Source organism: Hevea brasiliensis, chromosome 5 (genome assembly GCF_030052815.1).
Source record: "Hevea brasiliensis isolate MT/VB/25A 57/8 chromosome 5, ASM3005281v1, whole genome shotgun sequence".
In the NCBI taxonomy this organism is placed as follows: Eukaryota; Viridiplantae; Streptophyta; class Magnoliopsida; order Malpighiales; family Euphorbiaceae; genus Hevea; species Hevea brasiliensis.
Window position 1 is genome coordinate 75409743 of NC_079497.1, and position 144179 is coordinate 75553921.

Here is a 144179-nt window from a genome sequence, read left to right on the forward strand (position 1 = left end):
CCTCCTACTAACTTAGTGAATCCTACACTTCCAAAGTAGAAAACGGAAATCCTAGTTGGATGGATTTCTAGTGGGTGATTGAATTCTTATAATTCTATTGATCATCCTCAGGTACATCCATTATTGGAATTACAATAAACTATAAGTGAGCAACTCCTTGCCCATCACATCTCATGTGAGGTTCAATCCTTTACCTAGCCCCTAATGCTCAAAACCTCAGGTACATCCATTATTGACTTATCTTGCATTAGTTAAGTTGATCCCATTGAGCCAGTAATTATGCAAATAATTTTAATGTCCTCAGGTACATCCAATATTGGCCACCAAACCATTTACATATTTACAACATCTTATGCTTAACAATTATTCTTAAGAAAATCTCTTAAATTAATTGCATCTTATGCAACTATTTAATATTTTTTAAAATAATTGCCCCAATGGAGGGCCCATGTTATAATTACTTTAATTATAGCATTTCCAACTTAATCATTTGTTTAGAAGATTTTATGGTCATCCTAAGTACTATTGAGGTCTCACTTTGCACATTATCCATTTAGCATGCATATATCATACAATACATACATTCACATACATCTCATGCATTCATGGACAATAAATAAATATGGTAACATCATGGACTTTCTAAGGGATTCAATTCTGAGCCACCAAGAATTGAATCAGGGCATTCCTAGATACATTTCATTCGTTCATATTACAAGAGTTGCTGAAGGAGTACATAATTAACACTTGATATTGAATTCCTCCCACTGGTCCCACCAATGCTCTTGACCTCTTTGAACTTCTTGCAATCCAATATTACATAGTAATCCTTGGCAGACCAAGGCAAATTTACATGAACTTAAATAAATGAAATTACAACCCAAAATTATTATAACCTTAATAATACATGTCAAAAAAAAAAATTAATTAATTTACAATCGCAAAGAAACATGAAAGAAATAAATCCAATCACATTGGTCTTTTATAGTCCCTGATCATCCATCATGCATATCACTATTTAACAATTAAATAAAACATACATACTTAAATTAAATTGAATATCTCATATTCAACTTAAAAATCCAGATTTGAATATGATTCAAACAAATTTAAAAATTCATATTTGAATCACATTCAAACAATTTTTAAAAAATCATATTTGAATCACATTCAAACAATTTTAAAAATTCAGATTTGAATATTATTCAAACAACATTAAAAATTCAGATTTGAATATAATTTAAACAAATTTAAAAATTCAGATTTGAATTACATTCAAACAACTTTTAAAATTCAAATTTGAATCACATTCAAACAATTTTTAAAATTATGATTTGAATAAAAATTTAATTGTGTGATTAAAACTACTAATTAAACACTTTAATTAGCCATGGGATAGACCTTATATCATACAACAATTGCAGAATTTAAAACCAAACCTTGCGCCACCATTGGAGGAACATTGTTGCCGCCACCCATGGTGGCTTCACCATGTGTGCCGCCACACATCCTTTGCAAACAGCAATGGATCAATCATCTCATGATAAAATCACACAATTAAATCATATAATCAACAATCTAAATGGAAAATATAGTGGCTCTAATATCGATTGAAGGAGCTGAAGCATAAAAAACACAAGTTTATGCCATTGAATTCAAAATTTTTTTACCTAGGGCCACATGCATCATGCAAGATTTATTTTTATCTATTTGATTTCAATGATAAACAACATATTAAAACTCTTTTAGTATGTTTTTTTATCTGTATTTGCCATTTAAGATTTTAAATTAATTAGATTAATTTTAGAACACTAGATTAGATCAAGAACAAGTGCACTAACCTCTTGATGCACTGCAGTGTCTTTGGCACCTTTGGGATGCGTCTTTAGGACACCAAATGTTGTCCCTCTAGCTTGTCCACACCAAGATCACCTATGGCAGCCCTTGAACAGCTTCTAAAGCTTTTTCTATTATTTAGAAAATCAAGTTTTGCCTTTTAAGAGATTAAAGATGTAAATAGAACACTAGAAACGATTTCTAGTATTTTTAATTCAAGAGATTGTTTGCTTGTCTCTTGGAATACATGAGAGAAGAAGATGAAGAGAAGGGAGAGCTTCTTGGGTGGCAGCACCAAAGATATCAGCTGCTGGTTGTATTGTTTTCTTTTCATAATAACACTTATATAGCTAGGTCACCACTTAAACCCTTGCTACATGTCACCCTCTGATTGGTTCTAGGTTTACTTGACCCAATCACATTGTGCCAAGTGTCAAACCTATATTTAATCTGAATTTTAATCATCTTACATGATTAAAAAAAAACATTTGGCAAGCTTATATGTAATGCCATGTGTCACCATTTCATGGTGTCACATGTCAGCCTATGAAATGACTAAAATGCCCCTGTGTCTTAATTTTGAGTTCTCAACCCAAAATAATTATTTCTCTTCTTCTAATCAATTTATATCAAATATAAATCAATTAATTAATCTTTATTAATTAATTTCTCATTAATTAAATTCATATTTAAACACTTTAAATATAAATTTAACTTACCCATATACATCTAACAATCTAGATTTGGTTTCAAGTCATGTTAGGGACTTTACAATCTAATTGCAAACCAAACCTATTTAATTAATCAATTAAAATCTTTAATTAATTAATTAAATCATATTTAATTAGGTGATAACTTGTGTATGTGTGTGACTTACTAGGCTCATCATTAATTGGCATTGAGATATGATATCAACTCTTAATATCATCAGAACTCTTTCTTACCATAAATGATTTCTCTAAATCATTTTATGCACCTCATAGACCATGGTTAACACCTAGCATAGCATGCCATGGCCACCCAATCAGTAATAAGGTTTACCTTAAATGAACTTATAATCATATGTTACCATGCACTAGAATCTCTATATTACAAAATCCCAACTCAAACTGGAGTCATGGTTTATGTCAAACCCCATTTGCTATGAATATTATGTTCTCTTTTAATTCTAATTCTTGATTAAAAAGATTTTCTCATCAGAAACTCTTTTCTGATTAAATCTATCTGTCCTGGACACGAACTTGAAACATCAAGAACAATTAAATGAACATAGGATTTTATCCTTATTTACTTAGAGGAACAAATTCCATCTTGATCAACACCTACCTCCATATATAACTAGTAGGAGCCAATACATGCCCATATACCCATACACAGTACAAGTATGAAAGCAGTATCAAACTCAAACCACCTATATACAAGATAATTGTGCTATCTCAGGTCTAAAGATTATATGCGCTAATATGATTTATGACAATACATTGACAAGAGTAAACTCCATGTGCTTGTCATAAGTGTCACTGGTTTGACCTACTTATCATGTATAAGTGCCTTTCATGTTTGTCATATGGCATGAGACTCACCATTCCATCTTATTTATATCTCATATAAATTACTTGGGAACAAACATGAATACAATCTTTCTGGATAAGTCATGTCCTTATTATGAAGTATCCTCGATTATGAACCTATTTATGATACTTTGTGCTAGAAATACTATCACTCATATTCTTAACAACTTAAGAATAGAATTTCTAACAAAATATCAATGGACCTTTTCTATTATACATAAATATATTATGTAAACGGAAAAGTGGAAATGCCTCTTATTAATAAAACATGTACAAGATACATATTAAATGATATGCTATAGGGCATACTACTAACAATATCTAGATAGCTATTCCGTATCAGGATGTCTGAGGGACAGAATGTTGGGGATCATGTCCACAAGATGATTCGGTTGATTGAGCAGCTAGAACATCTTGACTTTAACATTGATTTCCAACTGCAAACGGATTTGATCCTTTAGTCCCTTCCTGAGTCATTTGGGAATTTTGTGACAAATTTCCATATAACTAAGCAGGAGTACACCTTGGCCGGTCTAATTAACATGCTGATTATTACCCAAAAAAAAAAAAATGCCAGGCAATAAAGGAAAATAGGTAGCTTTGATTGCATCTTCTTCTGCTTGAAAGTCCAACAAGAAGAAGGGCAATAAGAAAAAGAAATCTCAAATTCCTGGTCCTTCCAAGAAAATAGCTAAATAGAAAGGGAAGACCAAAGTTGATAGAGGCAAAGGAAAATATTTCCATTGCCAGAAGGATGGGCATAGTAATAAGAACTGCCCAGAGTATAGCAAGTAGTACCAGCATGCAGTAACGAGATATTAGACTCTGAGTTGGCAATGGCTCAATTGTTGAAGCCTTAGCCATAGGATCTAAATCTTTATATATGTGTGGACATGTTTTTGAATTTAAATAAGGTTTTGCATGTACCTGATGCCTTTTAAGAACACCATTTCTATATCTAGCTTGACTAGAGAAGGTTATGAATTTCAGTTTATAAATGATGTTTGCAATATTTATTTTGGAAATAAATATGTTGGTTCGGGTTATATGCATGATGGACTTTATTGTCAAGATAATAATGTTAAATACAAATCTAATGCGAGCAATCTAAAAGAATACAATGCCATGATGAAAATCAACTCAAGTTCAAAATATATTTGGCACTTAAGACTAGGTCATGTTGCAAAAGATAGGATTGAAAAACTGGAGAAAATGGGGATTTTATCCTCATTGGGCTTTGAGCCTACTTTAACTTGTGAATCCTGCCTTCAGGGCAAAATGACTAGACAAAGTCTAAGAGCTGAAAATATTTTGGAACTAATACATAATGATATATGTAGTCCATTTAAGGAAATAGTTAGAGGTGGTTTTCATTACTTTATTACCTTTACAGATGATAAATCGAGGTTTGGGTATTTGTATTTGATGAAATACAAACATGAATCCTTTGAAAAGTTCAAAGAATTTAAATCTGAAGTAGAAAATCAAACAAGAAAAAGTATTAAAGCTCTTCAATCAGATCGAGGAGGTGAATACTTGAGTACTGAATTTGATAAATACTTGAAAGAACATGGCATTGTTTTCTAGTTGACTCCTCAAGGAACACCATAGCTTAATGGTGTATTTAAAAGGAGAAATCGTACCCTATTAGATATGGTACGTAGTATGATGAGCTATACTAATATGCCAATCTCCTTTTGGGGATTTGCATTAGAATCAGCTTTGTATATTATGAATAGGATTCCTTCAAAATCAGTATCTTCCACACCTTATGAGATATGGAATGGAAGAAAACCAAGTCTTAAGCATGTTTTGTCCAGCTTATATCAAAAAGCTGAACACTGATAAATTGAAAACCAGATCAGAAAAGGGTCGATTTGTTGGATATCCAAAAGATAGTTTTGGATATTATTTTTATTTGCCTACATCACAAAAGGTTGTGATAAGTAGAGTTGCCACATTTCTTGAACAACAGTTTGTTCAAGAAGGAGGCAAAGGAAGGCAAATAGACTTGGAATTAGAGAATTCTGATCAACCAATAGATCAGAAGGATATAGATCCATCTAGTCAACCTACACCTATTGATGAAACATTTACAACCGTTCCTCGTAGAACAACTAGGGTATCTCACCCACTAGTGAGATATGGTTTCCTTCATGAAGAAGAACAAGAGTTGTCTACTCATGAAGAAGTAGATCATGGAGATGATCCACTTACCTATGAAGAAGCTATATTAGATATAGACTTGTGACACCCCTTACCCGTCTACAGTGTAGCCAAGCAAGATATGCCACACAGTGTACCGAAACACCCTATTTTAATTCAATCATTTTTATTCTTCCTAATTTATTTTTTTTTATAGTTATGGAGTACGATTTGTGAAATATAATTCATTTCAGACATTTATTGAAATCATAAATTTATTTGAGGTTCCGCAAATTTTATGGAAAATCCGGCAGAGTACTGGTTAAAAATGGAGAAAACAGTTCTTCGGAACCTGTGAAAAACACTTCCAATATTTTCAATCAATCCCAAACTCCATTTCATCAACAAAATCTCAATATTTTTTTCAACAACATTTCCATTTCTCAATCATTCATCTCATATGATAATCATGTAAAAGTCATAAATAAATATTAATTTTTTCATTCATAAACATAATTTTCACTATTTACATTAATACCAAAATACATAAGTTTCAATTACATATGAGAAAATAAAAGTTAATTACAAAATACCCAAAATGAAATCTAGTGTCCTACCAATGCACTGATGTCGGTGAGGTGACACAGACACTATGCAGAGCTGCAGAAGATCTCACCCAGTCTGTGGTCTACTGGGCTCTCGGTCGATCTCTCTAGAACCTATGCGTGGCAAAAGCAACGCGCTAAGCAATAATGCTTAGTGGTGCCAATAATAAAATAAAAAGAAATAATAGAAAATAAATATGCAGTGAATGTATTGATGTCTCATTGTAAACAAATTTTCGATGAGTATTTGTAGTCTTACTTATTTTGTACTTGTTATATTCATTATTTCATTAAATTTATCCACTTTCATTTTTGGTTGCCTAAGTAACCTATTCTAGATGACTGGATTGGATAAAAGGGTAAACTGGCACTGGGTGTCAACTACCTCAGGCCGTCGCACCAACGGTCACATATGTGTCTCCCGGTGTGCAACAGAACAGCTAATAAGCTGTAATAACATTAGGCACAAGACCAAGTCTCAACACAATGTCAGAATGGCTAAAAGCCATGAAATCATAGAATGGTATAATGCCATGTGCAGTACTGCTAATTGAACCCTATTGACATGCCAACCTATCCAAACCAATCTTGCTAGGTGTACTAGGGCATGTTATACTTTTAAATTTTACAATTCTTGAAATTTAAGTTTAGGTGTTACTATTCATTTCATTAGTCAACTAAAATGTTAACTTTTGCATAGACAATAGATACATTGGTTCTAATACTCCCAATATACCACATTTTGCATTCTAAATTTGTTGGTATTGGTTGCCAATACCATTTCTAAGCTGAGTATTAGTTATTCAAAATTTTCAGATTTTAAGCCTCATATTTACTGTTCCATTGGTCATTTAAACAGTAGGAATTTGGAAAACTTGTATTCATGAAAGTTGTTCATTATTTTGTCTAGTTACATTTCCTTTTTTGAATCACTCCATTTGGAGTTTTGTAGCTCAAGTTATGGCCTAAAGACCATAACTGGCCAGATTGGACAGAATCCAAAATTCTGGGCAAAACTGGTTCTGCTAGATTTGGTAACCTAAGTTTGGTTGGCAATATGACTAAGTTATGATCAGAATTTGGATTTGTGTTCTCATGAGAGTTGTAGGCCTATGTCTCAGATTTCTTCTGGTAAAATTTCAGATCAATTGGACCTTTCTACACTGAGTTATAACTAAATGAATAAATACTGTTCATTTGGTCATTTTGCTCAGGCAGAATGCAGGTCACCGTATTAGGGCAATTTTTAGGCCAACTTGATTTCGTTTTTTGGGCAGGGTTTCTTCATCAAAGTTGTGCCATTACGTGTCTAGTTTCATGCCCAATTGGCCTTGTACCAATTGAACCTATACAACTCCATTTATGGCTGCCCAAACCTACTGGACTCATGGTCAGTCCTGCAGGTCAGCCAAGGCAGCTCGCCCATACACAAATGCCAAGTCCCAACTCACTTCATTTCCTCATCATACACACTCAAATGGTCACTAATTGACCATTAAAACTTATTTTCATCCTTACATGAACAAAGTCTCAAGTTTGTGTCCAAACCCTAACCCCAACAACTAATATTTTCACACGCATACAATCCATGGTTTACAACACAAAAATCATGTTCAATGGCAGCCATACACAAAAATTTTAAAAGAAATTGGCACTAACATTGACTTAGGCACTTTCCAAAGCTTGAGAACTTCTCTTTTCCTCCTTCTTTTTACTGCCCAAGACTTACTCTAGGTGTAAGGAAAATTTTTAATTAAAGGAGCAAGGGATTTTATGGTGTAAAATGGTGGGAAAGGAAGCTTGGTTGGGATGGCAATGGTGGATTGCTTGGAGCTGGTTCGTTGCAGCTGAAGAAGATGAAAGAAAATGATTTGTTTTCTTTCATTTTCTGCCCATTTAGTCATTTTAAATGAGTTATTTCCATGTGTCACAATGTGATTGGGTGGAAGGATTTTAATAGCATAAGGATGATGTCAAAAGTCCCATTTTTCTTCAATTTTTTTTCTTTTCTTTCTATTCATTTTCAATTAAATTATTAGCAATATTTATTCACATTTTATGTCATAATAATTATTTACTTAACTGGACAAGTAGGCCAAAAATCACCTCTGAAGGCGAAATGACCAAAATACCCTTCGTTTGGCTTAACAGACTAAAATTATCTGTACTAATTGAAATTTTTTTCTAAGCATTTTCTTGGCATTTTAACGCCATAGAAACCTCAATAACCCTTCTCTGGAGACTCAAAAATTATTTTATGAATTTTCTCTCGGGTCTAGGGCTCCTAGTTGCGAGAACCGCAACTTCCCACTAGGTTACCCATCGCTAGGGCACCGGCTCATTTAACTTGGTTGTATTTTATTTCTAAAATTTTTCCTAATTTTTTCTTATTAATATTTGAGTTAATTATGGCTCCTCTCTTTAGTTTAAATACTTTTCCGGACGTTCTAGCTGTCCGGACTGACACTGGTCACTGGAACAGTAGAATGTACGGAGTTGCTACAGGGAGGGTGTTACAACTCTTCTTCTCTAATTTAAATTTTGTCTTCGAAATTTACCTAATGCAAACAGTTGAGGAAACTGTTGCCTCATCATCTCTTCACTTTCCCAAGTTGCCTCCTCGGTGTTGTGGTGCCTCCAAAGCACTTTCACCAGTGGAATCTGCTTATTTCTCAACTCTTTCACTTCCCGAGCCAGGATCCGTATGGGTTCTTCTTCATATGTCAAATCCGGTTGCACTTCAATTTCTTCCATGGAGATGACAAATACGTAGAACATATTGTGGATCTTGTCCAGCTCTGGTGGTAAAGCTAGCCTATAGGCCACTGGACCCACACGTTTAATGAATTCATATGGGCCAATGAACCTAGGGCTTAACTTACCTCTTCTTCCAAACCTCAGTACCTTCTTCCACGGTCACACCTTGAGGAACACTTTGTCACCAACTATGTATTCTATTTCTTTTCTCTTAAGATCAGCATAGGATTTTTGTCTGTCTGAGGCAACCTTCAGATTGGCTTTGATTATCTTTACCTTCTCCTCAGTCTGTTTCACCAGGTTTGGCCCTACCAGTTTATCTTCACCCAATTCAGTCCAGCACACTGGAGATCTACATTTCCTCCCATACAGTGCTTCATACGAGGCCATTTGGATACTAGCTTGGTAGCTATTATTGTATGCAAATTCTGCCAGTGGGAGGTATCTATCCCAACTTCCCTCAAGCTCAATGACACAACTTCTTAGCATATCCTCAAGGACCTGCCATATATTTCATATTATTATTATCATTTCAGTTCAATATTTGTATTAGTTCTGTCACACCCTACCCCTCTGTAAGACATAACATGATCCCGTAGTATACCTAATGAATTACCAACTCCGTCTACTGATAACCCATTAAATACACTACAAGGGATTTTAAAAACTTTTCTTACTTATTTTACAGTGGTGAGCACTATTTACAGGTGTTAAAAACCTTTTTGAACTGAAGTGATAGAACTAACACATTTAAATTATTTGGAATTCCTGTAAAAATTTTGGCAGAGTGCCATCTGTATTTTGGATAAAACAGTTCTTCAGAAAACCTGTAAAAAAAACACTTCAATATTTTTCCAAATATCAACTCCAACAAAATTCAACACAATATTTTTCTCAACTCAATCCACAACAATTTTTCAGTATTTTCAAAGGATGAGATAAAAGAAATATAATACAAATTTTACAAGTCAAAATAACTCATAATTTACTTTACAACTTCAATGTACAATTTTAATTTACAACTGCTCAAATAATTTACATACATATTATTACATGCATACATCAAAACCTATGTACATGGGTATACCTATGATATACCTGGAGCTGATCTGAATATGTCTTCAAAGAAACTTAATCACTGCTCTATGCTCTTCTTACCTGCGACAGCATACAAAGTCATTGAGTGGTGAACTCGATGGTGCACAACTATAATTTAAAACATAGTACAATATACATTGACAAAATTCTGATAAATAAATTAGGAATCTGAATACTCATCAAATTTCAAAACTCAAAATATTCGTTGCCAATAATGTAAATCATTTGTATAAATGACTTTGATCACAAAATTCAATTTATCAAACCATGACTAACCATTTAAGTAATTCAACAAAATCAATTATACATAAATCATAATTGAAATCACAATTTCTTACCATTCAAAAGCCATTCTGTATCTCAAAAATCATTATGTATTTCAAAAATCATACTGTATCTCAAAAATCATATTGTATCTCAAAACTCATTCTTTATCTCAAAAATCATTCTTTATCTCACTAACCATGCAAGACTAATCCGAAAGGGCCATATTTGATGTGATTCTAACTCCCTATGGTCGGGGAGGTCGAATCAGATTCTAACTCCCTATGGTCGGGGAGGTCGAATCAGCGTGCCTGATACCATCACAATAATGAATCTTCCGCAAGGGCCATAACGATAAAATAAACTTAGATCTAACCTCAAATCAGAGGAAAATCTAAGCCTGTGCACGTACCATGGTAATCAAAACACAACTAACTCCATTGTCTTCTCAACAAATGAGAGAGACGGGTAATAACCTAGTCAAGCATCTATAGTGAGATATAAAAAAATATTACAATCCATTTAGTGAGCATAAATCACAATATAATTCGATTCAAAGTCAATTCTAATATCCAATAATTTTTATGCTCATCACAATTCAAATCATAAATTTGCATTTTTCCATGAAAATTACCTTCATAATTCAAAATATGTTCTATCAAAATTTTCCGAAACATATTTTGTTCAATCCATAATAATGCTTAATAATTGTGGAAATACCATTTCACAAAGCTAAATTCATACATACTATAGCAATTTCAATAATAATTGAATTAAATCCAATGCCTGTTAAACATAGTTCATAAGAAAATATGTCATTTAATCATATAAAATATTCAGAACAAAATCAGTTAAAAACTAGTTGTGCACAAACATCTGATAATTGTCTCCTGGTCTTGACTCAGTATTTCTGTCCCTTTTGCTGAGTCCTTGTTAACTGAGAAACACAATTTGAAGTGTTTCAGTGCTAAATTAATTTGCCTCTAACGATAATGTTCGATAAACAATTCACTGAATACCTTTATTTGCTTAATTACCTAATATACCGACTCTCGATGCGTTTTCTAGGTAAATTAGGTTTTAGTGTCCTTTATATGTCACATTCGATAGGATTTTAGGATTGGTACGTGTTACCAAACTCAATTCTATGTATATTGCGTTTTCTTGCATTTCATTGTAAATTGCTGGATTTCGGGATACTAGTTTGACCTAGCCGGACGGCCTAGTTCCCTCGGTTTTCGGGTTTCGGTCAAAACTACAAACTTGTAGATCTATGTCTTATTGCACACGGGGCAAAATTTCAGGTCAATCTGAGTTAAGTAGACCAAGTTATGGTCATTATACTATTGCTGGTCAAATGGCATCAAATTAGGTCAATTTTAGGTCAATTTGGTCAACTTTGGTTCGGCCAGTTTTTGGACCCGAACTTGTGCAAGCTTTTTGACTTGCTTCTGGTCATTTCTGGGTTTTGGTGTCTTCATAAGACTTGTAGATATGGGTCTTAACTATTCATGGTTAAAATTTCAGGTCAATTGGACCTGTTTTGAGTGAGTTATGGTCTAAATACTCACTGCTGCCCAATTGGTCATTTTTCAGGTCCTAATTGTACCTAATCCGAATTGGTCATTTTCTTAGGTCACATTGCAAGCAGAATTTTGGTATGTTTTCTCAATGAAAGTTGGCACATTTTGTGCCTAGTTCCACCTCCAATTGGTCTCATACCAATTGAGGTTACACATTTAAACTTATTGGCTAAAATGTACACTGCCCTTGGTTACTTTGCTTAACACACATCAATTACACATATTTACCTTGCAATATGTTTACTTCCCTATCAAATCTGTTTTGGTACATTACCAAAACTATATATTACTTTACATTAACATCACTTTGGGCAGATTACAATTATCTTCAATACACCAAATATAACTCTAATTCCCAAAGTCCAAACACAATTACACATACACATAACATTACTAGTTTTTACATACTCTTTACACAACAAGTTCATATACATATCCATCAATCCTTCTATGTCAATATTCTGCCAAAACTTCCATGAATACATACATTTATTCAAGTGTCCCCAAGCTGCTGAAAATCTTCTTCAACACCAAATTGTCCTACAATTCATCAATTCCCATCCAAGTGCCAAAAATCACCATATAAATATGAAGTAATTCACTAGGTTATTAAATCATCACAACCAACATAATTCTCATCAATTATATGTACAAATACTTCATCAATACATGATTACATGGCTGCCCAAAAATGGATATCTCAATACTCTTCAAACTTAAAAATTTCCTTCACAAAACCAACACCCATAACATGTACACAAAGTTTAACAAAGCAATCTTCAAAAATGTAAACTTACCTCATATGTGTGACCCTTGCTGCCCTTGACAACTCCACTATTTCCTCTCCTAATGGTTGCCCAAGGATTGTTCTTGATGTGAGGATAAACTTTCATGAAGTGACTTGTTGGATTTATGGCATGAAAGTGAAGATTGGAGTTCATGCATGGAGCTTGGAAGCTTTGGCCATGGAGTTCTTCTTGGAGGCTCACGGCTGAATTTTTGAGGTTGAAGAAGGAAATGAATCTGCTGTCCAAATGGAGATTAAGTGGTCCACTTTAGGTGTGAGTGGAGCACTAAGTGGAAAGATAATGTTAATTTATTCAAAAGTTTCAATTTCCCACATTTAACTCCCCATTTTTGCTATTTACATTAGGTACCACCAAATTAATTTTTCATTTTATTTTCTAAGTGTAATACTATTTTTTTTTTTATGGACATTTAGGTCAAAAGACAATTCGGGATGTCAAATGACCATAATGCCCCTGTTCGGGTTGCATGCCCGATTTTTCGGTAACACCGGGTTTTGTCTGTTTTTCGATTTCTCACTTTTCTTTGTACTAATTATTTAATTTTTCTTTGATCTTTGTAATGATATTTATTCTTCTATAAGGGTCTAATTAAGTACTAAAAATGTTTTCCAAGGTTCCCCGCAGTCCAGGGCTAGTCAACGGTCCATGCCGTGACTTCCCGGTGCAGTCACCCATCGCTAGGTTTCCCGGCTCGCTTAACTTTATCACATTTCTTTGCTATTATTTTTCCTTTGTTTTTCTTGTATTTTCTTTTCTTGTATTTCATTATTTTATGTCTCCTCACTCATATTGAAGTGTAGTTCTAGGCATCCTAGCTGTCCGGACAGCATTGGTCACCGGAGCAGTAGAACGCACTACCGAACTTTGGGGTGTTACAATTCTCTCCCCCTTAAAATAAATTTCATCTCGAAATTTTACCTAGCATTAGTCTCTAAACAGCTGTGGGTGCTGTTTCCTCACAACCTCTTCATGTTCCCAAGTAGCTTCCTGGCTTGAATGATGGTTCCACAGCACTTTAACCAGGTGTATCTTTTTATTCCTCAGCTTCCTCACCTCATAAGCCAGAATTTTTATGGGTTCTTCCTCATATGAAAGGTCTGGATTTACTTCAATCTCTTCAACTGATAGTACATGAGATGGGTCAGATCTGTACCTCCTTAACATGGACACATGGAAGACACTGTGTATCCTTGCTAGCTCTGGAGGTAATGCCAACCGATATGCCAAAGGACCCACTCTTTCCAGAACCTCATATGGTCCGATGAAACGAGGACTCAGTTTCCCCTTTTTGCCAAATCTCATAATCCTCTTCCAAGGAGAACTTTGAGGAATACCTTATCACCCACTGCATATTCAATATCTCTTCTCTTCAGATCAACATAGGACTTTTGACTGTCTGACGCAGTCTTGAGTCTATCTCTAATCAATCTGATCTTTTCCTCTATCTGCTGAACAATTTCTGGCCCAATCATCTTCCTTTCACCTACCTCATCCCAACATAAGGGAGTTCTGCACTTTCTACCATACAAAGCTTCATATGGAGGCATCCCAATGCTTGATTGGTAGCTGTTGTTATAAGCAAACTCAATCAAAGGCAAGTGTGTATCCCAACTACCTTCAAACTCAATCACACAAGCCCGTAGCATATCCTCTAATATCTGAATAACCCCTTCAGGTTGGCCATCTGTCCGTGGGTGGAATGTTGTGCTGAAGTTCAATCTAGTTCTTAGGGCTCTCCGAAGACTACTCCAGAATCTAGAAGTGAACCTAGGATCTCTGTCAGACACAATTGATACTGGCACTCCATGCAGTTTTACAATCTCATATATGTACAATCTGGCCAATCTTTCCAGGCTATAGTCCATTCGAACTGGCAAAAAGTGAGCAGACTTGGTTAGTCTGTCAACTATAACCCATACTGCATCATGACTATTATGTGTCTTCAGAAGTCTCATCACAAAATCCATAGTTATCCATTCCCTTACTATGTTTCATAGGGTGCCACTTGTATGCTAGCTTGACACTTATTAATGTATACAAATTCTGTTAGTGGGAGTTATCTGTCTCATCTCCCTCGGATTCAAGGACAGAAGTTCTCAGTATATTCTCGAGGGTTTATTACATTTTACAGGTTATTATTATCATTTCATTTCATTATTTACAGGAAATCAATGAGTTTCAGAATTTACCTGAATCACTTGTTTCGACTGTCCATCCATCTGAGAATGATAAGTCGTACTGATATCTCTAAGCTTATAGCAATTACTGTGGTACAGGTAATTCACATTAATGTAACCGAGTCACTGACTCTAGCTACCTTACAAGTGTAGCCGTTTGATAGGCTAGTTCTGAAGTCTTAAATTTCTGACTAAAATTTTCATATTTATTTCTAGTACTAGTACTCTGTTTGGGTGTAACTGTATCAATTTATAGATTACTTACAAATATTCTTAATTTATTGTACCACGAGGAAGCACGTAGCTCTACACAATAATCTCATGTCGGTACTGTAATCTGCAGCTTACAATACAAACATTAAGAACATTATATAGTCACTACGTTATAACCTCATGGGCTAGGTTTTCTAACATCTTATCTTTCTCGAATCCACTAATATCCTAAATCGATTCTGATTACAATATCCATTAATAATTTCTAACAGTAACATCTTTGCCCTCATTTAGAGCAATTCTATTACTGTAACTTACTTTTAAGTCCTCTTGCCTTACATTAAGTAGGCTTGCCAATTAGCTTTATAATTTATGGCATGTTAGAAAATACTTTTAGTTAACAATTCTTCCAAATTAATGTCAATCATACTTAATATTATAGTTATTACCCTAAAGGACTAGTCACTAATACATCAAAATTCATTTCCATGTAAAGGAATAACAACAGAACATACAGTTCTGACACTAACACACAACTAAATAGTGCTGGGATCAAATAATAACTAATTGTTTCTTTCCAAGATTAAGAACTTACCAGCAGCTACATCTGAAGTTTTTGCTCTTTCTCCTTGGCGCATAGTGGACGCTCTGACTGGTGCGCTACTATATTTGGGTTGATTCACTGTGTTATAGTGGTGAGGAGTACCAACTCTATTTCTATCTTGACTCTGACTGACGGTCTGTGAACTCCGGAGAGCAGATCGAGGTGGTTTAGCACAATCTTTAGCAAAGTGTCCAAGTTTTCCCCAATTGTAGCAGGCTCTAGAGGCCTTATAGCATATCCCACCATGGTATCTTCCACAAGTTTCACATTGGCGGGGAGGGTAGGAACTTCTAGTTGTTCGACGACTGGACCTTGGTGGTCTCTGTCTTAATGATCCATCTCTATCGTATCCCTGAGCTCGGGGTTCCTCAAATTCTTTTCTCTTTCTCAAATTACTGTTCGAGCTCTGACCCATAGATTTCTCCCTCTTCTCTATTTCATATTGCCCTTGTGGGGGTTGGGTCTGTACTTGGGCTTGGGCTGATAGATTATCAGCCATTTGTTGGAAGAAAGTGGCCATTTGCTGGGCCATTTGTGCAGTAATTTGTACTGGTAAAGCTGGTACAATCGGGCCTTCGACACTTTGTGGAGTTGGGGCCTCAACTTGTACTTCTGCCATCACAGACTGTTCTATTGTCTCATTCTTCTCTTCCATTCTTTTCACAGAATTTTCTATTCCTGTACAACCAACATAAGGAGATTCCTCTCCATTAGTTCATATTTATGATGTAAATGTACTATATGTATCAAACATTTGAGCAAATTGTAGTTCGACAAAAGATTTCAAATTCACAATTATAAATTCACTTTAAAACCATTGATCTGATACCAATAAAATATTTCACACCCTACCACTCTTTAATGAATAACATGATCCCGTAGTATACCTAATGAATTACCAACTCCGTCATCGATAACCCATTAAATACACTACAAGGGATTTTAAAAACTTTTCTTACTTATTTTACAGTGGTGAGCACTATTTACAGGTGTTAAAAACCTTTTTGAACTGAAGTGATAGAACTAACACATTTAAATTATTTGGAATTTCTGTAAAAATTTTGGCAGAGTGCCATCTGTATTTTGGAAAAAACAGTTCTTCAGAAAACCTGTAAAAAAAAACACTTCAATATTTTTCCAAATATCAACTCCAACAAAATTCAACACAATATTTTTCTCAACTCAATCCACAACAATTTTTCAGTATTTTCAAAGGATGAGATAAAAGAAATATAATACAAATTTTACAAGTCAAAATAACTCATAATTTACTTTACAACTTCAATGTACAATTTTAATTTACAACTGCTCAAATAATTTACATACATATTATTACATGAATACATCAAAACCTATGTACATGGGTATACCTATGATATACCTGGAGCTGATCTGAATATGTCTTCAAAGAAACTTAATCACTGCTCTATGCTCTTCTTACCTGCGATAGCATACAAAGCTATCGCTGAGTGGTGAACTCAGTGGTGCACAACTATAATTTAAAACATAGTACAATATACATTGACAAAATTTACAGTAAATAAATTAGGAATCTGAATACTCATTAAATTTCAAAACTCAAAATATTCGTTGCCAATAATGTAAATCATTTGTATAAATGACTTTGATCACAAAATTCAATTTATCAAACCATGACTAACCATTTAAGTAATTCAACAAAATCAATTATACATAAACCAAAATTGAAATCACAATTTCTTACCATTCAAAAGCCATTATGTATCTCAAAAATCATTATGTATTTCAAAAATCATACTGTATCTCAAAAATCATATTGTATCTCAAAACTCATTCTTTATCTCAAAAATCATTCTTTATCTCACTAACCATGCAAGACTAATCCGAAAGGGCCATATTCGATGTGATTCTAACTCCCTATGGTCGGGGAGGTCGAATCAGATTCTAACTCCCTATGGTCGGGGAGGTCGAATCATCGTGCATAGTACCATCACAATAATGAATCTTCCGCAAGGGCCATAACGATAAAATAAACTTAGATCTAATCTCAAATCAGAGGAAAATCTAAGCCTGTGCACGTACCATGGTAATCGAAACACAACTAACTCCATTGTCTTCTCAACAAATGAGAGAGACGGGTAATAACCTAGTCAAGCATCTATAGTGAGATATAAAAAAATATTACAATCCATTTAGTGAGCATAAATCACAATATAATTCGATTCAAAGTCAATTCTAATATCCAATAATTTTTATGCTCATCACAATTCAAATCATAAATTTGCATTTTTCCATGAAAATTACCTTCATAATTCAAAACATGTTCTATCAAAATTTTCCGAAACATATTTTGTTCAATCCATAATAATGCTTAATAATTGTGGAAATACCATTTCACAAAGCTTAATTCATACATACTATAGCAATTTCAATAATAATTGAATTAAATCCAATGCCTGTTAAACATAGTTCATAAGAAAATATGTCATTTAATCATATAAAATATTCAGAACAAAATCAGTTAAAAACTAGTTGTGCACAAACCTCTGATAATTGTCTCCTGGTCTTGACTCAGTATTTCTGTCCCTTTTGCTGAGTCCTTGTTAACTGAGAAACACAATTTGAAGTGTTTCAGTGCTAAATTAATTTGCCTCTAACGATAATGTTCGATAAACAATTCACTGAATACCTTTATTTGCTTAATTACCTAATATACCGACTCTCGATGCGTTTTCTAGGTAAATTAGGTTTTAGTGTCCTTTATATGTCACATTCGATAGGATTTTAGGGTTGGTACGTGTTACCAAACTCAATTCTATGTATATTGCGTTTTCTTGCATTTCATTGTAAATTGCTGGATTTCGGGATACTAGTTTGACCTAGCCGGACGGCCTAGTTCCCTCGATTTTCGGGTTTTGGTCAAAACTACAAACTTGTAGATCTATGTCTTACTGCACGCGGAGCAAAATTTCAGGTCAATCCGAGTTAAGTAGACCAAGTTATGGTCATTATACTATTGCTGGTCAAATGGCATCAAATTAGGTCAATTTTAGGTCAATTTGGTCAACTTTGGTTCGGCCAGTTTTTGGACCCGAAATTGTGCAAGCCTTTTTACTTGCTTCTGGTCATTTCTGGGTTCTGGTGTCTTCATAAGACTTGTAGGTATGGGTCTTAACTATTCATGGTTAAAATTTCAGGTCAATTGGACCTGTTTTGAGTGAGTTATGGTCTAAGCACTCACTGCTGCCCAATTGGTCATTTTTCAGGTCCTAATTGTACCTAATCCGAATTGGTCATTTTCTTAGGTCACCTTGCAAGCAGAATTTTGGTATGTTTTCTCAATGAAAGTTGGCACATTTTGTGCCTAGTTCCACCTCCAATTGGTCTCATACCAATTGAGGTTACACATTTAAACTTATTGGCTAAAATGTACACTGCCCTTGGTTACTTTGCTTAACACACATCAATTACACAAATTTACCTTGCAATATGTTTACTTCCCTACCAAATCTGTTTTGGTACATTACCAAAACTATATATTACTTTACATTAACATCACTTTGGGCAGATTACAATTATCTTCAATACACCAAATATAACTCTAATTCCCAAAGTCCAAACACAATTACACATACACATAACATTACTAGTTTTTACATACTCTTTACACAACAAGTTCATATACATATCCATCAATCCTTCTATGTCAATATTCTGCCAACACTTCCATGAATACATAAATTTATTCAAGTGTCCCCAAGCTGCTGAAAATCTTCTTCAACACCAAATTGTCCTACAATTCATCAATTCCCATCCAAGTGCCAAAAATCACCATATAAATATGAAGTAATTCACTAGGTTATTAAATCATCACAACCAACATAATTCTCATCAATTATATGTACAAATACTTCATCAATACATGATTACATGGCTGCCCAAAAATGGATATCTCAATACTCTTCAAACTTAAAAATTTCCTTCACAAAACCAACACCCATAACATGTACACAAAGTTTAACAAAGCAATCTTCAAAAATGTAAACTTACCTCATATGTGTGACCCTTGCTGCCCTTGACAACTCCACTATTTCCTCTCCTAATGGCTGCCCAAGGATTGTTCTTGATGTGAGGATAAACTTTCATGAAGGGACTTGTTGGATTTATGGCATGAAAGTGAAGATTGGAGTTCATGTATGGAGCTTGGAAGCTTTGGCCATGGAGTTCTTCTTGGAGGCTCACGGCTGAATTTTTGAGGTTGAAGAAGGAAATGAATCTGCTGTCCAAATGCAGATTAAGTGGTCCACTTTAGGTGTGAGTGGAGCACTAAGTGGAAAGATAATGTTAATTTATTCAAAAGTTTCAATTTCCCACATTTAACTCCCCATTTTTGCTATTTACATTAGGTACCACCAAATTAATTTTTCATTTTATTTTCTAAGTGTAATACTTTTTATTTTTAATGGACATTTAGGTCAAAAGACAATTCGGGATGTCAAATGACCATAATGCCCCTGTTCGGGTTGCATGCCCGATTTTTCGGTAACACCGGGTTTTGTCTGTTTTTCGATTTCTCACTTTTCTTTGTACTAATTATTTAATTTTTCTTTGATCTTTCTAATGATATTTATTCTTCTACAAGGGTCTATTTAAGTCCTAAAAATGTTTTCCAGGGTTCCCCGCAGTCCAGGGCTAGTCAACGGTCCACGCCGTAACTTCCCGGTGCGGTCACCCATCGCTAGGTTTCCCGGCTCGCTTAACTTGATCACATTTCTTTGCTATTATTTTTCCTTTGTTTTTCTTGTATTTTCTTTTCTTGTATTTCATTATTTTATGTCTCCTCACTCATATTGAAGTGTAGTTCTAGGCATCCTAGCTGTCCGGACAGCATTGGTCACCGGAGCAGTAGAACGCACTACCGAACTTTGGGGTGTTACAAGTTCAAATGGTTTCAATTGTTTACTTGGATTACTCTTTCTGATTGCCCATCCATCAGAGGATGGAAAGCTGTGCTGAAGTGGAGTTGTGTACCCAAGGATTCATGCAACTTCTTCCAAAATCTTGATGAAAACCTTGGGTCTCGATCAGATATGATAGAAAGTGGAATTCCATGCAGTCTAACTATCTCACTGATATACAATTCCGCTAACTTCTCCAGTGAGTAGTCAGTCCTAACTGGTACAAAGTGTGCTGACTTCGTCAACCTATCTACTATCACCCATACTGCATCATGCTGATGGAATCAAAGTGTGAAAAACACAAGTTTATACCATTGAATTCAAAAATTTTCACCTAGGGTCACATGCATCATGCAAGATTTATTTTTATCTATTTGATTTTAATGATAAACAACATATTGAAACTCTTTTAATATGTTTTTGGATCTGTATTTGCCATTTAAGATTTTAAAATTAATCAGATTAATTTTAGAACCCTAGATTAAATCAAGAACGATTACACTAACCTTTTAATGCACTGTAGCGTGTCCACACCAAGAACACCTATGGCAGCCCTTGAATAGCTTCTAAAGCTTTTTCTATTAATTAGAAATTCAAGTTCTGCCTTTCAAGAGATTAGAGATGTAAACAGGACAATAGAAACAATTTCTAGTGTTCTTAATTCAAGAGATTGATGGCTAATCTCTTTGAATTGATGAGAGATGAAGAAGAATAGTTGAAAAGCCTCAAAGTGGCGTGACAAAGGAGAGGAGTAGTTGCTGGTTTCTTTTCTTTTTCATAACAACACTTAAATAGCTAGGTTAACACATTAAACCCTTGCCACATGTCACCCTTTGATTAGCTCTAGGTTTAAGTGACCCAATCACATTGTGCCAAGTGTCAAACCTATATTTAATCTTGATTTTAATCATCTTACATGATTAAAAAATATTTGGCAAGCTTATGTGTTATCCCATGTGTCACCATCTCATGGTGCCATGTGTCACACTGTGAAATGACCAAAATGCCCCTGTGTCTTAATTTTGAGTTCTTAACCCAAAATAATTATTTTTCTTCTTCTAATTAATTTATATCAAATATAAATTAATTAATTAATCTCTATTAATTAATTTCTCTTTAATTAAATTCATATTTAAACACTTTAAATATAAATTTAACTTATATTATACATCCAATAATCTAGATTTGGTTTCAAGTCATGCTAGGGACTTTGCAATTTAATTGCAAACCAAACCTATTTAATTAATCAATTAAACTCTTTAAATAATTAATTAAATCATATTTAAATAGGTGATAACTTGTGTATGCATGTGACTTACTAGGCTCATCACTTATTGGCAATGAGACATGATATCAACTCTTAATATTATCAGAACTCTTTCTTACCATAAATGATTTCTCTAAATCATTTTATGAACCTCATAGACCATGGTTAATACCTAGCATAGCATGCCATGGCCACCCAATTAGTAATAAGGTTTACCTTAAATGAACCTATAATCATATGTTACCATGCACTAGAATCTCTCTGTTACAAAATCCCAACTCAAGCTGGAGTCATGGTTTATGTCAAACTCCATTTGCTATGAATATTATGTTCTCTTTTAATTCCAGTTCTTGATTAAAAATATTTTCTCATCAGAAACTCTTTTTCTGAATAAATCTATCTATCCTAGCCAGGAACTTGAAACATCAAGAACAATTAAATGAACATAGGATTTTATCTCTATTTACTTAAAGGAACAGATTCCATCTTGATCAACACCTACCTCCATATATAACTAGTATGAGCCAACAGATGCCCATATACCCATACATAGTACAAGTATGAAAGCAGTATCAAACTCAAACTACCTATATACAAGATAACTGTGCTATCTCAGGTCTAAAGATTATATACACTGATATGATTTATGACAAAACATTGACAAGAGTAAACTCCATGTGCTTGTCATAAGTGTCACAGGTTCGGCCTACTTAATATTTATAAATACCTATCATGTTTGTTATATGGCATGAGACTCACCATTCCATCTTATTTATATCTCATATAAATAAGTTGGAAACAAACATGAATACAATCTTTCTGGATAAGTCATGTCCTTATTATGAAGTATCCTTGATTGTGAACCTATTTATGATACTTTGTGCTAGAAATATTGTCACTCATATTCTTAACAACTTAAGAATAATATTTCTAACAAAATATCAATTGACCTTTTCTATTACACATAAATATATTATGTAAACGGAAAAGTGGAAATACCTTTTATTAATAAAAAATATGTACAAGATACATACTAAATGATATGCTCTAGGGCATACTACTAACAATCTCCCACTAGCACTAGAGCCATTCATTACAATATCTTAGACCTATCTTCTCAAGATGTCGATCTAACTAAGTCTGTGACATAGGCTTAGTGAATGGATCAGCTGGATTTTCAGCTGATGCTATTTTCAGCATGGCTATATCGCCTTGCCCAACTATATCTCTGATAATGTCGTAGTGCCTTTCTATGTGTTTGGATTTTGGGTGAGACCTTAGTTCCTTAGCCTGTATGACTGCTCCATTGTTGTCACAGTGTAATGGAACTGCTGACTCAATGGAAGGAACTACTGTAAGTTCTGTCACAAACTTTTTTATCCAAATAGCTTCCTTTGCAGCATCTAATGCAGCAATATACTCAGCCTCTGTAGTAGAATCTGCAGTCGTGCTCTGTTTGGAACTCTTCCAACTGACTACACCTCCATTACAAATGAACACATATCTAGAGGTAGACTTTCTATCATCGATATCTGATTGCAAATCAGAATCAGTATAACCATCCAATTGCAAGTCTCCACCTCCATAAATCAAGAATAAATCCTTAGTTCTTCTCAGGTACTTAAGGATATTCTTGACAGCTATCCAGTGTTCCAAACCTGGATTGGATTGATACCTGCTAGTCAAACTAACAACATATGCGATATCCGGCCTAGTACACAACGTTGCATAAATTAAACTTCCAATAGCCGAAGCATATGGAATCCTGGCCATCTTATCTCTTTCTTCAGGTATCTTTGGAGACATCTCTTTAGAAAGGTGGATACCATGTCTCACTGGTAACAATCCTCTCTTGGAATCAAGCATGTTAAACCTCTTCAACACCTTTTCCAAGTATAGACTTTGAGATAAACCAATTATTCTTTTCGCTCTATTTTTATAGATGCAAATCCCAAGAATATAGGTTGCCTCCCCTAAGTCTTTCATGGAGAATGTATTTGACAACCATACCTTTATAGTTGTCAACATACCTGTGTCATTACCCATCAACAATATGTCATCCTCATAAAAGACAAAGAAAGTGATAGCACTGTCACTAACCTTCTTATATACACATGGCTCATCCTCATTTTTGATAAAACCAAAGGATTTAATGGCTTCATCAAAAAGGATGTTCCAACTCCTTGAAGCTTGTTTCAACCCATAAATGGATCGCTTTAGCTTGCATACCTTGGAACCATCTTGGGATTCAAATGCCCTAGGTTGTTCCATGAAAATGTTTTCTTCAATGTATCCATTAAGAAAAGCTGTTTTGACATCCATCTGCCAAATCTCATAATCATAGTATGCAGCTATTGCTAATAAAATCCTAATTGATTTAAGCATGGCAACAGGAGAGAAAGTCTCCTCATAGTCGATTCCTTGCCTTTGGCGAAACCCTTTCGTTACTAGCCTTGCCTTATAGGTCTTTACCTTTCCATCAGAACCAATTTTCTTCTTGAAAACCCATTTGTTCCCTATAGGTACAATACCTTCAGGTGAGTCAACAATATCCCAAACTTGATTCTTATACATGGAATCAATTTCGGATTTCATAGCATCAATCCATTTTAAAGAGTCTATATCTGATATAGCTTCTTCATAGGTAAGTGGATCATCTCCATGATCTACTTCTTCATGAGTAGACAACTCTTGTTCTTCTTCATGAAGAAAACCATATCTCACTGGTGGATGAGATACCCTGGTTGTTCTATGAGGAACAGCTGTAGATGTTTCATCAATGGGTATAGGTTGACTAGATGGATTTATATCCATCTGATCTGTTGGTTGGTCAGAATTCTCCATTTCTAACTCTATTTGCCTTCCTTTGCCTCCTTCTTGAACAAACTGTTGTTTAAGAAATGTGGCATCTCTACTTATCACAACCTTTTGTGAAGTAGGCAAATAAAAATAATATCCAAAACTATCTTTTGGATATCCAACAAATCGACCTTTTACGATCCGTTTCCAATTTATCAGTGTTCAGCTTTTTGATATAAGCTGGACAACCCCAAATCTTAACATGCTTAAGACTTGGTTTTCTTCCATGCCATATCTCATAAGGTGTGGAAGAAACTGATTTTGATGGAATCCTATTCAAAATATACAAAGCTGATTCTAATGCAAATCCCCAAAAGAAGATTGGCATATCAGTATAGCTCATCATACTACGTACCATATCCAATAGGCTACGATTTCTCCTTTCAGATACACCATTCAGTTGTGGCATTCCTGGAGGAGTCAGCTGAGAAACAATGCCATGCTCTCTCAAGTATTCATCAAATTCAGTACTCAAATATTCACCTCCATGATCTGATGGAAGAGCTTTAATACTCTTTCCTATTTGATTTTCTACTTCAGATTTAAATTCTTTAAACTTTTCAAAGGATTCATGTTTGTATTTCATCAAATACAAATACCCAAATCTTGATTTATCATCAGTAAAGGTAATAAAATAATGAAAGCCCCCTCTAGCCATTTCTTTAAATGGACCACATACATCACTATGTATTAGCTCCAAAATATTTTCAGCTCTTAGCCCTTGTCCAACGAAAGGTGATCTAGTCATTTTGCCCTAAAGGCAAGATTCACAAGTTGGAGTAGGCTCAGAGCCCAAAGAGCATAAAATCCCTATTTTCTCCAGTTTTGCAATCCTATCTTCTGCAACATGACATAACCTTAAGTGCCAAATATATTTTGAACTTGAGTTGGTTTTCACCATGGCATTGCATTCTTTTAGACTGCTATACTCTGGCCAATGGAAACATTTTCTTATTGGCAATGGAAACACTTTCCTGTTGGCAATGGAAACACTTTCCTGTTGGCAGTGGAAACACTTTCTTTTGCCTTTGTCAGCTTTGGTCTTCCCTTTCTATTTAGCTATTTTCTTGGAAGGACCAGGAATCTGAAGTTTCTTTTTCTTATTGCCCTTCTTCTTGTTGGACTTTTCAGCAAAAGAAGATGCAATTAAAGCTACCTCTTTTCCTTTATTACCTGGCATATTCTTTTGGGCAATAACCAGCATGTTGAGTAAACCAGCTAAGGTGCATTCCTGTTGAGTCATATGGAAATTTGTCACAAAATTCCCAAAAGACTCAGAAAGGGACTGAAGGATCAAATCCGTCTGTAGTTGGAAATCCATGTTGAAGTCAAGATGTTCCAACTGCTTAATCAGCTGAATCATCTTGTGGACATGATCCCCAACATTTTGTCCCTCAGACATCCTCATACGGAATAGCTGTCTAGATATCTCATACCTAGCATTCCTGCTGTGCTCACCATACAACTCTTATAGGTGAAGGAGGATCTCACTCGCACTCTGCATGTTTTCATACTGCTTCTGTAACTCATTACTCATGGAAGCAAGCATGTAACACTTAGCTCTCATATCATGCTCCTTCCACTTGTCCAAAGTTTCATGTTCCTCTTGTGTGGCCTCTGGAGGTAAGGGACCAGGAACATTTGAATCTAGAACATATCCTATATGTTCAAGGTTCAGGACAAGTTTCAAATTTCTTAGCCAATTAGACAGATTAGGTCCTGTCAACCTATTGTGATCAAGTATGCTTGCAAGGATATTGGATGATGGTGGTTGTTTTGTGCTCATTTTTATCAGAAAATAAACTACAGAAAATAACCAGATTAATTAGTAAATGTATCATGTAATTAACCAAAATGATTATGGTCTTTTAATCAAATTGGTCCTCCCACTAACTTAGCGAATCCTACACTTCCAAAGTAGAAAACGGAAATCTTAGTTGAATAGATTTCTAGTGGGTGATTGAATTCTTATAATTCTATTGATCATCCTCAGGTACATCCATTATTGGAATTACAATAAACTATAAGTGAGCAACTCCTTGCTCATCACATCTCATTTGAGGTTCAATCCTTTACCTAACCCCTAATGCTCAAAATCTCAGGTACATCCATTATTGACTTATCTTGCATTAGTTAAGTTGATCCTATTGAGCCAGTAATTATGCAAATAATTTTAATGTCCTCAGGTACATCCAATATTGGCCACTAAACCATTTACATATTTACAACATCTCATGCTTAACAATTATTCTTAAGAAAATCTTTTAAATTAATTGCATCTTATGCAACTATTTAAAATTTCTTAAAATAATTGCCCCAATGGAGGGCCTATGTTATAATTACTTTAATTATAGCATTTCTAACTTAATCATTTGTTTGGAAGATTTTATGGTCATTCTAATTACTATTAAGGTCTCACTTTGCACATTATCCATTTAGCATGCATATATCATATAATTGCATACATTCCCATACATCTTATGCATTCATGGATAAGCAGTAAATATGGTATGATCATGGACTTTCTAAGGGATTCAATTCTGAGCCACCAAGAATTGAATCAGGGCATTCCTAGGTGCATTTATTCATTCATTCATTTTACAAGAGTTACTGAAGGAGTACATAATCAACACTTGATCTTGAATTCCTCCCACTGGTCCCACCAATGCTCTTGATCTCCTTGAACTTCTTGCAATCCAATATTACATTGTAATCCTTGGCATACCGAGGCGAATTTACGAGAAGTTAAATAAATGAAATTACAACCCAAAAATTATTACAAACTTAATAATACATGCCCAAAATAAATTAAAATAAATTAATTAATTTACAATCCGAAAGAAACATAAAAGAAATAAATCCAATCACAATGGTCTTTTATAGTCCATGATCATCCATCATGCATATCACTATTTAACAATTAAATAAAACATACATACTTAAATTAAATTGAATATCTCATATTCAACTTAAAAATCCATATTTGAATATGATTCAAATAAATTTAAAAATTCAGATTTGAATCTCATTCAAACAAATTTAAAAATTCAGATTTGAATCACATTCAAACAACTTTAAAAATTCAGATTTGAATCACATTCAAACATTTTTTAAAAAATCAGATTTGAATCACATTCAAACATTTTTTAAAAAATTAGATCTGGATTTTATTCAATCAATTTTAAAAAATCAGATTTAAATATGATTCAAACAACTTTAAAAATTCAGATTTGAATCACATTCAAACAACTTTTAAAATTCAGATTTGAATCACATTCAAACAATTTTTAAAATTCTGATTTGAATCATAATTTAATTGTGTGATTAAAACTACTAATTAAACACTTTAATTAGTCAATGAATAGGCCTTAGATCATACAACAATTGCAGAATTAAAAGCCAAACCTTGAACCACCCATGGAAGCCAAACCATGCGCACCATTGATGGTGTTTTTTCAAGTATGCCGCTACCTTGCTTTGCAACCAGCAATGAACTTTTGATCTCATGATCAAACACACAATTAAATCATATAATCAACAATATAAATGGCAAATATAGTGGCTCTGATACCAATTGAAGGAACGGAAGCGTGAAAAACACAAGTTTATACCACTGAATTCAAAAATTTTCACCTAGGGTCACATGCATCATGCAACATTTATTTTTATCTATTTGATTTCAATGATAAACAACATATTAAAACTCTTTTAATATGTTTTTGGATCTGTATTTGCTATTTAAGATTTTAAAATTAATCAGATTAATTTTAGAACCCTAGATTAAATCAAGAACGATTACACTAACCTCTTGATACACTGCAGCGTGTCTGCGCCTTTGAGATTCGTCTTCAGGACACCAGATGTTGTCCCTCTAGCTTGTCCACACCAAGAACACCTATGGCAGCCCTTGAACAGCTTTTGAAGCTTTTTCTATTAATTAGAAATTCAAGTTCTGCCTTTCAAGAGATTAGAGATGTAAATAGGACACTAGAAACAATTTCTAGTGTTCTTGATTCAAGAGATTGATGGCTAATCTCTTTGAATTGATGAGAGATGAAGAAGAATAGTAGAAAAGCCTCAAAGTGGCGTGACAAAGGAGAGGAGTGGCTGCTGGTTTCTTTTCTTTTTCATAACAACACTTAAATAGCTAGGTTAACGCATTAAACCCTTGCCACATGTCACCCTTTGATTAGCTCTAGGTTTAAGTGACCCAATCACATTGTGCCAAGTGTCAAACCTATATTTAATCTTGATTTTAATCATCTTACATGATTAAAAAATATTTGGCAAGCTAATGTGTTATCCCATGTGTCACCATCTCATGGTGCCACGTGTGACACTGTGAAATGACCAAAATGCCCCTGTGTCTTAATTTTGAGTTCTTAACCCAAAATAATTATTTTTCTTCTTCTAATTAATTTATATAAAATATAAATTAATTAATTAATCTCTATTAATTAATTTCTCTTTAATTAAATTCATATTTAAACACTTTAAATATAAATTTAACTTATATTGTACATCCAATAATCTAGATTTGGTTTCATGTCATGCTAGGGACTTTGCAATTTAATTGCAAACCAAACCTATTTAATTAATCAATTAAACTCTTTAATTAATTAATTAAATCATATTTAAATAGGTGATAACTTGTGTATGTGTGTGACTTATTAGGCTCATCACTAATTGGCAATGAGACATGATATCAACTCTTAATATCTTCAGAACTCTTTCTTACCATAAATGATTTCTCTAAATCATTTTATGAACCTCATAGACCATGGTTAATACCTAGCATAGCATGCCATGGCCACCCAATTAGTAATAAGGTTTACCTTAAATAAACTTATAATCATATGTTACCATGCACTAGAATCTCTCTGTTACAAAATCCCAACTCAGGCTGGAGTCATGGTTTATGTCAAACTCCATTTGCTATGAATATTATGTTCTCTTTTAATTCCAGTTCTTGATTAAAAAGATTTTCTCATCAGAAACTCTTTTTTGACTAAATCTATCTATCATGGCCAGGAACTTGAAACATCAAGAACAATTAAATGAACATAGGATTTTTTCTCTATTTACTTAGAGGAACAGATTCCATGTTGATCAACACCTACCTCCATATATAACTAGTAGGAGCCAACAGATGCCCATATACCCATACATAGTACAAGTATGAAAGCAGTATCAAACTCAAACTACCTATATACAAGATAACTGTGCTATCTTAGGTCTAAAGATTATATGCACTGATATAATTTATGACAAAACATTGACAAGAGTAAACTCCATGTGCTTGTCATAAGTGTCACTGGTTCGGCCTACTTATCTTTTATAAGTGCCTATCATATTTGTTATATGGCATGAGACTCACCATTCCATCTTATTTATATCTCATATAAATAACTTGGGAACAAATATGAATACAATCTTTCTGGATAAGTCATGTCCTTATTATGAAGTATCCTCGATTGTGAACCTATTTATGATACTTTGTGCTAGAAATATTGTCACTCATATTCTTAACAACTTAAGAATAATATTTCTAACAAAATATCAATGGACCTTTTCTATTACGCATAAATATATTATGTAAACGAAAAAGTGGAAATGCCTTTTATTAATAAAAAATATGTACAAGATACATACTAAATGATATGCTCTGAGGCATACTGCTAACACATGCTTCTTCTGGGTGAGAGGTAGACCACTTATAAAATCCATGGTGACCCGATCCCATTTCCATTCAGGTATGCGTATAGGCTATAGCAATCCCGATGGAACTTAATGTTCTTCCTTAACTTGCTGACATGTCAAGCATTTAGTCACAGAGTCAGCTATGTCCTTCTTCATACCAGGCAACTAATAATGAAGCTTCAGATCATGATACATTTTTGTACTTCTTGGGTGCATAGCATAAACACTGGTGTGTGCCTCTTTTAGAATACTGGCCTTCAATTCCTCATCATCTGGTGCACATACTCTTCTTTTGTAGTACAGACAACCATCTGCTTTCACCTCATAGTTAGTTGCTTTCCCTTCTGAAATTTTGCCCATAATAGTCATTAACTTTTCATCTGCCTTTTTGCCCATCTAAAATCTGTTGTAGCAGGTTTGGCCTCACTTATAACTCAGCCAAAATAGCTCCATCTCGAGCCAAGGATAGACGGGCATTCAATGATCTCAAAGCTGTGATGGATTTTCTGCTTAAAGCATCAGCAACTACATTTGCCTTCCCAGGATGATAGTCAATCACACAATCATAGTCCTTCAGGAACTCAATCCATCGCCTCTGTCTGAGGTTAAGCTCCTTCTTGGTTGGCAAGTATTTTAGACTTTTGTGGTCTGTGTAAATGTAACACTTTTCACCATATAAGTAATGCCTCCATATCTTCAGTGCGAAGATAATTGCTGCAAGCTCTAGATCATGGGTAGGTAATTCTGTTCATGTGGCCTTAGCTGCCTGGAAACATAAGCGACCACCTTCCCCTCTTGCATCAATACACACCCTAACCCATTATGCGAGGCATCACTGTAGACCACAAAGTCCTTTCCCGACAATGGCTATGTTAACACTGGTGCCTCCGTCAACATAGCCTTTAACTTCTCAAAACTGGCCTGACACTTGTCATTCCAGTTAAATCTGACATTCTTATGTAACAACTTGGTCATTCGAGCAGCTATTAACGAAAATCCGTTCACAAATCCTCTGTAATACCTAGCTAGCCCTAAGAAACTTCTGACTTCAGTTTTATTCCTGGGAGGCTTCCATTCCATCACTGCTTCTATTTTCTTGGGATCCACTCTAATCCCATCAGTTGACACTATGTGTGCAAGGAATGCAATCTCATTCAACCAAAAGTCACACTTGGACAACTTAGCATACAGCTTCTTTTATCTCAGGGTTTGAAAAACAATCCTCAAATGCTCATCATGTTCTTCCTTGGTCTTAGAATACACCAAAATATAATCAATAAAGACCACTACGAACTGATCTAGGTATGGATGGAAGATACGGTTCATAAGGTCTATGAATGCCGCTGGTGCATTTGTTAGGCCAAAGGGCATCACCAAAAACTCATAATGCCCATACCGGGTCTTGAATGTAGTCTTTGGCACATCTGCGTCCTTCACCTTCAGTTGATGATACCCTGATCTGAGATCAATTTCAGAAATACTCTTGCTCCCTTCAACTGATCAAACAGATCATCAATTCTAGGCAACGGATATTTGTTCTTCACAGTCACTTTATTCAACTGCCGGTAATCAATGCATAATCTCAAAGTCCCATCCTTCTTCTTTACAAACAGCACTAGAGCTCCCCATGGTGACACACTGGGGCGTATGAACCCCTTTTCCAGTAACTCCTGTAATTGGATTTTCAGTTCCTTCAATTCTGTGGGTGCCATCCTATAAGGAGCAATAGAGATTGGTGCTGTACCCGACAGTATCTCAGTAGCAAATTCGACTTCCCTTTTTGGTGGCAAGCCAGGCAATTCTTCAGGAACACATCTGGGAAGTCTTGTACTGTGGGTATGTCACACAGATCTGGCTTAGCCTGCCTAGTATCCACCACATGTGCTAGGTAGGCCTCACAGCCTTTTCTCATTAGTTTTCTTGCAACTGTGGTTGAGATAACATTGGATAAGAAATCTGTCCTTTCCCCTACAACTGTGATCTCATTACCCTCAGGAGTTTTCAAAGAAATCCTCTTCAGTTTATAATCAACCATTGCCTGATGACGTGACAACTAGTCCATTCCTAAAATCACGTCAAACTCATAGAAAGGTAACTCAATTAGGACTGCCAAGAATTCATACCCCTAAATCCTTAACATGCAACCTTTGTATACTTTGTTCACCAGTACACTGTGGCCCAATGGATTAGTGACCAAGATGTCTTGGTCACTCTCCCCTACTAGTATCCCCTTTTTAAGGGTAGGTTGATGTAGATGTATGAATGAGTGGATCCTAGATCCACCAATGCATGCACAAATGTATTGTAGAGGGATAACGTACCCTTGATAACGTCCGAGTCATCTTGCTCCTCCTGAGCTCTCATGGCATAGGCTCTGGCAGGTGGTCTGCCCTTAGGCCTCTCTGTTGGCTCAGATGCAGGCCTCTGTGATGGTCCCACTGCCTCAGATTTACCAGATTTCCTACCCTTTTGTGGTGTAGGAGCAGGTCTATCTACTTATGTTGGAGCAGCTGTAGTAGTTCTACGTGGACAGTTCCTCAGCTGATGCTCTGTCGACCCATACCTTAAGCAAGCACCAGTCACTCTCCAACACTCCCCCTTATGCCACTTTAGGCAATGCGGACATGTAGAAGATGCTGGGGCTGGTCCCCTGAACGCCATCCCTAGAGAGCTGCCCATTGATGGTGTGGACTGACCTCTCCTAGGGGTGAACTGTGGCCTGGGTCCCTGGGACTAACCCTGACCTTGTGGTTGACCTAAACTCTGTGCAGGTGGACCTTTGAACTTCTTTCCTAGTGCAGGAGATGAGCTAGACTGACCCGGGCCCTTCTTCTGCTATCTCTCTCTTCTGGTTTGCTCACTTATTCTCACTTTCTCCACTTTTAATGTAGCTTCCACTAACTTAGTGAAGTCTGTAATTCCCAAGGCAATGTTCATGATCTTTATGTTGTCATTTAATCCCTCTTCAAATCTCTTACGCCTTTCGGCTTCATTAGGGGCTATCTCCCTTCGATAGCGGCTTTGTCTGACAAATTTCTTTTCATACTCGACCATTGTCAGCTGTCTCTACCTCAGGTTAATGAACTCTCTTCTTTTCTCTTCCAGGTATACATTACCAACATATTTTTTCTTGAATTCAGAGAGGAAGAAGTCCCAAGTTATTACTTCTGGCTGTACTTCACTGGACACCGTATCCTAACATTCATATGCATCATCTTGCAACAGAGATACAACAGCTTCTAGATTTTGCTCTGGAGTGCAGTGGAGTTGTTTTAAAACCCTTCCTATTCTGTTCAACCAATTTTTGGCTGCAACAGAATCATCTTCTCTCTTGCCAAAGAAATCCACTGCTCCAAATTTTCTCAGTCTTTCCAGGTGTGATTTCTGCTGTGGAGGTGGTGGTGGTGGTGGCATTACCCCAGCCATTTGTCTGAAGAATTTGGCCATTTGCTGGAACATGGCCTGTGGAGGCTGAGCAGGCTCTGCTTGAGCTGGTGGAGTAGGTTCTCCCCTACCCCTAGTCTTAGCTGCTGCAAGTGAAGCATGACTCTCCACTTCCTCCTCAACTGCCCTATGAGATGAAGGATCCATATCCTAATGAAAATAACAAAGACAAACAGATCTGCATTAGTGTCACCTCGACTCTTATAAATGCAATGCATGGTATGGAATCTATCTAGGCCCAGAAACTCCTAAACCGTGCTCTGATACCACTAAACGTGACACCCCTTACCCATCTACAGTGTAGCCGAGCAAGATATGACACAGTGTACCGGAACACCCTATTTTAATTCAATCATTTTTATTCTTCCTAATTTATTTTTTTTTCATAGTTATGGAGTACAATTTGTGAAATATAATTCATTTCAGTCATTTATTGAAATCATAAATTTATTTGAGGTTCCGCAAATTTTATAGAAAATCCGGCAGAGTACCGACTAAAAATGGAGAAAATAGTTCTTCGGAACCTGTGAAAAACACTTCCAATATTTTTAATCAATCCCAAACTCCATCTCATCAACAAAATCTCAATATTTTTTTTAACAACATTTTCATTTCTCAATCATTCAACTCATATGATAATCATGTAAAAGTCATAAATAAATATTTACTTTTTCATTCATAAACACAATTTTCACTATTTACATTAATACCAAAATACATTACATAAGTTTCAATTACATATGCGAAAATAAAAGTTAATTACAAAATACCCAAAATGAAACCTATTGTCCTACCAATGCAAAAGGTCTCACCCAGTCTGTGGTCTACTGGGCTCTCGGTCGGTCTCTCTAGAACCTACGCGTGGCAAAAGCAACACGCTAAGCAATAATGCTTAGTGGTGCCAACAATAAAATAAAAAGAAATAACAGAAAATAAATATGCAGTGAATGTATTGATGTCTCATTGCAAATAAATTTTCGATGAGTATTTGTAGTCTTACTTATTTTGTACTTGTTATATTCATTATTTCATTAAATTTATCCACTTTCATTTTTGGTTGCCCAAGTAACCTATGCTGGACGACTGGACTGGATAAAAGGGCAAACTGGCACAGGGTATCAAGTACCTTGGGCCATCACACCATCGGTCACATATGTGTCTCCCGGTGTGCAACAAAACAGCTAATAAGCTGTAATAATATTAGGCACAAGGCTAAGTCTCAACACAATGTCAGAATGGCTAAAAGCCATGAAATCACAGAATGGCATAATGCCATGTGCAGTACTGCTAACTGAACCCTATTGGCATGCCAAGCTATCCAAACCAATCTTGCTAGGTGTACTAGGGCATGTTTTACTTTTAAATTTTACAATTCTTGAAATTTAAGTTTAGGTGTTACTATTCATTTTATTAGTCAACTAAAATGTTGGCTTTTGCATAGACAATAGGTACATTGGTTCTAATACTCCCAACATACCACATTTTCCATTCTAAAATTGTTGCTATTGGTTACCAATACCATTTCTAAGCTTAGTATTAGTTATTCAAAATTTTCAGATTTCAAACCTCATATTTACTGTTACATTGGTCATTTATACAGTAGGAATTTGACAAATTTGTTTTCATGAAAGTTGTTCCTCATTTTGTCTAGTTACATTTCATTATTTGAATCACTCCATTTGGAGTTTTGTAGCTCAAGTTATGGCCTAAACACCATAACTAGCCGGATTGGACAGAATCCAAAATTCTGGGCAAAACTGGTTCTGCCAGATTTGGTAACCTAGGTTTGTTTGGCAATATGACTAGGTTATGATCAGAATTTGGATTTGTGTTCTTCATGAAACTTGTAGGTCTATGTCTCAGCTTTCTGCTGGTAAAATTTCAGGTCAATTGGACCTTTCTACGCTGAGTTATGACCAAATGAATAAACACTGTTCATTTGGTCATCTTGCTCAGGTAGAATGCAGGTTACCCGGATTAGGGCAATTTTTAGGCTAACTTGGTTTGGTTTTCTGGGCAGGGTTTCTTCACCAAAGTTGTGCCATTATGTGTTTAGTTTCATGCCCAATTGTCCTTGTACCAATTGAACCTATACAACTCCATTTATGGCTGCCCAAACCTACTGGACTCATGGTCAGTCCTGCAGGTCAGCCAAGGCAGCTCACCCATACACAAATGCCAAGTCTCAACTCACTTCATTTCCTCATCATACACATTCAAATGGTCACTAATTGACCATTAAAACTTATTTTCATCCTTACATGAACAAAGTCTCAAGTTTGTGTCCAAACCCTAACCCCAACAACTAAAATTTTCATACACATACAATCCATGGTTTACAACACCAAAATCATGTTCAATGGCAGCCATACACAAAATTTTTAAAAGAAATTGGCACTAACCTTGACTTAGGCACTTTCCAAAGCTTGAGAACTTCTCTTTTCCTCCTTCTTTTTGCTGCCCAAGACTTGCTCTAGGTGTTAGGAAAATTTTTAATTAAAGGAGCAAGGGATTTTATGGTGTAAAATGGTGGGAAAAGAAGCTTGGTTGGGATGGCAATGGTGGATTGCTTGGAGCTGGTTCATTGTAACTGAAGAAGATGAAAGAAACTGATTTGTTTTCTTTCATTTTTCTGCCCATTTAGTCATTTTAAATGAGTTATTGCCATGTGTCACAATGTGATTGGGTGGAAGGATTTTAATTGCATAAGCATGATGTCTAAAGTCCCATTTTTCTTTTTCTTTCTTTTCTTTCTATTCATTTTCATTTAAATTTTTATCAATATTTATTCAAATTTTATGTCATAATAATTATTTACTTAATTGGACAAATAGGCCAAAAATCACCTCTAAAGACGAAATGACCAAAATGCCCTCCGTTTGGCTTAACAGACTAAAATTGTCTGTACTGATTGAAATTTTTTTTTAAGCATTTTCTTGGCATTTTAATGCCATAGAAACCTCAATGACCCTTCTCTGGAGTCTCAAAAATTATTTTATGAATTTTCCCCCGGGTCTAGGGCTCTTAGTTGCGAGAACCGCAACTTCCCACTAGGTTACCCATCGCTAGGGCACCGGCTCATTTAACTTGGTTGTATTTTATTTCTAAAATTTTTTCTAAATTTTTCTTATTAATATTTGAGTTAATTATGGCTCCTCTCTTTAGTTTAAATATTTTTTCCAGACGTTCTAGCTATCCGGACCGACACTGGTCACTGGAACAGTAGAATGTACGGAGTTGCTATGGGGAGGGTGTTACAAGACTCTTCAAAATGGATTGATGCTATGAAATCCGAGATTGATTCCATGTATAAGAATCAAGTTTGGGATCTTATTGACCCACCTAAAAGTATTGTACCTATAGGAAACAAATGAGTTTTCAAGAAGAAAATTGGTTCTGATGGAAAGGTAAAGACCTATAAGGCAAGGCTAGTAGCGAAAGGGTTTCACCAAAGGCAAGGAATCGACTATGAGGAGACTTTCTTGCCTGTCGCCATGCTTAAATCAATTAGGATTCTATTAGTAATAGATGCATACTATGATTATGAGATTTGGTAGATGGATGTCAAAATAACTTTTCTCAATGGATATATTGAAGAAAATATTTTTATTGAACAACATAGGGGTTTTAAATCCCAATATGGTTTGAAATTGTGCAAGCTAATGTGATCCATTTATGGGTTAAAATAACCTTCGAGGAGTTGGAACATCCGTTTTGGTGAAGCCATTAAGTCATTCGGTTTTATAAAAAATAAGGATGAGCCATGTGTATATAAGAAGGTTAGTGATAGTGCTATCACTTTCCTTGTCTTATATGTGGATAATATTTTATTGATAGGTAATGACACAGGTATGTTGACAACTATAAAACTATGGTTGTCAAATACATTCTCCATGAAAGACTTAGGGGAGGCAACCTATATTCTTGGGATTCGCATCTATAGAGATAGAACAAAAAGAATAATTGATTTATCCCAAAGTCTATACTTGGAAAATGTGTTAAAGAGGTTTAACATGCTTGATTCCAAGAGAGGATTGTTACCAGTGAGACATGGTATCCACCTTTTTAAAGAGATGTCTCTAAAGACACCTGAAGAAAGAGATAAAATGTCTAAGATTCCATATGCTTTGGCTATTGGAAGTTTGATGTATGCAATGTTGTGTACTAGGCTGGATATCGCATATGCTATTAGTTTGACTAACAAGTATCAATCCAATCCAGGTTTGGAACACTGGATAGCTATCAAGAATATCCTTAAGTACTTGAGAAGAACTAAGGATTTATTCTTGATATATGGAGGTGGTGACTTGCAATTGGATGGTTATACTGATTATGATTTCCAATCAAATATCGATGATAGAAAGTCTACCTCTAGGTTTGTGTTCATTTGTAATGAAAGTGCAGTCAGTTGGAAGAGTTTCAAATAGAGCATGACTATAGATTCCACTACCGAGGCCGAGTATATTGCTACATCAGATGCTGCAAAAGAAGTTGTTTGGATATAAGGAACCCCGGTCTCACTAGAAATCCAAACACGTAGAAAGGCATTACCACATTATCAGAGAGATAGTTGGGCAAGGCAATATAGCCATGCAGAAAATAGCATCAGCTGAAAAATCCAGCTGATCCATTCACCAAGCCTTTATCACAAGCTCAATTAGACCGACATCTTGATAAGATGGGTCTAAGGTATTGTAATGAATGGCTCTAGTGCTAGTGGGAGATTGTTAGTAGTATGCCCTAGAGCATATCATTTAGTATGTATCTTGTACATGTTTTGTTAATAAAAGGCATTTTCACTTTTCCGTTTACATAATATATTTATGTGCAATAGAAAAGGTCCATTGATATTTTGTTAGAAATTTTATTCTTAAGTTGTTAAGAATATGAGTGGCAGTATTTCTAGCGCAAAGTATCATAAATTGGTTCACAGTCGAGGATACTTCACTATAAGGACATGACTTATCCAGAAAGATTGTAATCATGTTTGTTCCCAAGTTATTTACATGAGATGTAAATAAGATGGAATGGTGAGTCTCATGTCATATAACAAACATGATAGGCACTTATGCATGATAAGTAGGCCAAAGCAGTGACACTTATGACAAGCACATGGAGTTTACTCTTGTCAATGTATTGTCATAAATCATATCAGTGCATATAATCTTTAAACCTGAGATAGCACATTTATATTGTATATAGGTGGTTTGAGTTTGATACTGCTTTCATACTTGTACAGTGTATGGGTATATGGGCCTTTGTTGGCTCCTACTAGTTATATATGGAGGTAGGTGTTGACTAAGATGGAATCTGTTACCCTAAGTAAATAGGGATAAAATCCTATGTTCTTTTAATTGTTCTTAATGTTTCAAGTTCCTGGCCAGGACAAATAGATTTAATCAGAAAAGAGTTTCCGATGAGAAAATCTTTTTAATCAAGAACTGGAATTAAAAGAGAACATAATATTCATAGCAAATAAGGTTTGGCATAAACTATGACTCCAACTCGAATTGGGATTTTGTAGCAGAGAGATTCTAGTGCATGGTAACATATGATTATAGGTTCATTTAAGGTAAATCTTATTACTAATTGGGTGGCCATGGCATGCTATGCTAGGTGTTAACCATGGTCTATAAGGTGCATAAAATGATTTAGAGAAATCATTTATGGTAAGAAAGAGTTCTGATGAAATTAAGAGATGATATCATGTCTCATTGCCAATTAGTGATGAGCCTAGTAAGTCACACATATACACAAGTAATCACCAAATTAAATATGATTTAATTAATTAATTAAAGAGTTTAATTGATTAATTAAATAGATTTGGTTTGCAATTAGATTGCAAAGTCCCTAGCATGGCTTGAAAACAAATCTAGGTTATTGGATGTGTAGTATAAGTTAAATTTATATTTAAAGTTTTTAAATATGAATTTAATTAATGAGAAATTAATTAATAGAGATTAATTAATTAATTTAGATTTGATATAAATTGATTAGAAGAAGAGAAATAATTATTTTGGGTTGAGAACTCAAAATTAAGACACAGGGGTATTTTTGGTCATTTCACAGGGTGACATGTGGCACCATGAGATGGTGACTCATGGCACTACACATAAGCTTGCCAACTGTCTTTTAATCATGTAATATGATTAAAGTCAAGATTAAATATAGGTTTGACACTTGGCACAATGTGATTGGGTCAATTAAACCTAGAGACAATTAAAAGGTAACATGTGGCAAGGGTTTTAAGTGGTGACCTAGCTATATAAGTGTAAGAATGAAAGAACAAAAAATACAAGCTGCTGTATTCTGTTCGTGTCGCCACCCTTGGAGTGTTCTTCTTCTCATCTTCTTCATCTCTCATCAATTCAAAGAGATTTGCTAACAATCTCTTGAATTAAAAATACTAGAAATCATTTATAGTGTCCTGTTTACATCTGTAATCTCTCAAAAGGCAAAACTTGATTTTCTAATTGATTGTAAAAGCTTTAGAAGCTGTTCAAGGGCCTGCCATTGGTGATCTTGGTGTGGACAAGTTAGAGGGACAACATATCGTGTCCTAGGCGCATCCCAAAGTTGCCAAATACACTACAGTGCATCAAAAAGGTTAGTGCACTTGTTCTTGATCTAATATAGAGTTCTAATGAATTAATCTGTTAATTCTAAAATCTTAAATGGCAAATATAGATCCAAAAACATATTAAAAGAGTTTTAATATGCTGTTTATTATTGAAATCAAATAGATAAAAATGAATCTTGCATGATGCATGTGACCCTAGATGAAATTTTTTTGAATTCAATGATCTAAACTTATGTTTTCCATGCTTCCGATCCTTCATGGCCTTACTTGCAACTCATCCCAAATAGTTCCATCCTGAGCTAACAACAAATAGGCATTCAGTGATCTCAAAGCTGTGATGGATTTTCTGCTCAAAGCATCAGCAACTACATTTGCCTTCCCAGGATGATAGTCTATTAACAGTCATAGTCCTTCAGGAACTTAATCCATCTTCTTTGTTTAAGGCTGAGCTCCTTCTGGGTTGGCAAATACTTCATACTTTTGTGGTCTTTGTATATGTAGCACTTTTCACCATATAAGTAGTGCCTCCATATCTTCAGTGTGAATATGATCGTTGCTAGCTCCAGATCATGAGTAGGGTAGTTCTGTTCATGTGCCTTAACTACCTGAAAGCATATGCAATCACTTTCTCCTCTTGCATCAATACACACCCTAATCCATTATGGGAAGCATCACTGTAGATCACAAAGTCCTTCCCAGACATTGGCTGTGTTAACACTAGTGCCTCTGTCAACATAGCTTTCAACATTTCAAAACTGGCTTGACACTTGTCATTCTAGTCAAATCTGACATTTTTATGTAGCAACTTGGTCCGTGGAGTAGCCATCAAAGAAAACCCCTTCACAAACCTCCTATAGTAACCAGCTAGCCCCGAGAAGCTTTTGACCTCAGTTGTATTTCTGGGAGGCTTCCATTCCATCACTACTTCAATTTTCTTGGGATCCACTCTAATCCCATCAGCTGATACTATATGTCCAAGAAATGAGATCTCACTCAATTAGAAGTCACACTTGGACAACTTAGCATATAGTTTATTCTCTCTCAGAGTTTGTAGAACAATCCTCAAATGCTCATCATGTTCTATTTTGTTCTTAGAATACACCAGTATATCATTAATGAAGACCACTACAAACTGATACGATTCATAGGGTCCATAAAAGTTGCTGGTACATTTGTCAACCCAAAAGGCATCACCAGGAATTCATTGTGTCCATACCGGGTCCTGAATGCAGTCTTAGGCACTTCTGCTTCCTTTACCCTTAGCTGATGATACCCTAATCTAAGATCAATTATAAAAAATATGCCTGCTCCCTTCAATTGATCAAATAGATCATCAATTCTAGGCAACGGGTACTCATTCTTCACAGTTACTTTATTTAGCTACCGGTAGTTAATACATAGCCTCAAAGTCCCTTCCTTCTTTTTCACAAATAGCAACGGAGCTCCCCACGGTGACACACTGGGGCATATGAACCCCTTATCCAGTAACTCCTGTAACTAGATTTTCAACTCCTTCGATTCAGTAGGTGCCATCCTATAAGGAGCAATAGAGATTGGTGCTACGCTGAGCAGTACCTCAATGGCAAATTCAACTTCCCTTTCTGGTGGCAAACTCGACAATTCTTCAGGAAACACATTAGGGAAGTCACTCACAGTGGGAATGTCATAGAGACTAGATCTAGCCTTTCTAGTAACAACTACATATGCCAAATAGGCTTTACAAACTTTTCTCATCAATTTTCTTGTAGCAGTGGCTGAGATGACATTGGATAAAAAATCTGTCCTTTCACCCACAACTGTTATCTCTTCATTCTCAGATGTTTTCAGACAAATCCTCTTCAATTTATAGTCTACTATTGCCTGATGACATGACAACCAATCCATACCCAAAATCACATCAAACTCATGAAAAAGTAATTCAATCAGGTCTGCCAAGAACTCATACCCTAGAATCCTCAATGGGCAACCTTTGCACACTCTATTCACTATCGCATTGTGGCCTAGTAGGTTAGTGACTAAAATTCTTGGTCATTTTCCTCTACTTGTATTCCCCTTTCCACGGGCAACTTGATGCAGATATATGAATGCGTGGATCCTAGATCCACCAATGCATGCACAGGTATTTCATAAAGAGAAAACATACCCCGAATGACAACTGGGGCATCCTACTCCTCGTGAGCTCTTATGATATATGCCCTTGCTGGTGCCCTAGCCTCTAGCCTCTCAGCTGACTGTAATGTTGGCCTCTGTGATGTACTAGTTGCCTCAGATTTACCGGGCCTTCTACCCCTTTGAGTTGTAGGGGCAGTCCTATCTGCTTGTGCTGGAGCAACTATAATAGTCCTTCATGTACAATCTCTGATCTGATGTTTTGTAGACCCACACCAGAAGCAACCACCAGTCACTCGCCAACATTCCCCCTTGTGCCACCTTTAGAAGTGTGGACACACTTAAGAGACTGCTGGGGCTAGTCCCCTAAACACTGTCCCTGGAGAGCTGCCCACTAATGGTGTGGACTGGCCTCTCCTCAGTTTGAACTGAGATCTTGGCCTTTGGAACTAGCTCTGACCTTGTGACTAACCAGAACTCTGAGCAGGAGGACCCTTAAACTTCTTATTAGGAGTAGAAGGTGCACTGGTCTGACCTGTACCTCACTTCTGCTGTTTATCCCTTCTGTTCTGCTCATTAATTCTGACTTTTTCAACCTTAAATGCAGCTTCAACCAATTTTGTAAAGTTCGTAATCCCCAAATCTATTCTCATAATCTTGATGCTATCATTCAGCCCTTCTTCTAACCTCCTACACCTCTCAGCCTCATTGGGGACTTATAACACCCCTAAGTTCGATAGTGCATTCTACTGTTCCTGTGACCAGTGTTGTTCAAACAGCTAGGATGCCTAGAACTACACTTAGAGATGGATGAGGAGACATAAAATAACGAAATACAAGAAAAGAAAATATAAGAAAAACAAAGAAAAAATAATAGCAATGAAATGTAACCAAGTTAAACGAGCCGAGAACCATAGCGATGGGTGACCGCACCGGGAAGGTGCGCCGTGGATCGTTGACTAGCCCTGGACCACGGGGAACCCTGAAAAATATTTTTAAGACTTAAATAAACATCTATTGAAGTATAAATATCATTAGAAATGTAACACCCCTAAGTTCGGTAGTGCGTTCTACTGTTCCAGTGATCAGTGTTGTCCAGACAGCTAGGATGCCTAGAACTACACTTCGATATGAGCGAGGAGACATAAAATAATGAAATACAAGAAAAGAAAAAACAAGAAAAACAAAGGAAAAATAATAGCAAAGAAATGTAACCAAGTTTAGCGAGCCGAGAACCCTAGCGATGGGTGACCGCACCGGGAAGTCATGACGTGGACTGTTGACTAGCCTTGGACCACGGGGAAGCCTGAAAATTATTTTTAGGACTTAAATAGACCCCTATTGAAGTATAAATGCCATTAGAAATATCAAAAAAAAATTAATTAATTACTACAAAGAAAAGTGAGAAATCGAAAAACGGACAAAACCCGATGTTACCGAAAAATCGAGAATGCAACCCGAACAGGGGCATTGTGGTCATTTGACATGCCGAGTTGTCTTTTGACCAAAATGTCCATTAAAAATACATGATATTATATTTGGAAAATGTCATGAAAAATTAAATTAGTGGTACCTAATGTAAATAGCAAAAATGGGATATAAATTGAGTAATTAACACTTAAAACATATTAAATCATTTTCTTAGGGTCAGTGGAGCACTATGGGGTTAAATAAACATTATGTGGGCAGGTGTAAACCCACTCACACATCATCTTCTTCATTCATCCCTTCCATGCCGAAATGAATCCTTCAAAATCCTCCATGGCCGAAACTTGAGAGAGCTTCCTAACTTCCCCCATTTCCAACCCAAACACCAAAGTCACTTTACAAATTTTCATCCCCACATCACAAGGAAGAAATAGATACTAAACTCAAGGGAGTTTGGTGAAGATTTAACAAGCCCCAAAAATAGGTAAGTGTTTAAATTGATTTCTTTCTTAAGTAAAGTTTATGGGAAGCTTGAGATGAATGAATTGATGAAGAAATTTTGAGGTTTTGGTGAATTGTTATTATGCACTAGTTTAGGTAGCCATGGTAATTAAGGAACTTGAATTATTTTCACATGATTTATGAGTATTGGTGTTGATTAAAGTAAATCAAAGTTTAGTAGGTTAATTATTGGTGTATGTTAAGTTGAGCACTTGAGTTGGAAATTTATGTTGAGTTTGAAATTCTATGCGTGATTGCCTAAATGGACAACCATGGAATTGTACACTAAATGAAATATTATTACATGTATTGTGGAGAATTAATGTTGACTAATTTAATTTAAAGTTTTGGTAAGTTAACTTCATGTATATGTAATGGTGGACCAAGTGAAAATTTGAGTTTGAAGGCAATTACGAAGGCTTTACAAATGCGGCAGCTTGTTAACTCCTTGAAGAATACTGGAATTCATGAAGATGTTTAATGAATTGTGGTCCTAAAGTTTGCCAAATATGTATGTAAGTTAGTAGTGAAGATATATGTTATGATAGTGGAGAAGTTATATGTTATGAATAGGTGATTAAATTGTTGTAATTGAGTTTCACAAATTCTGCACTATATGGGGTATGTTGAGTGTGATTATAAGATGCCAAAATGATCAATAATATGTTGTGAAATATGTTTAGGTTATGGTACAAACCAGAATGGACATGAATGTGTAGTTTGGTAAGTGTTAAAAGTGATCTTTGATGAGTATGAACAAAATGCAATAGGGCAGTTTGTGTTTTAGGATTAGAACCTGAAGTGTGTGGCTCCAATTGGTATGATACCAATTGGAGGTGAAACTAGGCACAAAATGTGCCAACTTTCATGAAGGAAGCTTACCAAAATTCTGCTTGTAAAGTAACTTGAGAAATGACCAAATCCGGATTAGTGCAATTAAGGCCTGAAAATTGGCCATTTGGGCAGCAGTTAGTGTTTAGGCCATAACTCACTCAAAATAGGTTCAATTGACCTGCACTTTTGACCATGAATAGTTAAGACCTATATCTACAAGTCTTATGAAGACACTAAAGCCCAGAAATGACCATAAGCAAGTCAAACAGCTTGCAAAAGTTCGGGTCCGAAAACTAGCCGAACCAAAATTGACCTAAAATGACCTAAAGTGACCAATTTTAATGCATTTTGACTAGAAATAGTAAAATGACCATAACTTGGTCTACATAACTCAGAATGACCTTAAATTTTGCCCCGCGTGCAATAAGTCATTGATCTACAAGTTTATAGTTTTGACTGAAACCCGAAAACCGAGGGAGCTAGGTCGTCCGGCTAGGTCAAACTAGTATCTCGGAATCCAGCAAATTGCAAGAAAATGCAAGATACATGGAAATGAGTTTGGTAACATGTACCAACCCTAAAAGACTATTGAATGTGACATATTAGTAACATTAAAACCTAATTTACCTATAATGCATCGAGGGTTGACATCTTAGGTTGACTAAGGAAATAACAGAATTCGATAAATTAATTATTGAACCTTATTCTTAGAGACAGTTTAAATGAGTACTGAAGCACTTCAAAATTGTGTTTCTCAGTTAGCAAAGACTCAGGGAAGGGGAAGGAAACACTGAGTTAGAGCCAAGAGATAGTTATCAGAGGTTTGTGCACAACTAGTTTTTAACTGATTTTGTTTTGAATATTTCATATGATTAAATGACATATTTTTCTTAGGTATTATGTTTAACAAGCATTGGATTTAATTCAATGATTATTGAAGTTGTTATAGTATGTATGAATTTAGTTTTGTGAAATGGTATTTCCACAAGTATTAAGCATTGTTATGGATTGAATAAATAATGTTTTAAAAAATTGTGATAGAACATGTTTTGAATTGTGATGGTAATTTTCATGGAAAAATGCAAATTTATGATTTGAATTGTGATGAGTATAAAAATTATTGAATATTGGAATTGACTTTGAATCGAATTATATTGTGATTTATGCTCACTAAAAGGATTGTGATATTGTTTTATATTTCACCATAGATGCTTGACTAGGTTATTACCCGTCTCTCTCATTTGTTGAGAAGACAATGGAGTTAGTTGTGTTTTGATTACCATGGTACGTGTACAGGCTTAGATTTTCCTCTGATTTGAGGTTAGATCTAAGTTTTTTTTTTTTTTTTTATCGTTATGGCCCTTGCGGAAGATTTATTATTGTGGTGTGTACTGTGCACGATGATTCGACCTCCCCGACCATAGGGAGTTAGAATCTGATTCGACCTCCCCGACCATAGGGAGTTAGAATCACATCAAATATGGCCCTTTCGGATTAGTCTTGCATAGTTAGTGAGATAAAGAATGATTTTTGTGATAAAGAATGATTTTTGAGATACAGCATGGTTTTGAGATACAGAATGGTTTTTGAGATACAGAATGTTTTTGAATAGTAAAGAATTGTGATTTCAATTATGATTTATGTATAATTGATTTTGTTGGAATTACCTTAAATGATTAGTTATGATTTGATAAATTGAATTTCGTGATCAAAGTCATTTTATACAAATGATTTATATTATTAGCAATGAATATTTTGAGTTTTGGAATTTGATGAGTATTCAGATTTCCAAATTATTTGCTGTAAATTTTGTCATTGTATATTGTACTATGTTTTAAATTATAGTTGTGCACCATCGAAGTTCACCACTCAATGATAGCTTTGTATCTTGTCAGCAGTAAAAAGAGCATAGAGCAGTGAGTAAGTTTCTTTGAAGACACATTCAGATCAGCTCCAGGTATATCATAGGTATACCCATGTACATAGGTTTTGATGTATGCATGTAATAATATGTATGTAAATTATTTGAGCAGTTGTATAAAAACTCTTGTAAAATTTTTTGGTATGTAATTAAATGTAAATTATTGTAAATGTAAATTTGGAATTTTATTTATCTAAATAGTTTTGTAATATTAATTTTGAGTCTTGTAATCAATGAAATGTTTCTTTTATGAGGAGATTGATTTGATTATTGAGATTTGAATTATGGGTTCAAATGAAGTTATTGAAGTTGTATTTGAGAAAACATATTGGGAGTGTGCTCTTTGCAGGTTTTGAAGAACTGTTTTCTCAAAATACAACCGGCACTTTGCCGAAATTTTGAAAAAAAATTTTATAACACCAGATTTTAATCGATGACTTAAATTTCATGAAAATTGTTTTAAAATCCCTTGTAGTATATTTAATGGATTATCGGTAGGCGAAGTATGGTAATTCATTAGGTATACTACGAGATCATGTTACATCTTACAGGGGAGTAGGGTGTGACATGTTTTGTGGCATCAGAGCAATGGTTTTAAAGTGAATTTCGAACCGTGAATTTCAAATCTTTTTGTCGATAACTACAACTGCTCAAATGTTGATACATATAGTACATTTACATCATAAATATGAACTAATGGGGAGGAACTCCTTGTGTTGGTTGTACAGGAATAGAAAATCCTATGAAAAGATATGGAAGAGAGGAATGAGACAATAGAATACCCATGATGGCGTATACAAGTTGAGGCCCCAGCCTCCTCGTAGTGCCAAGGCTCCGACTGCATCAGCTTTACCAATACAAATTACTGCACAAATGGCCCAGCAAATGGCCACTTTATTCCAATACATGGCTAATAATCACACCCCAAGCCCAAGTATTGCACTCCAACCCCCACAAGGGCAGTGTGAAATAGAGAAGAGGGAGAAATCTACGGGTCAGAACTCGAGCAGTAATTTGGGGAAGAGAAAAGAATTTGAGGAATCCTTAGCTCAGAGATATGACAGAGGCGGATCATTAGGGCAGAGAACACCAAGATCTAGTCGTCGAACAACCAGAAGTTCCGATTTTGCCCATTTCTGCCATGTTTGTGGTAAGCTACATGGAGGTATTTGTCGTAAGGCCTCTGGAGCCTGCTACAATTGTGGAAAACTTGGACACTTTGCTAAATATTGTACTAGAGCACCTCGATCTGCTCTTCAGAGTTCACAGACAGTCAGTTAGAGTCGAGATAGAAATAGAGTTGGTACTCCTCACCACTATAACACAGTGAATCAACCCGAATATAGTAGCGCACCAGTCAGAGTGTCCACTATGCGCCAAGAGGAAAGAGCAAAAACTTCAGATGTAACTGTTGGTAAGTTCTTCATTTTTGAAAGAAACAATGAGTTATTATTTGATCCCAGCACTACTTAGTTATGTGTTAGTGTTAGAACTATATGTTCTGTTGCTATTCCTTTTCATGGGAATAAATTTTGATGTGTTAGTGACTAGTCTTTTAGGATCAAAACTACAATAACAAGTATGATTGACATTAATTTTGGAAGAATTGTTAGCTAAAAGTATTTTCTAACACACCATAAATTATAAAGCTAATTGGCGAGCCTACTTAATGTAAGCAAGAGGACCTAAAAGTAAGTTACAGTAATAGAATTGCTCTAGATGAGGGCAAATATGTTACGGTTAGTAATTGTCAAAGGAAATTGTAATCAGAATCAGTTTAGGATATTAGTGGATTCGAGAAAGATAAGATGTTAGAAAACCTAGCCCATGAGGTTATAACGTAGTGACTATATAATGTTCTCGATGTTTGTATTGTAAGCTGCAGATTATAGTATCGACACGAGATTATTGTGTAGAGCTATGTGCTTCCTCGTGGTAGAATAAATTACGAATATTTGTAAGTAATCTGTAAATTGATACAGTTGCGCCCGAATAGAGTACTATTATCGGAAATAAATGTGAAAATTTTAGTCAGAAAATTAAAACTTTAGAACTAGCTTATCGAAAGACTACATGTGTAAGGTAGCTAGAGTCAGTGACTCGGTTACAATAATGTGAACTACTTGTACCACAGTAATTGCTATAAGCTTAGAGATATCAGTACGACTTATCATCCTCAGACGGATGGACAGTCGAAACAAGTGATTCAGGTAAATTCTGAAACTCATTGAGTTCCTGTAAATAATGAAATGAAATGATAATAATAACTTGTAATATATGATAAGCCCTCGAGAATATACTGAGAACTTATCTCATTGAATACGAGGGGAGATGGGACAGATGCATCCCACTAACAGAATTTGTATACAATAATAATTGTCAAGCTAGCATACAAATGGCACCCTATGAAACATTGTAAGGGAACGGATACTATGGATTTTGTGATGAGACTTTCGAAGACACAGAATAGTCATGATGCAGTATGGGTCATAGTTGATAGACTAACAAAGTCTGCTCACTTTTTGCCAGTCCAGATGGACTATAGTTGGAGAGATTGGCCAGATTGCACATAAATGAGATTGTAAAATTGCATGGAGTGCTAGTATCGATTGTATCTGACAAAGATCGTAGGTTCACTTCTAGATTCTGGGGTAGTCTTCAGAGAGCCCTAGGAACTAGATTGAACTTCAGCACAGCATTCCACCCACAGACAGATAGCTAGTCTGAAAGGGTTATTCAGATATTGGAGGATATGCTACGGGCTTGTGTGATTGAGTTTGAAGGTAGTTGGGATACACACTTGCTTTTGATTGAGTTTGCTTATAACAACAACTACCAATCAAGCATTGAGATGCCTCTTATATGAAGCTTTGTATGGCAGAAAGTGCAGAACTCCCCTATGTTGGGATGAAGTTGGTGAAAGAAAGATGATTGGGCTAGAAATTATTCAATAGACAGAGGAAAAGATCAGATTGATCAGAGATAGACTCAAGGCTGTATCAGACCGTCCAAAGTCCTATGTTGATCTGAAGAGAAGAGATATTGAAATGCAGTGGGTGATAAGGTATTCCTCAAAGTTTCTCCTTGGAATAGGATTATGAGATTTGGCAGAAAGGGGAAACTGAGTCCTCGTTTCATCGAACCATATGAGGTTCTGGAAAGAGTGGGTCCTTTGGCATATCGGCTAGCATTACCTCCAGAGCTAGAAAGGATGCACAGTGTCTTCCATGTGTCCATGTTAAGGAGGTACATATCTGACCCATCTCATGTACTATCAATTGAAGAGATTGAGGTAAATCCAGACCTCTCATATGAGGTGAAGCAGCTGAGGAACAAACAGATACGCCTGGTTAAAGTGCTGTGGAACCATCATTCAGGCCAGGAAGCTACTTGGGAACGTGAAGAGTATATGAGGAGACAGCACCATAGCTGTTCAGAGACTAATGCTAGGTAAAATTTCGAGACGAAATTTATTTTAAGGGGGGGAGAATTGCAATACCCCTAAGTTCAGTAGTGCGTTCTACTGTTCTAGTGACCATTGTTGTCCAGACAGCTAGGATACCTAGAACTACACTTCGATATAAGTGAGGAGACATAAAATAATGAAATACAAGAAAAGAAAATACAAGAAAAACAAAGGAAAAATAATAACAAAGAAATGTAATCAAGTTAAGCGAGCCGAGAACCCTAGCGATGGGTGACCGCACCGAGAAGTCATGACGTGGACCGTTGGCTAGCCCTGGACCGCGGGGAACCCTGAAAATTATTTTTGGGACTTAAATAGACCCCTATTGAAGTATAAATGCCATTAGAAATATCAAAGAAAAATTAATTAATTAGTACAAAGAAAAGTGAGAAATCGAAAAATGGACAAAACCCGGTGTTACCAAAAAATCGGGATTGCAACCCGAACAGGGGCATTGTCGTCATTTGACATCCCGAGTTGTCTTTTGACCTAAATGTCCATTAAAAATACATGATATTATATTTGGAAAATGTCATGAAAAATTAAATTAGTGGTACCTAATGTAAATAGCAAAAATGGGATATAAATTGAGTAATTAACACTTAAAACATATTAAATCATTTTCTTAGGGTCAGTGGAGCACTATGGGGTTAAATAAACATTATGTGGGTAGGTGTAAACCCACTCACACTTCATCTTTTTCATTCATCCCTTCCATGCCGAAATGAATCCTTCAAAATCCTCCATGGCCGAAACTTGAGAGAGCTTCCTAACCTCCTCTATTTCCAACCCAAACACCAAAGTCACTTCACAAATTTTCATCCCCACATCACAAGGAAGAAATAGATACTAAATTCAAGGGAGATTGGTGAAGATTTAACAAGCCCCAACAATAGGTAAGTGTTTAAATTGATTTATTTCATAAGTAAAATTTATGGGAAGCTTGAGATGAATGAATTGATGAAGAAATTTTAAGGTTTTGGTGAATTGTTATTATGCACTAGTTTAGGCAGCCATGGTAATTAAAGAACTTGAATTATTTTCACATGCAATTGACGGGTATTGGTGTTGATTAAAGTAAATCAAAGTTTAGTAGGTTAATTATTGGTGTATGTTAAGTTGAGCACTTGAGTTGGAAATTTATGTTGAGTTTGAAATTCTATGCGTGATTGCCTAAATGGACAGCCATGGAATTGTACACTAAATGAAATATTATTACATGTATTGTGGAGAATTAATGTTGACTAATTTAATTTAAAGTTTTGGTAAGTTAACTTCATGTATATGTAATGGTGGACCAAGTGAAAATTTGAGTTTGAAGGCAATTACGGAGGCTTTACAAATGCGGCAGCTTGTTAACTCCTTGAAGAATACTGGAATTCATGAAGATGTTTAACGAATTGTGGTCCTAAAGTTTGCCAAATATGTATGTAAGTTAGTGGTGAAGATATATGTTATGATAGTGGAGAAGTTATATGTTATGAATAGGTGATTAAATTGTTGTAATTGAGTTTCACAAATTCTGCACTATATGGGGTATGTTGAGTGTGATTATAAGATGCCAAAATGATCAATAATATGTTGTGAAATATGTTTAGGTTATGGTACAAACCAGAATGGACATGAATGTGTAGTTTGGTAAGTGTTAAAAGTGATCTTTGATGAGTATGAACAAAATGCAATAGGGCAGTTTGTGTTTTGGGCTTAGAACCTTAAGTGTGTGGCTCAAATTGGTATGAGACCAATTGGAGGTGAAACTAGGCACAAAATGTGCCAACTTTCATGATGGAAGCTTACCAAAATTCTGCTTGTAAGGTAACTTGAAAAATGACCAAATCCGGATTAGTGCAATTAAGGCCTGAAAATTGACCATTTGGGCAGCAGTTAGTGTTTAGGCCATAACTCACTCAAAACAGGTCCAATTGACCTGAAATTTTGACCATGAATAGCTAAGACCTATATATACAAGTCTTATGAAGACACCAAAGCCCAGAAATGACCATAAGCAAGTCCAACAGCTTGCACAAGTTCGGATCCAAAAACTGGCCGAACCAAAATTGACCTAAAATGACCTAAAGTGACCAATTTTGATGCATTTTGACAAGCAATAGTAAAATGACCATAGCTTGGTCTACATAACTCAGAATGACCTAAAATTTTGCCCCGCGTGCAATAAGACAGAGATCTACAAGTTTGTAGTTTTGGCCAAAACCCGAAAACCAAGGGAGCTAGGTCGTCCGGCTAGGTCAAACTAGTATCCCGGAATCCAGCAAATCGCAAGAAAATGCAAGATACATGGAAATGAATTTGGTAACATGTACCAACCCTAAAAGACTATTGTATATGACAGATTAGTAACATTAAAACCTAATTTACCTAGAATGCATCGAGGGTTGACATCTTAGGTTGACTAAGGAAATAACAGAATTCGATAAATTAATTATTGAACCTTATTCTTAGAGACAGTTTAAATGAGTACTGAAATACTTCAAAATTGTGTTTCTCAGTTAGCAAAGACTCAGGGAAGGGGAAGAAAACACTGAGTCAGAGCCAAGAGACAGTTATCAGAGGTTTGTGCACAACTAGTTTTTAACTGATTTTGTTTTGAATATTTCATATGATTAAATGACATATTTTTCTTATGTATTATGTTTAACAAGCATTGGATTTAATTCAATGATTATTGAAATTGTTATAGTATGTATGAATTTAGCTTTGTGAAACGGTATTTCCACAAGTATTAAGCATTGTTATGGATTGAATAAATTATGTTTTGAAAAATTGTGATAGAACATGTTTTGAATTGTGATGGTAATTTTCATAGAAAAATGCAAATTTATGATTTAAATTGTGATGAGTATAAAAATTATTGGATATTGGAATTGACTTTGAATCGAATTATATTATGATTTATGCTCACTAAAAGGATTGTGATATTGTTTTATATCTCACTATAGATGCTTGACTAGGTTATTACTCGTCTCTCTCATTTGTTGAGAAGACAATGGAGTTAGTTGTGTTTTGATTACCATGGTACATGCACAGGCTTAGATTTTCCTCTGATTTGAGGTTAGATCTAAGTATTTTTTTTTTTTTTTTATCGTTATGGCTTTTGCGGAAGTTTCATTATTGTGGTGTGTACTGTGCACGATTATTCGACCTCCCCGACCATAGGGAGTTAGAATCTGATTCGACCTCCCCGACCATAGGGAGTTAGAATCACATCGAATATGGCCCTTTCGGATTAGTTTTGCATAGTTAGTGAGATGAAGAATGATTTTTGAGATAAAGAATGATTTTTGAGATACAGCATGGTTTTGAGATACATAATGGTTTTTGAGATACATAATGTTTTTTAATAGTAAAGAATTATGATTTCAATTATGATTTATGTATAATTGATTTTGTTGGAATTACCTTAAATGGTTAGTTATGATTTGATAAATTGAATTTCGTGATCAAAGTCATTTTATACAAATGATTTACATTATTGGCAATGAATATTTTGAGTTTTGGAATTTGATGAGTATTCAGATTTCCAAATTATTTGTTGTAAATTTTGTCAATGTATATTGTACTATGTTTTAACTTATAGTTGTGCACCATTGAGTTCACCACTCAGTGATAGCTTTGTATGCTGTCGTAGGTAAAAAGAGCATAGAGCAGTGAGTAAGTTTCTTTAAAGACACATTCAGATCAGCTCCAGGTATATCATAGGTATACCCATGTACATAGGTTTTGATGTATACATGTAATAATATGTATGTAAATTATTTGAGCAGTTGTATAAAAACTCTTGTAAAATACTTTGGTATGTAATTAAATGTAAATTATTGTAAATGTAAATTTGGAATTTTATTTATCCAAATAGTTTTGTAATATTAATTTTGAGTATTGTAATCAATGAAATGTTTCTTTTATGTGGAGATTGACTTGATTATTGAGATTTGAATTATGGGTTCAAATGAAGTTATTGAAGTTATATTTGAGAAAACATATTGGGAGTGTGTTCTTTGCAGGTTTTGAAGAACTGTTTTCTCAAAATACAGCCAGCACTTTGCCGAAATTTTGAAAAAAAATTTAATAACTCCATATTTTAATCGATGATTTAAATTTCATGAAAATTATTTTAAAATCCCTTGTAGTATATTTAATGGATTATCGGTAGGCAAAGTACGGTAATTCATTAGGTGTACTACGGGATCATGTTACATCTTATAGGGGAGTAGGGTGTGACAAGAAATATCAAAGAAAAATTAATTAATTAGTACAAAGAAAAACGAGAAATCGAGGAAATGACAAAACTCGGTGTTACCGAAAAATCGAGAATGCAACCCAAATAGGGGCATTGTGGTCATTTGACACCCTGAGTTGCCTTTTGACCTAAATGTCCATTAAAAATAAATGATATTACACTTGGGAAATGTCATGAAAAATTAAAGTGATGGTACATAATCTAAATAGTAAAAGAAAAGAGGTTAAATGTGGGAAATTGGAAAACTTGGATTAAATAAGTAATAATCTTCATTAGTGCTCCACTAACTTTAGCATTTGGATACCTAAAGGGACACTTGGGAGGTGCAGTACTCATCTTCAACATTAGGAAGAGAACCAGCTGAACCAAACCTTGGGAGAAAACTCTAAGGTGTTCCACACTCCAAGCTCAAGTTCACCAAGCTCTAGCCACTTTTTCCACAAGGTTCCTTCATTAACTTTGCTCCTCACCTTGCAAGGAAGAGTTTGATAGCAATTTTAAGAAGCTTAGTGAGGTTTTGAAGAATTTCAAAATTGGTAAGTATGTATTTTTTATGCTTGTTTCATTAAACCTTGAATGGATGTTATGGGTGGTTGAATTGTGGAAGGATTTTTGAAGTTTGATGAGTTAAGGGAGAGGTACATTTTTGGCAGCCATGAAACTTCAATAAGAGTAGTTTATCCTTGCATGTAAATGGTAGATCAAAGTGTTGATGTAAGTATTTATGTGTGTAGGAATAAATTGGATAATGTATACTAAATGTATATGTGATAGTACACTTAATTTTGGAAGCTTGGAAACTAATTGAAGAAGATGTACAATCGGAAACTTTGAAGTGTAGACCAAAATGTGTTGTTTCATGGTTTGGTTTATGGAATTATATTGTTGAATTATGGTGCTTGTTATGGCAGCATGTATATGTGTATAAAGGTTTGAGTTTGGACATGTAAATGAGCTATGTCATGTGGTTAAATTGTTTGTAATTGGACTTGGAAAATTTTGTCCTATAATGTGCATATTGAGAATGGTTATAAGCTGCCAAAATGACCAAAAATGAGTTGCTAAATGTGTTTATGTTATGGTACAAACCAGAAATGACATGGAAGAGTTAACTTGGTAAGCATAGGATGTGTAATTGATGAGTGATGAACAATGTACAATAGGGCAGTGTATGTTTTGTCTTGGAACCTTAAGTGTGTGACTCTAATTGGTATGAGACCAATTGGAGGTGAAACTAGGCACAAGAAGTGCCAAATTTCATGAAGGAAGCTTACCAAAATTATGCTTGGAAGGCAACTTGAAAAATGACCAAATCCGAATTAGTACATTGAAAGCCTGAAAATTGACCATTTGGACAGCAATTGATATTTTGGCCATAACTCACTCAAAACAGGTCCAATTGACCTGAACTTTTTACCATGAATTTTAGACATATATCTACAATTCTTATGAAGACACCAAAGCCCATAAATGGCCATAACCAAGCCAAATAGCTTGCACAAGTTCAGGTACCAAAACTGGCCGAACCAAAAGTGACCTAAAAATGACCTAAACTTACCATTTTGGTGCATTCTATCCAGCATTGGTAAATTGATCATAACTTGGTCTACACAACTCAGAATGACCTGAAATTTTGCCCCACATGCAATAAGACATTGACCTACAAGTTTGTAGTTTTGATCGAAACCCAAAAACCTAAGGAACTAGGTCATCCAGCTAGGTCAAATTAGTATACCGGAATCCGACAAATTGCAATAAAATGAAATATACTTGAAAGTGAATTTGGTAACATGTACCAACACTAAAAGGCTATAAAATATGACATATTGGTAACATTAAACCTAATTCGCCTAGAGTGTATCGAGGGTTAACAATTTAGGTTGACTAAGGAAAAGAATAGAATTCAATAAATTAATTATTAAGCCTTATTGTTAGAGGCAGTTTAAATGAATACTAAAATACTTCAAATTGTGTTTCTCACTTTGCAAAGACTCAGGGAAGGGGAAGGAAATACTGAGTCAGGGCCAAGAAACAATTATTAGAGGTTTGTGCACAACAGTTATTTCTTTTGAATTTTTCAATTAAAGTAAATTATGACTATTTGTATATTATTGTTTTAAATTGTGAAAAATTATTTGAATGATATTTGATGGATACTTATTGATTGAAAAGCATTATAAATGGTTTGAAACCACAGCTATCATGTATATTGATTGAATTCCTGACTAGCTTGTCTAGTGGGATGAATTGAATTCCCTCTCTGGTTGAAGTGTTGAGGTGTGTGCCTGTTGAGGATGAATAGAATGAGTACTCATATTATTGCTAGCTAGCTATGTTATTCCTCACTAGCCATCGACTTTTGGGATGAATTGAATTCCTCACTAGCCATCGGCTTTTGGAACGAATTGAACTTTGGTATATGATTAAGCTGTATGTGTGATTTATTGATATTTATTGTGATATTGTGAAATGGAGTTTAAATTCTTTATGACATTCATTGTCTTTGAATTTAACTATGGTTTTAAGTATCCACTATTTATATGACTTATGATTTCTGATTTAAAGTTATATTTGGTTAATGTTATGCACCATTGAGACAATGGCTTAGCGACAGCTTTTCATTGCTGTCGCAGGTAAACAGACTGACAGGGCAGCAGACTAGGCTGCTAGTACTACATTGAGAGATCATCGGGTATATTGAGTGTACCATATTTTGCATTTTGTATTGTAATGTATGTTCACTGTATGTATATAGTGTTCTTGGTTTTGAGTAGTTGTAAATTAAAATTGTACATTAAAGTTGCAAAATAAATTATAAATTATTTTGGTTTGTAAATATTGTGATATATTTCTTTTATTTCAGCCTTGAAAACACTGAAAAGTTATTGTGGATTTGAGTTGACAAATGTTGAGAAGCATATTATGTTGATTAAATGTTGGAGTTTGAGATCGAGAAATATATTTGAAGTGCTTTTTACAGGTTTTCGAAGAACTGTTTTATTCAAAATATAGATGGCACTCCGCCAAAATTTTTACAGAAATTACTAATAATTCAAATGTGTTAATTGTTTCACTTCAATTAAAAATTTTTTTTAACACCTGTAAATAGTGCTCACCACTGTAAAAAGAAGTAAAAAAAGTTTAAAATCCCTTGTAGTGCATTTAATGGATTATCAATAGACGAAGTTGGTAATGCATTAGGTATACTACGAGATCATGTTATGCCTTACAGAGGGGTAGGGTGTGACATGTTTTAGTGGTATCAGAGCTAGTTTTTAAATTCTGTTTTCACCTATAATTTGAATGTTCTTTCTTCATAGTACAACTGCTCAATTTCATTGTTTAATACATACAGTACATTACATTATAAATATGCACTAACTGGAGGAAATCTCCTTGTGTTATTTGTTCAGGAGGTCTAAGATCCTCGAATTGACTATGGAAGAGGGTGATCGTTCAGTCGATCAATCTATAAAGGCTGAGGTAAAAGGAGATGCCTCAGCCTTACACAATGTCAGTGGATCAGCAACACAAGCTCCCTCAGTACTGCAGTTTTCTGCTCAGTTCGCTCAGCAGATGGCTGCAATGTTCAAACAAATGGCTGGTAACATGCCTACTCAAGTCTCACTACAGACACCAATGGTACAACCACAATCTTCAGCTAGGCAATATGACAAGCTAATTAAATATGGGGCTACTGAGTTCAAGGGGACAGTAGATCCTCTAGAGGCAGAATAGTGATTAGAGAGAATGGATAGAGTGTTCAAGAAGCTACATTGTACAGAGGAGCTCAGATTTGAATATTCAGTGTCTCTGCTACAAGGGGATGCATATGACTGGTGGAAAACTATTCCCCACAGTTTGGTAGAACCTTCAGTGCTAACATGGAAAGACTTTCTCAGAGAGTTCAGACAAAAATATGTCCTTGATGCTTATGTGGACCAGAAGCTACAAGAGTTCCTAAGTCTGAAATAGGGGAGTATATCAGTGGCTAAATGTGAAAGGGAATTTTCTCGCCTAAGCCATTATGCAGTAAGTCTACTTGCTACTAGCAGGGAGAGATGTAAGAGGTTTGAAACCGGCTTAAAGCCCAGTATCAGATTACAAGTGGTCAGATTCAAACATAACAACTTCTCTGAGCTTATTTCTCAAGCACTAAAATTAGAAAGAATTGAATCTGAAGCGGCCCCTGAGAAAAAGAAATCAGAGAAGACAGAAAAACAGGGAAAGTCAGTAGAACAGAGTTCCAGTGGTCCTACTGGAAAGAGGAAAAACCATGCGGGACACAACAGAGGTGGCAAGAAGTCCGGTAGAGGAAGATATTCGGGACAGAAACCTCCTCCATCTGGTCAGCAAAGTACTAGAAGTTCCTACCCTCCCTGCCAATGTGAAACTTGTGGAAGAAATCATGGTCCAGTGTGCTATAAGGCCATAGGAACCTGTTATAACTGTGGAGGCACAGGACACTTTGCCAAAGACTGCACCAGTACTTGTAGAGTTGGGCCACCTCCTACTACTGCTGAAGGGTCAGTTTAGAATCCTGTCACCAGAGGTTCACAAACACCTAACAGAGGTAGAGGCAGGGGTAGAGGTACTCCAGCAGGCAGCCAAGGCACGGTGAATCAATTAGAGCAAGGCAGTGCTCCAGTCAGAGTCTACGCAATGAGACAGAGAGAAGAGGCCGAGACATCTAATATTGTGGCTGGTACCTTCTCAACTTTTAATCAAGATGTGTTTGTAATATTTGATTTGGGTTCTACCCATTCCTATGTGAGTACTAGCATCATTGATTGCATTGTTGTTCCGTGTGTGAAAATGGACTTTGAAGTGCTAGTAACAAGTCTGCTAGGACAGGAGGTCAGGGTCAATAGAATGTATAGGGATTGTCCTTTGGTGATCCAAGGACATACTTTTCTATCTGATCTCAATGAAATGCCCTTTAGAGATTATGATATCATCTTGGGCATGGATTGCTTAGCCAGGCATCATGCCATGATTGACTATAGACTGAAGACAGTCACTTTTGGTCTCCCTTAGTACAGTGATGTGGAAATACATGGGGAGAGGCAGCTATTGCCATCAAATATCATTTCGGCTGCACTAGCCAAAAAAATGGTAAGAAAGGGGTGTGAAGCATACTTGGCACATGTGGTAGACACCCAAGTGGGGAGTCCAGCATTGAAGGACATCCCTGCAGTATATGACTTTCCAGATGTGTTTCCTAATGAATTGCCAGGATTACCTCCAGAAAGAGAGGTGCAGTTTGAAATTAATGTTATGTCTGGTGTAGATCCAATCTCCATAACACCATACAGAATGGCACCAGCAGAGTTGAAGGAGTTAAAGGTGCAGTTGCAATAACTACTTGAAAAGAGCTTCATTCACCCTAGTGTGTCACCTTAGGGAGCACCAGTATTGTTTGTTAGGAAGAAAGATGGCACTCTCCGCTTATTTATTGACTACTGACAGTTGAATAAGGTGATAATAAAGAACAGATATCCATTGTCTCGCATTGATGATCTGTTTGATCAGTTGAAGGGTGCAGCTATATTCTCCAAAATTGATTTACAATCAGGTTATTATTAGTTGAAAGTGTAAGAGTAGAGTATTCCAAAAACTACTTTCAGAACTTGATATGGCCACTATGAGTTTCTGGCAATGCCATTCGGGTTAACTAATGCTCTAGCTGCTTTTATGGATCTGATGAACACTATCTTCATACCATATCTCGACCAGTTTGTGGTGGTGTTTATTGATGATATTTTGATATATTCGAGGAATGCAGAGGAGCATGATAGACATCTGCGGATTGTACTGCAGACTTTAAGGGAGAAACAGCTACACGCCAAATTATCGAAATGTGAGTTTTGGCTGAAAGAAATCTCTTTCTTGGGACATGTTGTATCAGTTAAAGGGATCAAGGTAGATTCCAGCAAGGTAGAAGCTATCTTTAATTGGAAGCCACCCAGGAATATCACAGAAATTCGCAGTTTTCTGGGTTTAGCTGGATATTACCGCCGGTTTGTGAAAGGGTTTTCTATGTTAGCTTCTCTACTGACCAAGCTACTTCAGAAAGATGTAAAATTTCAATGGACAGATAAATGTCAGTAGAGTTTTGATGAGTTGAAGAGGTGTTTGACTGAAGCTCCAGTCCTTACTTTATCTACATCGGGTAAAGAATACACAGTTTATAGTGATGCTTCTCATAATGGGTTAGGCTGTGTATTGATGCAAGATCGGAAGGTCATTGCTTATGCATCACGCCAGCTGAAACCGCATGAGAGGAACTACCCAACACATGATTTGGAGCTTGCAGCTATTGTTTTTGCTCTGAAGATCTAGAGACATTATTTACATGGAGAGAAATGCTATATTTACACAGATCACAAGAGCTTGAAGTATTTGGGCACCCAGAAGGAATTGAATTTGAGGCAGAGGAGATGGTTAGAGCTGATTAAAGACTATGATTGCTTAATAAACTATCAGCCAGGGAAAGCAAATGTGGTGGCTGACGCCTTAAGTCACAAGACTATGGCAAGTCTCAGAGTTTCTCCTTTGTCCATGGTACATGAGTTGAAAGCACAACATGCCAGTTTAGAGATTGATAATGAGGGACAGACAGTAATTACATGGCATGTACAGCCAGTATTGATTGATCAAATCAAAATGGCTACTCAGAAGGATGAAAAATATCAGAAGCTACTGAAAGAAGTCCAGCAAGGCAAGAAACTTGAATTCTCTGTGAGAGATGATGGTCTATTACTACATCAGGGCAGAATGTGCATTCCTAATGATGTTGAATTGAGACAGATCATTATGAAGGAAGCACATGAGTCTTCTTTTGCTATGCACCCTGGTGGAACTAAAATGTATAGAGGGCTGAAAGAGCATTACTAGTGGATGTATGAAGAGGGATATAGCTGACTTTGTTTCCAAATGCCTAACTTATCAGCAAGTAAAGGCAGAACATCAAGTTCCAGCTGGTTTGTTACATCCATTGCCAGTACCTGAGTGGAAATGGGAACAGATAACTATGGATTTTGTTACGGGACTTCCGAAGACACAGAATAGTCATGATGCAGTATGGGTTATAGTTGATAGACTGACCAAGTCTGCTCACTTTTTGCCAGTGCAGATGGACTATAGCCTAGAAAGATTTTGCTAGATTGTACATATATGAGATTGTAAAATTGCATGGAGTGCCAGTATCAATTGTATCTGACAGAGATCCTAGATTCACTTATATATTCTGCGGTAGTCTTCAGAGAACCCTAGGAACTAGATTGAATTTCAGCACAGCATTCCATCCACAGACAGATGGCCAGTCTGAAAGGGTAATTCAGATATTGGAGGATATGCTATGGGCTTGTGTGATTGAGTTTGAAGGTAGTTGAGATATACACTTGCCTTTGATTGAGTTTGCTTATAACAACAGCTGCCAATCAAGTGTTCAGATGCCTCTATATGAAGCTTTCCATGGCAGGAAGTGCAGAACTCCCCTATGTTGGGATGAAGTAGGTGAAAGAAAGATGATTGGGCTAGAAATTGTTCAGCAGACAGAGAAAAGGATCAGATTGATCAGAAATAGACTCAAGGCTGCATCAGACCGTCAGAAGTCCTATGTTGATATGAAGAGAAGAGATATTGAATATGCAGAGGGTGATAAGGTGTTCCTCAAAGTTTCTTTTTGGAAGAGGATTATGAGATTTGGCAAAAAGGGGAACTGAGTCCTCGCTTCATCGGACCATATGAGGTTCTAGAAAGAGTGGGTCCTTTGGCATATCTGTTGGCATTACCTCCAGAGCTAGAAAGGATACACAGTGTCTTTTATGTGTCCATGTTAAGGAGGTACAGATCTGACCCATCTCATGTATTATCAATTGAAGGGATTGAGGTAAATCCAGACCACTCATATGATGAAGAACCCATAGAAATTCTTGCATATGAGGTGAAATAGCTGAGGAATAAACAGATACACCTAGTTAAAGTGTTGTGGAACCATCATTCAGGCAAGGAAGCTACTTGGAAATGTGAAGAGGATACGAGGAGACAACACCCACAGCTGTTCAAAGACTAATGCCAGGTAAAATTTTGAGACGAAATTTATTTTAATTGGGGGAGAATTGTAACACCCCTATGTTCGATAGTGCGTTCTACTGTTCCTGTGACTAGTGTTGTCCAGACAGCTAGGATGCCTAGAACTACACTTAGAGATGGATGAGGAGACATAAAATAATGAAATACAAGAAAAGAAAATATAAGAAAAATAGAGGAACAATAATAGCAATGAAATGTAACCAATTTAAATGAGCCAAGAACCATAGCGATGGGTGACCGCACCGGAAAGTTACGGCGTGGACCATTGACTAGCCCTGGACCACGGGGAACTCTGGAAAATATTTTTAAGACTTAAATAAACATCTATTCAAGTTTAAATATCATTAGAAATATCAAAGAAAAATTAATTAATTACTACAAAGAAAAACGAGAAATCGAGGAAACGACAAAACTCGGTGTTACCGAAAAATCGGGAATGCAATCTGAATAGGGGCATTATGGTCATTTGACACCCCGAGTTACCTTTTGACCTAAATTTCCATTAAAAATAAAAGATATTACACTTGGGAAATGTCATGAAAAATTAAAGTGGTGGTACATAATCTAAATAGTAAAAGAAAAGAGATTAAATGTGGGAAATTAGAAAACTTAGATTAAATAAGTAATAATCTTCATTAGTGCTCCACTAATTTTAGCATTTCGACACCTAAAGAGACACTTGGGAGGTGCAGACTCATCTTCAACCTTAGGAAGAGAACCAGCCAAACCAAACCTTGGGAGAAAACTCCATGGCCGTCCACACTCCAAGCACAAGTTTACCATGTTCTAGACACTTTTTCCACTAGGTTCCTTCATTAACTTTGCTCCTCACCCTGCAAGGAAGAGTTTGATAGCAATTTTAAGAAGTTTAGTGAGGTTTTGAAGAATTTCAAAAGTGGCAAGTATGTATTTTTTATGCTTATTTCATTAAACCTTGAATGGATGCTATGGGTAGTTGAATTGTCGAAGGATTTTTGAAGTTTGATGAGTTAAGGGAGAGGTACATTTTTGGCAGCCATGAAACTTTAATAAGAGCAGTTTATCATTGCATATAAATGATAGATTAAAGTGTTGATGTAAGTGTTTATGTGTGTAGCAATAAATTGGAAAATGTATACCAAATGTATGTATGATAGTACACTTAATTTTGGAAGCTTGGAAACTAATTGAAGAAGATGTACAATCGGAAACTTTGAAGTGTAGACCAAAATGTGTTGTTTCATGGTTTGGTTTATGGAATTATATTGTTGAATTATGGTGCTTGTTATGGCAGTATGTATATGTGTATAAAGGTTTGAGTTTGGACATGTAAATGAGCTATGTCATGTGGTTAAATTGTTTGTAATTGGACTTGGAAAATTCTGTACTATAATGTGCATATCGAGAGTGGTTATAAGCTACCAAAATGACTAAAAATGAGTTGCTAAATGTGCTTATGTTATGGTACAAACCAGAAATGACATGGACGAGTTAACTTCATGAGTGATGAACAATGTACAATAGGGCAGTGTATGTTTTAGCTTAGAACCTTAAGTGTGTGACTCCAATTGGTATGAGACCAATTGGAGATGAAAATAGGCACAAAAAGTGCCAACTTTCATGAAGGAAGCTTACCAAAATTTTGCTTGGAAGGTGACTTGAAAAATGACCAAATCCAGATTAGTACATTGAAAGCCTGAAAATTGACCATTTGGGCAGCAGTTGATGTTTTGGCCATAACTAACTCAAAATAGGTCCAATTGACTTGAAATTTTTACCATGAATAGTTTAGACATATATCTAAAATTCTTATGAAGACACCAAAGCCCATAAATGGCCATTACCAAGCCAAATAGCTTGCACAAGTTCAGGTACCAAAACTAGCCGAACCAAAAGTGACCTAAAAATGACCTAAACTTACCATTTTGGTGCATTCTGTCCAGCATTGGTAAATTGATCATAACTTGGTCTACACAACTCAGAATGACCTGAAATTTTGCCCCATGTGCAATAAGATATAGACCTACAAGTTTGTAGTTTTGACCGAAACCCAAAAACCGAGGAAACTAGGTCATCTGGCTAGGTCAAATTAGTATACCGGAATCCGACAAATTGCAATAAAATGCAATATACTTGAAAGTGAATTTGGTAACATGTACCAACACTAAAGGGCTATAAAATTTGACATATTGGTAACTTTAAACCTAATTCGCCTAGAGTGCAACGAGGGTCAACAATTTAGGTTAACTAAGGAAAATAATAGAATTCAATAAATTAATTATTAAGCCTTATTGTTAGAGACAGTTTAAATGAGTACTGAAACACTTCAAATTGTGTTTCTCAGTTAGCAAAGACTCAGGGAAGGGGAAGGAAACACTGAGTCAGGGCCAAGAAACAGTTATCAGAGGTTTATGCACAACAGTTATTTCTTTTGAATTTTTCAATTGACATAAATTATGACTATTTGTATACTATTGTTTTAAATTGTGAAAAATTGTTTGAATGATATTTGATGGATACTTATTGATTGAAAAGCATTGTAAATGGTTTGAAACCACAGCTATCATGTATATTGATTGAATTCCTCGCTAGCTTGTCTTGTGAGATGAATTGAATTCCCTCTCTGGCTGAAGTGTTAAGGTGTATGCCTGTTGAGGACGAATAGAATGAGTACTCTATTATTGCTAGCAAGTTATGTTATTCCTCACTAGCCATTGGCTTTTGTGATGAATTGAATTCCTCACTAGCTATCGGCTTTTGGGACGAATTGAACTTTGGAACATGATTAAGCTGTGTGTGTGATTTATTGATATTTATTGTGATATTGTGAAATGGAGTTTAAATTCTTTATGACATTCATTGTCTTTGAATTTAACTATGGTTTTAAGTATCCACTATTTATATGACTTATGATTTGTGATTTAAAGTTATATTTGGTTAATATTGTGCACCACTGAGACAATGGCTCAGCGATAGCTTTTTATTGCTGTCGCAAGTAGACAGACTGATAGGGCAACAGACTAGGCTGTTTGTACTACACTGAGAGATCATCGGGCATATTGAGTGTACCATATTTTGCATTTTGTATTGTAATGTATGTTCACTGTATGTATATAGTGTTATTCGTTTTGAGAAATTGTAAATTAAAATTGTACATTGAAGTTGTAAAATAAATTGTAAATTATTTTGGTTTATAAATATTGTGATATATTTCTCTTATCTCAGCCTTGAAAATACTGAAAAGTTATTGTGGATTTGGGTTGACAAATGTTGGGAAACATATTGTGTTGATTAAGTGTTGGAGTTTGAGATTGAGAAATATATTTGAAGTGCTTTTTATAGGTTTTTGAAGAACTGTTTTATTCAAAATACAGATGGCACTCTGCCAAAATTTTCACAGAAATTACTAATAATTCAAATGTGTTAGCTGTTTCACTTCAGTTCAAAAAAAATTTTAACACCTGTAAATAGTGCTCACCACTGTAAAAAGAAGTAAGAAAAGTTTTAAAATCCCTTATAGTGTATTTAATGGATTATCAGTAAACGAAGTTGGTAATTCATTAGGTATACTATGGGATCATGTTATGCCTTATAGAGGGGTAGGGTGTGACAGGACTATTTCTCTTCCATAGCGGCTCAATCAGACAAATTCCCTTTCATACTTTACCGCCGATAGCTGCCTCTACCTCAAACTGATGAATTCTCTTCTTCTTTATTCCTAATATACACTGTCCACTTACTTCTTTCTGAATTCTTCAAGGAAGAAGTCCTAGGTTATCTGATCTGGCTATACCTCACTGGATACTGTGTCCCACCACTGATACGCATCGGCTTAGAGTAGGGACACAGCACCCTCCATGTTCTGCTCTGGGGTGTAATGGAGTTGCTTTAGTACCCTTCTAGTTCTATCCAACCAGTTCTCAGTTGCCACGAGGTTATCTTCTTTCTTTCATAGAAAGTCCACAGCGCCAAATTTTCTGATCTTCTCCAGATGGGACTTCTGCTGTGGAGGTGGTATTGGTGGCATAGCTTTGGCCATTTGTCTGAAGAATGTGGCCATTTGTTTAAACATGGCTTGTTGAGGCTGTGCAGGGGCCTCTGGCACTGGTGGAGCAGGTTCTGTAACACTCCTATTGGCATAGCCTGGTATATTTTACTATTCCGGTGACCGGTGTCGGTCCGGACAACTAAGAGAAGTAGAACCACGTCTAAGACACCTAGTTAAGCCCTGAACACAAATAATTAGTAATTGCCAAATAATTAAGTATAAAGAAGAAAAACAAAGCATAAAAAGTTAAATGAGCCGGGAGTCACAGTGATGGGTGACCATCTCGGGAACGACTGCGAGGTCGATTTAAACTAAAATTTCGAACCATAAAATGTGACACTGCAGTCCTTAGGACTATTGCGAACACAGTGGAAAAGAGAAAATCGTAGAAAAGAATTTTTAAGCAGGTTAAATAATTAAGTCAAGGATCCGGAAGAAATATTAAATAACTTGCAAACTGGATCAGACCGGCGAGGGACAATTTGGTCAATTCTGATTTATACCATTGAATTCAAAAATTTTCACCTAGGGTCACATGCATCATGCAAGATTTATTTCTATCTATTTGATTTCAATAATAAACAATATATTAAAACTCTTTTAATATGTTTTTGGATCTGTATTTGCCATTTAAGATTTTAAAATTAATCAGATTAATTTTAGAACCCTAGATTAAATCAAGAACGATTACACTAACCTCTTGATGCAATCGCAAATGTCTGCGCCTTTGAGATTCGTCTTCAGGACACCAGATGTTGTCCCTCTAGCTTGTCCACACCAAGAACACCTATGGCAGCCCTTGAACAGCTTCTAAAGCCTTTTCTATTAATTAGAAATTCAAGTTTTGTCTTTTAAGTGATTAGAGATGTAAACAGGACACTAGAAACAATTTCTAGTGTTCTTAATTCAAGAGATTGATGGCTAATCTCTTTGAATTGATGAGAGATGAAGAAGAATAGATGAAAAGCCTCAAAGTGGCGTGACAAAGGAGAGGAGTGGCTGCTGGTTATTTTTCCTTTTCATAACCACACTTAAATAGCTAGGTTAACACATTAAACCATTGCCACATGTCACCCTTTGATTAGCTCTAGGTTTAAGTGACCCAATCACATTGTGCCAAGTGTCAAACCTATATTTAATCTTGATTTTAATCATCTTACATGATTAAAAAAAATTTGGCAAGCTTATGTGTAATCCCATGTGTCACCATCTCATGGTGCCACGTGTCACACTGTGAAATGACCAAAATGCCCCTGTGTCTTAATTTTGAGTTCTTAACTCAAAATAATTATTCTTCTTCTTCTAATTAATTTATATCAAATATAAATTAATTAATTAATCTCTATTAATTAATTTCTCATTAATTAAATTCATATTTCAACACTTTAAATATAAATTTAATTTATACTACACATCCAATAATCTATATTTGGTTTCAAGTCATGCTAGGGACTTTGCAATTCAATTGCAAACCAAACCTATTTAATTAACTAATTAAACTCTTTAATTAATTAATTAAATCATATTTAAATAGGTGATAACTTGTGTATGTGTGTGACTTACTAGGCTCATCACTAATTGGCAATGAGACATGATATCAACTCTTAATATCATCAGAACTCTTTCTTACCATAAATGATTTCTATAAATCATTTTATGCACCTCATAGACCATGGTTAACACCTAGCATAACATGCCATGGCCACCCAATTAGTAATAAGGTTTACCTTAAATGAACCTATAATCATATGTTACCATGCACTAGAATCTCTCTGTTACAAAATCCCAACTCAAGCTGGAGTCATGGTTTATGTCAAACTCCATTTGCTATGAATATTATGTTCTCTTTTAATTCCAGTTCTTGATTAAAAAGATTTTCTCATCAGAAACTCTTTTCTGTATAAATCTATCTGTCCTGGCCAGGAACTTGAAACATCAAGAACAATTAAATTAACATAGGATTTTATCTTTATTTACTTAGAGGAACAGATTCCATCTTGATCAACACCTACCTCCGTATATAACTAGTAGGAGCAATCACATGCCCATATACCCATACATAGTACAAGTATGAAAGCAGTATCAAACTCAAACTACCTATATACAAGATAACTGTGCTATCTCAGGTCTAAAGATTATATGCACTGATATGATTTATGACAAAACATTGACAAGAGTAAACTCCATGTGCTTGTCATATGTGTCACTGGTTCGACCTACTTATCATTTATAAGTGCCTATCATGTTTGTTATATGGCATGAGACTCACCATTCCATCTTATTTATATCTCATATAAATAACTTGGGAACAAACATGAATACAATCTTTCTGGAAAAGTCATGTCCTTATTATGAAGTATCCTCGATTGTGAACCTATTTATGATACTTTGTGCTAGAAATATTGTCACTCATATTCATAACAACTTAAGAATAATATTTCCAATAAAATATCAATGGACCTTTTCTATTACACATAAATATATATTATGTAAACGGAAAAGTGGAAATGCCTTTTATTAATAAAAATATGTACAAGATACATACTAAATAATATGCTCTAAGGCATATTACTAACAATCTCCCACTAGCACTAGAGCCATTCATTACAATACTTTAGACCTATCTTCTCAAGATGACGGTCTAACTGAGTCTGTGACATAGGCTTAGTGAATGGATCAGCTGGATTTTTAGCTGATGCTATTTTCTGCATGGCTACATCGCCTCGCCCAACTATTTCTCTGATAATGTGGTAGCGCCTTTCTATGTGTTTGGATTTCTGGTGTGACCTTGGTTCCTTAGCCTGTATGACTGCTCCATTATTGTCACAGTGTAGTGGAACTACTGACTCAATGGAAGGAACTACGGTAAGTTCTATCACCAACTTCTTTATCCAAATAGCTTCCTTTACAGCATCTGATGCAACGATATACTCAGCCTCTGTAGTGGAATCTGCAGTCGTGCTCTGTTTGGAACTCTTCCAACTGACTGCACCTCCATTACAAATGAACACATATCCAAAGGTAGACTTTCTATCATCGATATATGATTGGAAATCAGAATCAGTATAACCATCCAATTGCAAGTCTCCACCTCCATAAATCAAGAATAAATCCTTAGTTCTTCTCAAGTACTTAAGGATATTCTTGACAGCTATCCAGTGTTCCAAACCTGGATTAGATTGATACCTGCTAGTCAAACTAATAGCATATGCGATATCCGGCCTAGTACACAACATTGCATACATTAAACTTCCAATAGCCGAAGCATATGGAATCCTGGCCATCTTATCTCTTTCTTCAGGTGTCTTTGGAGACATCTCTTTAGAAAAGTGGATACCATGTCTCACTGGTAACAATCCTCTCTTGGAATCAAGCATGTTAAACCTCTTTAACACCTTTTCCAAGTATAGATGTAACACCCCGTTTGCATAGCCTAGTAGATTTCACTGTTCCGGTGACCGGTGTCGGTCCGGACAATTAAGGGGATTAGAACCACACTTAAGACAATTAGAGAAACCATAAACATAAATAATTAGTAATGTTCAATTAGCTAAGTATAAATAAGAAAAATAGAACATAAGAAGTTAAACGGGCCGAGAGTCACAGCGATGGGTGACCTCCTCGGGAACGACTACGAAGTCATTTTAAACTCAAATTTCGAACCGTAAAAAGTGACGCTGCGGTCCTTAGGACCCTTATAAACACAGTGGAAAAGAGAAAATCACGAAAAAGAACTATTAAGCCAGTCAAATAATTAGGTCAGGGAGCCGGAAGAAATATGGAATTAATTGCAAACCGAGATGAACCGGCGAGGGGCAATTTGGTCAATTAACCTCGAGAGTTGACTCCTGACCTAACTGTTAAATAAAATTGGACAAAAGAAAATTTCGGAATCAAGAATTAAATTAAAGAACTAATAGAAAAATAAATAAAAAAAAGAAGGAAATGGAAAAATGCAAAAGTCAAAAGGTGATGACATCATGCATGACCTCATGCATGATGCCATAAAGAATGTAATTTATTTATTTATTTATTTACATTTTTGGTCTTCCATAAGACTGAAAAATTCATAAAAAAAAAAGAAAATCATTTCTTCTTCTTCAAAAAACGTTTTTATCTCTCTCTCACTTTTCTCTCCCAAGGTTCCTCCATTAACAAGCTTTTAAAGCTTGAAAAACTTAGTTCTTCCCCATAAATTTCAACCCTAAACCCTAAAAAGCTTCCAATCTACACTAGAAAAGAAGATTGAGGGAGAAGAAGAAAGAAGAAAGTGAAAGAATTGGTGGATTGTAAATCAAAGAATTAAGGTTAGTGTTCTTCTTCATTTTCTCTTTGAATCTATGTTTAAGTAGTTAAGTTATGCTTGTAAATAAACTTAAAATGGAAAGAAAATTTGTTGAGGGATTATATAGAATTTTGGACAGCTAGGGTTTGGTTGGACAAAGTATAAATTTGTTTGAGCTAAACATGTTGGAAGCTTAATTGAGTTAAGGGAGTATGCTTATAAGTGTTTAATTAGCTAAATACAACAAATGACGTGAATTAGGGTTTTGAACTTAGGGTTTGTGAACCAAAAATACAAGAAATGAGTAAATGGCATGTTTGACCTATTGTGAACTGAAAAATGGTCAATTGTGACCAAATAAGTTCTGTTTGAATTATTAGAAGTGAAGCCAAATTCGGAGGTTGTGCAGCATGACCAAGTCAACTTTGAAGGACAAAAACTGAAATTTTACAAGTCCAATTGATATGCCACCAATTGGGGATGAAAATAGACATAAAATTACACAATTATTATTTAGGAACCATGCCCAAAAACTGACCAAACCTACTGAACAAATTGACCAAAGTTGAATAAGAGCAGTCTGCCACTGCACAAACTGACTAAATGAACAGTAATTGTTCATTTGGTCATAACTCAAGCTAGGTTGGTTAAAATGACCTGAAATTTTACCAGTAATTAGATAAGATATAGATCTAAAACTTTCGTGAAGAACACCAACCCAAATTATGCCATTAACCTAATCAAATTATTGAGCAAAGTTGAGTTACTGAACCTGCAAAACTGCAGATTTCCATTTGAATAGTAAAGTTCCAATGGCTATAACTCTCTCTAGAAAACTCTGATTTAGGCGATTCTTGAACCGATGGAAACCTAAGACATATTAGAAAATTTTGCATGAAGAAAATTAGACCAAATTATGGACTTAACTTGATCAAATTACTGCACGAATTTGGATCAAAAATCTGCCAGAACCAAAATTGTAGCATGAACAGTGCACGTGAACAGTAATTGTATTTTGGCTATAACTTGAGCTACAATACTCCAATTGGGGTGATCCAAAAATGAGAATACACTTAAGAAAATAAGGAACATTTTCTATGAAGGAAGTTTTGCCAAATTCCAATAGTAAAAGGACCAATGAAACAGTGCAACTTAGGACCCCAAAACCGAAAATTGGCAATTTTGCCTAAAAGACCTAAGCTTTGAGAAAATGACCAAAACCAACAAGTTTTGTGACCAAAATGTGGTATGTGGGTGAAGCTGGAATTCCCATACCTATTAAGCCTTAGAAATTCAACAATTTGACTTGAGTAGTGTAGTGAATAGTAACCCCCAAATGAAAATTTCTAAGAACGTTAGTTTAAGCATATTTGGGCTAGAATTAAGTATTTATGAATTAATTATTGGATTTATGGTAAGTTATGATACTGAAACACTGTGAAACTGTATGTTTCAATGGAAAAGAACACCGGGAAAGGACCCGAGGAATCGAGTCAAGGCCGATAGGCGACTCGCATCAGGTTTGTGCACAAAAATTTATAAATTATAGTTTTTACAATGAATATTGATTTGTTATACATTGTGCATATGTTTATTTTATTATGAATTTTGAGAATGTTGTGCTACCTATTTTACAATGGAGATTTGAAATGAAGCTTGTTTAATTTTCTGCATTGTGAAATTTTTGTGTTAATTATGGGTTTTAAGTACTACGGTGTTGCCACCTGTGAATGAAAATTTGACTTTAGAAATTGATTGTGTTTCGCATAAAATATTTGAATAACTTGATTTAAATTGTTTTAATTCACACTTGGCATGGCCATATTAATATGTTCCTCATCCACTTGTGGGGTGAGTTTGATATTTGATCAGTTTCCTCCCTCTCTGGCTTCCCAGTCTGAGGGGCGAGTTTGGATGAGTACTCATTAGCTAGCTAGCCACCTTCCTCATTGATTTCGATTAGTGGGGGTGTTTGCCTTGTCGTGATGTACACACAGCATGTTCGGAAATTTTGTGTCATGGCCTAAGTTGTGTTATTGTTTTGCAACACTATGTTTATTAAATTATTTGATCAAGTTCTGCTATATTAAGCTTGAAATTATGATTTGTTATAAATGCAATTTGAGAAAGAAATTGTGAAATGTGATTATGAGATTTTTGAATGAGGATTTGTTCATAAATGTCTTATATTATACATTTTATTCTTTATTGTGCACCACCGAGTATTTATATACTCAGCGATAGCTTTAACTTGCTGTCGCATATAGAGAAAAGGACATAGCAGTAGAGTGAGTTGCTACAGTCAGAGAGGAGCACGGTTGAAGAATTTTTGTGCGGGTATTGTCTATACCCTGGTAGTTTAGTTTGATGTAAATATGATGGTATGCATATGTATCTCTGTAGTTTGAGCAGTTGTACAGATAAAATTGTAATAATATTATTCTTCAGATTTTGTGCTTGTAAATTTAATAGTGAATGTAAATTAAATATTTAAAATGCAATGTGCATGAGTTTATGAAATGTTTTGAGTTATTAATTTTTGATTTGAAATTTGGATTTTGAGTTGAAGTGTTGCCATTGTTGTTGATTTGAAATTTGGTGGTTGCAAATGAAGTTGTGATTGAGAAAAAATATTGTGAGTGTTTTTATTCTCAGGTTTTAAAGAATTGTTTTCTCAAAATACAGACGGCACTCTGTCGAAATTTTTGTAAAAATTGCGAAAATCTTAAATATCCAAAAATTTGATTTATGTTTGGACTTTAAATAAAGGTTTTTAATATTTGAAAAAAATTTTATCCACCAATTCCAAAATGAATGAAAATTGTTTTAAAATCCCTTTTAGTATATTTAATGGGTTACCGGTAGGTGAAGTACGGTAATTCATTAGGTGTACTACGGGAACATGATACATCTTACGAGGAGTAGGGTGTGACAATAGACTTTGGGATAAACCAATTATTCTTTTCGCTCTATCTCTATAGATGCGAATCCCAAGAATATAGGTTGCCTCCCCTAAGTCTTTCATGGAGAATGTATTTGACAACCATACCTTTATAGTCGTCAACATACCTGTGTCATTACCCATCAACCGTATGTCATCCACATATAGGACAAGGAAAGTGATAGCACTGTCACTAACCTTCTTATATACACATAGCTCATCTTCATTTTTGATAAAACCAAAGGATTTAATGGCTTCATCAAAACGGATGTTCCAACTCCTCGAAGCTTGTTTCAACCCATAAATGGATCACTTTAGCTTGCATACCTTGGAACCATCTTGGGATTCAAAACCCCTAGGTTGTTCCATGAAAATGTTTTCTTCAATGTATCCATTCAGAAAAGCTGTTTTGACATCCATCTAGCAAATCTCATAATCATAGTATGCATCTATTACTAATAAAATCCTAATTGATTTAAGCATGGCAACAGGCGAGACCTCATAGTCGATTCCTTGCCTTTGGCGAAACCCTTTCGCTACTAGCCTTGCCTTATAGGTCTCTACCTTTCCATCAGAACCAATTTTCTTCTTGAAAACCCATTTGTTCCCTGTAGGTACAATACCTTCACGTTGGTCAATAAGATCCCAAACTTGATTCTTATACATGGAATCAATCTCCGATTTCATAGCATCAATCCATTTTGAAGAGTCTATACCTGATATAGCTTCTTCATAAGTAAGTGGATAATCTCCATGATCTACTTCTTCATGAGTAGACAACTCTTGTTCTTCTTCATGAAGAAAACCATATCTCACTGTTGGGTGAGATACCCTAGTCGTTCTACGAGGAACATCTGTAGATGTTTCATCAATGGATATAGGTTGACTAGATGGATCTATATCCATCTGATCTGTTGGTTGGTCAGAATTCTCCAATTCTAACTCTATTTGCCTTCCTTTGCCTCCTTCTTGAACAAACTGTTGTTCAAGAAATGTGGCATCTCTACTTATCACAACCTTTTGTGAAGTAGGCAAATAAAAATAATATCCAAAACTATCTTTTGGATATCCAACAAATCGACCTTTTTCTGATCTGGTCTCCAATTTATCAGTGTTCAGCTTTTTGATATAAGCTGGACAACCCCAAATCTTAACATGCTTAAGACTTGGTTTTCTTCCATGCCATATCTCATAAGGTGTGGAAGAAACTGATTTTGATGGAATCCTATTCAGAATATACAAAGCTGATTCTAATGCAAATCCCCAAAAGAAGATTGGCATATCAGTATAGCTCATCATACTACGTACCATATCCAATAGGGTACGATTTCTCCTTTCAGATACACCATTCAGTTGTGGCGTTCCTGGAGGAGTCAGTTGAGAAACAATGCCATGGTCTCTCAAGTATTCATCAAATTCAGTACTCAAATATTCACCTCCATGATCTGATCGAAGAGCTTTAATACTCTTTCCTATTTGAATTTCTACTTCAGATTTAAATTCTTTGAACTTTTCAAAAAGTTCATGTTTGTATTTCATCAAATACAAATACCCAAACCTTGATTTATCATCAGTAAAGGTAATAAAATAATGAAAACCCCCTCTAGCCATTTCTTTAAATGGACCACATACATCACTATGTATTAGCTCCAAAATATTTTCAGCTCTTAGCCCTTGTCCAACAAAGGGTGATCTAGTCATTTTGCCCTAAAGGCAAGATTCACAAGTTGGAGGAGGCTCAGAGCCCAATGAGGATAGAATCCCCATTTTCTCCAGTTTTGCAATCCTATCTTCTGCAACATGACATAACCTTAAGTGCCAAATATATTTTGAACTTGAGTTGGTTTTCACCATGGCATTGCATTCATTTAGATTGCTATACTCTGGCCAATGCAAACACTTTCTTACTGGCAATGGAAACACTTTTCTGTTGGCAATGGAAACACTTTCCGGTTGGCAGTGGAAACACTTTCCTTTGCCTTTGTTAGCTTTGGTCTCCCTTTCTGTTTAGCTATTTTCTTGGAAGGACCAGGAATCTAAAGTTTCTTTTTCTTATTGCCCTTCTTCTTATTGGACTTTCCAGCAGAAGAAGATGCAATGAAAGCTACCTCTTTTCCTTTATGGTGGCATATTCTTTTGGGCAATAACAAGCATGTTGAGTAAACCAGCTAAGGTGTATTCCTGTTTACTCATATGGAAATTTGTCACAAAATTCCCAAAAGACTCAGAAAGGGACTGAACAATCAAATCCGTCTGTAGTTGGAAATCCATGTTGAAGTCAAGATGTTCCAACTGCTCAATCACCCGAATCATCTTGTGGACATGATCCCCAACATTCTGTCCCTCAGACATCCCCATACGGAATAGCTGTCTAGATATCTCATACCTAGCATTCCTGCTGTGCTCACCATATAACTCTTGTAGGTGAAGGAGGATCTCACTCGCACTCTGCATGTTCTCATGTTGCTTCTGTAACCCTTTACTCATGGAAGCAAGCATCTAACATTTAGCTCTCATATCATGCTCCTTCTACTTGTCCAAAGTTTCATGTTCCTCTTGTGTGGCCTCTGGAGGTAAGGGACCAGGAACATTTGAGTCTAGAACACATCCTATATGTTCAAGGTTCAGGAAAAGTTTCAAATTTCTTAGCCAATCAGACAGATTAGGTCCTGTCAACCCATTGTGATCAAGTATGCTTACAAGGATATTGGATGGTGGTGGTTGTTTTGTGCTCATTTTTATCAGAAAATTAACTGCAGAAAATAACCAGATTAATTAGTAAATGTATCATGTAATTAACCAAAATGATTATGGTCTTTTAATCAAATTGATCCTCCCACTAACTTAGCGAATCCTACACTTCCAAAGTAGAAAACGGAAATCCTAGTTGGATGGATTTCTAGTGGGTGATTGAATTCTTATAATTCTATTGATCATCCTCAGGTACATCCATTATTGGAATTACAATAAACTATAAGTGACCAACTCCTTGCCCATCACATCTCATGTGAGGTTCAATCCTTTACCTAGCCCCTAATGCTCAAAATCTCAGGTACATCCATTATTGACTTATCTTGCATTAGTTAAGTTGATCCCATTGAGCCAGTAATTATGCAAATAATTTTAATGTCCTCAGGTACATCCAATATTGGCCACTAAACCATTTACATATTTACAACATCTCATACTTAACAATTATTCTTAAGAAAATCTCTTAAATTAATTACATCTTAGGCAACTATTTAAAATTTCTTAAAATAATTGCCCCAATGGAGGGCCTATGTTATAATTACTTTAATTATATCATTTCCAACTTAATCATTTGTTTGGAAGATTTTATGGTCATTCTAATTACTATTAAGGTCTCACTTTGCACATTATCCAATTAGTATGCATATATCATATAATAGCATGCATTCCCATACATCTCATGCATTCATGAATAAGCAATAAATATGGTATGATCATGGACTTTCTAAGGGATTCAATTCTGAGCCACCAAGAATTGAATCAGGGCATTCCTAGGTGCATTTCATTCATTCAATTTACAAGAGTTGCTGAAGGAGTACATAATCAACACTTGATCTTGAATTCCTCCCACTGGTCCCACCAATGCTCTTGACCTCCTTGAACTTCTTGCAATCCAATATTACATAGTAATCCTTGGCATACCAAGGCGAATTTACAAGAACTTAAATAAATGAAATTACAACCCAAAAATTATTACAAACTTAATAATACATGCCCAAAATAAATTAAAATAAATTAATTAATTTACAATCCCAAGAAAACATAAAAGAAATAAATCCAATCACATTGGTCTTTTATAGTCCATGATCATCCATCATGCAGATCACTATTTAACAATTAAATAAAACATACATACTTAAATTAAATTGAATATCTCATATTTAACTTAAAAATCCAGATTTGAATATGATTCAAATAAATTTAAAAATTCAGATTTGAATATCATTCAAACAAATTTAAAAATTCAGATTTGAATCACATTCAAACAACTTTAAAAATTTAGATTTGAATCACATTCAAACATTTTTTAAAAAATCATATCTGAATTTTATTAAATCAATTTTAAAAAATCAGATTTAAATATGATTCAAACAACTTTAAAAATTCAGATTTGAATCACATTCAAACAACTTTTAAAATTCAGATTTGAATCACATTCAAACAATTTTTTAAAATTCTAATTTGAATCATAATTTAATTATGTGATTAAAATTCTAGTTAAAAAATTTAATTAGACATAGGATGAGCTATTAGATCATACAACAATTGTAAATTAAAAAGCAAACCTTGCGCCACCTTGAAGAACCATTGTTGCCGCCACCAATGGTGGCTTCACCATGTGTGCCGCCACACATCCATTGCAACTAGCAATGGATCAATCATCTCATGATCAAATCACACAATTAAATCATCTAATCAACAATCTAAAAGGCAAATATAGTGGCTTTGATACCAATTGAAGGAACGAAAGTGTGAAAAACACAAGTTTATACTATTGAATTCAAAAATTTTCACCTAGCGTCACATGCATCATGCAAGATTTATTTTTATCTATTTGATTTCAATGATAAACAACATATTAAAACTCTTTTAATATGTTTTTGGATCTGTATTTGCCATTTAAGATTTTAAAATTAATCAGATTAATTTTACAACCCTAGATTAAATCAAGAATGATTACACTAACCTCTTGATGCACTGCAGCGTGTCTGCGCCTTTGAGATTCGTCTTCAGGGCACCAGATGTTGTCCCTCTAGCTTGTCCACACCAAGAACACCTATGGCAGCATTGAACATCTTCTAAAGCCTTTTCTATTAATTAGAAATTCAAGTTCTGTCTTTTAAAAGATTAGAGATGTAAACAGGACACTAGAAATAGTTTCTAGTGTTCTTAATTCAAGAGATTGATGGCTAATCTCTTTGAATTGATAAGAGATGAAGAAGAATAGATGAAAAGCCTCAAAGTGGCGTGACAAAGGAGAGGAGTGGCTACTGGTTATTTTTTTCTTTTCATAACCACACTTAAATAGCTAGGTTAACACATTAAACCCTTGCCACATGTCACCTTTTGATTAGCTCTAGGTTTAAGTGACCCAATCACATTGTGCCAAGTGTCAAACCTATATTTAATCTTGATTTTAATCATCTTATATGATTAAAAAACATTTGGCAAGCTTATGTGTAATCCCATGTGTCACCATCTCATGGTGCCATGTGTCACACTGTGAAATGACCAAAATGCCCTTGTGTCTTAATTTTGAGTTCTTAACTCAATTTCTTCTTCTAATTAATTTATATCAAATATAAATTAATTAATTAATCTCTATTAATTAATTTCTCATTAATTAAATTCATATTTAAATACTTTAAATATAAATTTAATTAATACTACACATCCAGTAATCTAGATTTGGTTTCAAGTCATGCTAGGGACTTTGCAATTCAATTGCAAAACAAACCTATTTAATTAATCAATTAAAATCTTTAATTAATTAATTAAATCATATTTAAATAGGTGATAACTTGTGTATGTGTATGACTTACTTGGCTCATCACTAATTGGCAATGAGACATGATATCAACTCTTAATATCATCAGAACTCTTTCTTACCATAAATGATTTCTCTAAATCATTTTATGCACCTCATAGACCATGGTTAACACCTAGCATAGCATGCCATGGCCACCTAATTAGTAATAAGGTTTACCTTAAATGAACCTATAATCATATGTTACCATGCACTAGAATCTCTCTGTTACAAAATCCCAACTCAAGCTGGAGTCATGGTTTATGTCAAACTCCATTTGCTATGAATATTATGTTCTCTTTTAATTCCAGTTCTTGATTAAAAAGATTTTCTCATCAGAAACTCTTTTCTATATAAATCTATCTGTCCTGGCCAGGAACTTGAAACATCAAGAACAATTAAATGAACATAGGATTTTATCTTTATTTACTTAGACGAACAGATTCCATCTTGATCAACAACTACCTCCATATATAACTAGTAGGAGCCAACACATGCCCATATACCCATACATAGTGCAAGTATGAAAGCATTATCAAACTCAAACTACCTATATACAAGATAACTGTGCTATCTCTGGTCTAAAGATTTTATGCACTGATATGATTTATGACAAAACATTGACAAGAGTAAACTCCATGTGCTTGTCATAAGTGTCACTGGTTCGGCCTACTTATCATTTATAAGTGCCTATCATGTTTGTTATATGGTATGAGACTCACCATTCCATCTTATTTATATCTCATATAAATAACTTGGGAACAAATATGAATACAATCTTTCTGGATAAGTCATGTCCTTATTATGAAGTATCCTCGATTGTGAACCTATTTATGATACTTTGTGCTAGAAATATTGTCACTCATATTCTTAACAACTTAAGAATAATATTTCTAACAAAATATCAATGGACCTTTTCTATTACACATAAATATATATTACATAAACAGAAAAGTGGAAATGCCTTTTATTAATAAAAATATGTACAAGATACATACTAAATGATATGCTCTAGGGCATACTACTAACAAATTCACCCCTAGAGGTGATTCCTGACCTAACTGTCCAATAAAATCGAAGAAACAAAAATTTCAGAATCGAAAATTAAATTAAAGAACTATTGAAAAAATAAAGAAAAAGAAAAAGAATAAAAATGGGACTTATTACATCATGATGATGACATCATGTATGATGCCAAATTAATTTTAATTTTCCAACCTTTTTGACCAAGTCAAATAGCCAAATAATTACATAAAAACAAAAAAAAAAAAGAAGAAAAAGAAAAAAAAAAGAAAAAGGAAAAAGTTTATTACATCACCTTACATCACTATTATGACATCATAAATAATTTTGTTTTTTTCCTACAAATATTGACCAAGTCAACTAAGTAAAAATAGACATAAAAATAGCAAAAATTGAAAGAAAGTTCATTTTTTTCCCTTTCTTCTTCTTCTTGCCACGAACTCTCTTCTCTCTCCATGTATTCCACCATTAAAGCTTGGTTTCAAGCTTGATTTCTATGCACATACCTCTAATTTCTCCTAAATTTCTTCATAAAACCTTGCTAACTCAAGTAGAAAAGATGATTGGAGGAAAAAGAAAAGGAAGGAATTGAAGATTTGGAAAATTTGGAAGTCAAAGTTTGAGGTTAGTAATCTAAACTTGAATATTTTAGTTAAATGTTTATGTTCTTAATTCAATTAACTTAGAAATATACTTAGAATTAAAAGAAAACTATTATGGGGGACCAAATAGAAATTTCAGCAGCCATGGTGCCCTAGAGTTTGATAGTGTTTAGTTAGGTTAAACATGAAATCTTGGTGAATTAATGTTGTATAGGTGATTTATATGTTTAAATTGCATTAGATTGAGCTTTGTGTGTAGCTAGGGTTTTGAGCATTTGAAAATTTGAAGAAAAATTTGAGAATTAGCCAAATGAAGTGTTTGACCTTGCTTGAGTTGAGGAATGGTCATGTATGACCAATTGTGGTGTGCAGGAAGTATTGGAATTGAGTTTGAATTGGATATGGTCCTTCTGCAGGCAGCGTGACCAAGGTCCCTTTCAAGGACCAAAACTAAAAATTTACCAATCCAATTAGTGTGATGCCAATTGGGAATGAAACTAGACACAAAATGACACATTTTTCATTCAGGAATCATGCCCAAAAAGTGACCATAGCATAGTGAACAAATTGACCAAATCTAGAAATGGGACCAAATGAATAGTGTTTGTTCATTTGGCCATATCTTGGCCTAGGTAGGTCTAAATGACCTGAAATTTTAGCAGTAGAAAGCCGAGATATAGACCTAAAACTTTAATGAAGAATACAAACCCAAATTATGCCCTTAACCAAGTTATTTAGCCACCAAAAACTACCAGAACCAGTTTTGGTGCCCAGAAAATATGGGTTAAGCCAATCCGGCCAGCCATGTTCAAATGGCTATAACTTGAGCTACAAAACTCTAAATGGAGTGATTCAAGAAGAGAAATAAATTTAAGACAATAAGGAACAATTTCTATGGAGAAAACTTGGCCAAATTATAATAGTAACATGACCAATGGAATATTGCAAAATAGGTCACCAAAACTAAAAATTTGAAAGTTTGCCTAAAAGACTTAAGTTTTGAGAAAATGACCAAAACCAACAAGTTAGGTAACCAAAATGTGGTATGTGGGTATAATTGGATTTCCCATACCTATTAAGCATAAGAAAGTCAATATTTTGACTTAAATAGTACCATGAATAGTAACCTCAACATGAAAATTTTCAATAATGTAAGTTTAAGAATATTTGAGCTAGAATTGAACATATATAAATTAATTATTGGAATTATTGTGAGATAAGATACTGAAACACTATAAATTTTGTATTTCAGCTGGAAAAGACCTAGAAAAGAATACGGCAAACTGAGTCAAGGCCTAGAGGCGACTCACATCAGGTTTGTGCACAACATAGAATTTTTGTAAATTTTCTTCTGCACATTGTTTTGAATGAATTGAGATATGAAATTGTGACACAATTGAATTGAAAAGTTTATTATACTTTTGATTTAAATTGTTGAAAGATTAATTGTTTGTGCACAACAAACTTAAAATTCTTTGTTTCTACTTGACAATTCTTGAAATAAATGTTGTGAATAATTTTGATTATTATGGCTTTGAAAATATTATTTGCAAAATAGTGTGTTGCCTACTTTGTAAATAAAAAGTTTGGAATGAAATATGATTTGTGATTGTATGAAATGTTTGAATAACTTGATTTAAATTATTTTTTATTCACAGTTGGCATGGCAATATCACTATGTTCTTCCTCGATTTATGGGGTGAGTTTGACTATATTCCTCTCTATTTGACTTTCCAGTTAGGAGGTGAGTTTGGATGAGTATTCATTAGCTAGCTAGCCACCTCCCTCATTAATTTCGATTAGTGGGGTGAGTTTGCCTTGTCATGGTGTACAACATGGCATGTTTGGAAATTTTGTGTCATGGCCTAAGTTGTGTTATTGATTGGCAACACTATGATTATTAAATTGTTTGATCAAATTATGTTATATTAAGCTTTGAAAATTATGATTTTCTATAAATGTGATTTGAAAAATTGTGAAATGTGAATGTGAGATTTTTGAATTATGAATTGTTCATAAATGTTTTATATTACGCATTTTGTATTTTATTGTATACCACTGAGTATTTTTATACTTAACGATAGCTTTCTTTGCTATCGCAGATTGAAACAAGGAAAAAATAGTAGAATAAGCTACCGATTGTTGGGACTTCACTAATCTTTTTGTACGTATATTTATTTATACCCTTGTAGTTATTTAATGTAAATATTGTAATGTCATATGTATTAATGTAAAGTTGAGCAGTTGTACAGTAAATTGTAATATTGTTATTTGGATTTTCTTTTGTAAATTAAGATCTGTATATGTATATGTAAATTAAATTTTTAAATGCAATGTGAATGAAATTATGAAACATTTTGAGATGACAAACTTTGATTAGTTGTAGAATTGAATTAAATTGTGCTGACTTGAGTTAATTTGGGTTGGGAGTTGTGAAAATAATTATTGGAAGTGTTTTTACAGGTTTTTGAAGAACCGTTTTCTCAAAATGCAAACGGCACTCTACCAAAAAATTTTTAAAATTTGTGGACAAATAAAAATGAACAAAAATTTTAACTAGTTTACAAACTTTAATTAAATGTTTTAATTCCTACTAAAATGCTCACCACTTCCAAGAAGTAAGAAAATGGTTTTAAAATCCCTTATAGGATACTTAATGAGTTATCGGTAGGTGAAGTTCGATAGTTCATTAGGTATTCTATGGGATCATGTTATGTCTTACAGAGGGGTAAGGTGTGATAGGTTCCCCCCTGCCTCCAGCTTCTACCATGGGTGGAACATAACTCTCCACCTCCTCATCTATCGCTCTATGTGATGTCGAACCCATATCCTAACCAAAACAACAAAAAACAAATAGATCTGCATTAGTGTCACTTCAACACTTAAGAATGCAATGCAATGGTATGCACTCTATCTAGACCCAGAAACGCCTAAACCATGCTCTGATAACACAGTTCAGGCCATGACACAAAATTTCATGATCAGTGCCATGTTGTACACCACAACAAAGCAATCTCAGCCTCACTAACCGTTATTAATGAGGGAATGTCTAGCTAGTTAATGAGTTCTCATGTAGTCTTACCCCATTAACCGTTATTAATGGGAGACATAATCAATATCCATTATCAACCCCAAGTAGCCATTACTACTGGGGAGTTCCAAAAGGGATTGTCATGCTAATTGTGATTTTAAAACAGTTTTCAAAAGTTTTCCACTCAACAATCACATTTATAAACTAATAAACACATTCAAATCATCATAATATCCATATAGAGGTGGCAACACTCAAATTTTCTCAAATACAAGAGAAAAACCATAATTCAGTCAAAGTAAACTTGTTCAAAGCAAACTCATTCAAATAAACACATTCCAAATAATTTACAAGTTAAAAAACAAAGAAAATGTTAGTTGTCCACAAACCTTTAATAATCTCCTTTGTCGTTACTTACTTCTTCTTGTCCATCCCAACTTTGTTTTCTACTAAAAGCACATAAGTAAAATGTTTTAAATTGCCAAAACTCATTTCTTATTGTCTAATGCCTCCCTAAGTTAGATTGGCAATTTTCGAAGTGTTTTGACTTTTGGACATATTGGTGTCCTAATATTTGAACCCAATTTTACCTAGTTTCCATCATAATTTGGTCGGGTGTCTGCATGAAAATTGTTCACCTACATCTTAACTTTATTATCATTTTTGAATCACCTAATTTGGAGTTGTGTAGCTCAAGTTTTGACCAAAAGAGTGATTACTGTTCACACAGGGCTATTTCGGGCAGCTTTGGTGACTTAACTTTGGCCAACAATTTGATCTAGTTACGTTCATAATTTGGCTCCGAGTTCTCCATATGAAATATTCTACTATGTTTTAAGTTTTCATAGGCTCAAGAATCACCTAAATCGGAGCTTTCTAGAAAGAGTTATGACTGTTTAAAATTTACTATTCATGTTACTATTTATGTGCTAGCAGATTTCTTTGACTCAACTTTACTCAGCAAGTTGGTTGACCTAAGTTCATAATTTGGCTTCGAGTTCTTCATATGAAATGTTATACTATATTTTAGGTTTCCGTCAATTTAAGAATCATCTAAATTGGAGTTTCCTAGAGAAATTTATGGCTTTGCAAAGATTCCTTTTTATGTTACTATTCATTATTCTGGCAGATTTATCAACTCAACTTTGCTTAGCAATTTGGTTGGGTTAAGTTCATAATTTGGTATGACATTCTTCATATGAATTGTTCTACTATATTTTAGGTTTTCATTGGTTCAAGAATTGCCTAATTGGAGTTTTCTAGGGAGAGTTAAGGCATTCCAAATTTTAGTGTTCATATGGTCAATTTGAATAGGTTCAGATTTTTGTCTCCAGTTTTGAGGCTCATTTCGGGTAGCGTAAGGTCATTTTTGGGGTAGGGTATCTTCATAAAAATTATAGCCTTATGTATTAAGTTTCATTTCCAATTGGTTTCACACCAATTGGAGTTGTGTAGCTCACATTGTGGGCTGCCAAACACACTGAACTCAATGTGTAAAATTCTGCCCTAAGGTTAAATTTTCATTTCTTCAATTACTACCACTAACCAATCTCAATTCACATTTAATTCACCGCAAATGACCATAATTTAAAATTACTACATTCATAGCACTTCCTAGCATAAAAACCCCAAATTTTCCTCAAACTCCTAATTTCCCAACTTCACAATTCATGCCATTCTCTCACGTTTACTTCACTAATCATGTGCACTTCATCCATTCAACATACATTCTCAACTAAATTATGTCAAATGACCATAATTAGGTATTATAAACCTCAATTGCATCGTATACTATAAAAGCCCCAATTCTACATAAGTCCTAGTTTGCAATTTTCCCTAATCCATGCCATTCCATCAATTCCTTCCACCAACTAACATTAAACCACACTCAATTCTTACTAATTAGTCATAATTTAGCATTACCCACATCAATTTCACTTCCTATCACAAAAGTCCTAATTTCCCCATGAACCCTAATCTTCCTGTGACGTTCCTTACCCGTCTAATGTATAGTTGAGCAAAAAATGCACATTCGATGTCGGAGAACCCTATCTTGTTTTATCATATCTATTGTCAACTCTTAATATCATTTAAAAGTAGTAATCCATGTGTAGAATTTTTTTTTTTATGACTTATTTCTATGGAGACCCGGACAGGGCCTTCCCTATTTTATTAGCATCTGACGGGTTCCACTAATCACCTGTTAACATGTTCATAGTCATTTTACACATTTCCATATCATATTCTCTTCTATCATATCATTCTCAACTATTTATGAGATCTCAAAATAAAGTATCATCTATTGCATTCATATGGAAATTCATAGATAATAAATTACAAGTTTTCATTTCAATCTCAAAGTTTAATTACATGTCCAAAATGAAATACATCATAAACTAGTAATTACATCATGACTAGACATAATGAACTAAAATACTAGTCTATACATGGGCCCTACCAAAATACAAAAGACTAGTGAGGTGACTGCCTGGTGATGATCCGGTCGAGCTCTGTCGGGGCACTACCGATGTCTTCTTTGCTCTGGCCGGGTCTCCAATACCTACGCGATGGAAAACCAACGTGCTAAGCATAATGCTTAGTGGTGCATAATTTATAATAACAATAATTTAATAATTGAAATAATAATTGCAATTCCTAATTTCTGATTCTTTTACATTTTTATTACACTTTGAAAACAATTAAAATTATTGGGAACTTTTTTGCTTACTTATTGTATATTCAGTATTAATTAATCATTATCAATACCCAAGAAAACTATAACAAATTATAAAAACTGGATGCACGAGAGTATATGGGTTAGACAGCCATATGTCTACCCTGTATACATCTGTCAGGCACGAGGCCTTGTAAAGCCAAAAATAAAGTAGGCACAATGGCCAGTAAGTAGGCATATAGCCTGCAGAACAATCATACCATACATATATTGTCAGTTCATGGTTTTCTTGGTAGGCAGTACTGCTATCTGTAGTCCCTAATTAGTATACTAATTTATCCAAAATAAATAAATAAGTCTAGGTATACTATGGGCAATTAAACATTTTTAATTATTTAAGTACTATTCACCATTACTATTTTCTAGTACAGTTCAGTGGTACCATTAATTTCATATTAATAGGACATTAGTCCTAATTTATATGTTCATATCATTTTTAATATTTAATCAGCCTTATGAGTATTTTAATTATCATGTATAACATTTTTCCATGAACCTTTTTTTAGGTTCATTTTGATGTATTAACTTTATCTAGGAATTTGGCTAGGTTATGATGTCTATCTGATCTCACTAAAAGGATTGTGATATTGTTTTATATCTCACTATAGATGTTTGACTAGGTTATTACTTATCTCTCTCATTTGTTGAGAAGAAAATGGAGTTTGTTGTGTTTTGATTACCATGGTACATGCACAGGCTTAGATTCTCCTCTTATTAGAGGTTAGATCTAAGTTTTATGTTATGGCCATTTAGAAGATTCATTATTGTGGTGTGTACTGTGCACGATGATTCGACCTCTCCGACCCTAGGGAGTTAGAATCCGATTCGACCTCCTCGACTATAGGGAGTTAGAATCACCCCGAAGATGGCCCTTGCGGATTAGTCTTGCATAGTTAGTGAGATAAAGAATGGTTTTGAATAATAAAGAATTGTGATCTCAATTATGATTTATGTATAATTGATTTTGTTGGAATTACCTTAAATGTTTGGTTGTGATTTGATAAATTGAATTTCGTGATCAAAGTCATTTCATACAAATGATTTATGTTATTGGCAATGAATAATTTGATTTTTGGAATTTGATGAGTATTCAGATTTCTAAATTATTTGCTATAAATTTTGTCAATATATATTGTACTATGTTTTAAATTATAGTTGTGCACCACTGAGTTCACCACTCAGCGATAGCTTTGTATGCTGTCGCAGGTGAAAAGAGCATAGAGAAATTGAGTAAGCTTCTTTGAAGAGACATTCAGATCAGCTCCAAGTATACCCATGTACACAGGTTTTGATATATGCATGTAATAATATATATGTAAATTATTTGAGCAGTTGTATAAAAACTCTTGTAAAATATTTGGTATGTAGTTAAATGTAAATTATTGTGATATAAATGTTGAGTCTTGTAATCAATAAAATGTTCTTTATGATGAGATTCGGTTTGAAAATGAATTGATTGATTATTGAGATTTGAATTGTGAGTTGAAATTAAGTTATTGGAGTTGTATTTGAGAAAACATATTGGGAGTGTTCTCCTTTTCAGGTTTGAAGAACTATTTTCTCAAAATACAGCTGGCACTTTGCCGAAATTTTGAAAATTTTTTATAACACCAGATTTTAAGCGATGATTTAAATTTCATGAAAATTATTTTAAAATCCCTTGTAGTATATCTAATGTGTTATCGGTAGGCGAAGTACAGTAATTCATTAGGTGTACTACGGGATCATGTTATATCTTACGGGGGAGTAGGGTGTGACAAACCATAGGTTCAAAGTTCCAATTTGCACAAACACTACATAATTAAACTCCCAAACATATAAACTTATTAAACATTCTCATAGAACCCATTTTCATCAATTAAAATCACCAAACCTCAAGGTTCCATGGCTGCCGAAAATTAAAGAATTCTTTCCTCAATTTTCTTTTCAATTTTATGCAAATTTTCACTTGATTTAGCATGATATTCATGCTTAAAGAAGAGATTAAAAGTTTAAAGCACTAACCTTTGTGGTGACCCAACTTCAAGCTTCCTAAACTTCAACTTTTCACCTCTTTATGGGTATCTATAGCTTTCTTAGGGTGTGGCGAGGATTTTTAATGAAGGGGACTATGGGTTTTGGTGTGTGGAAGCTTGGGAAATAAAGCTTGAAAGCTTAATAAAAATGGAGGGAAATGGGGACTAGGGTGGACAGCAAGAGAGAGAGGAGAGATGGAGAAGATGACTTGGTTGGTGAGTTTTGTCTCTTATACTATATATATTTATATATTTATGTGTACTTAATTTGTTTTAATTTACATAAACTTTTTTCTTTTCTTTCCCTTTCTTTTCTTTTCTTTTCTTTTCTTCTTCTTTCTCTTCTCATTTCCCTAATTAAAATTCATAATTTTTAATTTGTGTTAATTATTTTATTCTCTAAATTTTTATTTTGACATTTAGGTCAAAATTCACCTTTGGGGGTGAAATGACCAAAATGCCCTTCATAATGCATATCGGTTCATTTTTATTATTTTTGTACAAATTAATGAATTCTCTAAATTTTATTTATTTTTCTCTAAATTTTCTTATTTTTTCTTAATATTTATTTCTTCAATTTATGCCTCCTCACTATAGTCTAGGTGTAGTTCCAGACATTTTAACTGTCCGAACATACATTAGTCATCGGAATAGTAAAATGTACGGACTACCTATGGTAAGGGCATTACAATTCTTCCCCTCCAATAAAAATTTCATCCTTGAAATTTATCTGATGTGAAGAGCTGAGGGAACTGCTACCTCATCGTCTCCTTGCTCTCCCATGTCGCTTCCTCCATGTTGTGGTGTCTCCACAGGACTTTCACTAGTGGGATCCTCTTGTTTCTGAGTTCTTTCACTTCCCGTGCCAAGATTCTGATTGGTTGTTCTTCATATGTCAAATCAGGTTGCACAATTATCTCCTTTGTTGAAATGACATGTGAAGGATCTGATTTGTATCTCCTGAGCATCGACACATGGAATACACAATGAATCTTGTCCAGCTCAATTGGTAAAGCTAGCCTATAGGCTACTGGACCCACACGCTCAATAACATTGTATGGACCAATAAACCTAGGGCTCAACTTACCCTTCTTACCAAATCTCAACACTTTCTTCCAAGGTGATACCTTGAGAAACTCCTTATCACCAACCTCATACTCTATATCCTTCTCCTTAGGTCAGCATATGTCTTCTGTCTGTCTGAGGTGACTTTCAAATTATCTCTTATGAGTTTCACTTTTTCCTAAGTCTGTCTCACTAAATCTGAGCCCACTACCTTTTCTTGACCCATTTCTATCCAGCATAAGGGAGTCCTGCATCTCCTTCCATACAATGCTTCATATGGGGAGCCATTTTTATGCTTGCTTGGTAGCTGTTGTTGTAAGCAAACTCTACCAAAGGAAGATACTTCTCCCAACTTCCTTCAAAATCAATGATGCAGCTTCTCAACAGATCCTCCAATACCTATCATATCATGTCATTCATGTCATTTGTGTTAGGCTATTATTACCATTCCTTTAACAATTATAGTAATTCATTAAGTTCTAAGGGTTACCTGAATCAACCTTTCTTACTGTCCATCCGTCTGTGGATGAAAAGTCGTACTGAAGTGCAATTGAGTGCTTAAAGACTCCTATAGTCTCTTCCAAAACCTCGAAGTAAATCTCAGGTCTCGGTCAGATATGATCGATATTGGCACTCCATGTAGCCGAACTATCTCATCTATGTAAATTTATGCTAATCTCTCCAATGAGTAGTCGATTTTAACTGGTAGGAAGTGAGCTGAGTTGGTCAATCTATCCACAATCACCCATATAGTGTCATGCTTCCTCTGTGTCAATGGTAGCCCAGTTACAAAATCCATGGTGATGCAGTCCCATTTCCATTCTGATATGGATATAAGTTGTAACAACCACGATGGAACCTAATGCTCAGCCTTAACCTGCTGGCATGTCAAACATCTAGTCACAAAATCATCAATCTCTCTCTTCATTCCAAGCCACCAATAGTGTGTTTTCAAGTCTTGGTACATCTTGGGTGCATAGCATGGAAGCTACTGTGCACCTCTTTTAAGATATTCTTCTTCAGTTCCTCATCTCCTGGTACACAGATTCTGCCTTTATAATATAGGCACCAATCTCCCTTCAACTCATAGTCAGTCTCCTTCCCCTCTTGAGTTCTACCCATCACAGTTAGCAACTTTTCATCCCTTAACTGTGCTTCTTGTATTTGCTGTAACAAACTTGGCTTTACAAGCAACTCAGCCAATATTTCCCCATCTTATGCTAAAGAAAACTGAGCATTCAATGCTCTCAAAGCCATCATGGACTTCCTGCTTAGGGCATCAGCCACTACATTTGCCTTTCTTGGGTGATGGTCAATCACACAGTCATAATCCTTAAGGAATTCAATCCATCTCCTCTGTCTCAAATTGAGTTCCTTCTGGGTTGGCAAATACTTTAGACTCTTGTGATCTGTATAGATGTAGCATTTCTCACCATATAGGTAATGCCTCCATATCTTCAATGCAAATATTATTGCCGCCTATTCCAGATCATGAGTTGGGTAGTTCTTTTCTTGTGGCCTTAGCTATCTGGAAGCATAGGCAACTACTTTCCCTTCTTACATCAGAACACACCCAAGCCCATTATGAGAGACATCACTGTAGATCACATAGTCTTTCTCTGACTTTGGCTGTGTCAACACTGGAGCTTCTGTAAGCATAGCCTTCAGCTTCTGTAAGCATAGCCTTCAGCTTCTCAAAGCTGGTTTGAAATTTATCATTTGAGTCAAACTTTGCATTCTTATGCAGTAACTTAGTCAGTGGGGCTGCAATAAGGGAAAATCCCTTCACAAATCTCCTATAGTGTCCAGCTAACCCCAAAAAGCTTCTAACCTTTGTTACATTTCTTGGAGCTTTCCATTCAACAATTGCCTCAATCTTCCTTGGATCTACCTTGATCCCATCTGTTGATACAATGTGTCCAAGGAAGGATATCTCATCCAACCAGGAGTGACACTTGGACAACTTGGCATATAACTGCTTTTCTCACAGTTTATATAGTACCATTCTCAGGTGCTCATCATACTCTTCCTGGTTCTTAGAGTACACCAAGATATCATCTATAAAGACCACAACAAACTGATCTAGGTAAAGATGAAAGATACGGTTCATTAGGTCCATGAAAGCTGCTAGTGCATTTGTCAGCCCAAATGGCATCACTAGAAACTCATAGTGTCCATACCAAGTCCTGAAAGCAGTTTTAGGAACATCTGTCTCCTTCACTCTCAACTGGTGATAGCCGAATCTGAGATCTATGTTAGAGAATACTCCAGCTCCCCTCAACTGTTCAAATGGGTCATCTACCCTAGGTAAAGGGTATTTGTTTTTCACAGTTACTTTATTCAGCTATCGGTAGTCTATACATAGCCGAAAGGTACCATCCTTCTTCTTCACAAATAACACTAGTGCTCCCCAGGGTGACACACTAGGGCGTATGAAGCCCTTGTCTAGTAGCTCCTGCAACTGAACTTTCAACTCTCTCAGTTCAGTAGGTGCCATCCTATATGGAGTAATGGACATTGGTGCAGTACCCGGCATAACCTCTATGGCAAACTCCACTTCTCTATCAGGTGGTAAACCTGGTAACTCTTTCGGAAACACATTCGGGAATTCACATACTGTGGGGATCTCCTGCATGCTTGGGCTAGTCTTCCTAGTGTCAACTACATGTGCTAAGAAAGCCTCATAGGCCTTTCTTATCAATCTCTTAACTATTGTGGCTGATATGATGGTAGAAAGACAACCCGTTCCTTCACCCACAACTGTAATCTCATCCCCATCTGCTGTCTATAGTGACATCCTCTTTAGCTAATAATCTAGCATCGCCTGATGACATGATAACCAGTCCATACCCAATATCAGATCGAACTCATGGAATGGTAGCTCAATCAAGTCAACTAGGAACTCATATCCCTATATCCTCAGAGGACAACCCCTGTTGACCTTTTTCACCATGACACTATGGCCTAAAGGATTTGTGACTTGTATGTTCTCCTTTAACTCCTCTATCTGTACCCCTCTATCAACTGGTGGTGTGATACACACATATGAATGTGAGGAACCTAGATCAATCAATGCACATACTAGCAGATCATAACGGAAAAATGTACCTCTAATGACATTAGCTGGCTCTAGCTCATCTCGAGCTCTCATAGCATAAGCATGAGGTGCTACCCTAGTCTCCTACCTCTGCACTATCTCTGCAGTAGGCCTCTATGATGTACTAGCTATATCAGGCCTCGCAGGTCTCCTACCCCTTTGTGCTGCTGGGGCAGACCTCTACATCTGAGGTGGAGCAGTGGGAGAACTAGTATTCCTCTATTGACAATCCTTTAGGAAGTGATCTGGAGACCCACATCTAAAACATCCACCGGTCAACAATCTGCACTTTCCTTTATGGGGTCTACCACATTGTATATAAGCAGGTGGTGGGGCTGATCCCAGTGTAGCTGCACCAGGTGAAATACCCACTGATGCACCAGACTGTCCTCCTTCTCTCCTTGGAGCAAACCAAGACTTCTGCTTCTTGCCCTGACCCTGAGTCTGACCTTGAGACTCCTTAGGCCTCTTACTACCCGTGTCTGCTGAACCGGACTGACCAGATCTAGAACCCTCTTATGTAGCCTATCCTTTTTGGACTGCTCTTTATTTCTAACTCTCTCCACATCAAGGGCTGATGCTACCAACAGAGAGAAATTAGTGAAGTGGTTAGATGTCACTATCAACCTGATGTTGTCATTCAATCCGTCTTCAAACCTTCTGCACTTATCAGTTTCTGTGGGCATCAACTCCAATGAATATCTGCTGAGTCTCACGAATTCTCGCTCATATTCAGAGATTGTAAGCTGCCTCTGTCTCAGTGCCAGGAATTCTCTCCTTTGGCCTCCAAGCACACATGACTGATATATTTCTTTTTGAATTCCCAAGCGATCTGTGCAGGTTGTACCACTCTAGATACTGTCACCCACCATTTATAAGCATCCTCCTGTAGCAGTGACAGTGCACACTCCAACTGCTGCTCTAGCGTGCAATGCAACTACAGCAATACCCTCTCTGTCCTCTCTAGCCAATACTCTGCTGTGGCTGGATCATCATCCCTCTTACCTCTGAAGTCAACTGCCCCATACTTTCATAGTCTCTCTAGTATGGATATGTGTATAGGTTGCGGCTATGGGGGTGGAGGTGGCTGTAGCAGTGGAGGTTGGGGTGGCTGTGTCATCTGTTCATAGAAGGCCTGCTGTGCCCTACTCACAACACCTCGAGATGTTTCCACTCTACTACTACTTTGCCCCCGATTAGGAGCAGGTGCGAGTGCGTGACTCTCTACCTCCTCCTTTATCGGTCCTGGAGGTCCGTGCTCTGAAGGATCAGATGCCATCGATCCTATAAAACAGACAAAGAACAAATCTGTATTAGTGTTACCTCGACTCTACTTAAAGGCCCATGCATGTGATGCACTCTATTTATTTCTATCTATCTAGGTCTAGGACCCTCTAAACCTCTACTCTGATACCACTAAATGTGACGCCCCTTACCCGTCTACTGTATAGCCGAGCAAGAAATGCCACATTCGGTGCTGGAGCACCCTATCTTGTTTTATCATATCTATTGTCAACTTTTGATATCATTTAAAAGTAATAATCCATGTGTAAAAATTTTTTTTATATGACTTATTTCTGTGGAAACCCAGACAGGGCCTCCCCTGTTTTATTAGCCTTTGGTGGGTTCCACTAATCACCTGTTAACATGTTCATAGTCATTTCACACATTTACATATCATATTTTCTTTTATCATATCATTCTCAACTATTTATGAGATCTCAAAATAAAGTATCATTTATTGCATTCATATGGAAATTCATAGATAATAAATTACAAGTTTTCATTTCAATCTTAAAGTTTAATTACATGTCCAAAATGAAATACATCATAAACTAGTAATTACATCATGACTAGACATAATGAAGCAAAATACTATTCTATACATAGGCCCTACCAAAATACAAAAGACTGGTGAGGTGACTCTGGTCGGTGGCAGATCTGATCAGAGCTCTGTCAGAGCACTACTAATGCTGCTACTGTAGCTACTCGGGCTAGTCTCCAGTACCTACGCAATGGAAAACTAACATGCTAAGCATAATGCTTAGTAGTCCATAATTTATAATAACAATAATTTAACAATTGAAATAATTTCTGGGTCTTTTATATTTTTATTACACTTTGGAAATAATAAAAATTATTGGGATCTTTTTTGTTTACTTATTGTATATTCAGTATTAATTAATCATTATCAATGCCCAAGAAACCTATAAAAATTTATAAAAGCTAGATGCATGGGAGTATACAGGTTAGATAGCCATATGTCTACCCTGTATACATCTGTCAGGCACGAGGCCAACTGTCGAGCATGAGACTCACTGTTAGGCTTGTAAAGTTAGAAATAAAGTAGGCACAATGGCCAGTAAGTAGGCATATAGCCTGTAGAACAGTCATACCAGACATATATTGTCAGTTCATAATTTTCTCTGTAGGCAGTACTGCTATCTGTAGTCCCTAATTAGTATACCAATTTATCTAAACTAAATAAATAAGTCTAGGTATGCTATGGGCAATTAAACATTTTTAATTATTTAAGTACAATTCACTGTCACTATTTTGTAGTACTGTTCAGTGGTACCATTAATTTCATATTAATAGGACATTAGTCCCAATTTACATATTCATATCATTTTTAATATTTAATCAGCCTTATGAGTATTTTAATTATCATGTATAGCATATTTCCATGAACCTCTCTTTAGGTTCATTTTGATGTATTATCTTTATCTACGAATTTGGCTAGGTTAGGATGCTTATCTGATCACACTACCTTCATAACAATTGCTCCTCTATGCTTAAACTTGAATTTCAGTTTTTGAATCACTCAATTTGGGGTTATTAAACTCAAGTTATGGTCAAAATACCATAACTAGTTCATTTGCCTCTAAGCTGTCTAGGATTGGCAATTCTTGGTCAATAAATTTTGACCAGTCATTTGATCATTTTATGGTCATTTTTAAACTTAGGTTCCTTCATAAGATTTGTTCCTCTATGTCTTAGGGAATCCCAGGTACAAATTTATAATATTTCAAGCTTGGTATAGTGAGTTATGGTTAATGCATTGACCTAGACTCTTAATCCTATAAAGGCAATAGTCAAACTTTAGGGCAGTATGTTTGACTCTCTTTTTAGGGTCTTTACACTTAGAATTTGGAAAAGGTGTCTAAATCAAAGTTGTAGCCCTAAGTATCATGTTTTCAGATCATATTAGCATATTTCAAATGGAATTTCCTAGTGGGAGTTATGGCCAAATGAACACACGGGTATCAAATAGCATTCTAGGTTCAACTTAACTTTTTCCAAATTTCAATTGTTAACTTTGGCTAATATTTTCCCTAGGATGCAATGGGTTTTGGAACTTGGTCAAAACATAAATATTGTTGAGCTATGTCTTATAAAAATTTTGGACTGGTTTCACTCAATTTGCAACTTTGGAGACCAAGTTATGGCATTTTTGGCAAAACTGGTCAAGCATACCAAAGGAACAGTGTTTTGGTCAGTTTCTGGGTTGGCAGTTTTAGTGACCCAACTTGTGCTAACAATTTGACTTGGTTAAAGCAAAAAATGGGTCAAGTGGTCTTCATGAAAAGTGTAACCCTATGTCTAGCTTTCCATTGATGTAAATTTTAGGTCATTTGGACCAGTATAGGGAGAGTTATGACCAAATGAACATGTACTGTTCATTTGGTCATTTTCTAGGTTTCAGTGTTTGGTCATCTAGGTTTGGGTAGAGAATTGGTCATGATTTTGATAGAATTTGAGCAGGGTTTCTTATTGAAAAATGAAGGTTTGGATGTCCCGAAAGACCTCCAATTGGCCTCATACCAATTAAGGCAACACAAAGGGAGATATGGCAATAAAAATCTACTGAATTCATCAACAACACAACCTGTAAGCAAAAGCACTCCCAATTTCAATCTCCTCCTTCTTCCAAACTCTAAATAAGCATATATGGCACTTCTATAAATAGCATTCACAACTCAATTAGGTCAATTTCAAAAATGTCACAAAATCCCCAAATCATGTACACAAACCCTAGGTTCAAAGTTCTAATTTGCACAAATACTGCACAATCAAACTCCCAAACATTTAAACTTATTAAACATTCTCATGGAACCCATTTTCATCAATTAAAATCACCAAACCTCAAGGTTCCATGGCTACTGAAATTCAATAATTCTTTCCTCAATTTTTCTTTTCAATTTCATGCAAATTTTCTCTTGATTTAGCATGATATTCATGCTTAAAGAAGAGATTAAAAGTTTAAAGCACTAACCTTTGTGGTTACCCAACTTCAAGCTTTCTAAACTTCCATTTTTCTCCTTTTTATGGGTATCTATAGCTCTCTTAGCGTGTGGGGAGGATTTTTAATGAAGAGGACTATGGGTTTTGGTGTGTGGAAGCTTGGGAAATCAAGCTTGAAAGCTTGACAAAAATGGAGGGAAATGGGAACTAGGGTGGACAGCAAGAGAGAGAGGAGAGATGGAGGAGATAACTTGGTTGGTGAGTTTTGTCTCTTACGCTATATATATTTATATATTTATGTATATTTAATTTGTTTTAATTTTCATAAACCTTTTTCTTTTCTTTCCCTTACTTTTCTTTTCTTTTCTTCTTCTTTCTCTTCTCATTTCCCTAATTCAAATTCATAATTTTTAATTTGTGTTAATTATTTTATTCTCTAAATTTTTATTTTGAGATTTAGGTCAAAATTCACCTTTAAAGGTGAAATGACCAAAATGCCCTTCATAATGCATATCGGGTCATTTTTATTATTTTTGTACAAATTAATGAATTCTCTAAATTTTATTTTATTTTTCTCTAAATTTTTTTATATTTTCTTAACATTTATTTCTTCAATTTATGCCTCCTCACTATAGTCTAGGTGTAGTTCCAGACATTCTGACTATAACACCCTCATTGTAGTAATTTCGTACATTCTAGTATTTCGGTGATCGGTGTCGGTCTGGACAGCTAGAACGTCTGGAAAAAAATATTTAGATTAGAGTGAGGAATCATAAATAACTCAAATAATAATAAAAAAAAATTGAGAAAAAATTTTAGAAATAAAATACAACCAAGTTAAATGAGCCGGTGCCCTAGCGATGGGTGAACGTACGGGGAAGTATCGGTAAAGACAGTTACCGACCCCAGACTTAGGTGAAAATTCATGAAATAATTATTGGGACTCTAGAGAAGAGTCATTGAGATTTCTATGGCATTATAATGCCAAGAAAAGGCTCAGAAAAATTTTTCAATCGGTATGGACAATTTTAGTCTGTTAAGCCAAACGGAGGGCATTTTGGTCATTTCGTCTTCAGAGATGATTTTTGGCCGATTTGTCCAGTTAAGTAAATAATTATTATGATCTAAAATATGAGAAAATATAGCTGAAAATTAAATTGAAAATGATTAGAGAAGAGAAGAAAAGAAAATGAAAGAAAATAGGAAATATGACATCACGTGATGTCATCAGTTAGGTTTCCACCAATCACAACTCAATAAGCCAATTAAAAGGAGATAAATTAGACAAAAATTGACAAACAATCTGCATCTTCAACCTTTGGGCAGCCAAAAACGTAGAGAGAGAGAGAGAGAGGAAAGAAAACTCAATGGAAGCTTCATCAAGCTTGAACTAACCCACCAAATCACCTCCAAATCCTAATTTCTCTTCATGAAAAATTGTCCCTACCACTAGAGCAAGCATTGGACAGCAATTTGAAAAGGAAAAAGAAAAGTTTTGGCAAGCTTGGGAGTAGCTCCAACAAGGTTAGTGCCTATACTCACTTCCATATCTTTTAATCTTTGTTAGGAAGACAAGTTAAATGAGAATTTGTTGTAAAATTGAACAAAACAATTATATTGAAGTGTGTATGAAAATTTGCAACCATGGGAGAAGTATGAGATTTTTTGATTTGTATGACTTGAATTGTTTAGGAGTGGTTTGTGATGAGATAACTTGAGTTAGATGTTAAACTACGTGTGTTGGATGTGTTAGATGACATGAAAAGCATGAAATGGACACTTGGGAATTAGGGTTTGTGAAAAAATTGGAGTTTTGCTTATGAAATGGTATATTAACCTTGTAATAGTCAATTCGTGACCATTTGAATGTGTGTGGGGAGGAATTGAAGTGAGTAAGGATAATGGAGTTGAGTTTAGGCATGCTGCCCTTGGTGACCTATGGGACTGGTTGTGAGTCCAGCAGGTTTGGGCAGCTATAAATGGAATTGTATAGGTTCAATTGGTGCAACGATAATTGGACATGAAACTAGAGACATAATGGCATAACTTTGGTGAAGAAACCATGCCCAGAAAACCAAACCAAGTTGACCTAAAAATTGCCCTAATCCGGGTGACTTGCATTCTGCCTGTGCAAAATAACCAAATAAACAATGTTTATTCATTTAGTCATAACTCAGTGTAGAAAGATCCAATTGATCTAAACTTTTATCAGTAGAAAGCTGAGACATAGCCTTACAACTTTCATGTAGGACACAAATCTAAATTCTAACTATAACCTAGTCAAATTGCCAACCAAACTTAGATCACAAAATCTGGCAGAACCAAATTGCCCAGAAATTCTGGGTACAGGTCAATCCGTCCAGTTGTGGTAAAATAATCATAACTTGAGCTACAAAACTCCAAATGGAGTGATTCAAAAAAAGAAATGTAACTAGACACAATAAGAAATAACTTTCATGAAGACAATTTTATCAAATTCTCACTGTACAAATGACCAATGGAACGGTAAACCTAGGGTATGAAATCAGAAAATTTTGAATAACATAAGATAAGCTTTGAAATGGTTTTGGAAATCAATACCAACAAAAATAAAATGCAAAATGTGGTATCTTGGAGAACTTAGGTTCAATAAATTTATTATGTATTAAAAAGTCAATAATTTGAGTGAATAGTAATATGAATGATAATACAAAGACACGAAGTGTAAGAACTGTATTATTAAAGGGAAATTAAGGCCATAAATTTGAAATCCATGAAATGTTCATGGATTGCATGAAACATGAAAAGTAAGCCACCTAATTAACGTGAATAGGTAGTTAGGGCTTATATGCCCATCACAAATGGAATTCATAAAATGAATAAATGAGAAAGGAAAAATGTTTTGAATACAATAGTACATGTGAACCATTGTTTTGAATTATGATCAATATGAATAACATAATGAATGAATAAATGAACCATATTAATGTATGAATGAGACATTAGTTCTCATTATTACAGAAAGGAAAAGTACTTTGAGTATAATGGTATAAAAGGATAATTGATGTGAATTGTGATCATATAAATGATCAAATGAATGTATAAATTATAATTGAAATTTATCATAAAATAATGAAGTCATAAAACACAATATATTAATATTTAATGATATTATGTGCCCTTATATGCTTAGACATGTGTGTCAGATTGGATAGTTTGGCATGCCAATAGGGTATTGTTATAGCAGTACTGCGAAAGGCTTTATGCCTGTATTCATGGCTTTATGCCTATATTCACGGCTTTATGCCCGTACTGATGGCTTTATGCTCACACTCATGGCTTAATGTCTGATTATGTGTTATCATGGCTTTTTAGTCATACTGACTGCATACGTGGTTGACGTTCTGCGTCCCATGGTATGACGGCCCGAGGCACTGCGGTGTCCAGTGCCAATGACCCGTTATCCAATTTAGTCAGTCTATCGTAGGTTACTTGGGCAGTCTAATTTATTAAAATAAGTTATGAATATTAGCAATTAAAAATGCTAGAAAGTAAATAAATGAGAAGAAGTTCTGAAATAAATTAGATTAGCTCCAAAAATTTATTCCTTAGAATGATTTGAAGTAAATTAAACTAGTTTTAAAAATTTTAAATATTATGAAATGATTGTAAACAACTTAGAAAGTATCAAAGAAGTGATAAAAAGACTAGTAGAAGAATTTTAACTTAAATAATATTACAAATGTGACTTTCATAAGAATATAAGTATTAGTATAAATTTTAGATTTATTTGTACATTATATAAATGATTATTATAAACTTATGAAAGAAGTGATTCTACAGAGCAACATAAATGACGAAAGATATATTGTATGGAAAATTTCATATGGACCTAGTAAAATTCTTGAGCGTAGAAAATATGCTCCAATTATTTTTACTTGTTATATTATTTCTTGTCATATTATTGCACCACTAAGCAGTAATGGTTAGCACGATGGATTTCTTTCCTCGCGCAGGTACTAAAGTTAAAGCCCAGCGAATACCAAACAGTGATTTTGGAGTTCTGATCTGTAGAATGTTCAAGGTTGTCACCTCCTCAGCAATGCATGTAGATAGGGCCCACATAGATCATGTTATGTATTTTGTACGTTATAATTATTTATTATTTGTAATGTAAATTATGAATTGTATGTTGAAATATAGATTATGGAACTGTAATTAATTTGTAGATCATGTAAATTATGAGTTTATGTAATCAGTCTGTAAATCATGTAAATTAATAAAACTTGAGAACCTATATATATATAAATTGTGCATAAGTGGAAATGCATGGAAATGAATATGAAATTGAGATATATGAATGAGATGTGAATAATGAGAATAATTGATGAGATTTTTTTTTATTGTAAAATATTATTGAAATTTTCAAATAGGTGAATAGTAAAACACGTCAAACGATAATAAAATAGGGAAAACTCCGTTAATTTCTCCGTCGAAAAATAATCGATATTAAATATAACGAGAATAAAATTATTAAAGGAATAAAGTAAGATAAGATAGGGTGCTCCAGCAATGAATGTAGCACGCCTTGCTCGGCTACACTGTAGTTAGGTGAGGGGTGTTACACTGACTGTCCGAACAGACATTAGTCGTCGGAATAGTAAAATGTACTGACTACCTATGGTGAGGGCGTTACACTTCCATAATTCAATTTATGAAATTCTCATGCAATTACACTACCCCAATCATGCATACTACTTCAACTAAGCTTGATTTCATCATCAATTACATTAAAATACATCAAATCCTAATTTTCCCCAAATTGACCAAAACCCTAGTTTAGGTTCCATGTGTGATTCTTTTCAATTTCTCATGAAATTTTATCACAATCTAACTTGATTTAAAGTTTGTGTAACTAATTAAGCAAGAAAAGAAACTTATCTCAAGTGAACACTAATAATCTTCGATTTCTTCCAATTCTCTTGTTCTCTTAGCTTTTAATATCTCAATCAAAGATAAATTTGATGTTTTCTACCAATTAGATAGAAAACCCATGGAGAAAAGTGGGGAAAATCAAGGGTTGAGAGAGGTGGTAAGTGGAAGAATGAAGAAAGAAGAAAGAAAAAGAGGGGGAGAGGGAGAGAGTGTAGGGGCGGCACAATGGCAGAGAAAGAGAAGAAATAGCTTTTTAATTTTTAGAGGAAATTTGTCTTATCCCTTATATAATTACCCCCTAAAATTTATTTATTTAACTGTAAATTTTAATTGTCATAAATGTAATTAAACTTAATCTTTTTATTTATTTTCTTTTCTTTCTACATTTGTACTTTATTTTACTCCAAATTTATTTATAATTCAATATATTATTTTTGTTTAATTTAATTTATATTTTGGTCAAAAGTCAACTCTTGAAGTGAATTGACCAAAATGCCCCTCATCGGTCATAATCCTTCTTTTTCATAATACTCAATGAGTCTTTATGTTTTTGGTTCATTTGAATTTTTATTGTGTCTAACTCTATTAATTTTCCTTTTATTTTTGATCCTCAAGGTATCTTTAAATAGTACTAGTCACATACCAAAAATGGTAATATTCATAACTAGGTGGTTCGGGGTGTTACAACATGTGACACCTCGAACCCATCTATAGTGTAGCTGAGCAAGGCATGCGACACAGTGTGCCGGAGCACCTTCTCGTATCTTATTACAACTTCCAATACTTATTTTATTGATTAAAAGGCTTTTATGTGAAATTCATACCATTATATCCTTTATTCAAAATTTTGATTAATTTGAATTTTCGTAAATTTTATAGAAAATCCAGCAGAGTGCCAGCTATTAATTAGAAATACAATTCTTGTGAACCTGTTAAAAACATTTCAAATATAATCATATCATCAATTTCAGTCAACCACCAACACAATTTCACAAATTCTCAATAATCTGAATATTTCAAAACTCAATTTATTTCATATCATACTCAAGCTCAATTCATAAACAAATACTCATATTTTATTAATTAACAAAATTTAAAGATAATTACATTAACATATAATTACATGAGTTTATGATTTACAAAACAAAATTTATGTCTATTACAAAATGCAGAATACAAAATACAAAAAGGAACCTAATGGTCCTACCAAAGATGCACTGTAATGGAGGTGACTCTAGACTTACTACAGATCTGAATGATTACCCAGTCTGAGGTTTGTTGGGCTCTCCATCGGTGTCTCCAGTACCTATGCATGGCAAACAGCGACGCGCTAAGCAATACAGCTTAGTGGTGCCAATATAAAATAAAAAATAAATACACTAAATAAATAAATATGCATATATTATGTTGCTATTTCATGCAAACTAAAATTTTTTGTAATTATTAACATTTTTATGTATTTAGTACTTTTATGATCATTATTTGATAATATTTTATTAAGACTTAATTTGGTTTCCCAAGTAACTTATATCAGTCAACTGGACTAGATAAAATGGGCAAACTAGCACTGGGTACCAAGTACCTCGAGCCATCACATCATCGATCACAAAGTGTCTCCTGGTGTACAACAGAACGACTAACAAGCCATAATAATCATTGGGCACAAGGCCAAGTGTATCAAGCATAGGAGAATGGCCATAGACCATAATATTACAAAATGGAAGTAAATGCCATAAATCACGGAATGGTATAAAACCATATGCAGTACTGCTATCAGAATCCTATTGGCATGCCAACCTATCCAAACCAATCATACTAGGCATACTAGGGCATATTACAAAGTTAATCGTGTAATTCATTGTATTTGATATTTAGGAGTTACTATTCACCTTACTAGTTAACTAAAATATTGACTTTTTCACAAACAATAGGTATGTTAGTTCTAATAACACCAACATACCACATTTTGAATTCTACAATTGTTGGCTTTTATTGCAAATTTCATTTCAAAGCTCATTGAATGTTATTTCCAATTTTTAGATTTTATGGCTTATGTTTACTATTCCATTGGACATTGCTACAGTAAGAATTTGACTACACTCTCTTATCAAAGTTGTTCCTTATTTTGTCTTCTTTAATTCTCTTTTCGAATCACTCCTTTTGGAGTTTTGTAGCTCAAATTATGTTATTTTTCCCATGGCTGGCCGGTTTGGCCATTACCCAGAATTTTTGGGCAGAAATTGGTTCTAGTAATTTTGGTATCCTGACTTTGGTGGACAATTTCATTAGGTTATGGTCAGAATTTGAGTTTATATTCTTCATGAAAGTTGTTTAAATTGTATAAGCTCTCCATTGACATAAAAATCAGGTCAATTGGACATTTCTACACAAAGTTATTTCCAAATGAACAAACACTATTCATTTGGTCACTTTTACCAGGTCCATAATTGGTTACCCGGATTTGGTCAAATTTTAAGTCATCCTAAGTTGGTTTTCTGGGTAGGGTCTCTTCATAAAAAATGTGTCATTATGTGTCTAGTTTCACCTCCAATTGGCCTTGTACCAATTGAAGTTACACAATTCCAATTAGAGCTGCCGAAACACATTGGACTCAAAGTCCAAAAATTCTGACACTAAGGGGCAGCATATCAATTCCTAATCCAATGCCACAATTCACCCTAAATTAAGGTCAATTCACCTTAAATGGTCACTAATTGACCATTAGAACACTAATTCACCATCAATTGAGGAAAACCCTATAACGGTCAGGCTCCAAGCACTAGAGGAATTGTCCGTTTTAGCCGTAGGCCTCATGATTTTGTCCCATTGGTGGAATGGAGAGTAGGAAGATACCCATCCTAGGATTTCTTTCAACTGAGCATGCCTAACCCTAGAGTTCTTCCAACTTTCCAGGCTATTTCACCAAATGGCGCCTCTAGTGATTAGTTCCCCCATTTTATATATCATTACCTTGTCCTCCCATTCCGATGTGGGACATGTTTCCTTGTCTTTCAAAAGAGCTTTACGCCACGTCCAACCTAAGCTGGGCTCAATTGTAACACCCTCACTTTAGGTAGTCCGTGCATTCTACTCGTCTGTTGACTAATGTCTGTTCAGACAGCTAAAATGTCTGGAACTACACTCAAACTAGAGTGAAGAGGCATAAATTGACTAAATAAAGACTAAGAAAAATCAAGTAAACATAAAACAAGCAAACTGCAACTTGGTTAAATGAGCCGGGGCCACAGCGATGGGTGACTGTGCTGGGAAGCGACTGTAAAGACAGTTGCTGACCTCAGATCCATGAGGAATCCAAGGAAAATAATTTTTAGGACCTAATTAAAGGTTTGTTAAGGACTAAATGACGTTAAAATGTCAAAGAAAAATCAAGAAAATTAGTTAATTGGTACAGACCAAAAATAAATGATGAGCCTAGTGAAGGGCATTTTGGTCATTTTAACCCCAGAGTTGAATTTTGACCTAAATGTCAATTCAAATGAGAGAGATTAAAACACATAATATAAATTAAATTATGAAAAATACAATGGAAAATGGGAAAAGAAAAGAAAAGAAAAGAAATAAGATTTATGGCATGGGCATGAGTCATAATGACATCATTTAATTTAATCAACCAATGAGAATTTAACAAGCATATACAAGGGATAAAGAAGACATAAAAATGGGTTAAATTAATTAAAAAGCACTTATCTTCTTCCTTCCTCTTTGTTATGGCCGAACCACTCCTTCCAAATCTCCATTGAAGCTCTTCCATTCAAGCTTCCAACCCCATCAATTCTCTCCATAAAATCTCATAGTCCCTTCATTAAAACTCCCTTTTAAGGCTTGGGCAATTTACTAGTAGCAACAAGAAGTGGAAATTTTGAAGTTTAACAAGTCCAAGAAGTGCTCACAAGAGATTAGTGCCTAAACAAGTTTCTTTCTTCTTTAACTAGCTTAGGCATGTTAACTTAAGTATAAATTTTATAAAATTAAAAGAAAACACGGAGCATGTAGAAATATGATTTTCGACAAGCATGATGTAAAGTGGGAATTGATGCTTTTAATTGATATAAATTAGCTTAGTGATGTTGATTGATGAGTTTATATATATTGGAAGTGAAATTACATTGAGTTTGTATGGTGTTGGGAATATTGAGTTAGAGTTTTCACCTAATTTTGGTACTTTTACATTACGGCTTGAAATTGAGCATGTTGAGATGATTGTTGATCATTTGAAGTGCTATGAATGTGAAATGAAGTTTGGGAGTTGGGAGGAATTGAAATTGGGAGTGCAATTTCTTTTGTAGGAAATTCGGACCTATGAGTCCAGTGAGGTTTTTTAACTATAAATAAAGTTGTGTTGCTCCAATTGGTATGAGTCAAATTAGAGATAAAACTAGGGTCATAATGCCCCATTTTTCATGAAGAAACCATGCCAAAAACTAACCCTAACCTGGCCTAAATTTGACTTGAATCTGAGTAACCCTAATTTGGACCTGGAAAAATGACTCAATGAATAGTAAATGTTCAAATGGCCATAACTTACACTAGAAAGGTCAGAATGACCTGATTCTTGAACCATTGGAAAGGGTAGACATAGGAGCACATTTTTATGAAGAACATAGAACCCAGATCTGCCTCTAACCAAGTCAAATTGTTAGCAAACTTTAGATCAACAAAACTGTCCAGAACCAATCTGCCCAGAATTTGTTGGACTTAGGCACACCCGATCAGTTTTGGCAAAAATGCCATAACTTGGTCCAAAAAGTTGAAAAAGCAATTGAACTAGTGCCAAAAGTGTTATAAGACATAGATCTACAATATTAATGTTTTTACCAGAACCTAGAACCCAAGGGAACTAAGTCAAATTGTTAGAACAAATTAGTACACCAAATCCTGGAATTTGCCTCAACTACCACCTGACCCCAGAACAGGATTTATATCATAACTTTCTCTAGGAAATCCCAAATGGGATGAGCCAAACTGTTATGGAAACCTAAGAGATAGGGATTCAACTTTGATTTAGAAACGTTTCTCAAAATTTGGTGTAAGAACCCTAAAATAAGAGTCAAAGCCACTGACCTAAACCTGGAATCCTATAGACACAGGATACTTGAGCCTAGGCCAGTTAATTTGCTATAATTAATTCTACAAGACCTGAAAATTATAATTCAAAATTTTGATTAATCATAAGATATAGGGTAATAACTTCTAGAACATTAGGCCAAAAAGTGGCTATAATATGTTCAAATAATTAGGAAAAAATTGACTTCAGAATCAACCTGGTTCTAGAACCTAAGTGAGTTAAGGAACCAGTTTTGGTTATTTGGCCATAACTTGAGTTCTAAAACTCCAAATGATATGATTCAAAAAGGAAAACAAATAAAAGACATAGAGAGACAACTTCCATGAAGGAAGTGTAGCCAAACAGTGGCCATATCTTGGCCAATTTGCTAGGAGAAGATAAGACACCAAATCTGGACCTAAAGAAAGGATACATGACATGTAAATTACCTATATGAATTCTAAATGTATAAGTTACATGAAAATGAAGGGGGAACCTATTTTCCCACTATAAATTGGCATGAAACTACTATAAAGCACTAATAGTGCATGACATGAATTGATAAGATCATAAGTAATTAATAATACTAATTTGCCCAAAGTATACCTAGACTTATTTACATAGCATGGATCGATTGGTATACCAATTAGGGACTACAGATTGTAGTACTACCCACACGAATGATCATTGATAGACAACATCTGTCTGATAAGGTTGTTCTACAGGCTTTATGCCTACCCATTGGCCATTGTGCCTATTATGATTTCTGGCTTCATGCCTGCCCGCTGGCCTTGTGCCTAACACGATATATGTATACATGTTAGACATACGGATGTTTAACTAGTATACTCCTATGTATCCAGTCTTTATAGTCTGTCATAGGTTACTTGGGCACAGATATGTATAATACACTTTAAGTTTAAATAAATACATGAAGAAAGTACTAATATGGGTATAATAAGTTTGAATATGTAATATATGAATAAAAAGATCCTGATAAATTGTTTACTCCCAAAGTGTCATAATTAAGTAATTAATTTACAAATTTAGTAAATTTTATATGGAATAATTATTTCTATTATTAGTTATTTTTATTTCAATTATTGCACCACTAAGCAGAAATGCTTAGCGCGACGAATTGTTTCCTCGCGTTAGTACAAGAGATCATCACCAGTAGTAGTAGCACCAGCAGTAGAGCCTAGATAGAATTTTGATAAGACCTTTTACAGTGTCAGTGTCACCTCGGCAGTCTGTTTTGGTAGGGCTCATGTAAATTTAGATTTTGCATTTTGATCATTGTGCATAAGTAAACGTTGTAAATTATTTTGAGACATGTAATTAAATTTTGGATTGTATATAATTGTACATTATTGTATGTAATGTTATGTGAATGAAATGAAAGTTTGTTTTCTTGAAAATTTTATGAGTAATGATATGATATGGTACATGAATAATTGATATGAGAAATGATGTGATGAAATAGATATAATTGATTTTAATAGGTAAATAAGAAAACCCGCCATGCACTAATAAAACAGAGGAGACTCTGTCTAGGTCTCCATAAAAATGAAATGGGATAAAAAAAAATTTCTACATGTAAGATGATATAATTAAATAGACAATTAAATTAATATTGTACATGACAAGACAGGATAGGGTGCTTCGGCAACGAATGTAGCACACCTTGCTCGACTACACTGTAGACGAGTGAGGGGTGTTACATTATTGGTATCAGAGCAAAGGTTTAGGTGTTCCTAGGCATAGGTAAACAGAAAGATATAGTGTGCATAACATGCATGAGCCTTTATTTAGGAGTCGAGGTAACACTAATGCAGATTTGTTCTTTGTTTGTTTTATAGGATTGATAGAGTCCGATCATTCAGAGGATGGATCTTACAGATCTGAGGAGGAGGAGATTGGTAGCCACATACCTGTCCATAGTCAGGGGCAAGACAAGAGAAAGCAATCATCTCGGGCAGCTGCGGGTAGAGCGCAAGAGGCATTTTTAGAGTAGATTACTCAGATGCTCCGCTAGTTTACTAGAGCCACCTCACAGCCACAGTCTACACAACGGTCCCCACTAGAGAAGTTGAGAAAATATGGGGCCATTGATTTTATGGGTAAAAAGGAGGATGAACCAGCCGCTGCTGAGCATTAGCTAGAGTGGATTGAGAGAGTGTTGAAGCAACTACATTGCACACCAGAGCAGCAGCTAGAATGTGCTCTGTCGTTATTATAGGAGGAAGACTACTAGTGATGGGATACGGTATCTAGAGTAGTGCAGCCAACAGTGCTTACTTGGGATTTCTTTCTGACTGAGTTCAGAAAGAAGTATATTAGTCATGTGTATCTAGAGGCTAGAAGAAGAGAGTTTCTGACCTTGAGGCAGAGGCAGCTCATGGTCTCTGAGTACGAGAGGGAGTTTTTGAGGTTAGGTAGATATGCTTAGAAAATAATGCCTATAGAGGCAGATCAGTGCCATAGGTTCGAGGATGGACTAAACGATAATATTAGACTTATAGTGACGGCACATGGGTATACAGACATCTCCAAGTTAGTGGCCACAACTGTTAATGTAGAAAGAGTACGAAATAATGAGTAGTCTAGGAAAGATAGACAACGAAAGAGAGGTTCTAGACAGGGCTAGTCCAGTATACCAGTTTCTTAGAGTAAGAGGCCCAAAGGTTCCTAGGGCTAGGGCCAGAGACAGAGGTCTCAATTTAGCTAGAGAGGAGGACAATCTAGAGCATTAGTGGGGAGTACTCCAGACACAGCAGTAAGGGGATCATCCCTAGTGCCAGAGTGTACCCACTGTGGGAGGAGGCACCAAGGGGAGTGCCGATTGTTGACCAGGGGATGCTTCTGATGCGGAGCTACTGATCACTTTCTATGGGATTATCCCCATTGGAGTCTTCCTACTGCCCCACCACCGACTGAGAGATCTGCCCCTGTAGCATAGAGGGGTAGACGACCTATGAGACCAGAGACAGTTGGTACTTCACAGAGACCTGCCACAGAGACTATCGAGCGATCCGAGGCCCGAGTGGCACCTCGAGTATATGCTATGGTTCGGGAGGAGCCAGATCCGACAGATGTTAGCAGAGGTATATTTTATCTTAAATACTTTAGTATATGTATTAATAGGCCCTATAAATGAGATGAGAGAACATAGGTGTAGAACTAGTTGAAAATAAGATCGTAAAACCAGAACTAGTAAGACAGACTAAGGAGATAGTAGTTCCTCGATTATTTACACTAGGTAAATTTCGAGGACGAAATTTTTATTAGAGGAGAAGAATTGTAATGCCCTCACTTTAGGTAGTCTATACATTCTACTGTTCCGACGACTAATGTCTGTTCGGATAGCTAGGATGTCTAGAACTACACTCAAACTAGAGTGAGGAGACATAAATTGACTGAATAAAGACTAAGAAAAATCAAGGAAAAATAAAACAAGCAAAGTGCAACTCGGTTAAACGAGCCGGGGTCACAGCGATGGGTGACCATACTGGGAAGCGACTACGAAGACAGTTGCTGACCCCAGATCAGTGAGGAACCCTAGAAAAATAATTTTTAGGACCTAATTAAAGGTTTATTGAGGACTAAATCACGTTAAAAATGTCAAAGAAAATTCAAGAAAATTATTTAATTGGTGTAGACCAAAAGTAATCGATGAGCCTAGTAAAGGGCATTTTGGTCATTTCAACCCCAGAGTTGAATTTTGACCTAAATATCAATTAAAATGAGAGGGATTAAAACACATAAAATAAATTAAATTACAAAAAATACAATGAAAAATGGGAAAAGAAAAGAAAAGAAAAGAAATAAGATTTATGGCATGGGCATGATGTCATAATGACATCATTTAATTTAATCAACCCATGAGAATTTAACAAACATATACAAGGGATAAATAAGACATAAAAATGGGTTAAATTAATTAAAAAGCACTTATCTTCTTCCTTCCTCTTGGTTATGGCCGAACCACTCCCTTCCAAATCTCCATTAAAGCTCTTCCATTCAAGCTTCCAACCCCATCAATTCTCTCCATAAAATCTCGTAGTCCCTTCATTAAAACTCACTTTTAAGCCTTGGGGACTTTACTAGTAGCAACAAGAAGTGGAAATTTTGAAGTTTAACAAGTTCAAGAAGTGCTCACAAGAGGTTAGTGCCTAAACAAGTTTCTTTCTTCTTTAACTAGCTTAGGCATGTTAACTTAAGCGTAAATTTTATGAAATTAAAAGAAAACTTGGAGTATGTAGAACTTTGATTTTCAGCAGCCATGATGTAAAGTGGGAATTGATGCTTTTAATTGATATAAATTAGCTTAGTGATGTTGATTGATGAGTTTATATATATTGGAAGTGAAATTGCATTGAGTTTGTATGGTATTGGGAATATTGAGTTAGGGTTTTGACCTAATTTTGGTAGTTTTACATTATGGGTTGAAATTGAGCATGTTGAGATGATTTTTGATCATTTGAAGTGCTATGAATGTGAAATGAAGTTTGGGAGTTGGGAGGAATTGAAATTGGTAGTGCAATTTCTCTTGCAAGAAATTCGGACCTATGAGTCCAGTGAGGTTTTTAAACCATAAATAGAGTTGTATTGCTCCAATTGGTATAAAGCTAATTGGAGATGAAACTAGGGTCATAATGCCCCATTTTTCATGAAGAAACCATGCCCAAAAACTGTCCTTAACCTAGCCTAAAATTGACTTGAATCCGGGTAACCCAAATTTGGACCTAGAAAAATGATCAAATGAACAGTAAATATTCATATGGCCATAACTTACACTAGTAAGGTCAGAATAACCAGATTCTTGAACTATTGGAAATATTAGACATAGGAGCACATTTTTCATGAAGAAAATAGAACCCAGCTCTGCCTCTAACCAAGTCAAATTGTTAGCGCAAATTAGATCAACAAAACTGTCTAGAACCAATCTGCCCAGAAATTGTTAGACTTAGGCATACCCGACCAGTTTTTGCAAAAATGCTATAACTTGGTCTACAAAATTGCAAAAGCAATGGAACCAGTGCTAAAAGCTTTATAAGACATAGATTTACAATATTGATGTTTTGACTAGAACCCAAAACCCAAGGGAACTAAGTCAATTTGTTAGAACAAATTAGTACACCAAATCCTAGAATTTGCCTCAACTACCACCTGACCCCAGAACAGAATTTATGTCATAACTTTCACTAGGAAATCCCAAATGGGATGAGGCAAACTGTTCTGGAAACCTAAGAAACAGGGCTTCAACTTTGAATTTGAAACTTTTCTCAAAATTTGAGTGTAAGAACCCTAAAATGAGAGTCAAAGTCACTGACCTAAACCTAAAATCCTGTAGACATAGGATACCTGAGTCCAGGCTAGTTAATTTGCTATAATTAATTCTACAAGACAAAAAAAATTGTAATTCAAAATTTTAAGTAATCATAAGACATAGGGTAACAACTTATATGAAGAACACTAGGCCTAAAAGTGGCTGTAACATGTCCAAATAATTAGGAAAATATTAACTCCCGAATCTCCCTAGTTCTAGAACCTAAGTGAGTTAAGGAACCAGTTTTGGTTATTTGACTACAACTTGAGTTCTAAAACTCCAAATGACATGATTCAAAAAGGAAAACAAATACAAGACATAGAGAGACAACTTCCATGAAGGAAGTGTAGCCAAACAGTGGCCATATCCTGGCCAATTTGCTAGGAGAAGATAAGATACCAAATCTAGACCTAAAGAAAGGTTCAAGATATTATTTGATACATGATATGTAAATTACCTATATGAATTGCTAAATGTGTAAGTTACATGAAAATGATGGGGAAACCTATTTTCCCACTATAAATTGACATGAAACTACTATAAAGCACTAATAGTGCATGACATGAAATGATAAGATCATAAGTAATTAATAATACTAATTTGCCAAAAGCATACCTAGACTTATTTATACAGCATGGATCGATTAGTATACCAATTAGGGACTACAGATTACAGCATTGCCTAAACAAATGATCATTGATAAACAACATCTATCTGATATGGTTATTCTACAGGCTTCATGCCTACCCGTTGGCCATTGTGCCTATTATGATTTCTAGCTTCATGCCTGCTCGCTGGCCTTGTGCCTGACATGATAGATGTATACATGTTAGACATACGAATGTTTAACTAGTATACTCCCGTGTATCCAGTCTTTATAGTCTGTCATAGGTTACTTGGGCACAGATATGTGTAATACACTTTAAGTTTAAATAAATACATGAATAATGTACTAATATGGGTATAATAAGTTTGAATATGTAATATATGAATAAAAAAATCCCTATAAATTGTTTGCTCTCAAAGTGTCATAATTAAGTAATTAATTAAAAAATTTAGTAAATTTTATATGGAATAATTATTTCTATTATTAGTTATTTTTATTTCAATTATTGCACCACTAAGCAGAAATGCTTTATGCGATGGATTGTTTCTTCGCGTAAGTACAGGAGATCATCACCAGCAATAGCAGCAGCAGTAATAGAGCCTAGATAGAATTTTGATCAGACCTTCTACAATGTCAGTGTCACCTCAGTAGTCCATTTTGGTAGGCCTCATGTAAATTTAGATTTTGCATTTTGATCATTGTACATAAGTAAATGTTATAAATTATTTTGAGACATGTAAATAAATTTTGGATTGTATTTAATATTATGTGAATTAAATGAAAGTTTATTTTCTTAAAAATTTTATGAGTAATGATATGATATGGTACATAAATAATTGATATAAGAAATGATGTGATGAAATAGATATAATTGATTTTAACAGGTAAATAAGGAAATCCACCATGCACTAATAAAACAAAGGAGACTCTGTCTGGGTCTCCATAAAAATGAAATGGGATAAAAAAAATTTTCTACACGTAAGATAATATAATTAAATAGATAATTAAATTAATATTGTATATGACAAGACAGGATAGGGCGCTTCGACACTAAATGTAGCACACCTTGCTTGTAACATCCTCCCTGTATGTGTTCTGTATGTTTTGTTGCTCCGGTGACCTAATGTCAGTCCGGGCAAGTCAGGATGTCTGAAACTATACTTTGGTGATAGTGAACAGACATATAATGATGAAATAAATAAAAAGAAAATATAAGAAAAATTAAAGAAAAATAAAAGAGAGGAAATGAAACTAAGTTAAACGAGCAGGCACCGCAGCGATGGGTGACCGCACCGGGAAAGCCATTGCCGACCCCGAGACCGTGGGAAATCCTCGGAATTAAATTTCAGGACGTAAGTAAAGGTTTAGTGAAAAGTAATTAACACTAGAAATATCAAAGAAAAATTAATAAATTAGTAAAAAGAAAAATAAAAAATCGAGAAACAGACAAAAATCGGTGTTACTGAAAAAAAGGGAATACATCCCGAAGAGAGGCATTTTGGTCATTTGACACCTAGAGTTGCCTTTTGACCTCAATTTCCATTAAAAATAAATGATATTACACTTTGAAAATGTCATGAAAAATTAAAATGAGATACATTATGTAAATAGTAAAAGATTAGTGCCAAATGAGCAAATTAAGGAATTTAAGATTAATGAATTATTAATTCAAGTTAGTGCTCCACTAACTCAAGCCTTGGGACACCTATCTAAGTAATTTGGGGGCAGAATTAGTCATCTTCTACCTTAAGAACACAACCATTCGAATGGAAAACACCATTGAAGCTCCCATGGCCGAATTTGTCCAAGCTCCATGCACTCTCATTCCAAGCCTCCTTTCCACTTGGTTTCTTCATTAAACCTTGCATACTCAACTTGGGAAAGCCATAGGCAATAAGAAAAAGAAGATTTGGTGAAGTTTAAAGGAAGCTCTCAAGAGGTAAGTGTCCAAATCCTCTCCCTTGCTTTAGTAAACTTTGTATTTAGGTTGAGGTGAGTAGTTTGTTGAAGAGAAAGGAAGAAAATATTGAGATATGAACTTGTCCATTTTTGACAGCCATGAAAGTTTGTTGTATTTGACTTTTTCTTACCTCAAATGGATGGGAATCAAGGTTGATTAACTCAGACGGAAGTTGTAGTAGATTAATGTCCAAGTATGTGATGTTAGTGCTTGAATTAAGGGTTTGAAAATGGAACTTTGATGCTTTGGTAAACTGCCATGTTTGGCAGCTTATAATGTTATGAAATTGTATGTGATTTTATGTAATATATTGATGAGATTTCATGGTGTTAAATTGTGGTTAGCATGTGTAGTTGCCATGGAAGTGTATGTGTAATATTGATATTGAGGTATGTTGAATTTTGGTGGAAGTAAATGTTGAACTTGAATGGTGTATTGTGTGCATTGAACACTTGAGTGTTCTGTTCAAAATACCTTGTTGGAATTGTGTACCATATACATAGAAGTGCCATGATTGAATATTGAAGTATTGGGAGGAGAAGGATTGTCAAAATTGGAAGTGTAATGTTAAAATGCAGGTTGTGTGTGTTGGCAGCACCTAAATTAGGTCATAAGTGTAAAACTGTGAACCCAATTGGTATGAAGCCAATGGGGGGTGAAACTAGACACCAAATAGGCCAACTTTCATGCAGAAATGTTGCCAAAATTCTACCTAAAAACTGACCGTAAAAATGACCAAATCCGGAAATGGCAACCTTGCAAACCCAGATTTTCGACCATATGAACAGTAGTCATTAGGATGACCATAACTCACTCAAAACAGGTCCAATTGACCTAAAATTTTTACCATAGATAGCTTAGACATAGAGCTACAATTTTTATGAAGACACTAAAGCCCAAAAATAGCCAGAACCAAGTCAAATAGCTTGCACAAGTTCGGGTATCAAAACGGCCAAAACTAAATGTGACCTAAAATTGACCAAATTTTGCACTAACACTATGTTTGGGAACTTTGTTAGAGAGGAAAAAAAATAAAGGAGGGAAAATAAGGAAGGAAAATAAAAATAATGTAAAAGTTATTTTCCTTTCGTTTTTGGATATTAGGGAGGAAAATAAGGAGGGAAAATAGCTTTTTAAATAGTAAAATATCCACTTTGTCCTTTTTATTTGAAATTAAAATAAATAATTATAGGGATAAAAAAGTAATTTTATGATTTTTCCACCCACTTTCTCTCCAAAATGGAGAGAAAATGAATAATAAATGCATTTGTTATTTTCCACCTTTATTTTCCACTCTTTTCAATTTTCCCTCATTCCCAAACAAGAGAAGAGAGAAAATATGTTTATTTTCCTTCATAATTTTCTTTCCTCCCTTATTTTCCTCCAATCCAAACATAGCATAAAGGAGCAATCTGTCCAGCTTTAGTAAATTGACCATATCTTGGTCTATATAACTCAGAATGACCTAAAATTTTGCCAAAGGTTCAATAAGACATAGAGCTACAATTTTGCTTCTTTGACTAGAAGCTAAAAACCAAAAGAAATAGGACAATAAGCTAGACCAATCTAGCATACTAAAACTGAAAATTTGGTAATTACATAAAATAATACTTGAGGTAATTTGGCAATGAATGCCAACTTGTGAAAAGGGTAAATTACACTATATTAGCAGCACATTGAATTACAAATTATGACATATTGATGCTAGAATCAACTTATCCATAGTACCTAGAAAGGTCAATATTTACATTGACTTGTGAATTACATGATAACTAGTAAAATAAAAAAAAAAAATAAATTGAAGAATTAAACAATTAATTTGTAATGTGCCCTAGTTTTCCTAGTTGACTAATTTGGATAGGTTGGCATGGCAATAGGATTCTGACAGCTGTTCTGTAAATGGCTTTATGCCATGCTGTGTTTTTATGGCATATTATGCCAACCTATGACTTTAATAGCCTACAGCTATACGTATTGTGTTATTATACTTGGCTTATCGTCAGATTGACTATATGGCTTTTTAGCCATACTATTTGTACACCGGGAGACACTTTGTGACCGATGGTGTGACGGCACGAGGTACTAGGTACCCAACGCTAGTATATCCATTTATCCAGTCTGGTTAGTATATAGGCTACACGGGCAGTTAATTTAAGCACTATTAAATTCAAATAGCTAAATTCAGTTTATTGACTTACAGCACCACCAAAATTAGCAAAAATGAAAGGTTAGCAAATAAAAGTAGAATAAACAACTGTAAAGAATATCGATGTCATAAATTCATAAACAATTCATTTACTTTATTTTAGTGTATATTTCTTTATATTTGGCACCACTAAGCAAAATTGCTTAGCGCATTGCTTTTGTAACGCGTAGGTATTGGAGACACAGCTAGGGAGCCCAACAGACCTATGACCAGATGAGACATCAGATCTGCACAGGAGTCCAGAGTCATCTGCACTACACTGCATACTTGGTAGGACTTAGGATCTTGTGTAATGACTATTAGTTGTATTTTGACATTTTTTTATGTAATTTTGTATATTCTAAAACTTTAAGGTTTGTAATAATTTGTACATATAACTTTATATGAAGAATATCTAGATGTATTTAAGTTATAATGGATTGTATTTTAAAACTATTTAAATATTGTAAAAATCAATAGAATGTGTTGAAATATTGAGACTGTGAAATAGTTGAGATTTTGATATTATCATATTGAACTGTTTTTAATAGGTTTGGAAGGACAGTTTGTCCGAAATACAGATGGAACCTTGCTAAATTTTTATTACTATTTTTGAAACACTAATTTTATTAAAGTATGAAAATAGTATTAGCATTATATGAATATTACATAAAAGACTTATTAAAATCAAATTGAGTTCAGGAAATGAGTTGATTACAGACTAGGTGCTCCGGCACACCGTGTAGCACGCCTTGCTCGGCTATATTGTAGACGAGCGCGGGCTGTTACATTGCTCGACTACACTGTAGACAAGTGAGGGGTGTTACAAACCCTAATTTTTGCTCAAACCCTAATTCCCAATTTGCCAATTTCATGTATAATTCATAAGATTCAACTTCAATTTCATATCAATTTATCAATTATCATCATTAAGCAAATTTAAATCGAATTAAACCAGAAAAATCACTACTCCCTCAAGGCTGTCGAAAATGGAGGGTATGCATACATGTGGACTTCCTTTCAATTTCTTGCAATTTCTAACCTAGATTAAGTGTGTAAGTAAGAATTCAGAGAGAGAGAGGAAAGATTGACACTAACCTTATATGAAGATTTTTCCCAATGCTTCAAAGTTCACTTTCTTGGCTTTTCTTGGTAGCCAAACACTTTCCCAAAGGAAATGAGGGGTTTTGCAGTGAAAATTCAAGACTTTGAAAGCTTGAAAAAAGAATTAATTGAGGTATGCGAGGGAAGGGTCCTGGCCGGCTAGAGAAGAAAAAGAAGGCAACTGAATTTTTGGTCAATTTTCATCTCTTTTTATGGTTTAATAAGTGGTTGTCTAAATATAATTGGTGGACATTTTTAAATGACATCATTATGATGTCATAATACTCATTAAATTTCATTTCTTCTTTTTTTTGGTTTTCTTATTTTCATTTCTCATTTTTAATTAAACTTCTAGCAATATTTATTCATATTTTATATCATATACCTCATTTACTCGACTGGACAAGTTGGTTAAAAATCATCTTTGAAGGTGAAATGACCAAAATGCCCTTCGTTTAGCTTAACAAACTAAAATTGTCTGTACTGATTGATAAAATTTCTTATCATTTTCTTGGCATTCTAGTGCCATCTAAAGCTCAATAACTCTTCACTGGAGTCTCAAAAATTATTTCACAGGGTTCCCCTACAGGTATGGAGTCGACAACTCTCTTTATAGTCAGTTCCCGTTAGGTCACCCATCGCTGGAGCTTCGACTCATTTAACCTTAGTGAATTTCATTTCTAAAATTTTTCCTAAATTTTTCTTACCATTATTTGGGTTATTTATGACTCCTCACTCTAGTCTAACTATGGTTCCAGACATTCTGGCTGTCCGAACCAACATTAGTTATCGAAACAATAGAATGTATGTACTAGCTAAAGTGAGGGTGTTACAATGGGCCTATGGATTTATTGTTCTATTACACTTCCGCTGCATTGCTTTAATGTAATTTCCGCATAACTTAAGCCTTATTCTTCCATCTCCTTCACCTCTATTTCATGGAAACAAATTTTGCTTTTCCTAGTTTATAGCGTTTCATAAGGTGCCTTTCTAAAGTAACTATTGTTATAGGTACTTTACCAAAGATCATTGGTCTTATGGGGTCAATGAAGCTTTAACAAAATTCTCTTTACGCATCATTATACCCCTATCTTCTCAATCTCCATGATATTGTTAGTTTCTTATATCACCATCAAGATTCTAGCCCTATCTCTTCATTGTATCTCAATATCTAGCACATTGTGCCTTCTATAGTGCTTTAATTACTCATGAGTGCAATGTCTCAAACTTCTGTGCTCTGAATAGTGTCATATTCAGTCAGTGAATAGTACTATTCAAAGCCAATTTGAGGACCAAAAATAAGATGAAAATAAAATGAAATAGGCAGTATAAAAATAAAAGTGCTATTAGGTTATGGACTTAATCGGTATTATCGGTTGTTTATAACCCAATGAGGGGCATTTTGGACATTTGGCATCTAGAGTTGACTTTTGACCTAAATGTTCATTAAAATGAGAGGGAGTAAAATATTAAAATTTTAGTTAAAATATAAAGTACATATGGAATTAAATAAGGGACAGAGGTGAAATTATTAGAAAAGTTAAGATTATAATTATTATAATTAAAATTTAAATTTATTCTATGGATAATAATAAATATATAAAGACAAATAGCATTAAAGGAAGTCTCATCTTCTTCCTTGACCCATTGTTGGCCGAACCACCATAGCCTTCTTCCTCCACCATTTTTTCAAGCTTTCAAGCTTGATTTTCCCATGCTTCTCACCCTAAAACCCATACTTATCTTCATTAAATCTTGATTCTACACCTTGGGGAAGAAATTGGATGCCAAGAAAGTGAGGAAATTTAAAGTTTTACAAGGTCAAAGAATTGGTCCATTGAGGTTAGTGCCTATTCTTGCTTCCTTCCTTCTTTAATCTTTGAATTTGAGTTGAAATGAGTTGATATTACATGAAAATGAAAGAAAGTGATGGGTATATATGGAAGGGAAAATTCGGCAACCATGGAAGAATTGAGAGTTTGATGGTTTTGATTCATTTAAATTTGTTTAGTAATATTAATTGATGAGTATGCATATATTAAAAGTTGTATGGCATGTGTTGTATGAAAGGGAGATGTTGGAAGCTAGGGTTTTGCATGAAAATTTAAGGTTTGATGATATGTCGGTTAAATGAGGTTGTTGAGGTCATTTATTGACCATTTGATGTAGTTTGACCATGAAATAAAGTTGGTTGTTTGGTTGAATTGAGCAATTGGAAGTGCAATTTTTGTGCAGGGAATTCTGGATCCTGAGTCCAGTATGTTTAGGCAGCTATTAGTAGAGCTATATTGCTCTAATTGGTATGATGCCAGTTAAAGGTTAAACCTTAGACATAATGCCACAATTTTCATGAAGAGATCCTACCCAGAAACTGCCCACAAGATAGCCTAAAGTTGGCTTAAATCCGGGTAACCACATGCTGGACCTGGAAAAATGACCATATGAACAGTAAGTGTTCAAATAGGCATCACTCACTGTAGGAAGCTCCAATTGAGCTAATTTTTAAACCTATGAAAAGCTTAGACATAGAAGAACATTTCTTATGAAGAACTTAGAACCAAATTTTGTCCCTAACCCAACCAATTTGCTAGTCCACGTTGGGTTAGCAAATCTGACCAGAACTAGAAGCTGACCTGAAATTCTAGACATTGATCATACTTGGCTAGTTTTGGAAAAAATATCATAACTCAGTCCAAAAAATTGCAAAAGTAGTGAATCTAAAGCCAAAACCTCCATAAGACCTAGAACTTCAATTTTGATGTTTTGACCAAAACCCAGAACCTAATGGAATGTCACACCCTACCCCTCTGTAAGGCATAACATGATCCCGTAGTATACCTAATGAATTACCAACTCCGTCTACTGATAACCCATTAAATACACTACAAGGGATTTTAAAAACTTTTCTTACTTCTTTTACAGTGGTGAGCACTATTTACAGGTATTAAAAACTTTGGTGGACTGAAGTGAAACCACTAACTCATTTGGTTTATTTGGAATTTCTGTAAAAATTTTGGCAGAGTGCCATCTGTATTTTGGACAAAGCAGTTCTTGAAAACGTAAAAAGCACTTCAATAATTTTCCCAAATCTCAACTCCAATACATTTCTCAACACAACAATTTATCAACTCAATTCCATAGAAACTTTTCAAAGTCTGAGATAAGGAAATATAATACAACTTTTACAATCCAAAACACTCATAATTAATTTACAACTTCAAGGTACAATTTAATTTACAAAGCTCAAAACCAAAAACAATATGTACATACAAAGGTCATACATTCTGATACAAAATGCAAAATCTTGGTATACTCATAATACCAGAAATCCTCATTTGGATGTATATGCGACCTAGTCTGCCTGTCTGTCTCTCTACTGCGATAATAAAGCTATCAGAGACAATGTCTCAGTGGTGCACAACATTAACCAAATACAATTTAAATCACAATTCATAAATCATGTAAATAGTGGATACTTAAAACCATAGTCAAATTTAAGACAATAAAGGTCAATAAGAATTTAAATTCCATTTCTCAATATCACAATAATTTTCCATAAGTCGGATCAGTTTGAATTCAAAAGACAGTATATGTCAATGAGAGTTTAAAATCCATTTCACAATCTCACAATACACATCGATAAATCACACACGACTTAATCATGATCCATAATTCAATTCATCCCAAAAGCCGATGGCTAATGAGGTATTCAATTCATCCCAAAAGTCGATGACTAATGAGGAATAACATGGCTAGCTAGCAAAAATATGAGTACTCATTCTATTCGTCCTCAACAGGCACACACCTCAACACTTCAGCCAGAGAGGGAATTCAATTCATCCCACTAGACAAGCTAGAGAGGAATACAATCAATATACATGATAGCTGTGGTTTCAAACCATTTCTAATGCTTTTAATCAATAAGTATCCATCAATGTCATTCAAACCATTTTCACGATTTCAAACTATTCACAATATTATTCAATCAATAAATATTCCTCAAACACATTTCCACAATTTAAAATAATGATATACAAATAATAAATATATATTTCCATTGAAAATAATTCAAAAGAAACAGTTGTTGTGCACAAACACAATTTAAAACAATAATATACAAATATTCAATATTTATTTCAATTGAAAAATTCAAAAGCAATAGCCGTTGTGCACAAACCTCTGATATTTGTCTCCTGGTCTTGACTCAGTATTTCTTTCCCTTTTGCTGAGTCCTTGTTAACTGAGAAACACAATTTGAAGTGTTTCAGTACCAAATTAAACTATCTCTATCGATGGGGTTTGGTAAATAATGCACTGAACTCAATTATTCGCTTAATCACCTAATATACCGACCCTCGATGCGTTTTAGGTAAATTAGGTTTTAGTGTCGTTAATATGTCACACTCGATAGGGTTTTAGGTTTGGTATGTTTTACCAAAGTCATTTCCTCGCTTAGTGCATTTTAATGCAAATTGCTGGATTCCGGAACACTGGTTTGACCTAACCGGACGATCTAGTTCCCTCGGTTTTCGGGTCTCGGTCGAAACTACAAACTTGTAGATCTAGGTCTTATTGCACGCGGTGCAAAATTTCAGGTCAATCCGAGTTAAGTAGACCAAGTTATGGTCATTACACTATTGCTGGTCAAATGGTACCATTTTAGGTCAATTTTAGGTCAAAGTGGTCAATTCTGGTTCGGCCAGTTTTTGGACCCGAACTTGTGCAAGTTGTTTGACTTGCTTATGGTCATTTCTGGGCTTTGGTGTCTTCATAAGACTTGTAGGTATGGGTCTTAACTATTCTTGGTCAAAATTTCAGGTCAATTGGACCTGGTTTGAGTGAGTTATGGCCTAAACACTCACTGCTGCCCAATTGGTCATTTTCAGGTCCTAATTGCATCTAATCCGAATTGGTCAAATTTTTAGGTCACCTTGCAAGCAGAATTTTGGCATGGTTTCTCAATGAAAGTTGGCACATTTTGTGCCTAGTTTCACCTCAAATTGGTCTCATACTAATTAAGGTTACACATTCAAGGTTATAGGCCAAAATATACACTGCCCTTAATATGCATTACACACCCCAACTTCAAACACACACTTACCTTTGCAAGGTTTACTTCCATACCCTACCAAACTGTTTTGGCACATTACCAACAACATTTTCTACATAACATTAGCATTATTTTGGGCAGATTCCAATCACCCTCAACACACCAAATATCATTCACAATTACAATTTCTAGGTACCATTACAAACACACCTAAACATTTCAAACTTTACATACACTTTACAATGTAAATTGACATACATATCATCAATCCTTCTAGGTCAATATGCTGCCCACACTCCTTCAATATACACCATTATTCAAGTGTCCACAAGCTGCCACAATTCATTCATCAACATCACATTGCCGTACCATATGCCAATTCCCATCAAAGTGCATCATTCACCATATATACATGCATTAAATCACTAGGTTACTAAATCACCATGATTAACATTATTTCTCATCAATTATATACACAAATACCTCATCAAAAACGTGACCCATGGCTGTCCAAAATGGCAACAACAATAACCCTTCAAACTCAAAATTTTCCTTCACCAAACCAATACCCATAACATAAACATAAACTTTAACAAAGAACTTCTCAAAAATGCAAACTTACCTTTAATTGTAAATTGCTAAACCTTCACCAAACTTCCCAAAATTGGTATCAATATCTTCCTTGTGATGTGTAGACAAATTTTAGTGAAGAACACTAAGTGAATGGAGTTGAAATGGAAGGAGGGATCAAGCTTGCATGAAAATGTCCATGGAGTTTTCTCTCCCTTCATTCACGGCTTGGATGGTAAATGAAGAAGATGAAGTGGCTGCTGGACATAGTGGACTTACATCAGCCCCATAATGTGTTTATTTTATTCCCTTAGTGGTCCGCTTACTCTAATTAATTCATATTATAAGTTACTTTCACTTAATCCACATTTAACCCATTATTTCCACTATTTATTTTAGGTACCATCAAATTAATTTTTCATTTCATTTTCTAAGTGTAATACTATTTATTTTTAATGGACATTTAGGTCAAAAGACAATTCGGGATGTCAAATGACCATAATGCCCCCTGTTCGGGTGGCTTTCCGATTTTTGATAACACCGTATTTTGTCCTGCTTTTCGATTTCTCACTTTTCTTTGTACTAATTATTTAATTTTTCTTTGATCTTTCTAATGATATTTACTCTTCAACAATGGTCTATTTAAGTCCTAAAAATGTTTCCCAGGGTTCCCCGCAGTCCAGGGTTAGTCAACGGTCCACGCCGTGACTTCCGTCTGATCACCATCGCTAGGTTTCCCGGCTCGTTTATCTTTATCACTTTTCTTTGATATTATTTTTACTTTGTTTTTCTTGTGTTTTCTTTTCTTGTATTTAATTATTTTTTGTATCCTCACTCATATCAAATGCAGTTCTAGGCATCCTAGTGTCCAGGACAACACCGTCACCGGGCAAGTGAGCACTCTAGAACTTTGGGGTGTTACAATTCTCCCCCTTAAATAAATTTCGTCTCGAAATTTTACACAGCATTAGTCTCTGAACAGTGTGGGTCTGTCTCCTCATATCCTCTTCACGTTCCCAAGTTGCTTCTGGCTGAATGATGGTTCCACAAAGACTTTAACAGTGTATCTATTTGTTCCTCACTGTTTCACCTCATAAGCCAGAATTTTTATGGGTTCTTCCTCATATGAGAGGTCTGGATTTACTTCAATCTCTTCAACTGATAGTACATGAGATGGGTCTGATCTGTACCTCCTTAACATGGACACATGGAAGACACTGTGTATCCTTGCTAGCTCTGGAGGTAATGCTAACCGGTATGCTAAAGGACCCACTCTTTCCAGAACTTCATATGGTCCGATGAAATGAGGACTCAGTTTCCCCTTTCTGCCAAATCTCATAATCCTCTTCCAAGGAGAAACTTTGAGGAATACCTTATCACCAACTGCATACTCAATATCTCTTCTCTTCAGATCAACATAGGACTTAGCGGTCGATGCGACCTTGAGTCTATCTCTCGATCAATCGATCTTTTCCTCTGTCTGTGGACAATTTACGGCCCAATCATCTTCCTTTCACCTACTTCATCCCAACATAAAGGAGTTCTGCACTTCACGCCATACAAAGCTTCATATGTAGGCATCCCTATGCTTGATTGGTAGCTGTTGTTATAAGCAAACTCAATCAAAGGCAAGTGTGTATCCCAACTACCTTCAAATTCAATCACGCAAGCCCGTAGCATATCCTCCAATATCTGAATAACCCTCTCGGGTGGCCATGCATGCATGGGTGGAATCTTTGTCTTTGAAGTTCAATCTAGTTCCTAGGGCTCTCTGAAGACTACCCCCGAATCTCGAAGTGAACCTAGGATCTCTGTCGACACAATTGCTACGGCACTCCATGCGGTTTACAATCTCATATATGTACAATCGGCCAATCTTTCCGTGCTATAGTCCATCCGAATCGGCAAAAAGTGAGCGGACTTGGTCAATCATCAACTATAACCCATCTTGCATCATGACTACTCTGTGTCCTTGGAAGTCTGTAACAAAATCCATAGTTATCCGTTCCCATTTCCACTGCATGCGACAAAGGATGTAACAAACCAGTGGAACTTGATGTTACGCCTTTACTTGCGACAAGTTAGGCATTTGGAAAGCAATTCAGCTATATCTCTTTTCATACCCATCCACCAAGAATGCTCCTTGACCCTCTGTACATTTTAGTTCCACCGAGTGCATAGCAAATGGAGACTCATGTGCTTCCTTCATAATGACCTGTCTCAATTCCACATCATTAGGAACGCACATTCTACCTTGATGTAGCAATAAACCATCATCTCTCACAGAGAATTCAGGTTTCTTGCCTGTGACTTCTTTCGGTAGCTTCGATATTTTCATCACTCTGTGCGACCATTTTGATCGATCAATCAACACCGGCTGTACATGCCATGCAACTACTCTTTGCATCCCTCATCATCAACCTCTAAAGCGGCATCTTTGTGCTTTCAATTCATATACCCTGGACAAAGGAGATACTCTGAGTCTTGCGATAGTCTTGCGACTTAAGGCGTCAGCCACCACATTTGCTTTTCCTGGCTGATAGTCTATTAAGCAATCATAATCTTTAATGAGTTCTAACCATCTCCTCTGCCTCAAATTCAATTCCTTACGGGTGCCTAAGTACTTCAAGCTCTTGTGATGCTGTGTAAATGTAGCATTTCTCCCCATACAAATAGTGTCTCGGATCTTGAGCAAAAACAATAGCCGCTAACTCGGATCATGTGTTGGGTAGTTCCTCTCATGCGGTTTCAGTGGCGTGATGCATAAGCAATGACATTCGATCTTGCATCGATACAGCCTAACCCATTGTGAGAAGCATCACTATAAAGCGTGTATTCTTTACCGGAGTAGGTAAAGTGAAGCTGGAGCTTGATTAAGCACCTCTTCAACTCATCAAAACTCTGCGACATTTATCAGTCCACGAAATTTTACATCTTTCGGCGGCTTGGTCGTGGAGAAGATAACATAGAAAATCCCTTCACAAACCGACGGTAATATCCATTAAGCCCAGCTGCGAATTTACGTGATGTTCTGGCGGCTTCCAATTAAGGATAGCTTCTACCTTCTTTGGAATCTACCTTGATCCCTTCAGGTGACACAACATGTCCCAAAAGGAGATTTCCTTCAGCCAAAATTCACATTTCGACAATTTGGCGTACAAGCTTTCTCCTTAAAGTCTGCAGTACAATCCGAGATGTCTATCATGCTCCTCTGCACTCCTCGAGTATATCAAAATGTCATCAATAAACACCACCACAAATTGATCAAGATATGGTGCGAAGATAGTGTTCATCGGATCCATAAGCGGTGGAGCATTTGTTAACCGAATGGCATTACTAGAAACTCATAGTGGCCATACCGAGTTACGGCGATTTTGGAATACTCTGCTCTTGCACCTTCAGCGATGATAACCGGATCGCAAATCAATTTTGGAGAATCTGCTGCACCCTTCAATCGATCGAGCAGATCATCAATGCGAGCAATGGATATACATTCTTTATTGTCACCCTATTCAAGCACTGTAGTCAATGCATAAGCGGAGAGTACCATCCTTCTTCTTAACAAACAACACCGTGCTCCCCAAGGTGACACACTAGGCGGATGAAGCCCTTTTCAAGTAATTCTTGTAATCGTATCTTGACTCCTTCAACTCTGCTGGTGCCATTACGTATGGTGTTATGGAGATTGGATCCACACGAGCGAACATTAATTTCAAACTGCACTTCTCTTTCTGGAGGTAATCCTGGCAATTCATCAGGAAACACGTCTGGAAAGTCATGTACTGTAGGGATGTCCTTCAATGCTGGACTCCCCACTTGGGTGTCTACTACATGTGCCAAGTATGCTTCACACCCTTTTCTGATCATTTTTCTGGCTAGTGCAGCCGAAATGATGTTGGATGGCAATAGCTGCCTCTCCCCATGTATCACCACATCATCAGCATCGAGGAGACCAAAAGTGACTATCTTGATCTCTGATCAATCATGGCATGATGCCTAGCTAACCAATCCATGCCCAAGATGATATCATAATCTCTGAAGGGCATTTCAATGAGATCAGACAGGAAAGTGTGTCCTTGGATCACCAAAGGACAATCTTTATACATCCTATTAACCCTGACCTCCTGTCCTAGCGGACTTGTTACTAGCACCTCAAAGTCCATTTTTGTACATGGAACAGCAATGCAATCAATGATGCTAGCACTCACATAAGAATGGGTAGAGCCCGGATCAAATAACACAAACACATTTTGGTTAAAAGTTGAGAAGGTACCAGCCACAACATCAGATGTCTCTGCCTCTTCTCTCTGCCTCATGGCATAGACTCTGACTGGAGCACTATCTTGCTCTGATTGTTTTACTGTGCCTTGGCTGCCTGCTGGGTTACCTCTACCCCTGCCTCTACCTCTGCTAGGTGGTTGTGAGCTTCTGGTGACAGGGCTCTGAACTGACCCTTCTGCAGTAGTAGGAGGTGGTCCAACTCTGCGACTACTGGTGCAGTCCTTGGCAAAGTGTCCGGTGCCTCCACAGTTATAACAGGCTCCAATAGCCTTGTAACAGATTCCACCATGATTCTTTCCACAAGTTTCACATTGGCGGGGAGGGTAGGAACTTCTGGTACTCTGCTGGCCAGATAGGGGAGGTCTCTGTCCTGAATATCTTCCCCTACCAGATTTCTTGCCACCTCTGCCATGTCCCCCATAGTTCTTCCTCTTTCCAGTATGACCACTGGAACTCTGATCTACTGATTTTCCCTCTTTCTCTGTCTTCTCTGACTTCTTCTTCTCAGGAGCAGTCTCAAACTCAACTCTTTCCAACTCTAGGGCTTGAGAAACAAGTTCAGAGAAGTTAGTGTGTTTGAAGCCGAGTACTTGTACTCTAATACTGGGCTTCAAGCCAGTTTCAAACCTCTTGCATCTCTCCTCTTTGGTAGAGAGTAGACTCACCGCATAATGGCTAAAGGCGGGAAAATTCTCTTTCATACTCGACCGATCTGCCCCTCTGTTTCAAACTTAAGAATTCTTGCAGTTTCTGGTCTACATAGGCATCAGGGATGTATTTCTGTCTGAATTCCCTGAGGAAGTCATTCCAGGTCAGCACTGCAGGTTCTACCAGACTGTGGGGAATGGTTTTCCACCAGTCATAAGCATCCCCTTGTAGTAAGGATACTGAGTATTCAAGTCTGAGCTCCTCTGTACAATGAAGTTTCTTGAACACCCTATCCATCCTCTCTAACCACTGTTCAGCTTCTAGAGGATCTACTGTCCCCTTGAACTCTGTAGCCCCATACTTCATCAATTTATCATCCTGTCTCGTAGGAGATGTGGTTGTACCACGTGTGCGAATTGGGACTTGAGTAGGTGCATTACCGACCATTTGTTGGAATATTGCGACCATCTGTGATGAATCGAGCAGAAAGCTGCGATGCTGCGGTGGTCTTCTTTGAACCACGACATTTTATGCAGTGGGGCATCCCCTTGCACCTCGACCTCAATAGGTGATCATTGAGCGATCACCCTCTTCCATATTCAATGCGAGGATCTTAGCTTTCTGAACAATAACACAAGAATATTCACTCGTTAGTGCATATTTATCTTGTAATGTCTTGTATGTATCATACAATGATATTGAGCAGTAGTACTATGCAAAAAGAACATTCAAATAACAGGTGAAAACGGAATTTAAAAACTTTGCTCTGATACCACCAAAACATGTCACACCCTACCCCTCTGTAAGGCATAACATGATCCCGTAGTATACCTAATGAATTACCAACTCCGTCTACTGATAACCCATTAAATACACTACAAGGGATTTTAAAAACTTTTCTTACTTCTTTTACGATGGTGAGCACTATTTACAGTGTATTAAAAACTTTGGTGGACCGAAGTGAAACCACTAACTCATTTGGTTTATTTGGAATTTCTGTAAAAATTTTGGCAGAGTGCCATCTGTATTTTGGACAAAACAGTTCTTCAGAAAACCTGTAAAAAGCACTTCAATAATTTTCCCAAATCTCAACTCCAATACATTTCTCAACACAACAATTTATCAACTCAATTCCATAGAAACTTTTCAAAGTCTGAGATAAGGAAATATAATACAACTTTTACAATCCAAAACACTCATAATTAATTTACAACTTCAAGGTACAATTTAATTTACAACTGCTCAAAACCAAAAACAATATGTACATACGATGTCATACATTCTGATTACAAAATGCAAAATCTTTGGTATACTCATAATACCAGAAATCCCTCATTTGGATGTATATACGGCCTAGTCTGTTTGCCATACTGTCTCTCTACTGCGACAATAAAAGCTATCATTTGAGACAATGTCTCAGTGGTGCACAACATTAACCAAATACAATTTAAATCACAATTCATAAATCATGTAAATAGTGGATACTTAAAACCATAGTCAAATTTAAGACAATAAAGGTCAATAAGAATTTAAACTCCATTTCTCAATATCACAATAATTTTCCATAAGTCAGATCAGGTTTGAATTCAAAAGACAGTATATGTCAATGAGAGTTTAAAATCCATTTCACAATCTCACAATACACATCAGTAAATCACACACAGCTTAATCATGATCCATAATTCAATTCATCCCAAAAGCCGATGGCTAATGAGGTATTCAATTCATCCCAAAAGTCGATGACTAATGAGGAATAACATGGCTAGCTAGCAAAAATATGAGTACTCATTCTATTCGTCCTCAACAGGCACACACCTCAACACTTCAGCCGAGAGGGAATTCAATTCATCCCACTAGACAAGCTAGAGAGGAATACAATCAATATACATGATAGTGTGGTTTCAAACCATTTCTAATGCTTTTAATCAATAAGTATCCATCAATGTCATTCAAACCATTTTTCTGATTTCAAACTATTCACAATATTTTTCAATCAATAAATATTCCTCAAACACATTTCCACAATTTAAAATAATGATATACAAATAATCAATATTTATTTCCATTGAAAATAATTCAAAAGAAACAGTTGTTGTGCACAAACACAATTTAAAACAATAATATACAAATATTCAATATTTATTTCAATTGAAAAATTCAAAAGCAATAGCCGTTGTGCACAAACCTCTGATATTTGTCTCCTGGTCTTGACTCAGTATTTCTTTCCCTTTTCTTTGAGTCCTTGTTAATCGAGAAACACAATTTGAAGTGTTTCAGATCAAATTAAACTATCTCTATCGATGGGGTTTGGTAAATAATGCACTGAGCTCAATTATTCGCTTAATCACCTAATATACCGACCCTCGATGCGTTTTAGGTAAATTAGGTTTTAGTGTCGTTAATATGTCACACTCGATAGGGTTTTAGGTTTGGTATGTTTTACCAAAGTCATTTCCTCGCTTAGTGCATTTTAATGCAAATTGTTGGATTCCGGAACACTGGTTTGACCTAACCGGACGATCTAGTTCCCTCGGTTTTCGGGTCTCGGTCGAAACTACAAACTTGTAGATCTAGGTCTTATTGCACGCGGTGCAAAATTTCAGGTCAATCCGAGTTAAGTAGACCAAGTTATGGTCATTACACTATTGCTGGTCAAATGGTACCATTTTAGGTCAATTTTAGGTCAAAGTGGTCAATTCTGGTTCGGCCAGTTTTTGGACCCGAACTTGTGCAAGTTGTTTGACTTGCTTATGGTCATTTCTGGGCTTTGGTGTCTTCATAAGACTTGTAGGTATGGGTCTTAACTATTCTTGGTCAAAATTTCAGGTCAATTGGACCTGGTTTGAGTGAGTTATGGCCTAAACACTCACTGCTGCCCAATTGGTCATTTTTCAGGTCCTAATTGCATCTAATCCGAATTGGTCAAATTTTTAGGTCACCTTGCAAGCAGAATTTTGGCATGGTTTCTCAATGAAAGTTGGCACATTTTGTGCCTAGTTTCACCTCAAATTGGTCTCATACTAATTAAGGTTACACATTCAAGGTTATAGGCCAAAATATACACTGCCCTTAATATGCATTACACACCCCAACTTCAAACACACACTTACCTTTGCAAGGTTTACTTCCATACCCTACCAAACTGTTTTGGCACATTACCAACAACATTTTCTACATAACATTAGCATTATTTTGGGCAGATTCCAATCACCCTCAACACACCAAATATCATTCACAATTACAATTTCTAGGTACCATTACAAACACACCTAAACATTTCAAACTTTACATACACTTTACAATGTAAATTGACATACATATCATCAATCCTTCTAGGTCAATATGCTGCCCACACTCCCTTCAATATACACCATTATTCAAGTGTCCACAAGCTGCCACAATTCATTCATCAACATCACATTGCCGTACCATATGCCAATTCCCATCAAAGTGCATCATTCACCATATATACATGCATTAAATCACTAGGTTACTAAATCACCATGATTAACATTATTTCTCATCAATTATATACACAAATACCTCACCAAAAACGTGACCCATGGCTGTCCAAAATGGCAACAACAATAACCCTTCAAACTCAAAATTTTCCTTCACCAAACCAATACCCATAACATAAACATAAACTTTAACAAAGAACTTCTCAAAAATGCAAACTTACCTTTAATTGTAAATTGCTAAACCTTCACCAAACTTCCCAAAATTGGTATCAATATCTTCCTTGTGATGTGTAGACAAATTTTAGTGAAGAACACTAAGTGAATGGAGTTGAAATGGAAGGAGGATCAAGCTTGCATGAAAATGTCCATGGAGTTTTCTCTCCCTTCATTCACGGCTTGGATGGTAAATGAAGAAGATGAAGTGGCTGCTGGACATAGTGGACTTACATCAGCCCCATAATGTGTTTATTTTATTCCCTTAGTGGTCCGCTTACTCTAATTAATTCATATTATAAGTTACTTTCACTTAATCCACATTTAACCCATTATTTCCACTATTTATTTTAGGTACCATCAAATTAATTTTTCATTTCATTTTCTAAGTGTAATACTATTTATTTTTAATGGACATTTAGGTCAAAAGACAATTCGGGATGTCAAATGACCATAATGCCCCTGTTCGGGTGGCTTTCCCGATTTTTCGGTAACACCGTATTTTGTCTGTTTTTCGATTTCTCACTTTTCTTTGTACTAATTATTTAATTTTTCTTTGATCTTTCTAATGATATTTACTCTTCAACAATGGTCTATTTAAGTCCTAAAAATGTTTCCCAGGGTTCCCCGCAGTCCAGGGTTAGTCAACGGTCCACGCCGTGACTTCGATCTGATCACCCATCGCTAGGTTTCATTTCGTTTAACTTGATCACATTTCTTTGCTATGATTTTTCCTTTGTTTTTCTTGTGTTTTCTTTTCTTGTATTTCATTATTTTATGTCTCCTCACTCATATCGAAGTACGGTTCTAGGCATCCTAGCTGTCCGGACAACACTGGTCACCGGAGCAGCAGAAAGCACTACCGAACTTTGGGGTGTTACATGGAACTTAGACAATTTGCTAGGACAAATCAGTACTTTCAATCCTGGATTTCCTGAACTTGAACCAAAATGCCATTTGACCTCTGGACAGTAGTTAAATCATAACTCCCACTAGAAAACTATAATTGGCTAAGAAAAATTGTTCTGGAAAGCTAAGAAATAGGACTTCAACTTTGGTTTAGGAACTTTACTCAAATTCTGGGAGTAAGGACCCTAAAATGGGAATTATAAACACTGACTTGAACCTGAAATCCTGAATGTATAGGGTTCATGAGTTTAGGTCAGTTAATTAGCCATAACTCACCCTACACAACCTGAAACTTAGTGATTCTTGAACCTATGTGACCCTAAGACATAGGGGAACAACTCATATAAAGGACATTAGGCCTAAATATGACTGTAATATGTCCAAATGGTTAGACAAAGTTGGGATTCCAGAATCTGCCTAGTTCTAAAATAGTAATGAGTCAATGGACCAGTCATAGAAAATTGACTATAACATGAGTTTTAAAACTGTAAATGACATGATTCAAAAAGAAAAATAAAGATAAGACATAGAGGAACAACTTCCATGGAGGAAGTGTGGCCAAACAGAGTGTATAACTTGACCAATTTGCTAGGTGAAGTTAAGACACCAATATTGGATTCATGAAATCTTTTACAAAATAACTTAAGTTGTAAATGCTATTTACCCTACATAGGTTAATGAACACATAAGGGATGAAAATATGCACTTGGGACTTATGTTTCCCATTATAAGTAACATAAAAAAGCTATGAAACACAAATAGTGCATAACATGAAATAATGAAACTATAAGTACTTAAAATTACTAATTTGCCCAATATATGCCTAAACTTATGTGTATAGGTTAGATCACTTGGTATACCAATTAGGGACCACAGATCATAGTACTGCTTATATGAATGATCATTGATAGACAATATATGTCTGATATGATTATTCTTCTGGCTTTGTGCCTGACATGATTTATGGGTTTATGCCTGCCCGCTAGCCTTGTGCCTGATATGACATGATGTATACTTGGTAGACACACAGGGTGTCTAACTAGTATACTCCTATGTATCTAGTCTTAACAGTCAGTTATAGGTAACTTGGGCACTGATTTGATTTAATAAGCTTAAATATTAAATAATTACATGATGAAAATCCCAATGAATTAAAACACTTCTACAGAGCAATAAAAATACACAGTGACCTACAATTGATAAATATACATTTTTTTATATGTAACACTACCCGCATGAAATAATTGCTTGTATTTATTTAGTTTATTTCTATTTTAGTTTGTGCACCACTAAGCATATCGCTTAGCGCATTGGTTTTCCACGCGTAGGTACCAGAGAGACTGGCTAGTGGAGGCCAGATTGAGATTTTGAGCAGATCTGCACTAGAGTGGGAGTTACCTCAGTAGTGTATATAGGTAGGGCCCATGGTTACCAGTTGTGTATTCATTTTGTTCATTGTATATAAGGAAGCTTGTAATCATATTTTGGATGAATAAATTATAAACTGTGTACATGAATTTTATTAATAAAATGAAATGTATTTCATAAGAAATGTTATATGAGTGATTGATGATATGAAATGGATATGTGCTTGAGATACTGAAATATTGATATGAGATGTTTTAAAACAGTAAATTGTTTTTAACAGGTGAATAGTAAAATACGCCAAATGCTAATAAAATAGGGGAGACTTCGTCCGTTTCCTCATTTTAAAAAAAAAAAAAGGGACACAAGATTAAAAATGGATAGGACAAGATAAGATGATATGGTGCTTCGACACAGAATATGGCAAACCTTGCTCGGTTACACTGTAGACCTAGTAAGGGGTGTTACAATGTGATTACCTAGTAAAACTATGAAGGTTAAGGTAGGAGTGTTGAGAACTTAAAATGAAATTTTCTTAGGCTAACCTGATTGCTAGGAGAGCCTATTATAACACTCTAGGATCATGTTATCATTTTAGTCATTCATCATAGATAGATCAAAGGCAATATTGACTTCTTTATAGGGTTCACTTTATCTAATAGAGGTGTTTATTACTACCTTGCAGTCACTCACTTGACCCTTGATTCTTGGAATGTTTTGTTGCATGCTTTTTGTAAACACCCCTATGTTCGGTAGTGCGTTCTACTATTTCGGTGACCAGTGTCTGTCTGAACAGCTAGGATGCCTGGAATTATACTTAAATATTGCGTGGAAATATAAGGTATTGAAATACTATAGAGGAAAATACAAGATAAATAAGGAAAAATAAAAAAGAGAAAATGAAACTAAGCTAAACGGACAAAACCGTACTGATGGGTAATCGCACCGGGAAGTTGCGGCGTGGGCCGTTGACTAACCTTGGACCATGGGGAACCCTAGAAAATATTTTTAGGGCTTAAATAAACATCTATTGAAAAATAAATGATATTAGAAATATCAAAGAAAAATTAAATAATTAGTACAAAGAAAAATGAAAAATCGAAAAACCGACAAAAATCGGTGTTACCGAAAAAAGCCAAAAAGCAACCCGAATAGGGACATTGTGGTCAATTGACACCCCAAGTTTCCTTTTGACCTAAATGTTCATTAAAAATAAATGATATTAAACTTTGAAAATATCATGAAAATTAAAATGGTGGTCCATAATTTAAATAGTAAAAGAAAAGAGGTTAAATGTGGGAATTGTGAAAACTTTGATTAAACAAATATTAAACTTACCTTAGTTCTCCACTAACACCACCAAAGTGGACTTTTAATCAGCTTTGGGCAGAAGATTCCATCTTCTTCAACCTTGAGCCAATCGGCCGAATGTACCTTGAGAGAAACCTCCATGGCCGAGTGAGAGGAAGCTCCATGCAACCCAATTTAAGCCATCCTTTCCATTAAGTCCCTTCTTTTAAGTTAATCCTCACCTTGTAAGGAAGATTTTGGTAGCAATTATAAGAAGGTTTAGTGAAGTTTTGATTAAGCTTCAAAGGTGGTAAGTGTGTATTTTCCATTCTTGTTTCATTAAACTTTGAGTGGATGTTATGGTGAGTTGTTTTGTGGAAGAAGTTTTGAAGTTTGATGATTTAATGGTGGCACACCATTTCGACAGCCATGGGAACTCAGCATATTTAGTTTTTGTTTTTTTTTACTTGTTAATGGTAGTTTAAGATGTTGATGTAAGTGTTTATGTGTATAGAAATGATTTAGACAATGTATATTAAGAGTACGTGTAATGGTGCACTTGGTTTTGGAAGCTTGAAAGCAATATGAAGGAGATATTTTCCATGAGGTGAATCAACAACTTTAAAGTGTGGTTAGAAATGTGTTGTTTCATGGTTTGGTTTATTGAATTATGTCGTTTATGGTGGCATCATATATATGTGTATAATAGATTAGAATTGGATATGTAAATGGGGTATGTTCATGTGGTTAAATTGTGTAAATGGACTTTGGAAAATTCTGAGTTATAATGTGTATGTTGAGAATGGTTACAAGCTATCCAAAATGACCAAAATGTGTTGTTAAGTGTGTTAATGGTATGGTACAAACCAGAATTAGCATGAAAGAGTTAGCTTGGTAAGTATAGAATGTGTAATTGGTAAGTGATGAAGAATGTGTAGTAGGGCAGTGTATGTTTTAGCTTAGAACCTTAAGTGTGTGATTCCAATTAGTATGAGACCAATTGGAGGTGAAACTAGGCACAAAATGTGCCAACTTTCATGAAGGAAGCTTACCTAAATTCTGCCTAGAAGGTGACTTGAAAAATGACCAAATCCGGATTAGTGACTTGAAAGCCTGAAAATTGACCATTTGGGCAGTAGTTAGTGTTTTGATCATAACTTACTCAGAACAGGTCCAAATGACCTGAAATTTTTACCATGAATAATTTAGACATAGATCTACGATTCTTATGAAGACACCAAAGCCCAAAAATGGCCAGAACGAAGTCGAATAGCTTGCACAATTTTGGGTACCAAAACTGGCGGAAATGAAAATGACCTAAAAGTGACCTAAGTTTACCCTTTTAGTGCATTCTGACCAGTTTTAGTAAATTGACCATATCTTGGTCTAAACTACTCAGAATGACCTGCAATTTTGCCCCGTGTGCAATAAGACATAGACCTACAAGTTTGTAGTTTGGACCAAAACCTGAAAACCAAGGGAACTAGGTCATCCGGCTAGGTCAAAATAGTATACTGAAATCCAGCAAATTGCAATAAAATGCACTACACTTGGAAATGAAATTGGTAACATATACCAACACTAAAGGGCTATAAAATGTGACATATTGGTAACATTAGAATTGACTCACTTAGAGTGCATCAAGGGTCAACATTATAGGTTGACTAATGAAATGAATTGAAGGGAATAGTACCAAGAAAATTTAAATATTGGATTTTATTGTTAGAAACAAATTAATTGAGTGCTGAAACACTTTAAATTGTGTGTTTCAGTTGAAAAGAATATTGAGAAGCATAAGGAACACTGAGTCAGGGCCATGAGGCATTTATCAAAGGTCTGTGCATAATACTTTTTATATTCACTGCTTTTACCAGAAAATTTATTTGGAGGAATGAGTTATGAATAATTTTTTATTGTTTTGGCTTTGGGAATCTTATTTGGAAATTATTGTATTGTCTACTTTGTAATTGGAAATTTTGAGATAAATGTGATTTATGATTTGTATGAAATATTTAAATATTGTGATTTGAAATTATTTTTGATTCACACTTGGCATAGCAATATCACTATGTTCCTTCTATATTTATGGGGTAAGTATGACTATATTCCTCCCTCTCTGACTTGCCAGTCTGAGGTGAGCATGGATGAGTACTCATTAGCTAGCTAGCCACCTCCCTCATTGATTTCGATTAGTGGGGTGAGTATGCCTTGTCGTGGTGTACAACACGGCATGTTCAGAAAAGTTTGTGTCATGACCTAAGTTGTGTTATTGATTGGCAACACTGTGTTATTCAATTGTTTGATCAAATTTGTGTTATATGAGCTTTGAAAAATTGTGAATTTTTTGGATTGTAAATTATCAATAAAAGTTTTACATACCTCTTAAATTGTTATTGTGCACTACTGAGCAAATTTTACTCAGCGACAGCTTTTTCATTGATGTCGCAAGTAGACAGACGAACAGAGCAGCAAAGTAGGCTGCTTGTACCACATTTTGAGATTTTATTGGGTATATCGAGTATACCATATTATGTAGTTTTTGTTATAATGTATGTGCACTGTATGTATATATTATACTTGGTCTTGAGCAGTTGTAAACTAAAATTATAAATTATTTTGGCTTGTAAAAATATTGTGACATATTTCTTTTATCTCATCTTTTGGGAACACTGGAAAATTGATTGTTGAACTGAGTTGAAAATGTTGAGAAAATTATTGTGTTTAATTGTTATTGGAACACTTGAAGTGTTTTTTTTTTTTTTTTTACAGGTTTTTCAAGAACTGTTTTATTCAAAATACAGATGGCACTCTGCCAAAATTTTTATAGAAATTATTGATACTCAAATTTGTTATTTTGTTTCACTTCAGTTAAAAATTTTTAATACTTGTCAAAAGTGCTCACCACTGTAAAAAGAAGTAAGAAAAGGTTTAAAATCCCTTGTAGTGTATTTAATGGGTTATCAGTAGAGGAAGTTTGATAATTCATTAGGTATACTACGGGATCATGTTATGCCTTACAGAGGGGTAAGGTGTGACACCCTTAACCATTGTCCCCTGTATTTTCTTTCTTCCATTCTTTAGGTATTGTTTACTCTTATTTCCCTAGCTTTCTGTCACTGTTCTTATCTCTTTACTTTATTATACTATAGGGACACTTGTTCCACTAGTATCAACTTTAAGTTATCCTTTTATTTGTTTAGTTCCCCATTGATCTCTTGCTTATGTTGCTATAAACTCCCTTGCTCCTTTCATTAAAAATTTTCCTTACACCTAGAGCAAGTTTTGGGCAGCAAAAAGAAGGAAGAAAAGAGAAGTTCTCAAGCTTTGAAAATTAGCTAAATCAAGGTTAGTGCCCAATTTATTCTCTATCTCACCCAATTTATTATCTCTCTCACTCAATTCATGTTTAAGAACATGATATAAGTTGAAATTGTAAGTTTAATGCATAAATTAAACTTTGAGAACTTAGAGACTTAAACAAAATTGGGGTTTGCTCATGTAATGGTATATAAACATTGTAATGGTCAATTAGTGACCATTTGAATGTGTGTGAGGAGGAATTGAAGTGAGTAAGGATGTTGGAGTTAAACTTAGGCATGCTACCCTTGGTAACCTACAGGACTAGTTATGAGTCCAGCAGGTTTGGGCAGCCATAAATGGAGTTGTATAGGTTCAATTGGTGCAACGCCAATTGGACATGAAACTAGACACATAATGGCACAACTTTGGTGAAGAAACCTTGCCCAGAAAACCAAATCAAGTTGGCCTAAAAATTTCCCTAATCTGGGTGACTTGCATTTTGCCTGGGCAAAATGATCAAATGAACAGTATTTATTCATTTGGCTATAACTCAATGTAGAAAAGTCCAATTAACCTGAAATATTACCAGTACAAAGCTAAGACATAGTCCCACAACTTTTATGAAGAACATAAATCCAAATTCTGACCATAACCTAGTCAAATTGCCAACCAAACTTAGGTTATCAAATATGGCAGAACTAGTTTTGCCCAAAATTTTGGATTTTGTCCAATCCAGCCAGTTATGGTGTTTAGGCCATAACTTGAGCTACAAAACTCCAAATAGAGTGATTCAAAAAAGGAAATGTAACTAGACAAAATAAGGAACAACTTTCATGAAGACAACTTTGCCAAATTCCTACTGTATAAATGACCAATGGAACAGTAAATATAAGGCTTAAAATCTGAAAATTGTGAATAATTAACACTAAGCTTAGAAATGGTATTGACAACCAATACCCACAACTTTAGATTGCAAAATGTGGTATGTTGAGAGTATTAGAACCAATATACCTACTGTCTATGCAAAAGTCAACATTTTAGTTTACTAAGGAAATGAATAGTAACACCTAAACCTAAATTTCAAGAATTGTAAAATTTAAAAGTGAAACATGCCCTAGTACACCTAGCAAGATTGGCTTGGATAGGTTGGCATGCCAATAGAGTTCAGTTAGTAGTACTGCACATGGCATTATGCCATTCTATGATTTTATGGCCTTTAGCCTTTTTGACATTATGATGATACTTGGCCTTGTGCCTAATTTTTATTACAGCTTATTATCTGTTCTGTTGCACACCGAGAGAGACATATGTGACCGATGCTGTGACAGCCTGAGGTACTTGATACCCAGTGCCAGTTTACTCGTTTATCCAGTCCAGTCATCCAGTATAGGTTACTTGGGCAACCAAAAATGAAAGTGGATAAATTTAATGAAATAATGAATATAACTAGTACAAAATTAATAAGACTACAAATAATTATCGAAAATTTTTCTGCATAAGACATCAATACATTCACTGCATATTTATTTTCTGTTATTTTTTTTATTCTATTATTGGCACCACTAAGCATTATTGCTTAGCGCGTTGCTTTTGCCACGCATAGGTTCTGGAGAGACCGATAGAGAGCCCAGTAGACCACAGACTGGGTGAGATCATCTGCAGCTCTGCATAGTGTCTGTGTCACCTCATCGTCATCAGTGCATTGGTAGGACACTAAGTTTTATTTTGGTATTTTGTAATTAACTTTTATTTTCTTATGTGTAATCAAGACTTATGTAATGTTTTTTGGTATTGATGTAAATAATGGAAATTATGTTTATGAATGAACAAGTGAATATTTATTTATAACTTTTATATGAATTTCATATGAAATGAATGAATGAGAAATATTGAGACTTTGATGATGAAATGGAGTTTGGGATTGATTGAGAATATTTAGAAGTGTTTTTCTCAGGTTTTAAAGAACTGTTTTCTCTATTTTTATCCGGCACTCTGCCGGATTTTCTATAAAATTTTTGAAACCTCAAATGAATTATAATTTCAATAAATGACTTAAATGAATTATATTTCACAAATTGTACTCCATAACTATGATAAAAATAAACTAAAGAAGAATAAAATGATTGAGATAAAATAGGGTGTTCCGGTACACTGTGTGACATATCTTACTCGGTTATACTATGGACAGGTAAGGGGTGTCACATTTAGTGGTATCAGAGCACGATTTAGGCATTTATGGGCCTAGATTGAGTTCGTACCATGCATTGCATTTGTAAGAGTCGAAGTGACACTAATGCAGATCTGTTTGTCTTCGTTATTTTGGATAGGATATGGACCCCACATCTCGGAGAGCAGTTAAGGAGGAAGTGGCGAGTCATGCTCCACCTGTAGTAGCTGAGACTAGGGGTAGGGGAGAACCTGCTCCGCCAGCTCCAGCAGAGCCTGCTTAGCCTCCACAGGCCATGTTTCAGCAAATGGCCGAATTCTTCAGACAAATGGCTGGGGTAATGCTACTGTCACCACCACCTCCACAACAGAAATCACACTTGGAAAGACTGAGAAAATTTGGAGAAGTGGATTTCTTTGGCAAGAGAGAAGATGATTCTGTTGCTACCCAAAATTGGTTGAACAGAACCGGTAGAGTTTTAAAACAACTCCACTGCACTCCAGAGCAAAATCTAGAAGCTGCTGTATCTCTATTGCAAGATTATGCCTACCAATGGTGGGATACAGTGTCTAGTGAAGTACAGCTAGAAGTAATAACTTGGCTCTCATAATTCAAAAAGAAATATGTGGGTAGTGCATACCTAGAAGAGAGAAGAAGATAGTTCATTAACCTGAGGCAGAGACAGCTGACAGTGGCAGAGTATGAAAAAGAATTTGTCAGACTAAGCCGCTATGGAAGGGAGATAGTCCCTAATGAAGCTGAGAGGTGTAAAAGATTTGAAGAGGGATTAAATGATAACATAAAGATCGTGATCACTGCCTTGGGAATCACAGACTTCACCAAGTTAGTGGAAGCTGCAATAAAAGTTGAAAAAGTAAGAATAAGTGAGCAGACCAGAAGAGAGAAACAGCAGAAGAGGGGCCTGGGTCAGTCTAGTTCATTTCCTACACTTGGGAAGAAGTTCAAAGGTCCATCTGCATAGAGTTCAGGTCAACCACAAGGTCAAGGTCAGTCCCAGGGGCCCAGGCCACAGTTCACCCCTAGGAGAGGTCAGTCCACACCATCAGTGGGCAGCTCTCCAAGGACAGGGTTCAGGGGACCAGCCCTAGCATCTTCTGCATGTCCACATTGCCTGAAGTGGCATAAAGGGGAGTGTTGGAGAGTGACGGGTTCCTGCTTAAGTTATGGGTCGACAAAGCATCAGCTGAGGAACTGTCCATGTAGAACTACTACGGCTGCTCCAACACAAGCAGACAGACCTGCTCCTGCACCACAAAGGGGTGGGAAATCTAGCAAATCTGAGGCAGTGGGACCATCACAGAGGCCTGCATCTAAGCCAGCAGAGAGGCTTGAAGGTAGACCACCTGCTAGAGCCTACGCCATGAGAGCTCAGGAGGAGCAAGATGCCCCAGACGTCATCAGGGTTATGTTCTCCCTCTATAATACATCTGTGCATGCATTGGTGGATCCAGGATCCACTCATTCATACATCTGCATCAACCTACCCCTAGAAAGGGGGATATTAGTAGGGGAGAGTGACCAAGACATTATAGTCACTAATCCATTGGGCCACAGTGTAGTGGTGAACAAAGTGTACAACAGTTACCCGTTAAGGATTCAGGGGTATGAATTCTTGGCAGGCCTGATCTTTCCATGAGTTTGATGTGATTTTGGGATGGACTGGTTGTCACGTCATTAGGCAATGGTTGATTGTAAATTGAAGAGGATTTCTTTGAAAACTCTTGAGGGTAATGAGATCACAATTGTGTAGGAAAGGACAGATTTCTTGTCCAATATCATCTCAGCCACAATTGCAAGAAAACTGATGAGAAAAGGCTGTGAAGCCTACCTAGCACATGTGGTGGATACTAGGCAGGCAAAGCCAGACCTGTGTGACATACCCATGGTAAAAGACTTCCCAGATGTGTTATCTGAAGAATTACCTGGCTTGCCACCAGAAAGGGAAGTTGAATTTGCTATTGAGATACTGCCGGGTACAGGACCAATCTCTATTGCTCCTTATAGGATGGCGCCCACAGAATTGAAGGAACTGAAAATCCAGTTATAGGAGTTACTGGA